The sequence below is a fragment of the Pogona vitticeps genome, chromosome 3 (assembly GCF_051106095.1).
Source record: "Pogona vitticeps strain Pit_001003342236 chromosome 3, PviZW2.1, whole genome shotgun sequence".
Lineage (NCBI taxonomy): Eukaryota > Metazoa > Chordata > Lepidosauria > Squamata > Agamidae > Pogona > Pogona vitticeps.
In genome coordinates this window covers 220,827,599-220,940,930 of record NC_135785.1, presented here as the reverse complement: position 1 = coordinate 220,940,930, position 113,332 = coordinate 220,827,599, and the positions used below count along the sequence as shown (strand labels likewise).

The 113,332-nt window shown below is 40.3% G+C and overlaps 3 protein-coding genes, 1 long non-coding RNA gene and 2 other non-coding genes across 10 annotated transcripts; 3 read left to right on the top strand and 3 right to left on the bottom strand.

Moving 5' to 3' along the window:
- Positions 1–14,766: 14,766 nt before the first annotated feature.
- On the bottom strand, positions 14,767–27,133 carry LOC110088664 (myelin protein zero-like protein 1). The gene is made up of 4 exons (XM_078389819.1): positions 26,922–27,133; positions 23,973–24,166; positions 22,462–22,865; positions 14,767–18,359 (listed from the first exon to the last, which is right to left on the bottom strand). Exons 1-3 carry the CDS (start codon positions 27,046–27,048, stop codon positions 22,482–22,484), a joined length of 705 nt encoding a protein of 234 aa, XP_078245945.1. The 5' UTR covers positions 27,049–27,133; the 3' UTR covers positions 14,767–18,359; positions 22,462–22,481.
- A 3-nt stretch (positions 27,134–27,136) lies between these two features.
- On the top strand, positions 27,137–72,870 carry LOC140705636 (uncharacterized). Its single transcript, XR_013543287.1, has 4 exons — positions 27,137–31,471; positions 34,367–34,410; positions 54,282–54,340; positions 71,981–72,870. It is a non-coding gene; the product is annotated as an uncharacterized LOC140705636 (long non-coding RNA).
- On the top strand, positions 29,745–29,816 carry TRNAP-AGG (transfer RNA proline (anticodon AGG)). Its single transcript has one exon. It is a non-coding gene; the product is annotated as a tRNA-Pro (tRNA).
- TRNAP-CGG (transfer RNA proline (anticodon CGG)) lies at positions 30,519–30,590 on the bottom strand. Its single transcript has one exon. It is a non-coding gene; the product is annotated as a tRNA-Pro (tRNA).
- On the bottom strand, positions 38,756–78,784 carry RCSD1 (RCSD domain containing 1). Of its 4 annotated transcripts, none has more exons than XM_020810546.3 (6): positions 76,309–78,784; positions 53,890–53,994; positions 48,509–48,598; positions 43,750–43,821; positions 40,276–40,473; positions 38,756–39,651 (listed from the first exon to the last, which is right to left on the bottom strand). In XM_020810546.3, the coding sequence occupies exons 1-6, from the start codon at positions 76,357–76,359 to the stop codon at positions 39,100–39,102; spliced, it is 1,068 nt and encodes a 355-aa protein (XP_020666205.3). In that variant the 5' UTR covers positions 76,360–78,784; the 3' UTR covers positions 38,756–39,099. The 4 variants fall into 4 exon arrangements, with proteins under 4 accessions (XP_020666205.3, XP_078245944.1, XP_020666188.3 ...); XM_078389818.1 differs by lacking the exon at positions 76,309–78,784 and adding an exon at positions 75,577–75,662; XM_020810529.3 differs by lacking the exon at positions 76,309–78,784 and adding an exon at positions 75,461–75,565.
- A 12,034-nt stretch (positions 78,785–90,818) lies between these two features.
- CREG1 (cellular repressor of E1A stimulated genes 1) lies at positions 90,819–103,902 on the top strand. Of its 2 annotated transcripts, XM_020810567.3 has the most exons (4): positions 90,824–91,166; positions 99,127–99,246; positions 100,909–101,096; positions 102,675–103,902. In XM_020810567.3, coding segments are annotated over exons 1-4 (576 nt in total). In that variant the 5' UTR covers positions 90,824–90,899; the 3' UTR covers positions 102,676–103,902. The 2 variants fall into 2 exon arrangements, with proteins under 2 accessions (XP_072850084.2, XP_020666226.3); XM_072993983.2 differs by lacking the exon at positions 102,675–103,902 and having other exon boundaries at positions 90,819–91,166; positions 100,909–101,097.
- Positions 103,903–113,332: the final 9,430 nt, after the last annotated feature.

Here is a 113,332-nt window from a genome sequence, read left to right as displayed (position 1 = left end):
TTATTTTGGTGTAACAAGTAATACAGTATCCCCAGGAGCATTATGTAATTTTAGGGAAATTTTAATTTTCTCCACCTCAAAACATCAAGTTTGATATTCTGAGGAATCATTAGTGGCATGTTCCAAAGAAGTAGCAGTGTTAGTCCATCTCAGCATGCTGGCAAAAGTAAAGGGGAAAAATAAATGAAAGGCAAAATGTTGTAGCACTTTAAAAACTGTAAACTTTCATGCTCGCTTAAGAATATGATAGCAAAAGGTAAAATAAGAAAGCCAAAATATTGTAACACTTTAAAAACTAACAATTTTATTTCTCTACAGTGCTACAACACCCACCCACCCAGTTTCTTTTACTAACATAATTGAGATAGATTAAGGGTGCAAGTACACAAGCAGGTGTACATGGGGTGATCCACTGTGATTTTAATCTGTGGAAATCATATTTCCTCGAGTGAAATCACTGTAGCCATCCAGATTTGCCAAAGTTAGTAGAGGCAGAGAGCTTTGTTTGCACTGAACTGAAACAGCAGAAATTGTCTTAAGAAGGTGCTAACAAGTGCTAATTGGCAATTTCCACCTCCCTTTTTTTATTGTTCTACTCTAGTAAAAGGCTATTCTAGAAGTGACTTAAAACCTTTTGTGAGTGCTGCCAGCCCCACCGGAGGTGTTGCCCTTCACTGCTGGATCCCCCAAAGTAATTTCACAGGCCCCAGTTTCCAAAGATAGCCAATAACAATCTTTATTTGAACAAATGTAGAGATATTTAAAGGAACTGAGGATTTAACCTGTCTTCCAAGTGAAATCTGCACAGGAGCCCCTTCTCTGTGGCCCCTTCCTTTGTCAACTGAACTGTGTTCAGGGATGTCTTCACAGGGATCTTCCTTCCAGTTGGCTTCCACATCCCCAGAAGCACAAAACACACACACACACACACACACACACACACACACACACACACACACACACACACACACACACACACACACAGTCTTCCCATTCTGCCTACTTTATTACCTCTTCCATCATCCTTTGCAGATGCCTCCCATCAGCTGGCCTGTCTTCCCCTGTTTTGTTTTAATATGCATTCTGGAGAATTTTGTGATTTTTTTCCCTTTCCATCATTTTTTGTGGAATTTGCATATAACCTTGGGCTAAGAATCCTTTCCAGTGATCTCTTAATAATTGTTCAGCCACAATGCTTTTGGTCTGGCAGGGTTTCTCTGCAAAAGAAAACAGTCTCAGTCTGTTGAAAGCCCATGTGAGATTGAGCATATTTATTTCAAATATTAAAACAGAGCAGAACAACAGATTCAGAAACATATAGCCACTCTTAACATTAGCAAGTGATATTGGAGAGTTATGATAGAATGAACAAGTAATCATCAGCTGCAGAAGCCACCTTACATCAGAAAAAATCCTTTGATGTTTCTTCTGGGAAACCAAAGAACACAGAAAATATATTTATTTTTAAAACCTTTGTTTCCAAAGCTGTTCCAAGTACTCCATACAGAACATGTTGCCATAGTCTCTCGAGACTGAAGGATGCCTAATCTAAAGCTAGTTTAACCACACATTTTTAAAAGTGTCAAAATTTGGCATACACGTGGTTTAACATTTTTGTAATAGCTCTGGGTCCTTTTAAGGAGAAAGGCAGGATAAAATATTTTGAAGAAATAAATAATAATATATATTTCTACTTCATGATCAAAATTCCAATTGGAATGCAGAAATTTGTTCCAATAAATAAGAACTTGTGCATAAATACAGCTTGCTGAATATCAGTAAATAGATGAACTCTAAACTGTGTATGATGGTATTACATTTTTCTATCACAGCTGTTACACTTGGTTATACAATTAAAATTCTGACATAAAGTATTGTTGTTATGTACTATCAAATTGTTTCCACTTATAGTGACCCTGTAAGGCCCCCCAGAAAGTCCTTCCTTAACAGCCTTGCCAAAGCCTTGGAGGCAAAGGCTGTGGCTTTCTTCGTCCAGTTAATCCGCCTTATCTGTCTTCCTTTTTTTCTACTCTTTCCCACTTCCTGTAGCATTACTGTGTTCTCATCATATGACCTGTTGTGTCATTTTACCTTCTAGCAAGAATTCAGGCTTGATTTGATTTATCATTTTATTTGTCTTTCTAGCAGTTCATTGTATCCAAATGTATTCTTTAACAATACATTTCAAATGAATACTTTCAAAAAAAGTTCTGCCTTTCTACTGGTATATGGCTGCAGAGGGCCTCATGAATACATTTAAGACATGTGCAAATAAACACAATAAATAACCAGAACTTTCCAGTCAGCTGGCTTCATTGCCCAACTTTCCCAACCATTCATAGTAGTAGGAAATACCACAGCATCATTACAAATGATTGTGGTCTTGGTATCTGGAGACAGATCCCAAATTTTTCTAATTCCTCCATAGCTACCCTTACAAGTCCTGATTTCTTGGCTGTAATATCCATGAGTACTGACTTAAAAGATATGGCAGGTCAATCAGATTCAGACTACTGTAATCAGTTGTTAACCGACCAAAATAGGATTACTACAGAACTGGTAGCGAAATTTTGGGCGGCATGCTATAACAGACAGAACAGACAGCTAAACCCTTAGACCTTGGTTTTACATTGCTATATTTGCTGTTTTAGATATTTTACCTTTTGTATGTCTGGTATGGCTCTTTTTTCTTTAACTTTTTTTTTCTTTAACTTTCCATGGTACTACAGTAATTTCAAATGATTCCTGTTTCATGCAAATATTATGTGCCAAACTGCATTATCTTATGGTTGATGTACCATTTTGTACTCCTTCCTTTGAACCTAATCCAGCTTTTTGTTATGCACACAGAATGAACAGGCAGGGAAATAAACTACAGTCTTAATTCACACTTTTTCCAACCACCTGTGGGCCAGTCTGATAAACTATCGTCTCTTATTTAAAGTACAGGTTACACATCAAGACTATAAAATGCTGTGACACATCAGTGTCTTTTACAGTGATCCATAGCTTTTCATGATCTATAGTCAAAGCCTTTTCTATAACCTCTAATGCATAAAACGATTTTCTTCTGAAATTCTTTGGTACACTCTATTAGCCAACTTATATTTGTGATATGACATCTAGCCCCTTTTCCTTTTCTGAATGCTACTTGAACATCTGGTATTTCTTGCTGAGCTTGAGGTAAAAGTCTTTTCAGTAATGGATGAAAGTGAATGGAAATATTAAAAAAAATTAAGCACACCATGAAGATATATGGAAAACAAATGCATTGCAATATATGAAAGGAAGAAAATATTGCCACAGCAACCTGGTGAAATCTAAAGATGCTCCAATTCATTCCCCCTTCAAGGGAGTCAGCAGGGAGATGTTGATAGATACAGCCCACGTGGGAATGTTTTTAGACAGTGTCAAAAGAATTCTCAGGAATTTGGAAAATTAAAATGAGGGAGACAGGCAGAGGGGTAGTTAAAACACCCCATCCGGTTCTATTGTCCAGAAACACATGGCCCAAGGTTGCCTCAAAGGTGGTGATATTCTGCAGGAAAACATTGGAATGCTGGGAAAGATTGAGTGCTATGATTATTTTTAATTATCTGCCTTATTGTCAATACAGTGAATAAAACATATACAATACATTTTAGAACATATCCGATGATATGTTCACATAGCAAACTAACTCATATGTAGCAATGTCTGAGCCAGTTTATTTATAGCTTCTTTCTATAACTTTCAAGAATTCATAGAGAATAGGTGAAGTCCTTGAAGACTGTTTTGGAGGTGCTGGTGGTTGTTTTTTTCATTAAAAAAAACTTTCTATTAGGTTGGTTATTCCTTTAGTTAGCAAAGTGCAGGACAGAAAAAAATAGAAACATGAAGAGATTAGCCCCAGTCTCACCATCCTCTCTGGTTTCACATGAAAACTAGCCTTTTCTGTCCTAGTAAGAAGCATTTTACTGCACTCTGGAAGCATTTTAAAGTAGGAAAATATATATTTAATCACAACTTCAATCTGTAGTAACAGAAGGAGGGGGAAGGGTAAAATAGTTATCTTTAGTATTTCTGTACTTAGGGTTTTTAGCTTTAAATATTGCCTTTTATATATGTCACCTTTGTATTTTCATTCTGTTCTTAAATATTGTCTTTTAATGTTGTAAGCCGCCTTGGGTCCTTTTCTAAGGAGAAAGGTGGGGTAAAGCTATTTTAAATAAATAAATAAAATGGAGTCCACTGACATAGAAAGAGCTTCCATGCTTGTTTCTCAGAAGATAGTGAGGAAAGAAGAGACAATAAGACAATAACATTCAAGGCATACAAGAAGAAGAAGCTTGCCCCCAAAATGCCACAGGACTGGTGGTCACTACATATAAAAGGCCACCTAACGACCCCCATCAATCACAGTGACAGATAATCTCTCCTCCTTATCACAACAATACACCCACAACAAAAACACTGATCGCCATAATCACCCATCTGCGGAAAAGGACACAGTTGATCCAACAGCTATAAATACTCAACTCCCAAACAAACTGCACCAGAGCACAGAGTGCTACCCTGTCCTTTGAAGATGCCGGCCACAGAGACTGGCGAAACGTTAGGAAGAACAACCTTCAGAACAGAGCCAAAGAGTCTGAGAAACCCACAACAACCCAGGAAGAACTTTGCCAATCAGGCTAGTAGCAAAGAACAATCCCATTAGGCTGTAAATCCCCCTCCCATTGGTACCCAGTGTTAGATCATACTAAACCGCTGTTTTCCCAACAAACAAAAATACCAGGAAAGGCTTTAAAACAGATCATTGACAACCAGTCTGTAAACACTTTGAAAAGAACACTCTGATTTCTAAGATTCAGTATGGCTTTCTCAAAAATAAGTTATGCTAGGCTAATCTCTCTCATTTTTTTAGAGGCACAAACTTGACAGAAAAATAAATAAGGAGAACGCTGTGGATTTAATGTATCTGGATTTCAGCAAAGCTGGTAGCTGTGTAACCTGTACTTTAAACGCTGCGCCCGGCCCTTTCGGCTGTTCCGGCGGCCATTTTGAAGCCGCGCAACAGCTGGTCGGCGGGTCGCAAAGCGAAGGTCCATAAGCAAACCGCTTACCGCCCTTCGCTCTGTGATTCCTGCCCTATCTAGGTGCCGTTTTGCGATCGCTTTTGCGATCGCAAAAACAGCACCGTTGCGCAGATTCGTCGCTCTACGGAGCGACCGTTCTGCGAGGCACCACTGTAATTCAATTCAATTCTGTCCTGGATTTCAATTTCATGATGATGGTTTGAGTATGTGATTTGAAGGAGAAAGGATGTAAGTGAAGAGAAAGAAGGAGGTTGAGCTAGCCCACAACAACCCACCTTATCCTAGCTTAGTAGTGTTGATTATTTTAATGGGAAATACTTATTTTATTTAACTGCAATGATCTTTGAATATGTTCTTTATGCTAAAGCTTGTGCAATATAAACTGATTCTAATGAAACTTTATTTCTCTAATAAAAAATAATTATAAAAATTCTATAAAAGGACTGGTCTCTTGAACAGCAGGGTCTGGCTAAATCCAGGAGGTGGAGAGGGCCACAGACTAGCTATCTTTAAGAGTCCTACCTAACTGAGCTGTTGTGAGTTCTAAGGAAGCACAAAGCCCATGTGTCTGTACTTGCAAAGTACTGAGTAAGAGTAAGATGTTCTTTTAAGGTCAGACTTGTTCAAGGGGCTTACACTATGCACTGCTGAGGTCCTGGGACTTGTTCCAGCGCAAAGGTGATAGGTAGGCGGCCTGTCGAACTCTGTGACCGAGTGCCTGGAGCCCCTTAGGGGGACCTAGTGCACCACGATAATCATCCTGGACAGGAGTGACAAGTGAAATGCTACAAGGTTCTGTCCTATGCCTGGTATTTCAATGTATTTATAAATGATTTGGATGAGGGTGTGTAAGTGATGCTCATTAAATCTGCAAGTGACACCAAACTTGGAGAGATAATTAACACATTGGATGATTCCCCACTGTATCCCCTAGACAGGGGCTCAACTCAATGATCCATAGAGTCCCTTACAGATCTGCAGTTCGAAGATGACGATAATGATAGACTGAGGAAATGTGGCATGTTTATCCTGAAGGGGGGAAAAAGCTGACAGGTGATATGATAGCCATCTTCAAGTATCTGAAGGGTTGTCAGATGGAAGGTGGCTCAGGCTTGTATTTTGCGACTAAAGAGAATAGGACCAGAATCAATAGATTCAAGTTACAGGAAAAGAGATTTTAACAAAACATTAGGAAGAACTTTGTAACAGTGAGAACTATTCAACAATGGAATCAACTGCTTCAGAAGGTTGATTCCTGCCTACCCTGATATAACAAAAGTAGCTTCTCCCATTAGTAATGTTCAAGTTTAATTTGCAATTAGCAGTTCTAATCAAGGCAGTTGCAGTAGACACATTCTGTACAGGGTAGCAAAGACTTAAGTCCTGGCCTCTTAGTTATTCAAAGCATAAAAAGTATGCAAAGCACAAACAGGTCAATATGTAGTGAGTATTTTTTTCCCCTCACCACTTTATTTAGCAAAATAGACTCTTTGAAGCAAAGTGTGGAAATGTTATTTTGGTCTCAGCTCCTAGAATATTCTAGCTAGCATGCCACCATATGCCTACTTACCTAAGTGCAAATCTCCATGAATATACCAGGATTTGGCTGTAAGGAAGTAAGTGCAGATTTGTGCTATAAATTTAGAGAATGAGAGCCAGTGCAGTGAAGTAGATACAGTGATGGACTAGGACTGAGGAGACCTAGTGTCAGCCTCAACTCAGCTATGGGAACATACAGCTGTCGACACCAAGGACTATATTGATTGGGATCTAAAAACCTTAGCACTCTTATATAGATCACATCTTACCTTTTTTTTTTTACAGGCTTCCCCAAAATTGCATGCACATCCAAATTGTTCTTCTTTCCCCACTCCCATAAACCATATTTCTTGTTTTTCTCTTCTGCTACGTTGTATATTGGCTTTTCCCACCACCACCTTTCAGGAAATATGCTGGGGAGTTGACTGGATGCAGTGTGCACTATATAGAGCACCCTGCTTTCATCCTTTACATCTTCTGCTGGAAGGAAAAGTATAATTACAGAAATACTGACTTCAGTCTTAAAAGGCAATTGATGGCAGAACAGTAAAAACCATATACATTCACAAACCTCAGGTCAATTTAAAGTCAGAACTAGTTAGCAAATATGCCACTGAACAAGTTATAACCTGACATTTCCTGGGAATGGAGATAATAATGGAAATGGTCACAGAGATGGAAAATGCTGCCTTTTTTGGAAGCCAGCTCCCATAAACCCACAACCAATAACACGCCCACCTCTTTACTATCCCTGGATTATTTTTTTAAAAAGAAGCTACTAGGCAGTGACGCCTCCTACTCAGATTTCATAAGAAGTTCAGACATATTGCAAAAGACTCTGAAAATGTGTATCAAATAACTTGATGTTGCAATCCTTTTGCAAGAATCGACAAACCTAAGCAAGGAGATTCTTGCTAACAATTAGCGCATGAAGCTATGTACAGTATTCCATTTCTAAATCAATGATTGAGTGCTTTTATGTTATGTGCTTTCATGTCGGAACTGACTTATAGTGACCCTAACAGGGCATTCAAAGGATAGATTTTGCCAATTCCACATCCTCAGTGAGTTTCCGTGGCTGACTGGAGATTTGGACCCAGATCTCTTGAGTCCCAGTCCATGACTTTATCCACTACAACACACTATCCTTTTATAGGCCTCCATATTCAAGAAGTGCAGCTTCATGCTATATAGCCAACTGCTGGTTTATTCAAACTCAAATGGCACTTTCTTTGGAATAGGATTGTGGCTGTTTAGTATTTTTAGAGTAGCCATGTAGTAAGCAGTACATTCCCCGTGTTATGAGAGGGAGAGAGTGGGGATCAACCCTTTGCACCATACTTTGCACTCTTGGCACCATCAGTGTCATCACCTTCCATTTATGAGAAGGGAACTTATGCAACACAGAACAATCTACAGTGTTTATGTAGGTTCCTCCTGTGATGCCTAACCCTAGAAGATCAGATTTCTAAACTATGCAGAGATCCTACACAAATATAGAAAGCTCCCTATTGCAGACATTCTACCCTTCTAACCCATGGAGAGTATCAAAGTGATGTGTTAGAGTGGGCAGAACCAAGGAATGCACCACAAATTTGTCTTTCAAAAGGTTCGATTTGTATGTGGAAGGGAAGAGACATCTGAATACAGCTTGTATCAGTCCCACTTTGACCATAGCATGTGCAAATGGATCAGCAGAGCTGGTGTGAGAGAAAGGGATATGATTCATTGTAATAGATGTGTGGTTTTAGCAACTGAACAGGCTTCCTCCATAGGATGGTATTCAATTACATGATGTCCGGTGTAGTATAGTGAATAGAGTGATGGACTAGGACTGAGTTTGAATCCCCACTGAGCCATGAAAATTCACTGGCAAAGTGGAAATGATAAACATTCCTTAAATAACTTACTTATCTTGAAAGCTCTGTTAGAGTCACTATATGCTGGTTCCAACTCAACAGCACAGCATGGAACAGAACATTCAATTAGATAGATACAAAGTATGGTATACTGGATACAATTATGAACAACAACTCAAGAGACCAGGATTGGAAGCCATAGAAACTCACATGGGGGAGAGCTGGGGGGTGAAATTTGTTTAAAAACATGGCTTAAATTTCTTACATACCTTGAAATCCCCATTAGGTTTGCTATAAATTGGTTTTCCCTTGATAGTGCATAACACAAACAAACAGTACAACACATTCAATTACATGTTTTTTGCACAGTACAGGGACCTAGGGACCTCAAGAAAAAAGGTGTACATTTTGCTTATAGCTCCAAGCCAGCTGTAAACACCATTGAAAAGAAGCATTCATTGAGACATAGAATTTACAGAACTGTCAGTCTAATTCTGTCCCAAGTGAACTGGGGGAAAGTATAAACTAGAATTGTTAGCTAAAAAGTACGCATAGGCTAGAATTGTTGATAAAAAGGCTACAACTGCACTTGCAGAAAGGACCAAAATTGCTTTGCAGCAACTTTAGTCATTTCACATGATGCAAACCCTAGTACATTTTAAAAATGTGTTCTTTCATGACATCTTTAAACTGCAACAGTGCACCATTTTTAAACCACATTAGAATAATATCCCCAAAGGGTTAGGATTTCAAAACTCTCGTGATTGTCTGACAGTGCAGTGAATCATGCACATGCAGCAAATTCTTTGTATGACATATGCAACAACAATGGCATCCTGACTGCAGAGAATTAATGACTAACACAAGTTCCTCTTAAAATGTAATATTCCAAGCTTGGAAGAGAACTAGTCTACTAACATGGTACTCCTTGCTATCAGAATAGTTGGAAATAAAATTTAGCGGCACACTGAGCAAAAAAGAAGAAGCCAATTGTTCCATTGTAGAGGCGGGCATTAGCTGGGACAGGAATTAGCCAGGCTGGGGCACTTACCTCAGGCAGCAGAACTCTCAGGGCAGTGCCAGAGCTGCCACCCACTCTCTGTTGTCTGAAACAGGCATTGTTGCTGGCCTCTTTCCAGCCACTGTGCATCAAGATACCCCAAGTGGTCCTCAGCCAACTATGCAAATAATACCTGGGCTCCAAGGGTCCTTGCAGCCAAGGCATTATCGTGAGTCGGGCCCAAAAAATTGCCTGTGCACAACTTTTGCCATCCTCCCCCATAATGGTTTGGCCCTGGGTACTCTCAGGGCAGAGGCATTATTCACATCACACCCTGGGGTATGCAGGTTGGGAGCAGCAATAGCAAGAAAGTCACTGTCACCCTCATGGTTATAGTCATGGTCTCCCCTCCTCCTCCATGGAGGCAGCAATACTGTCCTTCCAGCCTCAAGAGGTGGGAGAGCATGTGCTGGCACCATGGAGCCATTTTAGTTCATTGTGTGCCTCTTCACTTGCATGAAGTTACTATGGAAACCCCAATGCTTTATTTTCAGCGCTGGAAGAAAACATTATTTTCAAATAAGTCACAAGAACTGGTAAAGGCTAGAGTTTTATGTATTTTTCCCTTTCCTAATGATACCTTGGTTCTGCTTATATTGAATGGGAAATTAGATATATAAAACACATTTATTGGTTATGTCATAAATGTCATGTCCCCAGCTTAGTAAAAGCTATGAAGACAGAGGGAAAAAAAGACAAGTTACCATATTTTTCCATATACAAGATGACCCAAAGTATAAAACGCCCCCTTTTCTAACCCCCAAATTAGAAAATTTGCACACTCACGCCCCTTTGATCCTCCCGCCCTTTCCCGGCTGCGTTTCCCACTTCCTAAGCCCTACGGAGCTTAGGAAATGGGTAATGCAGCCATGAAAGGGCAGCGTGCTGGCACCCCTTTGATCATGACGCCCTTTCACAGCTGCTTTACTCTGTGGCTTTGCAAAAGGCAGGGAAAGTGGTTGCTTGCCATGTATAAAATGACCCTTAATTTTTGTTCTAATTATTTAAGTAAAAAGTCTCATTTTATACACAGAAAAATATGGTACACCCTGAATTTATACTGTAAATTTATTGCTCGAAGGATAGCTTATCAAGGTGAAAACATGATCTGTTCAGAAGGGCGATATTAGCTGGAGTTGCCCTAGCCTGGCCAATTTCTGCAAGATCAAAACTATCAGGAGTATGTTTGCCAGACTTTGGCCATCTGTGAGATGGCAGTCTCTCTAATTAGGGGCCCTACTTGTTCTGCAATTGCTTTTACCTTATTTGGAGACCTCCTGTTGGCCTCTGAGTTTGCTTCCTTACTCATAATATGTTCTATCGTCCTTTCAACAACTGGGCAACAGGTTATGACTCCTGCCCCTTCAGATTAACTGGATCTCATGGAAAGGCTTCCTTAGGAAGCCTGGGTTCTACATAAGGTACTCCAATTCAAAATCTTCAAAATTCTCTATCCGAACAGCACTAATTATACCATGATGTGTGTTTAACTCTTCGTTTAATCTCTGCCTCACATTTTTCATGACGAACCTCAGTTTTAACCTTCCTATTCTAATCTGCTAAGAATTGGATTGCTGATTGGGCTTGTTCAAACTGCTCGTTCATTTTCTGTAACTCTGCTTGTGTTCTTTCAGCCAGCTCTTTATTAAACGTAGCACTTTTCTCCTGAGCAATCTTTGAAACAGCTACCATCTTGCACTTTTCTGCCACAGAATCACATTTACTCCTTTCAAATTCTGAGATTAACTTTTGTTTTTCCTTCTGTACATGCACAATCCATTCTTCTTTCTCAATCTTCAACTGCTTACATTTCTGCTCTAACTCCTGCTTTTGCTCCTGCAGACGTGCACACTCTTGTCTGCATTCCTTCAACATCTCATACATGTCTAAGCATGCATGCCACAAAGTCCATGCCTCACAAACATCCTTTTTTTTGCTTCTCTAGTATATTCTTCACAAATGGAGGCAACTGCGTTTTCAGACTTAAAGCACCCAGGCTGCAAAGGGCAACTATTTTTCTTCAATACCGATTTCTTTAACTTAGAACATAGTTACATTAGGGCAAAAAACACATATTTGAATCAGGTTTGGCATGTTTTAAATTGATTTATTAAAAGGTGACTGCATAATGCACATGGAAGCTCAAATTTTCCTTCAAATAACCATGTTTTTTTGGGTGGAAAGTGAGGTATTTTACCAGGAGGTAAGAGGATCATTTATCTTAACTCGTTTGTGAAACTGATATAATTTGAATAATTTTGGCATATTAAAACACATCTGTTGGTATAAACTGTGTTTGTGGGTGGCTAGTGTGCCTTCTTTCTCACCAGTTCCCTCTCCTTCTACCCCAGGCTTTCCTCTGCGTGTGTGTGTCTGTCTGTCTGTCTGTCTCTCTCTCTGTGTGTGTGTGTGTGTGTTTGTGTGTGTGTGTGTCCATGCACCTGTGTCAGACTGCACTCCAATCTGTCTGACTTTTTTTCCTATCTATTATATTGACATAGCAATAGACCAATTTAAAAGACATTTTTCATCAATTTATTTTCATAATGTAACTGTGCCCTTACACCATGTTCCTTGCTATTTCAGCAAATATTCAATACCAATTAGAAGTGAGGCCATACCTATTCCTTTTCTTTTTAAACTTTTTTCCCAACAACATTTCACTCAAATATGGTCAGACAGCTAGACATGGAGACGAATTTTTTTAAAAAAAGAATAACAATATTTGTGAAATATTGTTGATTTGTGAGATATTTGTCCCTTAGTATTTGTCAGGTCTGGAGACCCCGATGAATATGAACGAATGAATTTTTACCAATTTATCCGTCCCTTCATGCAGGCTAGTTGCAGGAACAGAAACAGGGTGTGCCTTCCCACAGCCAGTCTGCTTGTTAATGTCCCAATGATCAACTGATGGTCATGATGACTTTGAGAAGGCAAACCCCAGGTTCCATTCCTGCAGTCTCAACTCCTGGAACCTGGGATCCTGCAGCTTTTATGTCAATGCGGTTCCATTCCCATAGCCAGCCTTCTTGTCAATGTTCTGCTGATCAGCTGTTCAGTGGGACATTGTGTTTTAATGATGAATCAATGAATATTCATCAATTCCTCACTAAAATTTGATGCTTTGTCAATTCGTCCAGTCATCAACTTTGACAAATGACAAATTGCAACGAAGCACCATTTTTTTTTTCTGATTTGTCCTCATCTCTACTCACAACAACCAAGTGGCTATGTTATACTTGTTCCACTGGACACCAAAAACTTAAGCTGCTAAACAGCAAACACTTCAGTGACCATAGGTAGGGAAGCTTTCTCCCTCATTGGCTAACACTTCAAGGCTAGGACTGAAGCCTTGTTTACACGAGCAAAAGAATTTTAAATTGCATGTGCCTTCAAATAAGTCAGGGCTTTAAAATTTGTTTATATAACTCATAGGACATATAGTTTTATTTCCCCCTTGACTTGAGTTTTGTCTCTCCAGGAGTGTGTCTTTTTAAATCCTTCCAAAGGGGTTATTTAAATTATTGCAATAGTTAACTCATGGTCATATACCTTGGATTGGCCTCATATGCCCTCCTCTGGCATTTTACTGCCCCGCCCCTTTCTACTCATGGCATCCTTTAGAAGTCTGAGATACCTAGGGCTGCAATTTTACACTGTATTTTTTTGGTTCAATTTTCCAAGAGGGATGTTTTGGCATCCACTTCCCAGTAGGTGGTGCTGCTCCCTCCTAGAAGGAACCAGACAATTTCTTCAAATGTAACTACAAGAACTTGTGCCCATGTCTTTTGATGTCACATCCACCTCTTCTTTCTGCTGTTTTTCTTCTATAACGAGGATGTAGATCATATTGTTGAACAGTTCGTGGTTATCCCTGCAATTAACTGGCTGTATGTTGTGACAGTGTACAGTGGGAGTGAACACATGCAGCCAAACATCTCTCACAGTTGATTGAACTGCTCCTTTCAAATTTAAAATCCTTTCAAACCCTGACTTTACACCAAAATATCTCCTCCTGGTTGCTTTGGCTGCAATACTCAGCATGTATATCAGGGTGATGGGACTTATTTCTCTGTAAGCATTCTTAAGGTTTTAAAGGCTAATGCAGACCTTTGTTATGTCAAAATTACATTCCTTATGTAATGCGAAATTCATTAAATAAATAAGAATGGGGGACTATGGGATCTATAGTACACAAGGTCCTTAAAAATGTGCTAGGAAATGCCACAATGTATTCCTAAGATGACAAAAGTACACTGGATGTGACCCCTCCTTTTGGTCAGTGCAATTTGAATGGGGGATTGTGGGATTCATAGCACACCAAGAGAACCGTCACATAGCATAATGTCAACTTTTGCTGAAGCACTGTATGGACAATAGTGATCCCTCCCCCTTTCCTTCAACAACTCAGCTGCACCTATGCAGAAAATGGGCAGAAAAATGATGTGATATCCAGCAGCATTTTTATAGCAGTGCCCTGAGGTAAGTAAAACTTCTCAGAGCTCATGCTCTGATTCCCTTCTATCCACATCTCTGTTTATCAAACCCTTCCTGCCAGGATTTCTTGCTGAAGTAAAGCATGACTTATAGCTGCTCATTTCTTTGTCCTCACTGGATGTTGTTCAGGTCTGCCAGTTTTGCTGAATATGTTATCAGGAATATTTTTGGAGCCCATTAGCAAAACAAAGAAGGGTCTGGAGAGGTAGGGCTTTCTGAGAACAAACAGCTATAATAAAAATCCCCCCAGGAGACTAAGGCAGTGGTATTTTGAAGGAAACAGGTCAAAAGGGTTTAGTGCTTACTGAGAGAGAATGGTCAAATCAGGGTGAGACATTTCTATGAAGGAGGAGGGCACTAATGGGTTCTATTCTTAGCTGTATGACAAAGTACTGGATAGTTCTTAGTGTGCACGGTTTGTAAAGTGTACAGTACTCTGCAGATCCTACTTACATTGCCGCAAATGTAATAGTAAAAGGAAGATGCAGTTGTATCTGCCCAAGTTCAAGAACTGTAACATCAAGATACCTAGTCCCATTCTGGAATCTGTGACAGAAACTTGTTGGGGTGCATCATCTTTATTTTCAATTGTGCCGTCACTATTTCAACATAAACCTGTCTCTTTGCACTGATAACATTGACATGCTTGTGCAGTTGTGAAGAAGCAGTTCATGTGGTAGCTCCATCAATAACCTAGCTGTGCAATGAAAATGGTGGAATCCTTGTTCTGTTTTTGTTTTTCTCCCCAGGAAAGAAGGCTGTTTGAGGAAGGAGGAAGGCTGAAAACACCAGCCTGCAGTGGCAATGGTAGGCCTGGACATGCCTGAAGAGCAGAGGAGAGTCGTTCTTTTGACTTGGTGCTCTAGCTTTTCAAGGTCAAAATATTAGCCGGGGGGGAATTATGGAATTTAATTTTTCAATACAAATCCTATACTTATTTATTAGTTTTCTGTACACAGGCAAACACACAGAGTTATCATGGTGTACACTATGCAGGCATTATACTACATTACTGCTTTGATGCTTTTTACCACTTCCCACCCTGAAAGTTCTCTGTACACTCATTACGTATCACCCCCTAAAATGAGTAGCAAATAACTACTGGTACAGTATTATGTTTTGCAGGGCAAATCCAACTCATGTTGCTATCTAAGACAAAGAAGAATATGAGGCTCACTCTCAGTCCTTGTTCATAAGCTGAGTGGATCAGCAACTGTAATTTACGACAACATTATTGATAAGATAGTGGATTTGACAGCATCAACTGAGTGGTAACCAACCTCATGTGTTCTTGGACTGCAACTCCATAAAACCCCAGATCTCACAGCTGGTGGTGAAGTGTTCTGGGACTTGCAGTTCAAGAACACCTGGAGTTACAAAGGTTGGCAATCACTGAACAAAGGAGCTGCAGTGCCCACTGTGTGGCACAGATTCGTTTTCAAAAACTTTGCTGCTCCCTCCCAGCACCTTCTGCCTTTTTGCTGTCTCTGTTTCATAAAAAGTAAGCATCTGTGGTTTAATTTTATCATTGTGAAAACTGGCATGTAACTGAATGAGCTACTTTTGCCTTCTTATCAGTTATTTGTTGTATCAAAAACATTTGGCTGTTTTGTAACCAATATCCTCAATTGTAATTTTTCAATAATACTTTCACTTTTGATGCACCTCCATGAGGCACTTTTAGAAAGAACTTTTCAATTTTAGGCAACACCTCTGCACCCTGCAAATTCAATTATTTTCTCAACACACCAAAAGACAACGCAAAATTCTGCTTACAAATATCTAAGTATATTAAAAAGAGATAGGACTAAAACTGAATAAACATCATTAAATCATATAAGCAGTCACAATGTCTTTCCAGGAAAATCAGGTAATTACATTCATAATAATTACAATACAGTGAGAGATTCTAACCTGGATGTTGTAAAGAAAGCCATTGACTGTCCTTCCTTTCTTTCAGGTTGGAATCTAGCCCCAAAAGGCACAGTAACGATGAAGACCTTCCAGCCTTCTTTAATGCAGAGTCAGTTGCAAGAAAATAATCATTCATCTAGGATTTGATTCTGAATGAAAGCACCAGCTTAGGTTGTAAGAGACCTGGCTGAGAGAAGGGAGAAGCCTGTCTTGCCCAGTAATGTCCACCAGGCTATCCATATGAAACCACTGGGAGTGATCATTCAGAACCTTAGAGTGAGGTGCCACAAATATGCTGATGACACCCACTTCTACTGCTCCTTGTTACTCAATGTCAAGGCAACAGTCAATGTCTTTGGATATTCTCTGAGCTTGATAATATACAAACCTTTCTTCAGACCCATTTGCATTTTACTAATTTTTAAATATTTTAAGTATTGTTACATTTGTATTCTTCCATTTTGATGAGCACAAAAATGTCTCTCCCCAACCTTGTTATTCTGACAACAATCTCATAAAGTGAGATATACAAAACGCTAGTGAGTGGGTCAAGATCACTTAGTGACCTTCATGAATGTGTAGCGATTTGAACCCAAGTCGCTTTCATCCAATTCTAAAATTGCTGAAGAGTGGCCACAGAGTGAAAGGTCAACAATATTCTATAGCTGCAGCTTTTATCAGTTAATGTCTGTACTACAGCCCCAAAATCCTCTAGCCACTGGCCCATACTGGCTGGAAGATTCTGGACCTTCCAGTCAAGAACAGTTATCTATTCAAGTCCTACCAACAGCCTACTGGAGGGCCTCCCAGAGAACATTAGCTCCTTAATCTTTCTTCAATATTTCCATTTCCTGACACGCCACTGGTTCTGTTACTCCCTCATATTCTTCTGCAATCTCTAAGGCCTCTTGTCTATCAACAAATGTGAACAAAGAGACTCACTTGATCCATTGCATCCTTTCTTCCTTTTGAAGTAATAGTGGCTAAAAAATCCTCCCTGTAACTCCTTCTCTTCATCTCCCTTACTCTCAGTTCCAAGCTTTCTCTCCTTTCTCTCTCAACTCTTTATTGCTCCTCTCCCAATCTCCTTCTCCACTCTCTCGCCTCAGCTTCTCCCCAATAAGAGGGTCTAGGTGGAATCTCTGGTCTCCTTCTATAATCTGCTTCCTCCTTGGGCAATCTTAATCTTTCCCATAATCCCATCCAGGGATCCTGCATCCACACCCATTCCCAACCGGGTGGTAACTGGTCTTTCCTCTCTACTTCCCCTGTTCTTGCTTCAAACTCCACCCTCTTTTTCCACTCTCTTCCCGCCTTTTCTCCCTGAACCTCCCCCATAATCATTTTCTGCATGTCTTCCATCAGCTCCTCTGTATGTCTCTTGTTGAGGTCTCGCGGTAGGCTCTGGTGCTGGTTTGAGGTCCACTTCCTTAGCTTTGCTGTTGTGGAGGGATGGCTCTCCAGCGAATGGGGTGTCCCTTTCCCCCACTGTCTCACATTCAACTACCTGTCATCTTTATATTTACTAGATGCTGTGACGATCGCCCCACATCACTCATGCCATTCATAGTCATGAGCTGATTTGCATAAGTCTATGAGAGGGCTGGAGAGGCAGAGTCAGCAGCTACAGTATAAAGGTTTGGCGGGAAAAGGAGGAGTCAGAGATTGTGATGAGATACAGATAGAGATAAGGGTTGGTTAATTAGAGAGAGAGGGAACAGATACAGAGTGATAAGGCTGGTTAAGAAAATAGGTAGAGAAGGTGGTAAGGATATTCCAAGAGAAAGGTATGTACAGAGAGAACTGTTAATAATTTGCTTGTGTACAATGTTTATCTGAAGAACTTCTGTTATTATTAAATCTGCTTCACTTCAATAAATAAGTTCTGTCTGTATTCACAAGACAAGTGTCTGACCGCCTAGAGTAGTCCACCACGACTAGATAGGCGGGATATAAATTAAATAATAATAATAATAATAAAACGTCATTTATATTGTGGATTGAGGTAATCCACTGGTGACAGCGAGAGGAAAATGCAATGTGAGCCTTTGTGAGTGCCACAAGGGTGAATGCCACAGATGCACATTCCCCTTGTGTAATAAAAGGGGAATTGTGTAATTAAAAGCATCCTTTTTTTAAAAAAGGTCACATGTATCAGCAGAGCACTTCACAGGGAGATGGGGATATATGCCTGTGGGCACAATGCCACTCCCAGGCATCGTGTGTCTTCCCTTAAACTAATCTGCTATTACAAAAACTATAGCTGAGTGCGGGAAGTCAGACAAGAAATAAATGTCTGTTAGTAAGTTGCCTTTATTTGTAACTCAGAATAACCACCGCTTGTAATAAAAGTTCATACGTGTTGGCTTCCATTTTTCTTTCTTTCTTAGATAAGGATAGTATAAGTCACTATAATAGAAAAAACAAACAGAAAAGGCATATAAAAGATTGATTCATTCTATATCAGTCCTGTTTCAGACTTCAAGGATCTGATATCGTCTGCTAGAAAAAATATGGGCAAGGGAATTTTTTGTGAGCATACAGTGTCTATACACATACTAGAAGCCGTTCATAGAAACATAAGACATTTAAGCATTCAAAGATCCAATGGTGAATTCTACTTGGGTTCAAAATAGTGCATCAAGCTCGAGACACTTCTTCACGGTTGGATAACCATAACTCTAACTGACTAGATTGACCCAGTTGGGGGGGGGGAACACCTTAAAAGTTCTGTGCCACCAGCTGCTAGGGTAATTTGTTTTTTCACAAGCCAGTGTAACATTGGTGAACTGATGAAGTGAAGGCTGATTCTCAGCATATGTAAATAAGCAGTTCATGTCTCACTACTAATAATTATTATTCAAGTCTTATGGCGCCTTCAAACTTGAGACATCACAAGCAGGATATGTATGTCTGTGCTATTGATCCATTCTGGGCTGAGCCCTGCAATGAACTCAGAGAAACAAATCCTTATTCCTCAAATCAGGCTGGGTCCAGATACAACTATACCAATTTGTGGGGTTGTTCTTGTGGCCAGATTTCTCATTTGGGCAACAACTCTCTGCAATGTGTGACCAGAGGAAGTTGAAAAGCAACCTTTGCAGCACCATATCAAGCCTCTGCGACACTACATAAGAACTATGCCACTTATCTGCTACAGAGTCAAGGACACAAAGGCTATCCTGCCCCAAGATTCTCTTGGATCAGCACTTAATGCCTGTTATCTATGCACAGCAAGCCATGTGCCCGCAGCTACCTTCATGGTGGGGTGCTAGAAGAAAAATGGGAAGGGATAGGAATCGCTTCCTCTTCTATCGCTTCTCTTCAGCCGTGGCTGTTTTGCAAAGCAATTCACACGTACAAGCAGCCACCATCATGACACCTACGTTCACCAACACCCATCCTCCCTTCCAGAGGAAAAAGATGAAGGGGATGGTGGGCAAGAGGAGCTCTAATCTCTCACATGACCCCACACAGTTCATCTCAAGAAGCAACATATCTCTAGTAGTCTGATGTTACATGTAGAATGTAGGACTGTAAAAATGTTTTCATTTGTTATTCTCTGAAGTATTTTTGCTATGTTGGAATTTGTTATAAGCAATTGCTTGTAAGCAATTACAAGCACTACTTAAGATGGGAAAGGCAGAATAAAAAGTAAGAAAAAATAAATAAGTCAATGCATGAAGTTAGAATTTCAGACTTCTCCAAGGCCTTTTCAGACATTGCACTGGAAGAATAATGGATAATATTAGAAAAATCCCATTAAAGAAAGGTGGTTCATAAGGTGCTTAGTATAATCTTCAACCTGCAATTGTGAGAGCTGGAGATTCTGAACATGAGAGGCCTTCTGCATCTGCTAAGGCATAATGAATATCCCCATGCACAAATGCAAGAAAAAACAACCACACTCACAACAGACCATTATCCACCTAGTAAAAACTAAAGGGACTGTGACTAGAATGTTTACAGAACTGCTCTTATCATAAGTAAATACTACAATTTGAAAATCTTCATTTTAGATGATATCTCCCAGGATCCTTGAGCCAGCAGCATCAGTGGCCAGGGTAGTGAAGGTTTCTGGAATTTATTGTAATTCAAAAAGTTGCTTTCTCAAACTCTGGAAAATATTAATTTTTTACATAGTTAGCTAGGCCTCTTCCTAAGCATTTCAAAATGTGGACTTCATAAACCTGACAAGAAGTGTAGCATTGTAATCTGCAACATTGGGGAGGGGGGTGATGGAGAGAAATGTTCACAATTGTTCTAGAAACTTTCTCTTGTTAATGCTGCAAGGCCTTCTTTCAGTAGCCAGCTTTAAATTTCCATTCTAGAATGAACTGCTAGTACCTTTCAGTGAATCTGCTACCTAAATTGGGCAACATGAGTCTTAACGTACTGCAAATGAGACGGCAATCAGATTGGCATATACTGTAGCTTGTTGTTTGGGTTGCTTTGGGTGTGGTTTGCTCCACATTATTTTCCAGCAAATATCTACCTCATGAGAAATCTCTATGTAGGACAGGAAGCAACAGTTAGAACTGGATATGGAACAACTGATTGGTTCAAAATTGGGAAAGGAGTACAACAAGGCTGTATATTGTCTCCCTGCTTATTTAACTTATACGCAGAATACATCATGTGAAAGGCTGGACTGGAGGAATCCCAAACCAGAATTAAGATTGCCAGAAGAAATTTCAACAACCTCAGATATGCAGGTGATACCACTCTGCTGGCAGAAAGTCAGGAGGAATTAAGGAATGTCTTAATGAGGATGAAAGAGGAGAGAACCAAAAATGGTCTGAAGCTCAACATCAAAAAAACTAAGATCATGGCCACTGGTCCCATCACCTCCTGGCAAATAGAAGAGGGAGATATAGAGGCAGTGACAGATTTTACCTTCTTGGGCTCCATGATCACTGCAGATGGGGACAGCAGCCACGAAATTAAAAGACACCTGCTTCTTGGGAAGAAAGCGATGACAAACCTAGACAGCATCTTAAAAAGCAGAGACATCACCTTGCTGACAAAGGTTCACATAGTCAAAGCTATGTTTTTTCCAGTAGCGATGGATGGAAGTGAGAGCTGAAGCATAAAAAAAGAGCCTCGTGGTGCAGTGGTTAAAATGCTGTACTGCAAGCTAAAACTGTGCTCACGACCTGGGTTTCAAATCCCAGGTAGCCGGCTCAAGGTTGACTCAGCCTTCCATCCTTCCGAGGTCGGTAAAATGAGTACCCAGCTTGCTGGGGGGGCCAATGTGTAGCCTGTATAATTAAAAATTGTAAACCGCCCGGAGCGTGCTTGTAGCGCAATAAATAAATAAATAAATAAATAAATAAATAAATAAATAAATAAATAAATAAATAAATAAATAAATAAATAAATAAATAAATAAATAAATAAATAAATAAATAAATAAATAAAGCTGACCGCTGAAGAATTGATGCTTTTGATCTGTGGTGCTAGAGGAGACTCTTGAGAGTCCCCTGGACTGCAAGGAGACCAAACCTATCAATTCTAAAGGAAATCAAGCCTGAGTGCTCACTGGAAGGACAGATCCTGAAACTGAGGCTCCAATACGTTAGCCATCTCATGAGAAGAGGAGATTCCCTGGAAGAGCCCCTGATGTTGGGAAAGTGTGACGGCAAGAGGAGAAGGGGACGACAGAGGATGAGATGGTTGGACAGTGTCATCAAAGCTACCAACGTGAATTTGACCCAACTCTGGGAGGCAGTGGAAGACAGGAGGGCCTGGCATGCTCTGATCCATGGGGTCACGAAGAGTCGGGCACGACTTAACAACTAAACAACAACAATTTTCCAGCAACCACGTTTCCAGTAATATCGCTCCCTCCTGCCCCTTTTGCAAGCCGTCCCGCTCCCCTCTGGAATGATGCTAGGGCTGCAGTTTATTTGTTGCCATTGAGAGTGCTCTCGATTGTCTCCTTCTGCACTCCCTGCAGTTAGCTCATCTGCTCCCAAGTGGAGCTCTGGGCGGTGTTCTCCATGGTGACAACCTGTAGTGTATTTAGTGGGTTGTGACTGATAGGGATGAAGGAGAAATCCCTTCCTCTATTTTTGTCTTCTCTAAGGTTTTTTAAAAAACCATTTCCTCAACTCAGTGCAATTCTAAATACACTGGAGGTGCCCTTTTGTACTTGTTTTATATCTGATTCAGAGCTGACTGCATCAGGGAGGAAAATGTTAAAAGCAAGGGAGTCGCCATGGCTGGTAGGTGAGAAAAGGCAGGGAAGGGGGGTTGTGGGAAAGGAGGCGTCAGGAAGGAGAAGAAATGGAAGTGCTGTCTGGATCTTTCTCATGGAAGAAGAAATGTCTCTCATGTGAATGGAAGGATTACTCAAATGTGAGATAAATTAGGTTGCACCAAAGAGCTCTTTAAGCACAAACTGGATCGCTGCAGCTTTCCCTGGCTAGATGGACCTTCATTCCAAATCCTTTCCAATTTCATGGTGATACATCAGAGTAAGTCAGATAGTAGAGAACATTCTAATTACCTTAGGAGATGTTCTTTATTTCAGAACAAACAGCCTGGAGAAAAAGCTAGGATGCAGCAGAAGTGAAGTACAAGTGGCCAAACCATCAGCCCATTAAGTGCAATGTTTCCCGAGTTTGGGGATTTGGTTGCAGTCATGACAGTGGCACTTTCAGGGGTGGCAGCTGCTCTTCCATGACCCACTGGCATTTCTCTCTCCAGAACTGTGAGTTGGACTTGCCCTGGATCAACAACTATGTCTGGAGGATTCTTAACATCACAGAAATAGGTGCCATTATCTACAGGCTGGACATTTGCTATCTTGATTGATGCATCTCTCTGGCTAAAGTTTCCAACAAAGCTGCTTCGGTCTTTGAATGGTGTGTTCTTCCCAAGATATTCTTTTCCATCAGAATAATAGAAAAACTGTAATTACACAGACAGATACATTAATTCTGCATAAACATTTAATTATTCATATTTTACATCACCAACTAGATATTTCCAAGATCTAGCTCTCTACAGATAATTTTTCACAGTACTGAAGACTTGAGTTTCTAGACCTTGGATTCTGTGCATAATGTGCAATAAATTCAGAGAAGATAAAGCAGCCAATCAACCACAACCCATTATTTTTTTACCCTTAAGAACGGTCACTCCTACTTACTGCCCAGTCTGATGCATGTTTATCCTGATGAAAGTCCCACACATTTAAATGGAGGATACTCTCAAGTAAGCACTATGTCCAAGACAAGAATCTAGGGTTTCAATTAGTAAATTCCACAAGAAATATGGTTCACTTGAAAAATCCTTGCAATCAGAACATAAACACAATATACATAAACACAAATATACATGAGCATTTCTGGGATCTAAGAGAACAGAGAGACCACATATCACAAAGGAAAGCAGTGTTACATGGCAGGAAACTGAGACAGACTTTAAAAGGAAAGAGAGGAAAGCCATTTGAGGAAAAACCTTAAGCCTACCTGTAAGGAGTACAGGGAGAAATGGCATCATTGTCAAAATGGGAGATGAGGAAAACCAGAAACAGATTCAAGAAGCACAGTAAGGTCATTACAGTTTTCAATCTTATGAATGTTTATGTGGGAATAAGCTCCACCTGAGGTTGTTCATGGACCAAGCAGGAGAGCACCTCATCCCCAAAGTCCAGGCATTAGCCTCTTGTAAGCCCCACTGAGTCTGCAAGCAGCCATGAATAAAACTTGGTTGTGAGCCTTACAGTGAGCTTAATAGAGCAACACGTTTATTTCATTGGAGTCACAAAGAAATCAAATAAAGGGGAAAGATCAGAAGTAAAATGTGTGCATTATTTGAAAACCACAGTTTGGGGTTTTTACTACATGCCAAGTGTTACAGTGGCCAAGATTCAGTGACATAATCCCAAGATCAACAGCAGTTACAAGAAGATGCCTTGTGTGAGTGGCAAAAATAAGGAGCATCACTGAAATGACCCACTTGTGCTACAAGCTCCTACTCAAATCTTGTCTCACCTCAATCATTGGCTCTTACCGTTATGGGACGAGCAGTTGATCCCTCCTGTTGAAAGCTCCAAGTGACGGATGTTGCAGCACTGATGTCCTCTGAGGATACGAATGTGCATGGAATCTTTACATCTGTCCCAGCTTCCACAATAATTTCCGTTGGAGTGGATACTTTCACAATTAAAACATCACTTACTGAAGAACAAAGTGCCATCTGGATCACTTTATAAGCAATAAAATTGAACAGTTATAAAAATGCAGAAGCTGACAAAGCTTTGCAGAAAGTAATGTGCTTGTAATCGGAACTTTGCATTTTGATGTCTAGGCCTGCAAGAGGGTTGGGGAACATGTGACATGTGTCAATCACTCCCATGATCCACCATTATCTGTTTCCATTTAAAGTTCTGTACTCATTTTACGACAGTTTTAATAAGGCATGAAGTAATGTAAAATGGAATTGGTCCACATACTGTTTCCAGATAAACATGTCCATGATGTGGGACATGTATGGACAGCCACACGTCCCAAAAGCATTTTTAGGCTATCCTGAAGTCTTTTCATCCACTGACATTTTCTGCATTTCTGGCATTATACTATAAAGATGTTATAGAAAAAGGTGACTTAACTGCTCAAGGGGCTGGAATAATTTTATTAGGGGTAAGATGAGAGACATGGTGGCACTGCGCGTTAAACCGCAGAAGCCTCTGTGCTGCAGGGTCAGAAGACCAGCAGTCGTAAGATTGAATCCACACAACGGAGTGAGCTCTCATCAGTTGTCCCAGTTTCTGCCAACCTAGCAGTTCAAAAGTATGTAAATGCAAGTAGGTAAATAGGTACCACCATGGTGAGAAAGTAACGGCATTCCGTGTGTAGTCGTGCTGGCCACGGGGCCTTGGAAACTGTCTTTGGACAAACGCTGGCTCTATGGCTTGGTAACGGGGATGAGCACTGCGCCCCAAAGTCTGATATGACCGGACTAAATGTCAAGGGGAACCTTTATCTTTATCTAAGATCTGAATGCTTTGGAGTGGTGGCTTGGCAAAGGCAGGTAATGATAAATTATGCCTGATACGAAGAAAAAAGATAGGGAAAATTGTTCTTCCTTCTTAGAAACTAGAACCTGGGGTCATCTGACAAAGTTGAATTGTGGAATATTCAAGGTAGATAAAAAGAAGTATCTCACATAGCACATAGCTAAACTATAGAATTCTATACCAAAGTGATAAAATGGATACATGAAAAAGAGAACAGGGCTCCTATACCTGGAACAGGCATGTGAAAGATGGCATTTCAACAAACTACCTCCGTTGAAATGTGTGCTTCTAGGTAACTATTAATGATGCAGCAACCCTGTCCTCCTTTTGACAGCTCTGAAAGCTGATGAGAAAAATTCATTGAAACTAAAATTACTGCTAGCTACCACTCACTATGGCCCATATTACATCCAGTACAACAGATTATATACCAGTAAACGCTGCTGGGAAGCACAAGTCAGGGGGCCATGGTTCTACTTATGGGCTTCTCATAGGAATCTTGTTGGCCACTGTGGGAACAGGATGCCAAATTAGATGTTCCTTTAATCTGATCCAGCACAGCTTTTCTTATGATCTTACCTAAAAGGATACTGTACAACAGCACAGGATTTATATGGACACATCAGTGTGTACAGATACTTAATACAATTTTAGTTTTGTACAGGTGCTCAGTGCTGAGGTTCTCCATGGTACATCAAGCTGGGGTACTTGAGTCAGTATCCAACTGAGCTTCCCCTGAATGGAAAGTCCCTAACAATGAAGCAACTTGGGATCATGCTGCTTGGGTAGGCATTACTGTTGCAAGAGCAGAGAGTATTGTTTCTTCATGGAGTTCACTTCTTGCAAAAGTTAACACTTGCAGAAGCAGCACAATACCCCATTATAGTGCTGGCAAGAATTTCCACTCACTGGGAAATCAGTAAGGTACAGGCCATTATAATCATGCAGTGTTTATTAAACCTGTTGTTATCAGTTCACTCAATCAAAAGCCAAAAGATCACTGAAAGAAATTGGATAATTCAGGAATGAGCCTGGAGATGATTCGTACTAGATAAGTTTAGGTATATACTTTTATAGAAACAATAACGTTTGCTCTTTCTTCATATTTGAACAAAAAAGGGGGGTTATTGTGAAAACTATCCACTTTGAATGCCCACCCATCTACTGAGGCCTTTCCTGTTCCACATTTGGCTAGCCTATTTCCAGTTCCTGGTTTCCTCTCAAGAATTAGGATGCAACATAGCTTTATGCCAAAATAAGGCACAGGATTACTCATGCCAATTCATGCACACGGGCAAGGACTTCCTCAGAAAACTTGTTTTTACACGGAAAACACTGAATTGACAATTTTTGTGAAGCATAAATGTAGGATACAATCCACAAAGCCTTATGCCAGATAAAACTTGTTACTTTTCAAGATACCATAGGGCTTGTTTTGCTGACACAGACCAACATGTTTACCTCCTTGAAAAAAAATCGAGAACAAAATCTGTCAGGGCCCCAGACAAGACAGAAGGGCTTCTGTTTGTAGTGATCATTAAAGCAGGTGGTAGGGTCTGAGAACTGTTTCCAAAGCAAAATTTACTCAAGAGGAAGTCTTTTTATACAATGGTCATAGCAACCCAGTGTAGGATTGTGGCCTTCCTTCTCCCACTACATGTAGGTTGGGCGTACTGTCGAAGATCTGTTATGACAGCCCCCAGAATTATTATTTTATCTCCTCCACTTTTTTCCTCCACCATCTATTCGGGCGTCCCACAATCCAGTGACCCACCGAATCAACCCCTAACACCAGCTTCAGCTTTGCCGTCGTCCAACTCCCTAGGAACAGGGGGCGTGGCCAAGCAAAGAGTTAGCCCACCCACAGGGAGTCCTGCCCCGCCCACCCCGCCCCCTCCCTTTGCATTCGCAGCCCTGAAGGTAGCATAGGAACGAGCCCTCACAGTGGACGAAAGCACCGGCGGTGAGCAGCCATCTTGCGGGCGCGCGAGTTGAAGAAATCTCGCGCTTCATAGGGCTGCCCCCCTCTGCGGCCGCCGCTGCCGCCGCCGCTGCCGGTTCAGCAACCATATCTCTCTCTCTCTGTCTTTCTCCCTCTGCCTCCGCCCACTTCTCCCCCTCGCATTGTTACGCCCTCGCCCACCTCCTGCCCATTGTTGCGGAGGGGTGATGGGGTGAATAGGCTAAGCAGGATTCCCACGCTGGCAGGAGCACAGTGCAGCCGAGGCATGGCAGCACTTGGGAGACGAAATGGCTTCGAAATCTGGATTATTATTATTATTATTTTTAAATCTTCTGACACATCAACAGCAGAAAGCATTGTTTCATTTCATCTAGGTCACCCGCTTTTCGCTCAAGGATGCTCAAAGCGCTAAAAGTATTGTACAAACAAATTTAACATTACATAAACTTCAATAAAGCAAAACAACACGGATTCATGTATTTATTTAAAACATCTCTGCACTGCTCTTCCAAGCAGAGCCTACATAAAAGTTAAGAGTACTGTACTGGATTTTGAAAAAGTTACACTTCAGTCCATGTTTACTTGCAAGTAAAACGAAGTAATAGAACTTCCTTCTAAGAGCCGGCTGCACTTCGGATACAGAATAAGGGGAAAAGGCACACCAACACTGGAAATGGTACTGAAGGAAAGCAGGCAAAGGCTAATTGGGAAAATAGTGTGCCTGGTGTGAATCTTCCCCCTCCCCTGTTGATTATCTTTAGCAAACCTTGATAATACTGTAATTGTGATTGCACCCACCAATCCATTTCGATGCCTTGATCTACTACAGTATCTCTTGATGAGTTTTGATAGAACCATCAAGATTTAAAACCTCACTATATCTTACTATTTTCTTGTTGAAGTGATAGATAAAATCCTTGAAACCGCAGAAATGGACATACTATCAGATTGGCTGGATGCAAAAAAGAAAAAAGACCCTTGGAAAATTTGGTCACAATTATATACATGGTTACAAGATAGATAGAAAAGTTGACTGATATATAGTTATCTGAATGGCTGCAGAAGAGAGAGAATAAATGATGGATAAAGACTATCAGCTACATAATCAATAATTAGAATAACAATATATCTGTCTGAAATTGAAACAACTTTTAAGTGAAGGGAGAAAGTGTCAAAGCAGGATGGCAGTTGAACATGAAGAAGACAAAAAATCACGACTACAGAAGAACTATATAACTTTAGCATTGACAATGAAGAAATGGAAATAGTTAGAGATTTTGTATACTTTGGTTCAGTAATCAATCCAAATGGAGACTGCAGCCAAGAAATCAGAATACAGACTAGGAAGGGCAGCAACGAAGGAATTAGAAAGGATCATCCACACTCTTTTATTTCCAGTCACCATGTATGGGTGTGAAAACTGGATAGTTAAAAAAGCTGACAGGAATAAAAATGATTTGTTTGAAATGTGATGCTGGAAGAAAGTTTTGAGAATGCCCTGGGCTGCCAGAAAGATGAACAAATGTGTGGGCCTTAGATCGAATCAAGCATGAACTATCTCTGGAGGCAAAAATGCTAAAACTGAGGCTGCCTAATTTTGGGCACATCATGAGAAGCCAGGACTCTCTGGAAAAGGCAATCATGCTGGGAAAGGTGGAAAACAACAGGAAAAGAGGAAGACCAAATATGAGATGGACGGACTCTCTAAAGAATCCCATAGGCTTCAGTTCACAGAAGCTGAGCAGGGCAGTTGAGGAGTGGAAATGATGTGAATTTGCTAAGAGCTCTTAAAGTTTTATGTCATCAAGTGTCTGGGAGCGCCTCTGGACCCTACAGATATCCTGTCATGCTACCCTGTTCCCATAAAAACTGTAGCATCCAGGGAAATAATGTCTTTCACGGTCTGTCCCACTAAAGAATTTTGGAAACCTCTAACTCAGCATACATATAATTCCCAGGGCAGCTCTACATTTGGTGGGAATAGCAGGCATGGGGCCAGATTTATCTACAGGGTGTGCCTTTTCCTTTTGATAAATATCAAAGACAGCTTGGGGGGGGCAGCATCCTGGTCCAATAATCGCCTCTTACATGAACTCATTGTGCATAACTACTGTTGATCTTCTTAACCTTTAATCATGTTGCTGTTTAGCATCAAAATTGCTTAATACAAAGCAGGGGTCATAAATCATTATGAGGTGTGAATATTTTACCATGTGATCTTTGTATTTTACTCATATGTCAAAAGAACTGGACAATGTTCCCCGAAAAATTACATTAAAATACAGCAATCAGTCTTTAAAGTGCCACAATGTCTCTTTTTGCTTTGCTTTGCTTGTTGAAATACTTAATAAAGGAGGACAGACTTATTTCAGCAACCAAATTCTAGTTAAGAAGAAATGCAGGACCACTAGTAAAACTTCCTCTCTACAAGTTATCTTACGGATCTCATGGTTTTATTATGTTCCTGTACCAAGGGCTCCAGCAACATGTCACACAGAAGGTTAACATGATGAGGAGTGTACAGTACGAAACAAATTATTTGTTGGCATTGCTTTTTACACAAACATCACAGCATCATTCGTAGGCCTCCTTTGAAAGGGACTGCTCACTTGCCTCCTGTACTTTTTTTTCAAATTAATGCCGATATTTCAACACAAGGGGCACGTTGTTTAGAGATTACCTAAGGGTCAAACAATATCACTGTTTTGGAATGGAGACGCCACAATATTAAAAGCAGAAACAGAAGCCACTGTATAGAGGGTGGATTTCCTGTAGAGGAAGGAGTGAGCTTTGCAGAAGGAGTGGCTCGTTGGTCTAGGGGTATGATTCTCGCTTAGGGTGCGAGAGGTCCCGGGTTCAAATCCCGGACGAGCCCAGTTTTTTGTTTTTAAGTACAACAAACCAGGATGATAAAAACAAATGAATTTGACCAAGGCTCCCTTTTAATGAAAGTTATTATAGGAATGAATTATATGAACTGCCATAGCATTTCGTTGTGCAGGATTACGCACTATGAAAATACAATTCTTTTTCCTTTTCTCCCATTGCATAACTTCAAGGATACTTTTTTTAAAAAAACACCTTATCTGCACTGCTCCTTTCCTGCATAATAAAACCTCTAGAAATTCGAGACAAAAGAGGCGCTCCTGCTAGGGAGTCCAGAGTGGAAGAAATTTAAGTAAACACAGTCGATCTGCATCATGCAAAACTGCTCAATGTGCGAACAAGCATCGCGATGAGAGACTGGCTCATTTGCTCTCGAACTACGTGCAATTCCTAATAACCTTGCTTTTTCCTTGCATGAAACTTCATGTCTTCCTCTAATCTAGATCAGATAAAATGTTTAATTGCAAATAAGTTCACCTTTCTGGCCAGGTACTGTATTCTGTAGCGTCTTCAATACTACCCACTCGTTACTGAAGACAGATTGTTTCGGTCGCGCACCAAGCAGCTCCCTATCTCGAACTCATGCTTCTCACTTTAACTCACTTAAAGCACATGGAGAACAAATTACAAAATTAACAAGCCACAAATGCCTCCCAAAATAGGAAGGAAATACAACACTCCTTCCCTCTCAGGGCTCGTCCGGGATTTGAACCCGGGACCTCTCGCACCCGAAGCGAGAATCATACCCCTAGACCAACGAGCCGCTGTCAACCATCTTTTCCTCAGCTCACTTCTTCACCATTATCCTGCCGTGAAGGTACGGCCTCCTGAACTGACTTTCACTTCCTCACAAGGACATGCACCCCTGGGGTTTAAAAGAATTGTTCCGCCCAGGGTCCTTGAAATACCGTTAAATTCCTATTCTATCGGATCAAACAGTCTGATGATATTGTCTGTCCGCCTCCGTTCTTCTCTTCAAAACTGGTGGGGCGGGGGGGAGATACCACTCTACGCCAAATAAAGGGGGGGGGGGAAATCTCTTTTCTTATCTTTGCCCTAGCTGAGGAAACAGAAACTACAGCGTTCTGTCTAGCCAGCCGGACAGAACAATCCGCTCCTCTCTGTTAGGCTGGAAACCCGCAGGGTTTCTTCCTCTTCATACAATTACTGCAAACTTAGAGGTCCGAGGGTTTAGAGGTCCCTCGCCGCAAACGGGGTAAATTCCCGGATGAGGAAACCCTATTTGGAATGTGAGGTTGGCAGCTGCTCCTCCCCCCCGTGGTATTAATTAGCTCCATGATTGGCAGAAGTCGGTAAAACAACCAAAGTTTTTCCTGAAGGGGCGGAGAGTTACGAATTTCCACGTGGGCAAATCATTCCTGTCCGTTGAACAATTTTTTTTGCAGACATGTAGGCTCATCGAGTACAGAGAACTAAGTGAATATTTTAAACAAATACAACGAGGCGTTCTGCCTCGACAGAGGTATGGCCCCAGGGTTAATGCATGCAGAATACGCCCTGTCAGTGGCTCTTCTCTTCTTCAGGCACCTTGCAATCTGCCACACTAAATAGGTATACCGGTAGCTTCTGTAAATGACCGTGATGGGAAGAAATTAAAAGACGGATCCATGAAATGACAAACAGGTACTCCTGAATTCGTATGAATTTTCCTGGGGATAGTCCCCAAACTGTGGGCACATCATAGACAGATCATAGGTCCCATCTCGGCCAAGAGCCCAAACCATAAAAATCCTTGGTTTCTCAATGCAGTGTCACCGAAGATCCCCATCAGAATGTAGATCCCATCAATGCCCACAAACTAAGCGAAATAAACAAAAATCAAGGATCTGAGGTGGCCCAGGCGCTTCACACATGAGAACACTTTTTTTAAAAATATGCTTTGTTCCCCCTCCCTTACTGCTATGCCTATACATGCTGTTTTTGCCTTTATGATTATTTACTGTATCTTTGTTGACTGGTTTTTCAAAGGGAATACCATAGTTCTTGTTTGGGATACTCAGTCTGGTGCCCTGTGTAGACTAGGACTCAACTCAGGAGACTCAGATTTTATTCCCTGGCTCTGCCATGGAAACTCACCTCTCTCTCTCTCTCTCTCTCTCTCTCTCTCTCTCTCTCTCTGTGTGTGTGTGTGTGTGTGTGTGTGTGTGTGTGTGTAACTAGTATACTGTACCTCACTTACTTTGAAAACCACACAATTCTTGTTTAACCAGCTGGAAAACATTTTAAAGCTGAAAGTTAAGGCGTCCCTACAGGGGAAGCTCATCCCATCATCCCATCATTGCAGGGTTCCATCTCCACATGTACCACAAGCTTCCAGCACCTAAATTTTGGATTTGTGGTAAAATTCTTTTCTCCATTTGGCCTGTACAGCAGGTATGATTGTGACTATGATACAACTGGAGAATTGTCACCTGTATTCAGCCAGGGATGTGTGAGTCCGCATTTTTGCCTCTACAGCAGCAAATTATGTCTGTTTTGTATGGCTTTGCTCCATTTATATGTTGGGAAGCTTCAGAAATCGAGTCAGACATAAAAATAAAGATGTGGAAGCTGATGAAAGCACTCAACTGTATCAAATCCTTGCCCTCAAGGAGACACTCATTAGGCCCATTAGGAAGAAATTAAATTTGGCGGTGGACGACATTGGAAATTATAGGCCCATCGCCAATATTTCTTTCCTTAGCAAAGTGGTTGAGAGGGTGGTGGCAGATCAGCTCCAGGCGCTCTTGGACGAAACCAACCCTCAACCCATTTCAGTCGGGCTTCAGGCCACGCTATGGTACAGAGACGGCACTGGTCGCACTGTTGGATGACCTGTTGAGGGAGGCCGATGGGGACAATATGTCCTTGTTGGTCCTCCTTGACATCTCAGTGGCCTTTGATACCGTCGACCACGGTATCCTCCTGGGGAGGTTCTCCGACTTGGGAATCGGTGGCCTGGCGCTTGCCTGGCTCCGTTCCTTCCTGGAGGACCGTCCCCAGAGAGTACAGCTTGGGGAGAATGTTTCGGCCCTGTGGAGCCTCAATTGTGGGGTCCCGCAGGGGTCGATTATCTCCCCAAAGCTGTTTAACATCTATATGAGGCCGCTTGGTGGGGTCATCAGGGGGTGTTGGGCATCGTGTCATCAGTACGCTGATGACACACAGCTCTACATCTCCTTTACACCAACTTCAGTGGATGCCGTCCTATCCCTCCAGCGCTGCCTGGAGACTGTACTGAAATGGATGCAGTTGAATGGGTTGAGGCTGAACCAGGACAAAACGGAGGTCTTGAAGGTGGGTGGCCCTTCCATTAGCAGTATAGGTGACTCCCTTTCTTGTGGGGGAACGACCCTTGCCACAAAGAGTGAGGTCTGCAGCTTGGGGATACATCTGGACCTGGCACTTACCATGGAAACCCAGGTGATGTCTGTGGTCCGCTCCGCCTATTTTCATCTACAGCGAATTGCCCAGCTGCGACCATATCTTGAATGGGGGGGGCCCCTCACTACTCTAGTCCATAATCTTGAAATTAGACCATTGTAATGCACTCTACGTGGGGCTGCCTTTGAGGCTTATGCGGAAACTTCAGGTGATCTAGAATGTGACAGCCAGGCTTCTTAGAGGGGTGAGAAAATCTCTGGCTGCCTTGCACTGGTTGCCCATCCATTTTCGCATCGATTTCAAAGTGTTAATGATTACATATAAAGCCCTAAACGGTTTGGGACCTCAATATCTGGCAGATCGTCTTCTCCCACCCAGATCTACCCGATTCACCTGACATAGCCAGCAGGGATGGCTGAGGGGCCTGATGCTGAGGGAGGCCCGGAAGGAAAAAACAAGAAACCGGACCTTCTCGGTGGTGGCCCCTCGGCTGTGGAACACTCTCCCTACTGAAATTCGGCTGGCACCCTCGCTGGGCGTTTTCAAAAGCCGGTTAAAAACTTGGTTATTTAAACAGGCCTTCCCTCGAGTCAATTAAGTGATTTTTTTTCTCCCTCTTCTTGAGTTCTGTCATCTTTGATATGTGTTGTTTAAAATTAATTGCAAGAATTGTATTTTATATATGTTTTACGATGTGTTTTAACCTATGTAAGCTGTCCCGAGTAGATGCTAGAGGGGCAGGGTAAAAATCAATCAATCAATCAATCAATCAATCAATCAATCAATCAATCAATCAATCAATCAAACAAACAAACAAACAAACAAACAAACAAATAAATAAATAAATAAATAAATAAATAAATAAATAAATAAATAAATAAATAAATAAATAAATAAATAAATCACTGTGTAGTGTCTCCTCTAGGCTTATGTTGCCATCATACAGACAATATTCATACAGACGATATTCTTCAAACATGTCACCAGCTGTCTGAAACTTTAAGTTGAGCAAGTACTTTTTGTTAGTTTCCACCTAAGAGGGGATGTTTATTTTAAGATGTAACTCAGTGTAACTGAAGATGGTGCAGTATCTTACATATAGTATTTTATGTATAATAAGAACATTTTCCTTGTTGTATTCCCTGATCTTTATAGGCTGTGAGGATCTTTTGGCGAGTGACTCATAGTCCAACCAGTGGGTGAGTGGTTCATTCTCTGCTGCTGGAATTGGGCATGTATACCCCTTGCTCAAACTACAGGCAATTAGTGCTTTGAGCTGTATTTTCCCAGATCCATGGGATCTGAGGTAAAACAAATACAATTGGCTTATTCTGTATAAAATATTCAAGAAAAGGTAAGTTACTTAGTACTGTAAAAAATCAGAATATATTGTCTGCTATTTACATTTAAGAAGTATCCTTTTCATTAGCATAGCATTAGAAGATACTGAATTTTTGTTTTGATTTTTAAATTTGCTTCCAAGTTTTTTGAACCAGGTCCCTGGTAGTTTTCATTGCTGAAATCATAACAGTTCTCCACACTGATAACAATTAATTATTCCATTGAAAGAGCACACATTGCATTTCCAGTCAGTTCAGTTCCCGCACAATTCCACCCTTTTTTTGGCAAAGTGACATAATGCATATCTGACACAGCACTTAACTTGACAAGCATAATTAAAAATAGAAAAATTGTTCAGATGAGGGGAGAGGAGACAACAGATGTTCAATTTAGGGGAGTTATCCCACTGAAATACTTGGCCACACTGAAGACATCACTGCAGTGTCACAGGGGACGTGCATGAACTTGTGCTTTGAATCAAGACAGGTGATGATTACCCATGTGGAGAAAGGGGATGCCAACTAAATTGGTACAGAATAAACCACCTCCTGCTGTCTGAATAAAAAGAAACAATTGTCCAGGAAAAGTGCTTCCTCATTGGTGTTTACCAGTAAGTTTACGTTGTATAGTCACTGGAAATTATCTTGATTTTAAGTATGCCAATTCCAACACAAACTGCCGAGTGAATTGCAATTAACTTGCATGCCTAGACAGCTTTTTTAAAAATAAACTTCTATGGGTTTTATTTTATATTCCAAATCCGAAATAAATACCTGAAATGAATGAATGAATAATTGAATGAATTAATGAATGAGAATGGAAGACATATTTTGTGAACATCAAGATTCCACCATGATTCTCTGAGGCTTTAAAGAGTTTGCTGAATTTTAAAGATGGCTTGCCATGTGATCAAGGGACTGATAGTTGGGGAGGTATTTAAAATGCATTATAATACATTATAGGATACTCATACGGTGCATCTTGTACCTAAGCAAAAAAAGTCACGAATCATAACTTTGTATTTAAGATTTGGTAGAATCATGAAATTGTAGAATTGGAAGTCACCCCCAGATGTAGTCTAGTTTGACCCCTGCGATTCAGAAAAAGTATGTGCATAAGCCACCCCAAGCCCCTCCATTCTCCATTTATTAAAGAAAGTGAGTGTGTGGCTGACCAAAGGGAGGAAAACTGTTTTTTCGTGGTAAACTCTTGGCAAGTATAATGTATTGATATGCTTGTCTATTTTTCACAACATTTTAAACATCAGTAATTAAGATTAAAGTGTTATGTGCTTCTTGTTTCAAATATCCACCAGCCAATGCAACACAGCAATTGAAACATTTTATGTTCAGGCTATGTAGTCAAATAGCTTAATGTACATGGCCAAAAAGCCCAAAAAACCCATAACAACCATCAGATCCCAGCCATGAAAACCTTCGAGAATACATTAATGTACACTATTTTCTAAACAGCAACAAGAACAACATTAAATTCTTGTTTATATTTAAAATGTATAACAGGAAGATAGGATTATTGTCATTCATTCATTCATTCATTCATAAATAAATATAAAGTATCCAACAGATACTTATTTGTGGACCAACAGTAGCACTATCACAAGGCAATGTTGAGATTAGCTGATTAACTCCATTGACATGTCTATTCTGGGTGCACAATCTCAGGCTGTGGAACTGAATCCAGTCCTTTGGGGTACTGCAGAACACCATGCCCTTTCCCTGTTAGATCCTTACCTGGTGGGTCCCCAGGTTTGTATAAAGCTTCTTCATTTTAAAAGATTGAAATGCCTCTTATGAAGCTCGGGTATTGGAAGAAAAGCTTAAAGCTAACATATGGTGGTATTTTTGGTTCCACTTATTTGCCCTTGGTCCTGTTGGAATCCATCACTCATTAAGAATACCTCTGAGATTAGATTGATCTTACCTTTTTCTATAAAACAGTGACTGTGTAACATGCGAAAAGTTAGTTGCCATGAATAAATTTACTGTCTAAGGCCTCATGGATTAGCCTTAGGAGAAATTAAGGGTAAAGGAGTTTAGCCCAATAACAAAACTGGAGTGTGGCCCTATAAGGAAGTAAGTGGGCACATCTTCTGGCATGCCTTTAAGGGTAAGATTTGAAATGCTGAGTAAATCTCTGTACCCCAGTTTTTGCAATAAACCAAGGAAAGGGTATCTTGAGTTTGAAACACAAAGGACATTGACAGGCTGACCAAAAACCTCATTAAGGCAGATGGTTGCCACAGAAGAGTACACTATGCTCTGACTTTGCCAGCAGCATAGTCAGAAATACATCTATTTTGAGTACAATATATATATCATGCCTAGATAGATAAGCATTTATATATAAAATCAGTTCATTTGGTCCATCCATTGCTATGTTAGAAGAGCCAAGAATAAAGCAAGGGGTCATCCACATGAATTACATTGTTCATTTTTACATATGATAATTATATTCTTAGATTTTTATGTATGATAAGGATAGAACAAAGGCAGAAAGATTACTGTTATCTAGAAATGCTAAATGTGGACTAGCAAACAAAAGAAACAACACTTAATGAACACTGGTATACTTAAATATTTGTACATCATAGATTTTTCAGTTATTATTAACTGCAATAACCAGAATAGAACCCTGAAGTAGAAACAGTATATCTTTGATTACCAGTGTCTTGGGATGAACAAGAAACTACAGTCCCCATTATGTTTTGATCCAAAGATTCACAAGAGAATCTAGCTGACCACTATTGAAGTGCCTTGATCAGAGGGACCTATACAGATTACTACATTATGTGCAAATGTTATGCAGCATTATATCCCTTTCTATTTACTACCAGCTGCACTTCTGTTTTAATTTCAATATTTTGAACTAGCAGTGTGCAACTCATCTGCTTTTGCCTGGAGGAGCCCATTACAATCCATGCTGTAACTGCCAGTCCACTGGAAAATATTATGGGCTGTTGTCTGCAGCAATAAACTACACTGTACTATCATTATTTTCAAGTGAAATTCATCCAACTTCTGACTTTGTGTTTGTTGTAAATCTTTTACAGTAGCAATAGGCAAAGAAGAGAAGACAATCTGGTTCTATTAGTAAGGAAGGTGCTTACCTATATAAAGCTTATATAAATCAATTCCTATATTACCTATATACGTCAATATGCTTTTTCATCTTGAATCCCAGAAAGCAGAAATGTATAGAGTTCAGAAACACACAAATGAACAGCAAGTTTAACTGTTTGTGAGTTGTTACTCACTGAATTTCTCTCCCATGTTGCCATTTGGTATGTCAGCCATTACTTCCTGTGATGAATATGGAACTGACATCCTTATAAGGATATGCGTCCAACAAAGGAGCAGAACTATGGATCAAAGAGGGATCAAAGCTCCAGTAATGTAGCATGTATTTTGCATATTGAAGCTAGGAGTTCCATTCTTGGTATCTTGAGACAACACTATGAAAAGCCCCATTTCACAACTTGGAGAATTGCTGTTAATATAGACCAGCTGTCACCAGTCCAGTACACTCCAACTGTTTTACACTTTGAATCCACCAGCTATAGCCAACATAGTCATTTCTGTCCAGCTGGGATGATCATAGTTGTAGTCCAACAGGTATGGAGGGTACTGAGCTTTGGAAGGCTGATATGGACAAGTTCAATGGACTGGTGGTCTGGCTTTGTGTTAAGTTCTATATTCCCAAAATGTGAGGCTGCATATTCCAGCAGTAATAAGAATTAGCCACATGAACCCATATAGGTTTGCAGGGTACAGGATGCTCTGAAACATGGTTAAAAAACAGCTCTCACTTCAGTTCAGTCTGTAAAGAAAACAAAATTTAAAAGCCTATAATGGTCAAAAGACTCATTCATGCTTTAAATGCTGCTTCTCCACTTTCTGATTCCATGCAATTACCATTGAGAAAATCACATAAATCAAAGACAAGGCTCAAATGAATATAACATTTGTGAAACATCCACTGCACTGTGTCCGTCTGTGATTATCAGTAAATTTAGAAAAGCTGGAGAATAAGGTTATAGCTGTTATGGGATTTGCCCTTACCACACATGCATATTATTCCATATTGTCGCTAAGTAAATCAGAAGAGTTTCTTTTGTGTGGTTCTGTGGGTGACCATCTAATTCATATGCATGCAGCACAGTTACAGCTGACAGGCCACAAGAGGTTTGGAAATTTCAACTTTAATCAGAAAACGTAAGTAACACACATAGTTCTTTCCATTTGAAAAATGTTGAGAAAATCTCCACAATTTTTGTGTTCTTTAAATCAACATGGCAGAATTTTGGTATGTCACAAGCCTAAACAACCTTTTACAAATAAGGCCATCTTCGAGCATAGATTTGCTACAAGTACAAGCCTAAGAACTGCCAAAGAAAAAGGAGAACACTGGTTTCTTTGGAATTTTCAATGAGGGAGGAGCTTTTGCTCATTCATAAGCAAGCACTGCGTTGGAAACTCCATGCTAACCTTGGCTGCTTGTTTATGATATGTGCAACAATTACAGGGGCATCACACTCTGGAGTTCTCAACAGTTTCAGTGTCTCTTCCCTGATGGGGAGTCCCATTTTCTTTTATATTTGGCAATTGTTGTGTGCCTTCACCTCCATGTAATTCATTCTCCCTCTTTCCTTCATTTTCCTGATTAGACGCATGTATATCCACCACAGTGTCAAGAGCTGGACTCTTCTCATTTTCTTCCTTATTCTGCTTGCATGGTTTTAACTCTGAACGGCTCTGGTGTGGCTTCTCTTCTTGGCTGTCTTTGTATACGGTCCCTTTACCTGTTTCTCCTGCTTCACTATCTTTGCTTTCTGTTTGACTGGATTCCAGATCTGAGGGGGATTTTTTATCAGATGTTATCTGGATTTCTTTCTCACAGCAACCTGTGCCATCTGTAGCCTTACTACTGTCCGTAAAAACACTCTCCACCTCATTATCATCCTTAGCACCATTTTCTTGAGGTGAAAGTGCCATGGCTGAATCTAGGTCATCATATTCTGATTGTGACCTCCGAAATCTTCTAGAAGGTGGTCTGCGTTTTATTGATCCTCGTGTCCGTACCTGAAAGTAGAAAAAGCTGTCACTGAATCCATGGACTAGAGAGACTATAGTAATCTTACAAAATTTGTGAAATCATCTAGATATCAGTGCCTAGATAGATAAGCATACATTAGTCATCCTTTACATCAAGCAAATAAGGCATTATTTTCTCTCTTATAAGGCTGCTGACAATGAAGAGACTGTTTTCTCTCTGTGTACAGAGAGAGTGGCAGATGAAACAATGTGGCTAAGTGTATATTTCTGGTGGTAACATTCTTTGAGGAACAGCACCACATATAATTCAAATCTCATATTCTTTCTTTAACATCGCCCACCTCTCCAACTTCAAATGCAACCAATATCTTGGAAGATTATTAGAAACGATTTTACCAGTTATACATATGTAAGGATACCTCAAGGTCTCATGTATTCTCATTTTTTCTTTAAATTGTCATTTGTCCTAGATTCCTTTGGATCGCTTTGAAAAACATTTATAAGAGCAATTTATAATCTCATATTTAGATTTAATTGTTCCAAATGATAATCCCTCTTTTTTTCTTTATATTTTCCTAGTAACGTTTTCCCTCCTGTCCCTAATAATGATATGGTTTTCTATGCAGAAAAAGCCTAATATGCAGTTTGTACCTTGTTATAAAACTGGAGATGACTGCCTTCTGGAGGTTGATCAAAACTAACTGGAGTCTTATCTGGTTCACTTGAATGAGACTGTGGGGTGGGGGGAGTGGAGGGTGGGCTGTTAAAGGGAGAAACCATGACTTTTAGGCCAGGACTCTTGGGAGACATTCCTGGCAGCAGAGCTGTTGGAGCAAACGCCAGATTGGCCTAGAAAAAGAAAAAAGGAAAGGAAAGAAAAAAGTCGTTATTTCCCCCCTTCTACCCAAAATTTAAAATGTTGTAATTGCACATATCACCAAAGATTGTTTGGAATGCTATACCCATTTAATAATACCTCTATGAAGAGATTCCTAAATTTCTTTACTTAGAGGATCCATCAACCAAATCACATATATAGTGAATTTTCTTCTCTAGTTTAAAAAAAGTACCACCCATGCAGATGAAGGCATTATTAGTAAACTTAGGGGAACCTAAAAGAAGGCATGCGCACACAAACACACACATAATTTTACTAGCAACTTCACTACCCACCTTGGAACGTTGAATACCCAAATGCATGTATTTGTGTCTGTGGGCACATAAATCTATATTTTATCTAAAATTGCTGAGAGTCTTTGTTTTGTGCTGCCATTAGTAGTTCTTTCCATTGTGAGCAAATGTATAATGACTTTTTCTGCTTTAGAAGATTCTTATAATTCCTTCGTAATTTGCAGTAATTAAAGATTAATCTGGGAGCTTGTGTTTTATGAGCTATTCTTGCAGCTGCTTGTAATTTCGATTTGACCAGTTTACATTCCCTGTTAAACCACTCAGAGCAGATGGATTTCTGTAAGCATGTTATTTTCTTGGGAAACAGAGGCTCTAATATCTGTAGCACTTCAGGGAACTGTGTGACTAAGTCTTTGTGTTCTGATTTATAAGTAAATTTACTACGTAGCTGAAGACCTTTTTTATCATAAAGTATTCTCAGCAATTGGTGTTCTACTTGAGCTGACCATCTAATTCTTTTAAGAAGATTAAAGCTAATGATATTCTTAGTATTTTCTTCCTGTGGTGGGTACACCTTATAAGCCACCAATAGAGATAGATAGATAGGAAAATGGTCACTTTCTGGATGATGGATTACTTTTAAATCATTTATATAAGTTATCAAGTCAGAGGAGTTCATTATGTACTCAATGACACTTCCTCCCCAACTAGCAAATAAAGTTAGATTACCCGGTTTATCATTAGGGTGATTTCCATTAAGAATGTAGAAATTGTATTTCATAATTATGCTATACAAAGCTTTGCCATAGTCATTGCTCATTGTGTTCTTTGATTCCCTTCCTGCATTTGGATGTGAAGACACAGATTGCCAATTACACATACTAAGATTCCTCATAATACACTCTTCATTTGGACCAATATGGGCATTTAAGTCTCCCTTTAAAATTATAGATGCTCCATGAGAAGAACCAATGTGTGGGGTATGAGAGAATAACATTGATTATCCTGGAAGACAGTCAACTGGCTAGAATTATCAACAGGAACATTCAATACTGCAACACTTTGTTGAAGACTCCACATACTTTTTCCTCTGACGCACATGCCTCATGACCTGTAAGTCACTGACACTTGGTCCTTTGTGTAAAAACTACCCTTCAGCATCCTGTTAAACCTTTCATTTAAAGCTTCCATGATGATCTTCTGGCCATCTGGATATTTCTGCCCTTACTGTTCACCACAGGAGGGAGCCCTTGCCCTTAATAAATGTCTTTCACCAGTTGACACGTCTTGTTGTAGCACTTGTTAACGCATAATGCAGGGAAAAGAAGAGATGACAGAACATTCACTCTTTCAAAACAGCTGGATTCAAAGACTATTCACGTGTCAGCTAAAGCTGTCTGGATTTCCCAGCATCTGAGCCCAGATCTCCAGCAGCTTGGCACGGGAGAGGCTGAGAACAAAGCCATAATACTACATTTAAATCTCTGTACCCAACCATATCTACAAAGTGTTCTAAGCTTCCCAATCTGTATAGTCTTCCTCACATTCGCTCCATGTCGCAACAGAAAATACTCCAGGAGAAAAGTTCACGTCTAAATCCCCAGATAATGCAGCTGTTAAGCTGATCAGTGCAGCTCAAAGCCCTGAATGACATTAACTGGATACTGATATGAGGGAGCTCATATTGCTGGAATCCTAGCATGCGTTTGTGAGGGAACACCAAGAGCAAGTTTACAACCCCAGTGGCATTATCTAGGACAGAAAAGACACTCTCACCTTGAAGTACTATCCTAGCTTAAAAAAAATTATATATATGTATTATTAAAAGTCTAAGCATTATAATAATAATTGTGTGCTGTCAAGTCAATTCTGACTTATGGCAACCCTTTTCAAGGTTTTCTAGGTAAGACTACTCAGAAGTAGTTGATCATTCCCTTCTTCTGGGGGCATCTTTGGATTATGCAGCTTGCCCAAGGCCACACAGGTTCACTCTTCTAGGATGCATGAGCCTCGTGGCGCAGTGGTTAAAACGCTGTACTGCAGCTAAAATTGTGCTCACGACCTGGGGTTCAAATCCCAGGTAGCCGGCTCAAGGTTGACTCAGCCTTCTATCCTTCCGAGGTCGGTAAAATGAGTACCCAGCTTGCTGGGGGGGGGCAATGTGTAGCCTGTATAATTAATTGTAAACCGCCCAGAGAGTGCTTGTAGCACTATGGGGTGGTATATAAGTCCAATAAATAAATAAATAAAAATAAATAAATAGTGGGGAATTGACTCTTAACCTCTGGTTCTACAGCCAGATATCTAACTCACTGAACTGTCTAGGCAGCTCTGGATATGAACTGCACTGACTGTAAAAGACTACTTATGTAGAAATGCATTCCTATACATGTCTACTTAGAAGTAAATCTATTAATTTATTTATTATTTTAATTTATATACTGTTCCAGTAGTACCGGAGCACTATTCTAGGTGGTTTACAAGCAGTTAAAACGAGAGTAAAAAACAGTAAACACTGAATTACTGCACAAATAGCAACAACATAAAACAAAAATGGCACCAGAACAAGTTTTCACAATAAAGCAGATTGGAGGCAAAACATTCACCCAGGGTTGAGTGAAAGGCCTCCTTGAAAAGTAATGTTTACAACTGCTTCCTAAATGAGTGCTGGAAAGGAAGCCAGTCGAAGCTCCTCCTGAAGCTTATTCCAGAGCATCAATGCCACTACAGAGAAGACCCTGCCTCTAGTAAATGACTTTTGGATTTATCTCAGGGTGGCTACATGGGGGAGCCTGGCCTGTGAAGATCTGGTGAGTCAGGCAGATGACATTGGGGAAAGACACTCCAATAGGTAATATGGCCCCAAGCTGTGAAGGGCTTTATATATGAGTGTTAAAACTTCAAGTATTAAATGTCACTGTTAAAACTCACTAAGTTCAATGGGTCTTACTTCTGGGGAAGCAAAGGTTCAACAGAGTTACCATAAGATCTTACCTGCAGTTTTTCAATCAGGGGAGAGCTTTTGGCCTTTACCTTTACAGAATGAGAAGCACTTGAAGATGGCTTCTGTAGAAAGACAAATAAGAAACTGTTGAAGCAGACAGTTGCTACTCATAAAGGCTGGCCTCTGGAGGGATGGGAAGAACTAAAACCAGAAAAAAAGAAATTAACTGGAAATATTTAAAAGGGGACCTCAACAATAACACCTTCCTTTGCTCCTTCAACCAGTGAACAGTTGGCCAAAATACACAATGCAGATCACTCAGAGGGAAATTATTTACTCCTGAAAGTGTTTGACCATTAAAACAGGACCCTTTCTCACCTCGTATAGTCTGCACCATCCCTCATATTGGCTGGGGGATTCTGAGAGCTGTTCCCCACTGAAGGTAACTTTTTCAAGCCCTGACTGTGGGATAGTGAGGACTGAGAGGATGTCAGTCAGTGCATGATGGGAATTCTGAAGACTACTGTCATCAAGTTGCCTTTCCTGCAGTAGCTGTTTGCCAAGCCAGCAGGGTCAGTGGGAAGTGAGCCTGCTGGCAGTACTGGCCAGACCACACGGCCCGAGTGCCTGTACTTCTCTGTGGCACCTGTACTCGAAGTTAAGAGAGGCACATTACATGGGCAGCACCACTCCCTGCTATTGTATGGATGGGCAGGCAAGCTGTTTACTAGTAAGTGAGCAAGGGCAGTCATTGCAGCATGGGAGTGGAACTGGAGCTAACTCAAAAAAATGCAACTGAAGATGACAACTTGCCCTGTGGTTTTCTCTTGGGTTTTGGATATACTTTCAAATCAAGGCTCAGAATATAGTAGGTTAAGAAAACCAAAGGGAAAGTTTATCTCAACAGCATGACTTTGTCAGGAGTGTTAACATTCAACAGCTGATGACTTCTCTAAAAGAAAAACGGGGGAAATAGGATTGTCCGGAGACTTAGGTTTTTGACTCCATTCCCCATGACTTGGGGTTTGGAATGGAAATCTCCAAGGCTGGGATACTTCCAACCAGGCAATCCTAGGTTTAGGATCCATGGGTCAAACTCCCAACCTCTGGCTCTGCAGCCAGAGACCTAAACCACTGAACTATCCAGCATTTTTGTCTTTTCACTAGCTTGCATGCTCTGGAACTGTTGTGGCTAAAGGAATTCATTTGCTAGCCTTTACATTTGTCACAGAGTGTCTATATTGGCTATCTCACACACCAGTTTCGCAATTGTCATGAAAGGACTCGACTTTGTGACATCCTAAGGGCCCACATCCCCTAGGGAATCACAAGGGCTTGCTTCTGGCTTCAGACTTTGGCTCTGAAATCTCAGGGAGTATAATGTTGCTGATCTGGCAACCATAGGCAAAACAGACTGGTCTGGAATTTATATATAAAGTGGGAAGAAGTTTCGTGAAAGCAGACACAAAGAGAGGAAAAATAATTAGGAGATCTTGTCCATGTAGCTTCTTCCATGCCATGTTAGGTCAAGTGGCCTGGACAAAAGCACCAGAGATGACTTAGCAGTGAGCTTTCTGGAATGCACAGCCTTTGCTGATCTCTGTTAGCTGGAAGGACCAATTTGGCTCTTTATTTAAGAAGCTGTAGCAATTGTGGTTTGCCCCATGGTGGCGCTGCAAGCTAAACCTCAGAAGCCTGTGCTGCAGGGACAGAAGACCAGCAGTCGTAAGACTGAATCCACGCGACAGAGTGAACGCCCGTTGTTTGTCCCAGCTCCCGCCAACTTAGCGGTTCGAAAGCATGCAAATGCAAGTAGATCAATAGGGACCACCTTGGTGGGAAGGTAACAGCATTCCGTGTCTAAGTTGCACTGGCCATGTGACCACGGAAGATTGTCTTCGGACAAAACGCTGGCTCTATGGCTTGGAAACGGGGATGAGCACCGCCCCCTAGAGTCAAACATGACTGGACAAAAATTGTCAAGGGGAACCTTTACCTTTACTTTCACCATATCTTTTAATGCTCCCTCACTCCTATAAGGAAACCATCATTCTTCTTATGAGCTCACACATCCACGTTTCTCACCCACACTGCCTTCTGAATGGTCACTGTGTGTATTTTAGATACATTTAAGCTTTAACCTGATTTCTATATTTCTCACCTTGCTCATTTCATTTGCCCTTAGCCTCACATTCCCTCTGTCTATCTCTCTGACAGTTTCTCCTTATAGTTTACTCTCCCTACAGATTTCCCTAGAATATCACAGTTTCTGTCAGTCTCTTGTGTAGGAAATGTGGGGAGTTGTAAATAGATAGCTAGAGAAGGGGTTAAGAAAATGTTGGAATTGAAGAGTGCTATTCAGGTTTATGAAAATATTTCTTGTTAACTAAACACTCACCCACACTTTTACCCAGCTTTGTGCATACATAATTACCAAATTAGGACAACAGTTCATGTAACTGAGGAAGTGAACTCTAGACTATGAAAATTTATGCCATTATTTATTAGTTTTTAAGATACTACAGATTTTTTGTGGGTTTTGTTTCCATAGCTTTTGTATTCATCCTCCTCCATCTCCCATACTTGGGCAGCAGATGGGAATATGTCAAGTGTTGGTTTCCACTGAGACATTTGAGAGAAATGCATCCAACTACTTAGGTTTTTCAAAGAAGCTTTGGTGTCAACAGCCAAAAAAGAGAATAGACATTCCACTGCTTTTATTGTACAGTATTTTGAAGCTGTGCCTTATGATTTGTTCTCCACTACTTCTATTTTACACAAACAATTGGTCAACCAACCTATCCTTCTGGCTTAGGCTGTCACCTGTGGCAATATCTGCTACATCTGATTATAGATCTGATCCAAATATTCCTCAATATCCACCAAACATTTTTTCTTTGTCTAAAAATTACTGACCCTACTTATATACCAGAAGTCTAAAATTTAGGCAGACTCAGGATGAGGTCACATTGGTAAAAACTGTGGGAAATGCTCCAGTATTGAGATGGGCCAATTCACATTATTTTCTGTTGATCACATGATGTAAAAAGAAATGTGAATCAGCCTGGAGTTCTCCCCCCTCCAGCTGCATCCTTAGTTCTTGTTTCCAACTGCTGAGACTTCTATTTTATAAACTTTGGTTCCATTTGCATTGGTTCAGGCAGTGTGATTGCCTGACCCATGGCAGAAAATGATTCCTTGCTCTCCATTGTTTTTTCCCTTAAAAAAAAAAACAGTTTGGATCCAGCACTGTTGCACTAGGGCACTTAGACAGCCGAAGCAAAACAAAAAGTATTGGAGAAGAAGGAAAGGAAAAAAGAAGAAGAAATCAGCACTATGTCTTTGTTTTCCACTTATTAGTAGCTGTGCCTCCTGCAGGGGTATAAGAGAGCTGCATTAACAAGCTGCAAACAAGGCTGTTTAGCTGATTTCCTCCCCTACATGTGTGGTCAGTTAATTCAAACAGATTCAGGAAAACCCACTCTCTCTACTGCAAGTGAATTCACTTTTTTTGCTGTGTATTCATTCAGGGACAGATAATTAAATAGCAGGAAATGCTAAGTTGCGTATCTTATCATATGTTCACCACTTATGGTGGTATTTAGATTTTTGTCACTGTAACTTGTGTCTCTTAGACCAGTGGTCCCCAACCTTGGGCCTCCAGATGTTCTTGAACTACAACTCCCAGAAGCCTTCACCACCACCTTTGCTGGCCAGGATTTCTGGGAGTTGAAGTCCAAGAACATCTAGAGGCCCAAGGTTGGAGACCACTGTCTTAGACTATCTCTCATAAGAATTATAACAATTTTTTAAATGATTAGTACTATTTTTCCTTTTGATCATTGTACTTAATATCCAATTTTACACAGTATCATCTGTAGACATCTTTATCCCCAGCTTTTACAAACACAGAAATTTCAGACAAATGGAAACATTTCAGATTTTCCTCTTTAGTACACCAGCCTTGCAGAATCCATCAGATCCTGATATTCCAACAACTATTCATCTTACTAAACTAACGTAAGATGATATGATACCTCTTATAATGCTCTGTCTCTTCATCCTCTAACTGGCTAATATATTTTGTTGCAATAATCAAAGATATTTGTGTTTTTCTTGATGACTAGATTCCCATTTTAATCAATTATGCTGATATTGATTTGCACAGCAAACGTATTCTAGAATAACTGGGTTGATCCTAGAGATGTGTGACTTTGTGGTTTTCTCATCCTTCTAGATCTTAATTTAGAATCCATTCAAAACATCTAAAGAGACTGATACTCATCCTAGCAGCATATGTAAGTTCACAACATATCCAACAAAGAGGCACTTCTACCCATTTCTTCCCAAAGCTATTCTGCTGTCACCATTCCCATCCCAACTCAAGCATGACATGAACTTAAAAGGAAGCAAGAGATCTTGCTTTCAGTTGAACAGGCAGGAAAAGATCTTGTTTTCACTAGTAGCATATAGGTATATTTACACTTCAAGCAATGGCTCAGAAATACCGGTGGTTGGTGTGGATGGAATCATGTCCTAGAATTAAAAGGAAACCACAGACTGTTCATATTCCTGTTTTAACACCCAAGAGTGGTATTGCACACTCTAACAAGAAAATTACTAAAGGATGGCATAGGCTGTAAGGTAACACAAGAAGTACACAGACTACTGAAGTTAGTATGTTATTTCAACCAGACAGCTTTTCACAATTATTTACATTAACCTCCATATCATTTGTTCTTTAGCTCTTTAGCATAATTGTCTACTCACATAAGAAAATAACGAATTTCTCAAAATGTTGATACTTACTAGCTCACCATTCTGTCCAGGCTCTGCCTTGTGTATGTTGAGGGGAAGGGAACATGGTGGCTTTCTACGGATTGGCTTAACAGCTGATGTCTGAAAAAGAGAGAAACTCATCACATTGACAGAAGAGAAAGAATATTTTAAGAAGAAGAATACAATGTTGGTGGTCAGAAAAGAACTAATGGTGGAGGAGTTCTTGAGAATTTACTGCACCTTTGCAAAGATCTGTAACCTTCCTTTTCTAGAATCCCCTGCTTTTGCCATTCTTTTTAAACCCTCACCCACTTTTGATTGTATCAGCAGGAAATAATATAGTACCCTCATATGTACCTGATAGTGATGTGGCCATTCTGACTGTCCAAAATTCAATCCTGATCTTGGTACAATAACAGAAGGTTCTTTTCATTAGTTTGAAACTGAATAACTAGCACTAACTTCACGGACATGTCTAGTTCTTGATATTAGAAAGGGGGAAGCTTTCTTGCAACAACATATTTCTGACTTCATTATAAATAGCTGACTAGATCAAAAGCATCTTGTGCTCTAATAGATTGTTATTATCATAAATGATTATTAAAAATTGTGTTTGCATTTCCTGCATCTGTAAAACTGAATGAACAACCCATGTTAAACGGATCACACATAATTTTAGAATAGTGGTTCGTGTTGTTGTTTAGTCGTTAAGTCATGTCTGACTCTTCATGACTCCATGGACCAGAGCACACCAGGCCCTCCTGTCTTCCACTGCCTCCAGGATTTTGGTCAAATTCATGTTGGTAGTTTTGATGACACTGTCCAACCATCTCATCCTCTGTTGTCCCCTTCTCCTTCCACTTTATTGCCTAAATTGCTATATTTATTTATTTATTTATTTATTTATTCAATTTATATGCCGCCCAAACTACCCAGAGGTCTCTGGGCGGCTTACAATAATTAAAATTCAATACAGCAAAAGATAAAATTAAAATACAATTAAAAAACAATTAAAATTGCCATCAGACCCACAGCTATTATTATTTCAATTAAAAGCCTTCTGGAACAGGAAGGTTTTGACCTGGCGCCGAAATATCATCAGCGTCGGCGCCAGACGAATCTCAGTCGGGAGGGCATTCCATAGTCTGGGGGCAGCTGCCGAAAAGGCCCTTTGTCTACAAGCCGTCCCTCTTACCTCCTTAAGGGACGGCTCCTTCAAAAGGGCCCCCTGGCTAGATCTTAACTGCCGGGTAGGTTCATATGGAAGGAGGCGGTCCTTCAGGTATCCAGGGCCCAAGCCATTTAGGGCTTTATATGTCAAAACAAGCACTTTGAATTGGGCCCGGGCAGCAACTGGTAGCCAATGTAACTTATACAGAATCGGCTTGATATGTTCCGTGGCAGCTGCACCACTCACCAGCCGCGCAGCTCGATTCTGGACCAGTTGCAATCGCCGGACCGTCTTCAAAGGCAGCCCCACGTAAAGCGCATTGCAGTAATCTATGCGGGATGTTACCAGTGCATGTGTGACTGTCATGAGACTCCGCTCGTCCAGGTAGGGCCGTAGCTGGTATAATTTCCGCAGCTGAAGGAAGGCGCCCCTGGCCACCGAGTCCACCTGGGCTTCCAGTGTTAGACTGGGGTCCAGGAGCACCCCCAAGCTGCGGACCCTGTCCCTTAGGGGGAGTGTAACCCCATTCAGGGCGGGGAAATGGCCCTCCAGCCTGTCCGGTGAAGCACCCACTAACAGCACTTCCGTCTTGTCTGGATTGAGTTTCAATTTATTAACCCTCATCCAGTCCATTATCAGGTCCAGACACGAGTTCAGCACAGAAACTGCCTCACCTGGATTGGTGGAAAACGAGAGGTAGAGCTGAGTATCGTCAGCATATTGCTGACTCCTCAGCCCAAACCTCCTGATGACCTCTCCCAGCGGTTTCATGTAGATGTTGAACAGCATGGGGGACAGTATTGAGCCCTGAGGAACCCCATGACATAACTGCCATGGGGCAGAGCAACTGTCCCCCAGCACCACCCTCTGGACACGGTCAGCCAGGAAGGAGCGGAACCACTGTAAAACAGTGCCCCCAACTCCCAACCCAGCCAGCCTATCCAGAAGGACACCATGGTCGATGGTGTCGAAAGCCGCTGAGAGGTCCAGGAGTATCAACAGGGTCGCACTCCCCCTGTCTCTCTCCCGGCAAAGGTCATCGTACAGGGCGACCAAGGCAGTCTCTGTACCAAAACCCGGCCTGAAACCCGATTGAAATGGATCCAGAAAATCCGTTTCATCCAGCAGCGCCTGGAGTTGCCCGGCCACAACCCGCTCCAACACCTTGCCCAAATAAGGGAGGTTCGCCACTGGTCACCTCAAGATATTTTTAGTATCATTGGTGAAAGCACCATTCCTCCTTTATATTGGCTACATACTCTAGAGAGCAAATTGACTCCATCAGATAACAAAATGCCACTGAGTGGTTAATGAAAACAATCTGGTTTCAATATGATTTATCTACTCTTCAATTTCATATTTTCATGAAACACAATAAATGCTAATCATAGTAATTAGATCTACTGCAGTGGTTCCTCATTATTTAACACACTGAGTCACTGTTCCCTTGGACGAAGCATGCAGTAACTGCATTTTACCAGGACATGGAGTGCTTTGAAACTGGGACTGGACTGAAACTGGAGTCAGGAGTTATCTTCATCTCAGAACTGATTATTGTGGATATGTGATATGCCAAACTCAATGAACCAGTAAGGACTATTGGATATGATATCAACAGTTTTGGCAAAGTGCAGTAAGGACATTATTGATAATAATGACAATGGAAAAATTGAAATAGTTGAAGATTTTGTATATCTTGGTTCAGTCATCAATCCAGAAGGAAACTGCAGCCATGAAATCAGAAGAAGGTGAGACTTGGGGGGAAGAGGAAGGAAGTAAAAAAGATTATCAAGTGAAAAGATGTGACATTGGAGACCAAGGCCACATTCATCTACGCAATTGTATTCCCAACTACCATGTATGGTTATGAAAGCTGGACAGTGAAGAAAGACGACAGGCAAAAACCACTGATTCATTTGAAATATAATGTTGGAGGAGAGCTTTGTGAATATCCTAGATTGCCAGAAAGATAAACAAGTGGGTATTCAAGAAAATCAAGTCTGAACTATCTCTTGAAGTAAAAATAAGGAAACTGAGGGTGTTGTATTTTGGGCATGAAAAATACAATACTTGTCTTCATGAGAAGATATGAATCACTAGAAAATACAATGATGCTAGGTAAGGTTGAAAGCAACAGGAAAAGAGGAAGACCAAATGTGAATGACATGGATAGGACATTTTGGAGATCACTCAAGTAGGTGACTTGAGTGGCACACAATGGTAACAAGAAGTAAGAACCTTTCCTTTGTTACAGAGGTTGCTTTCAGCAGTCTAGACTTGCCTAGAAGGAGGGTATCATTTAGGAATCAGACTTTTCCTTTTCCCATCCCTCCACCCATATGAGACTGTCAATCCAGTGAACAAAGGGAACAACTTGATAATCACAGCTGAGTCCCTCTGAGAATGGAATAGATGGAGATTCATTTAGACCTCTGAATAAACTGGACAGTTTCCTTAGAAATTTGATGGGGCAGCAGTGATGGAACAACCCATATATTTGTAAATGAACCAAAAAAAAAAGCCAACCCCTTCATTTTCCAATGACACAAATCACTTTATTTCCAGTACTTAATATGAAATTCACATTACTCTGAGTTTGTTAAAAGAGGAGAAAAAGAAAAGAAAAAGATTAGCACTAATGAAGGCATTCCCTTTACATACACTGCCTCACTTTTGTTCACTGATGCTGAAGTCTTTATTAATCTTCTAAACCCACACTGATATCCAATGATATAGCAGGGGTTATAAATGTTTAAATATTGTGAAGGAGCAGAGTGTACAAGTGAGCTGTCCATGATAACAGAGCCCATAGAAGGAGGAGGAAAGGAGAAAAAGGGGGTAGAACAAAAAGACGAAGGGGTGACAGTTACGAAAGAGGCGGGAGAAACAGAATTAAAAGAAAAGGCGGGAAAGACAGAGGTTTGTTTAGCAGAAGAGGGAAAAGGGGGAAAGGGGGCGGAGCAAGAAGGGACAGTTTGGGAGGAAGATATAAATGAGGAAGGGGTGCGCTGGTTCAGTTCAGTGGTAGCAGACTATGAGAGAAAGAATGCTGAAACCTGAAGGAAGGAGTTCGAGAGGATAAGGACTCAAGGACTGATAAAGGGCTTTCCTAAACTAAAGGTGGGTGGATTGCTGCCTGAGCCCACTCCCGGAGAGCCAAAACCGACGCGATACACGACAAGGGAATGGACTGTGATAGTACAGTAGTGCCACGTGAGTTGGAATTACAAAGAGAAATGGAGATAGTTCACGACCGGTTTTATGACAAACTGGACGAAAGAGGCTGAATAAGGCACGCATGTTGCGGGATGATCTGTGCCCTCCAAGGTACTCCTCCCCCAAGACTGGACTACAGGGAATGGCGTGGGGGACATCCCCGTTGAGTCCATGGGACTGTGGCAAGAATTTCAGTTCGGTTAGTTGTGGCCTGTTGCCAGAATTAAGAGTTTTTGACCCCATAAGTAATGTGCTAGAGGAGGTAAATGTTAATAAAGATGAAAGTTTGAAAGTTATTTTCCACCGAAGATGAAGGGTTGCCCCCAAAGGTAGAAGAACCCATTCACAAATATATAATAATATTACATATTATATATCACAAGTAGAAGCTAGCTTTCCATTCTACAGTACATAAGTGTCTATCAGGCTGGGTACTGCAGAGTTGGAGATTCAAATCCAGTTCCAAAATGGGAGCTGCAGAATGAGCACGGAGGGGATGGGTTTCAGATTTCACCTCTGGGTGCAGATCAGATAGTCTCTTCCAGACTTGTTAGAAAAAAGGGCTGCCAGTAACTCAGCATACATCCACCCACCTTATATTGAAACACAAGGAAACCTGGCCCACACATCTGGCCATGGACTTTGGGACGTTCATGTTTGTTCTGCTCTATCCCCAGCTCTGTAATGTCTAGCTTGATGAAGACCTCTGTGGAGTTGATAGTGTGTGTTTGCGATATTTCCACAGTCTGGTAAAGATATCATACACCCTAGTCTTCATTAATCTTTGGTGTCAATAGCATTCAGCACAAAAGGAAATCAAACTGTGGGTCACAAACTTACTCAAATGTTTGTTACCCACAATGCAAACAAACTAGAAATGCAAGCATATACAATGTCTTTATGTGATCAGTAGATCAGAAGCATACATGGATTTAATATAATTTACATTTTGATCTATGAAAATGTACAGATCGATGGACTGCCACTCAATTTGTCTTCCTTTTGTGACTGAATTGTACCTAACCTCTTTTCCAGAAAGAGATGACTGTTCTTGGAATTTTCCTGCTAGCTGTGTCACAGATGGCATTGTGGACTCCTCTACCATAGTGCTGGTCTCAGTTGGTTTGTCCTGGGGGGAAAAAGGCAAGAAACACAATGTTTGTCAGTGTGTGAGAAATACAGGGATCAGAGCAGGTTGAAAAGATATACACAATTGTTATAAAAACTGGCAGTATACAGCTGTATGCTTGCTGATAGTGTCATTTACCTAATATGTCTGAGAAAGTGGATTTATCCACAAAAAACTAAACTGGAAAATAAAAGTTAGTTTTTAAGGTGCCACAATGTTTATGTGTATTATTTTTGTTTCTCATTTTATGTTGGTTTTGTCTGGCTACATCATTTACCCTGTTGAAGAACAAAACGGTCTCTTTTTGTGTAGAACGGGAAAATGCTGGTACCTTCCAAATAGCAAGGTAGGTTTGCACATTTCCACAAATAATATTCTCAAAAGTAGAAATGATTGTGGGATATGTTGTACACATGTAGATGGCATGTGGATTGGCTTAGGATCTTCCATTGCTGATAAATAGACAACAGGAAGCTGAGGAAGCTCAGAAACAATTATTATGTATTATCATAGTTATGACAAATTTTCTGAGACTTATGTGTTGTTCCATTAGCTTTTATTTGTTATGCTGTTGTGATACTGACTGTTGGGTGTATGGAACATGCCTGTATTGTTTCCACTGATTGAATAGAATCCATAGAATATCATACCTGGAAATTAGCAGAAGGAATCCAGTAATAACATGTTAGAAAATAAAACTCAAACAAAATAGACTGTCCTAACACAGATACGTATAGTAACTGTAATTGTAATTAGAGGCACAGAGTGACAAGAGTCTAGGAGTCTCTTGTGGCATAAGGCAAATTGTTCATATAGTCACAATCATTTTATAGACTTGATTCATACATTTCCTTTGTTTCATCACATTTCTCATCACTTTCCATCTTTTTCCTGCTGTCCTACTTGACCCTGGGGTGACCTGCTTTCATGAACCAAAGCCACCAAGCCCTGCATTTTTGTTTGAGTTCTACAGACTGTTTGCCTCCCAGATGTTTACATTCTCACAAACATACCTTGCAGCCAAACCTCTGTCCCAGGTAAATGCAAAGGAACCAACATTAAATAAAAATATGCAAGAATGAAACTTAGTAAAGAAGAATTTATGCTGTTTCTGTGATGGGATGTCTTGTTTCACCAAACTTTTAGAAATGAGTGTGTCTGCAAGTATATAGGTCTTCATGTTATGTTGTTGTTGTTTAGTCATTAAGTCGTGTCTGACTCTTCGTGACCCCATGGACCAGAGCACTCCAAGCCCTCCTGTCTTCCACTGCCTTCCGGAGTTGAGTCAAATTTATGTTGGTAGCTTCAGTGACACTGTCCAAACATCTTGTCCTCTGTTGTCCCCTTCTCCTCTTGCTTTCACATTTTCCCAACATCAAGGTCTTTTCCAGGGAGTCTTCTCTTCTCATGAGATGGCCAAAGTATTATAGCCTCTGTTTCAGGATCTGTCCTTCCAGTGAGCACTCAGGGTTGATTTCTTTCAAAATGGATAGGTTTGTTGTCTTTGCAGTCCAGGGGAATCCCAAGAGTCTCCTCCAGCACCACATGTTATATAGTTAAGTAATTTGTGAGAAAATGGGAAGTACAGGGTACAAATAAACTAATAGTTTTCAAAATGAGTGTAACTAAACAACAGACAGCAGTAGGTAGGAGTGGTAAACCCCTGCTGAACATTCCTTACCATGAAAACCCTATGATGAGACAGGCCAGGATGAAACAAGATAGTACTCAAAGATGACACTCTCAGGTCAGAAAACACTCAGTCAGCTACTGAGCAAGAACAAATGACAAGTACAAATAGCTCTGTCACTAACAATGCAACTAGATTAAAGCCAAAAAGATGTCTAATAGCAAGCATGCACAGAAGTGAAAGGAGAGTCAATTGCTGTTCAACACATACAACTGGAACATGGAAGGTAAGAAGTATGAATCAAAGTAAACTAGAAACCATAAAGCAAGAAACATTGCAGTTCTTGGTGTCAATGAACTACAGTAAAATGACCTGGAACAGGATATTGTCAGACAATTACAAAGTGTTCTACTCTCAAAATGACAACACAGAAGAAATGGACTGGTTCTAATACTGAGAGAAGATGTAACACAGGTAGTTAGGTATTATACCTAATAATAATAATAATAATAATAATAATAATAATAATAATAATAATAATAATAATAATAATAATAATAATAATAATAATAATAATAATAATAATAATAATAACAATTTATTGTCATTGTAAGTATATACACAGTATAACCATACAACGAAATTCACAGACACCCAGAGACCAGACACATACACACACATAACATTCCCCAAACACTCCCCACCACTAAAAGTCCCCCACTAATAATACAAACATTCACACCTCAGGCCAAGTAACACAGTCCAACTAATTATTCACTACTGGTGGTCTTTAAGCTCATTATTAATTGCAATTATAGCTCTAGGATAAAAACTATTTAGAAAACGTGTGGTCCGAGTCTTCATTGTTCTATATCTTCTGCCAGACGGTAACAGTTCAAAAAAGTTATAAGTCCCACCACTGTCGTATCATCCGCAAATTTAATAATTGCATTGGTGTTATACAGTGGGGTGCAATCATGTGTGTACAGGGAATAGAGGAAGGGACTTAGCACGCAGCCCTGGGGAACTCCTGTACTTAGTACCAGGGTAGAAGGGTGGGATCCCATCCTTACTGACTGTGGCCTATCTGTCAGAAAATCCTTTATCCACATGCAGATCTCCTGAGGTAATCCCAGGTTGATCATTTTTAAAAACAACCTATTTGGTAGAATGGTATTAAAAGCAGAGCTATAATCCACAAACAACAGCCTCGCATAAGTTCCCTGTTGTTCTAAGTGGCTCAATACAGTATGGAGTACGATGGACACTGCATCATCAGTAGATCTATTTCTCCTGTATGCAAATTGCCATGGATCCAAAGAAGGTGGAAGACTAGCCTTAATGTAATCCAGCACCAATCTCTCAAAACATTTCATAATAACAGATGTTAAAGCTACTGGTCTATAATCATTGAGAGATACCACAGGTGACTGCTTCGGGATTGGCACTATAATAGATGTCTTCAGGCAAGTGGGGACAGAACACTGCAACAAGGATAGACTGAAAATATCCGTAAAAACTCCAGCTAATTCTGCAGCACAGCCCCTAACAACTCGTCCCATGATTCCATCTGGTCCAGCTGCCTTTCGAATATTAATATTCTGGAAAGCGCGTCTCACATCTGAAATCTGCAGTACTAGTGGTTGTCTGTCGATGGTAGATTCTATTGATGTATTATGGACAGTAGGTGCTGGAATAATGGTTGTTCCTGTTTCCACCTCAAAACGGCTGAAAATTTGATTTAACTGCTCAGCCAAAAAATCACTGCTGCTACACAGACTGTTTTTGTTACTCTGACCTGTGATTTGTCGTAGGCCGTGCCATACTCGACGAGTATCAGAACTCTCAAGGTGTTGCTCAATTCTCTGGCTGTACATAGCTTTGGCATCCCTAATGCCCCTTTTCAGTTTAGCTCTGGCCTCTCTATACTGTAGTTCATCACCAGAATATCAACCAGAATCTGTGGAAAACCTATCAACATAACCATCATTCAAGTCTATGCTCCAACTATGGATGCTGCAGAAGTTGAAATTAAAAGCTTTTATTAAAGCATGCAGGAGGAAATATCACACACCAAAACAAGGCATACTTATAATCATAGGTGACCAGAATGCAAAGGTAGGAAACAAATTTCTGGAAAATTTGGCCTAGGGGACAGAAATGAAACAAGAGAATGATTGATAAAATTATGTGAAGCCAACAGTCTGTTTATTACAAATACATATTTCAAACAACTGTACAAATTGCTGTACCTGTGGGCATCATCAGATGGTCAGTATTGAAACCAAATAATGTAATTGGAAGCAGGAAATAGAGAAGCTGTATTTTCTCTGCCCAAACAAAGCCAGGAACAGATTGTGGTAGTGATAATGAACTGCTATCGAATACTAGAGTAAAGATGAAAAAGAATGCTAAAAGAATCATAGTGCCAAAAATAATTTAATAACATTCCTGATTAATTTAAAGATTATGTAAGAAAGCAATTTTCATTACTAAACTCAATTGTCTGAACCAGAAGAACTGTAGATTGAAACCAGAAATATTATTAGGAAATAATGTAACAACAACAACAACAAAAAGACAACCCCAGTAGTAAAAATAAAAGAAAAACCTAGACGGGTGGCAGAAGAAACATTTGAAATTGTAAAGGACAGGCCAGAAGCAAAAGTAAAAGGTAACAGAAGTAGAGTCAGAACCCTGAATGCAGCTTTTCAGTGACATTTCAGTGAGTTTTCCAGTGTCACAGAACGAAAAAGAACAACTTCAACAATCGGTGCAAATAAACAGAGCACAACAACAAAAGGAGAAAGGCAAGATAACTCTTCCAGAAGAGTTAAAGAAAGATTCAAGAAATCAAAGGGAAATTTAAGCGGAGATTAAGAATGCTGAATGACCGACAAGAAAGCACACTGTTTGATCCAGGGAAAATAAAGAGAAGGTGGAAACAGTACACTGAAAACCTATACAGAAGAAATAAAAGGATGACAGAGTCCTTTGAATAGGAATCCTATGACAAAGAATGTGCATTTCTAGAAAGTGAAGTGAAAGCTACTCTGAAAGCACTAGGAAGAAATAAATCACAGAGGTAGATGGAATACCAATAGAACTATTTCAAGCCACAGAAACTGTATCTATGAAAGTTCTAACAAAAAAAATGTCAAGAATATGGAAAACCAAACAATGGCTCACAGACTGGCAAGGCTTAATATGCATTCCAGTTCCTAGGAAAGGAGATGCCATGTAGTGCATTAAGTATTGGACCACTGTTTTAATTCTCTATGTAAGCAAAGTGATGCTTAAGGTGTTGCAGCCAATGTAGCCTCTAATTTTCAGCCCTACTGGGCGGGGGTCTGCCTCTCTCTTGTGCAGCTTCGCCCCTGTGTGTGCATGTGACTCCGACCTCTGCACACTGGGTTCTGTTGTGACTGGAACCTAATGTGATTGCTGTGTGGAGGAGGAAGACAGCTGCATAGAGGGAACCTGAGTTGTGCACATGCATGCATGCACCCAACTTAGTGGGACCTTTGGTTGCAGCAAAGACTTGTAGTTGTACCTTGTATGGAGCAAGAAGTGCATGATGTTCAATCTGGATTCCAAAAATGAAGTGTCACTCAAGATCATATTGCAAATATCCACTGGATACAGGAGCACACCAAAGAATCTCAGAAGATCAGTCTATATTTGAGAGACTATGGCAAAGTCTTTGGCTGTGCAAATCGTGAGAAATTATGAGTTGTTCTGAAAGAAATGGGTGTGCCTCAGCTCTTGATTGTCCTGATATACAACCTGTATTGTGGACAAGAAGCTACTGTCAGGACAGAATATGGAGAGACAGAATGGTTTCCTATAGGCAAAGGTGTTGGTTTCTCCCTTTTGCTGTTCAATATCTTTGCAGAACATTTCATATGGAAAGCCAGACTAGATTCAGAAGTGAAATTTAAGTAATTTAAGTTATGCAGTAATTTAAGTTATGCAGATGACTTCATCTTACCAACAGAAAGCTGCAGTAACTTGAAAGGAGTTTTAGTGAAAATGAAAGAAGAAAGTGCCAAAGTAAGACTGCAGTTGAATTTTAAGATAAAATTCATGACTACTGAAGAACTACATAACTTTAACATTCACTATAAAGAAATAGTCCAAGATTTCATATGCCTTGGTTCAATCATCAATCCAAATGGAGACTACAGCCAAGAAATCAGAAGAGTGAGACTCAGAAGGGCAACAACTAGAAAAGGTAATCAGGTGTAAACATGTGTCCCTGGAGACCAAGACCATCCACACTCTTTCACTCCTGATCACCATGGAAGGTGGACAGTTAAAAAGACTGACAGGAAAACACTATTTGTTTGAAATACAGTGGTGGTGGAGAGCTTTGTGGATACAATGGACTGCCAGAAAGATGAACAAGTGAATCCTTGTTCAAATCAAGCCTGAATTATTTCTGAAGGCAGAAATATTTAAATTAAGGCTGTCCTACTTTGGGCACCTCATGAAAAGGCAAGATTCTCTGTAAAAGACAATAATGCTGTGAAATGTTGAAGGCTGCAGGAAAAGAGGAAGACCAAATAAGAGGTGGACTGACTCCCTAAAGGAAGCCACATGTTTGAGTTTACAAGATCACCAGAGTTGAGTAGGGCTGTTGAAGACAGGACATTTTGGAGATTACTCATTCATAGGATTGCCATAAGTTTATCTGCAGCTAGAATGAACAGTGCAGTAGCCAAGTTTGCAAGTGTCACCAAATTATTCACTATGTTTACATCCAAAACAGACTGAGAAGAGCTTTAAATAGATCTCTACATATCGAGTGATTGCCAACAAAATGGTAAAAGAGATTGAACATAAGTAACTCCACACAAATGCATTCTGGGACCCAGTGATAATAATAATGTAGGAACAATACACCAACTTAGTCCAAATTGCTTGGACAGTTATTCTATAACCTTGAACGTGTTAGGCAAAAACACTCACTGAAGGTTGGCACTACAGACTGAAAAATATTACAGTACCACGATATAAATGTCTACATGTAAAAAAATGATATGCAGCCAATTCTGGTTCCCAGGCTCTAAAAAGAAACAAATGAGCTGGCAAAGGTATGAAAACGAGTAATCTAGAAGCATTTCCTCTGCAACAAAAAACTAAATAATTGAGATTTTAATGAAGAAAGGTATGGAGAAACATAGCAAATGACTCTCTACCAATTAGAGAATTAGAGCACTTAATCTACTAATGTTTACTGTAAGTGGCAGTGGCTCCTCATGACTTTGTAAGTGGTGATGTCATATGAATGCATCTATTACATCCTGTTATTCGACATCACTCATTCTAGAATAACTGATAGTTTGGCCTTTTTCATTTTATTTTTGGATGGTGGTAGTAAGATTGTAATAACAGGCCCTGATCCCATACTGACAAATATCCAGATGAAGGGAAGATGTGTTGGAGTAGGATTTCATTCAGAGGTTTATCCCTTGACCTCTCCAAACATTTGAAGGAAAGAAAAGAGCTCATTTGTGTCCAACACTGGTGTTGTTTTCCCCTTGCAGTCAGGAGCCATGCTTTTTCAGATATTCAAATCTTCTGACACCAAGCTGAGTAGAAGGAAAATCCTGTGGGATATGCAATAAATTGGCAAGAATTTCCATCTTCCAATTGTTTGAGATTAACAAAGGCAATATGTACAAGCCCTGTTTTCTACCTGAAACAGGCTACTGAAATGAAGAGCTTGGGAAAACCTGGAGAGGACCACGCGAGAAAGGACTTGTGCTTTTGAAAACAAATCACTGGGCTCTTGTATTTCTTTCTGAGCATATATTTTTTTTTTGCACCTGGCTCTCTAGTTGTTAGAACCTGGGGTTCTGGTGAAAAGCAAAGTACGTATGTGTGTCAGCACGGGTCCCATATTCTGATGTATGCTTGTTATGGTAGCTCTTGCTTCAATCAAGTTGCAATCTCAACCAAAAACAGACCCTGTCCTCAAGATTTGTTCACATTACAGATGCTTCTCCTATGCCTTTTCTTCTACAATATCAAACTCTTGCTAATATAAACAGTAACAAATATTCTGAAAAGCCATGCTTAGCTTGCATGTTGTTTGCAAAAATGGTCTCAGAATAAAAGCGTACTGATTAACTTATGTTCCTTACAATAACGATATCACTTTAGTTTCAATTGTCAACAGGAGTTAGAAGTTCTAAAAACTAAAAGGTCAAGAAACTAAAAACAATGGTTAAAAAGCCCAGAAATAAATAGACCCAGAGCAGAATGACTGATTGTTTAGGCACAGCAGAGCCTGTATTCAGCTAGTTAACACTCTTCATTATCCAAGAAAGTTTGGGCTAAACCAGAGCAGAGGTTACTCAGGAAGTGGGTGGTGATGCTTGCAAGTGTCTGTAGATTATTTCCCTAGAAGGAAATTCCACAATGGTTGGTCTTCTGATTGGGAGCAAAAGAACAGGCCAGGCCCTCTGCAAAAGAAACCAAACATGTGAAGATTTCTCTAAACAAATGGCTCTAGTTCTAAGTACAGTGACCTCTTTTCTCAAGCAGCCATCCTTTTTTTCTGCAGCTTTCTTCTCCTCACCTTGTACATCAAGATATTTGGCAGTCTAATATAATTCTTAATAAGAAGGAAATCATGACATTTATCTGTGTGAACACTGCACTAACAATTCTGTTAGTGCCTAAGAAATAGATGCAAACAGCTTAAGCTAAAACTACATTTACCTTTCTCTAGATATCATTTGTTTCTGCATGATCTATTGCTACAGGAGCTGGGACAAATACAGTACTGTTCTAACACTGTCTGCAGTGCATACTCTCAGTCTACCACAACAGAGATTCCTGCCTGGAGGAAATTGTAATAGGCTTTAGATTTCTGCATTTTGTATTACCTTCAACATCAAACTTTGAATTTTATTTTTAAATTTTATAATGTTTAATTGCTGTATTAAACATGTAATCTTTAACTCCACTGAGGAGCAGTCTTAGTGGATTTATAGACAGGTAGCAAACATCAGGGTCTACAAGGACCCCTTCTCCTTGGCCTGCAATTTCGTACTTGCACTCTTTCTACCTCTGGAGCCAATTCTGATTCCTTTCCAAAGCAAAAGAGCTAGACAAGTGTGAAACCAGTGGCATCTGTTGTTCTTTCTTCTTATTGCATTTGCTGCTAATCTTAAGTAATTGAGCGGATGACAAAGACAACAGGGCTAGAGGTTTTAGTGGTTAGTTGTGAGCCTTCTAACCACTAATAGAGTGTAGTGATGCCAGCTATCAATGCCCACTGTAGAACGGCTTGTCAACTTTTCAAAGATGCAGCATCAGAAAAATTCCGTATTACTGGTAGGGGAATAGAGGAATTCATTCTAAAGAAGTGCCTGTTGGAAACATAACCATGAAGAAAAGATGCTGAGCAAGACTGAAAGCAGAATGAAAGGCACACAGTCCTTCCATGTACAGAGCGTATTATCACAGGAAGTAGCACACTGAACTCACATAAAGACAAACCTGACATGGACTCTGAAATCTAATGACATAGGGGGAATGCACTGCTTCTTTAGATAAATTGCTATACTGTATTTAGCTCCTCTAACTGCAAACAATTGCAGTTCCACTAGACTACAGCAGTATTGTAATAATTGAAAAGTAGAAATAATTACAAAAAATATACTGGATTATCTTTTCACACATTACATCCTACCCTATGTTGCTTGAAGAGCAACATAACAATTCGCTAGAAGCATTCTTTAGCTCATGTATTTTACAATAATTACTGAATGATTTTACAGCAGTGATTGAAATTCAATATGACAGAATTATTAAAGGGCAGGTTTCAATACTTCCCCTACAAGATGAAGTTTTCAGAATTGCCCCACAAACCAACATCTCCTTGAAGGACTAGAATGATTAATGGACTAGTTGATGAGGGTTACTGCAGGTAATGACAGTACTTAAGAGTGATAACCACTAAACATGTGATTGAGCCCATGCAGAGAGCTGTTCAAATGTTTGTGACCTGAATCACTACATAAAAATGTGAAAGACAGTATCTTTTCCAGATGCAGCAAAAGTGAAGGTAGAGTTAAGATGCTCTGCATTTCCCAGCTGATTTAGAGGAAACGTATGTAAAAAGGAAAAGAGGAAATATATATACCATGTTTCCCTGGGTCTTATATTAATTTTTGCTCTAAAAACACATTAGGGCTTATTTTCAGGGGATGTTTTATTGTTTTCATGTACAACAATCTACATTTATTCAAATGCAGTCATGTCACCTTCATCTGATTGCTGCACAATGGTGGAGGGCAGGCTTTCACTTAACTAGGGCTTATTTTTGGGGTAGGGCTTATATTACAAGCATCCTGAAAAATCATACTAGGGCTTATTTTTCAGGTTAGGTCTTATTTTCAGGAAAACAGGGCATGTAATTGGACAACTCAATTAAAAGGAAAGTTATCTGCAGTTTGAATAATCAACAGCATTTCTAATTTAGAAGGCTCTTTCCCCTTAGAATTCCTTCTCTCCTTGCTTCTGTGACCTCTTGGCCTGAGCAGTGCTGAAGGACATGACCCTGTGCCAGAGCTCCTGTGGCAGCTACAAGTTCAGAAATAGACTCTGGCCATAGAGATGCTCTCTCCCGTTAGTAATTTTTCCTATAAGGGTCAATCTCAACGAAGACCAGATTAGAAGAAGTACTGTAACTTGTTTTGAGGCCTTTAGAAATACTGAGCTATGGAATATAGAAAACAAATTATGTATTTGAGAAAAATGTTCTGCCATTCAGACTCATACTGTTTAAAATTGATTAGGCGAATTATATAGTTTAGAACTGCAGTAACCTGGTAATTAATATAATACTTTGGCCAGTGTTAATTTGTGAGGTTGGGATTTACAGTACATTTTTAGATCTTTGTCTGTATTATGCAAGAAGCATGTGGCCTCTTTTCTCTAATTATTGCTAGTAGGAATTAGTGAAGTTGGCAAAGTTTCTGTGAATATTCCAAGAGTAACACACAACTCTTTTATTGGAAATACTACTCAACACACAAGCAGTACATTTGGTACTGTTGTTGCATTTTTAATCTGATGTGATCAGCCATTAATACCTCATTTTGAGATGTCCTTGGCTTCAGGTAGCAAAAAAACTGGGGCAGCTCTGGAATTAAGAAGTAGTTTCTATGATGACATTATTTGTTTAAAACATTAACATTCAGTGTGAGTTGCAAATAGAGACAGGTTAATCAGTTGACATTTAGGACTTAAGTGGAGTGACAGTGAGGACCTATATGAAGCGATACGTGTATATACAGTGGTGCCTCACTTAGCGATTGCCTCGTTTAATGATGTATTCGCTTAGTGATGAGGTTTTAGGAGCGATCTTGCACTCCGTTTAGCGATGTTTCCAATGGGGGAATTTTGCATAGCGATGTTCGGAACCTTGCTTTGCTTAGCGATGACAGTTTAGGTCCCCCTGTTTCGCTTAGCAATGTTTTTGACAGCTCTGCTTTCGCTATTTTTAAAAGGTGTTAAATTGTTTTAAAAGGGTTTAGAGTGCTTGAAATCATTAGTGCTCTTAATAAACCCTTTGTTAACCAAATTTGGCTTCGTTCTGACTCTTTTTGAATTTTTGGTGATTTTTTTCTCCCCCATTGAAATGCATGGAAAAGGTTTCAATGCATTCCAATGGGGGAACCGCGTTTCGCTTAGCGATGTTTCCTATGGCGATTTTTGCTTAAGGACGGTAATCCGTTCCCATTGTAACAGATTATCTGGTTTTCAATGCATCTCTATGGGAAAACGCATTTCGCTTAGTGATGTTTTCCCATAGTGATGAATTTTTTGGAACCAATTAAAATCGTTAAGCGAGGCACCACTGTACATTGTAATGTTCCATAGTAGATGATCCTTTGCTTATGATGTGACTGCATTAACAAAAGTAATACTCATATAGCAACACAATGCAAAGCAATTGGCACAGTCCTAAGCAGGCTGCATCTTGAAATTTCTTCCCTCAGTGGTACTGAAAAAAGGTATGTTCATGGTGTTAAAAACAAGCAGAATCATGTCTTTGAATGCTAGAGGAAAAGCAGGATTATTCTAAAGTGAAAAAGCAGCATTTATTTATTTATTTATTTATTTATTTTAAAATCAAATGTGAATTTCCAGTTGTTTCTGATCGAGGGCCCCCCAAACTCCTTTTTTGGGGGAGGGCCAGGTTCTGCCCATGGTGGATTCTAGGGTATGCCTCTCCATTTGTCTTGGGCCCCACAAGTTGTCCACCCTAGTTTAAATGTTCAGTTTGACTTCCAACAATTCCGCCAAAAAGGAGGACTGCTTCAATGAAAATGTCTCTGATAAATAACCAATGGCCTCCTCTACACATAGCTATCGCTGTATGTGGGCTTTCTACATAATTTATATGTTGAGGCTTGAATTTAATGTTAAAAATGATGACAACTGTGAATGCTGCCAGGATTGGTTAGCCAGTCATTTATGCCTAGATATGAGGAAAGCTGAGGTTAGGGTCTTTGAAAGTGGATGAGAGTAAATAATGGTCTCTCTGTCTGTATTTTCGAAAAGGTTTATTTTATAGAAGTTTCAGGAGGCTAAGTCACTGCAGCAAAGTCAAGACAGAATCTTAAAGATGAATATGTTTTATTTGACATCACAAGCTTTTGTGAATGGCAGCCCGCTTTTTCTGCATCTGATGAACTGGGCTGCAGTTTATTATGCCAAATACAATGTGTTAGTCTTCATAGCAACTTTTTTGTTTGTTATTTTACAGTTTGTAACCAAGCTCATGCAGTGAAACAAGCTCTTGCCTATCAAGGTCCCCATCGCAGTGCATTTCTAAACCCTTGAGATGCATCAAGTCCTTTTTCTCCTTCATCAGATTGAACACAAGCCTATATATCATTGTTTCCCATCCTTTTTCACTTGGGTGTCCTTGCGCAGCCGATTTCCATAAACTGAACCCTTCATATTAGCAAAATGTTTATAATTAATATGGCTGCTGGGCTCACAGGACTGACTGGGTTACCAAATTAAATACACACTGGTACCAGCGTGAGAGCACTTGAATGTTTGTGAAGCAGAGGAGAGTGAAAACTGAGCCTGTGAGGGGCGTGCCACCAAGCATGTGCACTGTAGTAGTGTGTCTGCAACACATTGTTTAGGGAGCGACTCCCCACCATTCACCAAAATAACAAAGTGACAGAACAAGGCTTTTCTTGAGGTTAAATAACAAAGAAAACCCACTCTGTCACTAGTCATAACATTCAATTAATTTCACACCTTTTGACTTGTATCTTGTCTTATACTGTAAACATATGTGTCTTTTTCTACAATTATCTTTTTCCACATAACCCTAAATATTCTGGTATGTACCCCTGGCAGTACATGTACTTTGGGATAGGAATTACCTGTATAGGCCTACTTTGAATTAAATTCAAAGAGTGGACTGTTGGTCCAGATAGGCGGGATAAAAATCAAATAAATAAATAAATAAATAAATTTAATTAAATTACACTGTCTGCAATTCTGTATGTACTCACAGGGATGGGGAACTGTGGCCCTCCACAATCCTCAACCAATGCCTATTCTCCTTAGAGATGATAGGAGGTGAAGAAGCAGAAGCAGCAGCAGAAGTTTTTTAAATAACCTGGAAAGCCACAGTTGGTGACCCTTGAACTTCTCATGTACATGTCCCTGTAAAGAAACTACATCTACCTAAAGTATATTTATTTATGTGTTTTGTTATCAATAAGGACTCTTATACGAAGAGTTGGGAGGAATGGGAGATCTTCCTTATTCCTGGCTAGAGCCAGGGAAGCAGCACAGTGCTTAGATACCAAGTAACATGAAAATTATTATCATTACATTAAATCAGAATCCTATATTTTAATAAAGCTGTATTGATAGCCTAAATAAATAGCTTTTCTGATGGGTCAGCAAAGCTTTCCCATCATCCAAGACAGGAAGAGAAGGGCTTCCCCCCACCATCAGCTGCCTCATCATACTTGGTAACACGCACATGGAAGGAGGAAGAGGGGGCAGAACAGCACTGCCTTCCCCATGCCACCAAAGAAGATAGGGAAAGAAGTGAACCAATTGCTGCTCTAGAATAGCCTTGCTGCTCAGTGCCCCCTCTGTTGCCTGAATGTCATTCTGATCAATGCCTAGCTTCGAAGGTGATCCAGAGAACCAGGGCATTTTGGGAGGGGTGACTGCTCTGAGGACACCCTTAGAGGCCAACATTATTGAAAAGTCCAGCAAAGAAATAGCTAGGCTATGAAGACAACCACCACCATAGCACTCTGCTGCCTGAGGCAGCCACCTCACTGGGACTAATGTCTGAGCCAATCACACTGATCAGTATGTTTTGAAATTCCATTTAAATGTCTTGGCCCTTTATTAGAGTCCAGTAGTAGTCTTTGATTCTATCAAAATGAGTTGATTTCTCAGAAGGTCATGATTGTAAAGGACATTATGGAGAGTCAGGTGAGTCTTAGAAGGGGCTGATTAAAAGAGACAGTAGCTTTTGTTAACCTGACAACCTCTAGCTGGCAACTGTCATCCATGCTGGTTAGGAAAATGAGAGCAACAATTTTCTAAAATACTTGTAGGGCAGATGTTGGGAAGGGCTCACAAGAGCATGTCTGAGAAAACATTGGTGATGAGTAAGGGTTTATAAAGGCGGCAACATAACTGGGAAAGGGATACGTATATATTTAAATTATGATTTTTAATAGAAAGGTGTGCATCCACAGATTCATCCACAAATTCCCAACAGTCCTTTTGAATCTTATTTCTGAGTAGAAATGTATAGGATTTGCCTGTAAATGTAAGGTAACAAACGATGGTATAGTCGTTACAGGATTGCACTGTCAAGGTACACCAGACCATAGCTTCACACTTACATTGCTCCACAGTAAGATAAGAATGTAAAGGAGGAAACTGTTTCCATTGAAAAAAAGGGAAAAAAAACTGATCACCTTTGCAACTTGTGATGTTATTAAATGAAGGATGTCACAAATATAACCAGTAGAGAAGGTAGATAAAAGAAATTTGGCTATAACAATGGTAGAATTAGTAATATTTGTATTCAGAAAACAGGAAAATGTACATTAGACACACCCTTAAATGTACAGTTAATTTCAAGAGGTCTTGCAACTTGTTCTTGCATTTACTGCATCTTATACTATGTTTTTTATTTGGTGACAAAATTACTTCCCCATGTTTACAAATCACATGTGATTTCTCAAATTAAACATATGGCAAGTTGAGGATTGCAATGCAAAAGACAGGGCATTTTAACTTTTGCTCTGAAACTAGTTCAGAAGATAGAACCAGCGCAGCTGCTCAGGCATTCCATGTGGTCAGTTAAAGTGGACTGTTTTTAGGAACAACATGCTGTGTACTAATGTGTGATCATTTTGTCTTGGAAGTAGTTGAAACCACACAATAGCAAGCAATGGTCCTAAGAGGGTGTGTGTAAAAATAACAGTGTTAGAAGTATCCAGCTTTGGAACTCTCTCAATTTCTCCTCCACAGGACAAATAATACGTATCGCTGGTTTCCTTCCTTCCCCAGCAGGCAACAGCTGTTGTCAACATTGGCCTCAGCTTGTGGGAACCACTGAGTTCTTCAAGCTAGCCACGCTACTCCCAGCTAGCCACGCTACTGTCCTCAGTACAGAATATTTAAAACAATTGTGCCAAATGACAAAAGTATTGGTAAATTACAGTGGGGTCTTGACTTGAGAACTTAATCTGTATTGGAAGGCGGTTCTCAAGTCAAAAAGTCTGTAGGTCAAGTCTCCATTGACCTACAGTGCATTGAAAACCGATTAATCCCGTAACAGGCCATTTTTGTTCCATTTTGGTTTTTTTCTGGTCTGTAAGTCAATTCTCAGGCTGCAAGTCAAACCTAAATTTTGCGGCCAGAGAAGTCTGTGACTCAAAAAGTCTGTAAGTCAAGCTGTCTGTAAGTCCAGGGTCCACTGTACTAAAATGGAGTACCACACACTTTGCTAATCTGGTTAAAGACACAACACCTTGGCCTCCAAAGATTAATTACTTTTCTTTCTGCACCTCCCAAAGTGCAAAATTCAGTTTAGTAACCATTGCACAGATTTGGTTACTGAACATGTAATTTAGCATTTTTAACTCCACTGGGAAATTTCATATAAATAAACAATGGCTTATCTAATAACCAGCTGGTTAATGTTCCATGTGATGAAGAACTAAAACATGGCTAATAATGCAATTTATAGTATATATTATGCAGTGGTATCTTGTGAAGACCAGTTCTCAGTGTCTCTGCTAATCTATGGTATATCAATGATGGTCACTGTACGCTTGTCATTTGCACACTTGTACACACTTGTGGTATATTATCTACTTTACAATACAGGTTTGAAAAATTCACAGCAGCATTTGTCTGTGAACTATTGCAGCCCTATTATCTCAGGAGCCAGGTTTTACCCAGATTCTGGCACTATTTACCCTCACACCTGTTCCCACAACCATTTGGCTCAAAAGCAGTTTCAGCTTTCCTCCCTAACCCTGCTTCTCCTGCCTCTGTGTCACCAGAAAAACCTGCCACGAGACATCTGAAAGACCCATCCCTTAGGGTCCAGTTTTCACTAGTTATCGTATCTTTCCTTTCATTGCTCTGCAATTCTGAAATGCAAAAAGAAATCAGTCTCTGTCACATCAGCCAATCTAATAGTTATCTATTGATTTTTGCTCTTTTGTACACATATACCCAGTTTTAATTAAACAATGAAGATATTAACTTCATAACACACATGCCCTACCAGAAAGCTACAAAATCTGTGAGACAGTGAAAAGTTTGCAACCCACCAGCCACATATTGCGCTCTGACAGTTCGATAAACTTCCTGTTTTTGTAGGTCCAAGTCACAAGAACGATCAGGATGTTTAACCATATGTGCAAATAACTGGCACCTAAAACAAAATGTTGCAGTGGGTGGAGTGATGCCACTGGTACATTGCTGGTCACAACAACCAGCCAGCCATGCCCTTCTCCACATTATTCTATTCCATTTCCCACACCACTTTTAATCTGTGCTTACTGAAAGAGACAGCCAACATCTTCCGAGTCCCATTGTATGCTTTTGCCTCTTCCTGGGTTTATCCCCCTACTCCCATTTTTTTCCATAATTATTCTTTGGGATCCACCCAAACCTTCTGACCTCTCCAAATTGATGATGTTTTGGCCACACAAGTATCCACAGCCAGAGAATGAGCTTGTTATTAGATTATGCACTGACTGTAGACTGTCAGGTCATTATCCCAATACTGTGCAGCAGCTCTCACTTTGTCCACTGTATAAAACCATTTCCAGAAACTGCTACTGGATTGCCATTTGGAAATTGATAGTTTGTTGCACTTGCAAAAACCTCCAAACTATGCCGCTCCAAAGCTGGAGGCATTGAAGAGAAAATTGGACAACCATCTGTCAGATCTGTTTTGAACTGCATTCCTGCATTGAGCAGCGCATTGGACTCAGTGGCCTTATCATAGAATCAGTTATTCAATGATTCTGTGATAAATCCAATTTTTGTCCCAACTAAAGTAGAGCAGTTGAAATCAACAGGACATATATCCATACTGATTAACCAATTGCATTTAATTCAATGTGTCTCCTACTCTAGTTGGACCTATAATTGAATTTACCCCATGGTTTGCTGCACATTAGAGGTGATATCTTGTCTTCTCTTCTTTTTTCCTCTTAGTCCTTCTTTGATATAAAAGAGGACAAAGAGGAAAAAGGGGAAGGAGAAAGCATGTAGGCTTTAGGCTTGGCCTGGTTCATTCAAATTGATTTTCAGAACCGAGACAACATGCAAAAGGATTCTTAACTATGAAATCTCTCTGAATGCTATGTACCAGATTACTGGAAGACAGAAGTCTTTTAAAAGTCTATGAGATCATCCCAAACCAGGAAGCTATCTTCTCTGTATCACTGAAACTATAGTAAAGAATGAAACAAATGGCCACATTGTATATTATGGAAGACCAGATACTTTCTAAAAATTTCTTGCAAATCAGTCAGAATTATTTGAAAGCTTTTAGTATACTGATAAAAGCATATGGTTTCCATAAATACTGTATGTTGCAGCAAGTTCCTTGGTAATGTCTCTTAGAAATAACCCAGGAAGTAACGGAATGGGAGGAAATGGGCAGCAACATGTTAAGAAGTAACAAATGCAAAGGTAAGGAATAGCCACAGTTCATAATGATTAAAGATACATGATTAAATGCCTCTGTTTATCTCTCTGTTCGCCCTGTTTTTTTGTTTTCTTTGTTTTTGTTTTTCCATTCAGGATATGAAAATGGAGGAGCACAGTACAATAATGGCAACACTGATCCTGCAAAAACAACAACAAAACCACAAAGTATAAAAATAAAGCCTAGAAATTAATTGCTCTGAATTCTAAGGCACATTTTCTTTCTTTCTTCCTATTATTTGTACCCACTTTGCAGGGAATGTAAGATGAGCAAAGAGAATGTGTCAGAAATGCTAGATATAATTATAATTATGCTTCTGTTCTGCTGGCGTAGACGTAGCTAATTTTTAAGCATATAACCTGTGTTACCTGATTTCTGCACGTGACTGCACGTGACACAATAAAGATTTTGTGACTGAATTTGCTCCTAGCTCAATATTATAAAAACATCTGTGTATTAGAAATTCATGATACAAAGTACAGTAACTCTTAGCTTGTAAAGACAGCCAGTCTATTTCTTGCAATAAAACCTTGAAATAGTTGATATTTTTAAAGATGCATTAAGTTTTCTTGCTAAGCAAGGTAATACTGAGAATATAAGAAAGGTTGAAAAAGACACCACACAATCAAAATCTGAGACTTGATCGTAACTAATTTTGGTCAGAAGTATTCTCTCCTCTCAAGCATTCAGTCGTCCTGGTCTATTATACAGTGGCGCCTTGCAAGACGAATGCCTCGCAGGACAAAAACCTCACAAGACGAATGGTTTTGGTGATGGGGTTGATGACTCGCAAGACAAATGTTCCTATGGCCGTGCTTCGCAAGACGAATGTTTTCCGTTTTTTGTTCCTGCCTCATGTTTGCTTATTTTTAAATGTTTTTCTATGATGTTTAAAAAGTTAAAGTTTTTTGATTGAAATTTTTGAAATCATCTGCACAATATGTATGGCTTTAAAGAGCACTTAATAAACCCTTTGTAAACCAAATTTGACTTTGTTCTGACTTTTTTTGCCCATAGGAACGCTTTAATTAGATTTCAATGCATTCCTATGGGAAAACACATATTGCAAGATGAATTTTTCACAAGACAGCATTAACCGCGGAACAAATTAAATTCGTCTTGCGAGGCACCACTGTACTTGAATTTAATACTTCTGGGAATAATCATATTTTGTTGGGCAGCTTGTCATTAGTTGGCTTGGTTCAGAACTTCCAACTATACCCTTTTTGCCTCTTTCCCCTTTAGGATACAGTACTTTCTTTCTTTATTCCAATCAGAGTGCTGCACAAATTAAAATGATGGATATACAGTATATGAAATATAGGTAACATTTAAAATAAATTAAAATGTTAAGATAATTAGACTAGTTTTGACCAGAAGCAGGCTACATCAATAGCACTACTTGGGCCATTTGCTAGATCTTCTTTGGTACATGTGATGGGGCTTAAATTGCATGCACCTAAGTGCTACATTGACTGATTTTCTCCACAGTCATGGAAGAATTTTCTTATATTCTCAGATAATAAAATAATGGATGTCATCAAAGCCAAGATACTTAAAAACAATGCATAAATATAAATCTAGCAATGATTCCATGCTGGGTTTTTAAAAACTAATTTGCCAGGTCAAATAATATTATTTTGAATATAGGTAGCTTTAGCTTCCATACCTATGTTTATGTGGGGAAATCTCTATTTTAGGTTAAAATTAAATTTTTGAGTTAGTGAGAAGAACTGAGATTTAGGATAAATCCTTCTATAGTAAAGGATTCAGGTTTGTAGTCTAAGAGTTTAGTGCTGCTATGACTTTAAAACCTAGAGCCTCGTGGTGCAGTGGTTAAACCGCTGTACTGCAGCTAAACTGTGCTCACGACCTGGGGTTCAAATCCCAGGTAGCCGGCTCAAGGTTGACTCAGCCTTCTATCCTTCTGAGGTGGGTAAAATGAGTACCCAGCTCGCTGGGGGGGCAATGTGTAGCCTGCATAATTAAATTGTAAACCGCCCAGAAAGTGCTTGAAGCGCTATGGGGCGGTATATAAGCAGCACGCTTTGCTTTGCTTTGCTTTAGGTTCTTAACCTTTGTTACTTGGATGTTTTTGAACTGCAACTCCCAGAAACCCCAGCCAGCACAGTTGGTGGGAGTTGCAGTCCAAAACTCCTGAGTAAGCCAAGGTTAAGAACCAGTGCTTTAAAATACAGGATGTTCTCATCAAGTGACAAGCGTGAGCTACATCTGATAAAACTAACCAGAAGATGTTGGCCTATATAACCTTGCCAGGTGCAATGTTAAAAATAGTGTTCTTTGCAGATCTGGGCTCAACGCGTAGAAGTAACAGAAACAACCCCTTTCACTTCTCCTGTGGAAGTGATTATAATTAGCTTTCACACAACTCCAAAGTATTTTTAAGCTGGCGAGATGGTTACACCTTTACTATATTTTATAGGATTTCTAAAATCAACTTTAGTGTAAAGAGGAAGAAATCTATGTACAGATGCTTTTCATGGATTTGTTTACAGAAGCAAGATAGTTCATTACATTCTTAGACTTTATGTAAGAGGAGACATAGCTTGATATGGCTCTCCACTAATGGCTCTCCACATGACAAATCAGTATTTATCTTTGTCTATTTTCAAAAACAGTGAATATCTGGTCCGTGCATATGAGTTGGAGGATAGGATAGCCATTTGTTATTGACTCCTTCCCCTTTTAAAAAGCAGCTTGACTGCAGCAGCCTCCAAAGATTCAAAACTACCAAGGCAGAAATCATAGAAAAAGAAAGGCAGGTGGGCTTTCTGTTAGCCATGAAACAAGAGATCTAGTTAGAAACTGGCTGTGTATTAATATGAAGCCAATTCAAAATTATATATTTTTTAAAAAAGTTTTCCTGAAAAAAAATCAAACAGGGGGTTCACAACCACAAGCACTTATACAATCACATTCCACAGCTGTCACAATGGCAATTACTATGTATTCTGCTTAGTGGACAAGAAACAAAATATTCTGGTCTGTCATTCTTGCAAAAGAAATGCAATAATTGATGTTCAATATTTTAAATAAATTAACAACAGTAAATAAAACTGAGATAAGAAGAACATGTTTTTTTCATATCAATGTCTAATCCCAACTAGAGGGGGCCCACTGAATCAACTGGAAGTCAACAGTTAATATATGTCCCAATGATTCTACCTGGGACCAACAACAGGATTCAACCCTCTGTGTGCAGCTTATGCACATTTATTATGTGACATAAGAGAGCTGGCTGAAATTCTCAGAATTTGAATTACTGAACTAAGCTTGACCATGAGAAGGCTAGCAGCAAGGGAGAGTGACAAAGGATGATCTGTCATGTGAGTTGGAGCCTATTAAACCACAAAGTACTGTTATGGTGTCCTTTCTACTCTAGAATTTCCCACCAATCTAAACCTACAGGTTCTTTGGGATTCTACGAGCTTATCTATATTCCTGTACACCATTTGACCAACTCTCACCTCCTTAAAACAAACAAAACCCAAAACTACTACTTGCAAGAAAGTAATTAAATAAAAGGTACATTGTCCAAAGAAATTTAAGCTCACATAGATTGCCCTGATAGAACCAGTGCAGTAGATTTTCTCTGTATTGTATTCAAGACTGCAAAACATGGCATCATGGAGAATTAAAGTTTAAAGCAATAATTTGTAGAGTTTCCTACCAGTTTTTCTTAACAGGGCTCCTGTGCCTTTATGATTTTGGGGGGAGTGGGTGGGGAAGAAGGCTTTCAGAAATTCAACAGTAGTAATACTTGACCACCCTCCCCCCCCCATGACAATAAAAACCTTCACCTGCTGGATTTCCACACATATGGTGAAAGAAGGCACAAGAAGCCCTCTTAGGGGAAAAAAAGCAAAGGAAATTCTACGTGAAACCATGAATGAATTGTGAGAAGTTGAGGTCAGCAACAATGGCAGCTCTAAAAGCATACAGCTTCAACTTTCCAGCCAAAGAATGAATCTTAGGTCTTAGCAGCAGTGTCTGTATACACTGTAAAGTTTTACACAGAATTTCTATATTCCTTCTCAAAGTGTTTTGCTTCAATCTAAAGAACTCTGGGCAAACAATGTGTGCATTCGTTAAAAGGCAGCTTCAAAAATAAATTAAATTATGTGGTCTCTTGGACACCACAGACTCCTGGAATCAAATCAGATTTACTTAGGATTTCAAATTCTGTAAAAAAAGGGGCAAGAGAAGAGCATTTCATCTGAAAATTTAAAAAGAACCTGTGCCCATAATTACCCATTGCCCAAACAGCAATTTACATGCAAGGATAATGGGTTCAGATAGTTATTTGAGTTGTTTTAGTTTGAGCCACATTTACTTGCATCATGTTCCAAAACAACACACAGATAATTAAAGACAGAAAGAGAGAACAGTTTTTGTTGTTTACCTCTCTGTTGTGCAGGTGTGGGATGTTCTTGGGAAATATTTGCTCCCCCATCCCCTTCCTTTTTCTAGCTGCTCTCTGTCTGTTTTGTCTCTCTGTCTGTACAGTGCCTCTGATAAAGAAAAGAAGAAGAACACACACTGCTTGGAAGTATTTAATATCCAAGGCTCGGCTCAGCTTAGAACTGTCAAGAGTCCTATGTGGCCTGCACTAGAGAACAAGGAAGGAGGGGAGGGTGGGGAAGAGGAAGGGAGGGTGGGGAGAGCAGAAGGGGGAGGCAAAGCAATCAGGGTTTAAATTTAGACATGAATCTAAACAGATACCGCCTTTCCCAGAGTGCAGAGCTCAAAAAGAAAGAGCATGCTAACTCTCTTATGTGCCTGTTTACTTCCTTCCTTCTCTCTAGTCTGATTTCTCAATTTTCTCCTTCTTCTTTTTCTTAACAGTATCTTTTTTTTCTGGTGAGGGTTTTAGCTCTGGTACTTTTCCATAATTTTTTTAAAAAATGATTTGCTATCTCTAGTTGAGTTAGTAGAAAGGAGATTTGGGGACTGCTAAGCATGCAGATCTTCCCATGTTCCATCCCTGGCTTCCCCGGGTAAGGCAGAAGAATGTTTTATCTCAAACTTTGGAAAGCCACTGTCAGCAATGCAGAGATAGACGTACAGATGGCATGACCATAGCAGTAATTACTGGTAAATCTGGAAGCCTAGGTAGTCATCATGGCACTTCTTATAGTCGGTCTCCCTCTCCCATCCACCCCAATTCTGAAAAAAAAACCCTCAGGCAGCTGGATTGGACTATAACAGCAAACAATGAGCAGGACAGTTGTAAAGCTAGTGACTTTTAATTGCTCCTTTGAGATGAAACCACCCTCAAATACTTTGCATTATAACAGGGCTGCCCTGAAGCAATATACTATCCCTGGGAAAATCAATTCATTTCCCAGCTACGGTGAGAACTGCAGCTCAAATCAGAGGGAACAGGGAATGAGTGAGATGGTGGATGATGTCATCATCCCAACTAATCATAAAGTCATGGGCTTTGACTCTATGAGAGCTGATTCCATGGCACCTCTGCTCCACACAAAACAGTTTCTTATGAGATCATTTTCATGGGAGTAAATACAGCAATGTCAAATTCACAAACTGATAGGTGAAACACAAGACATTGGACATGTTGCTTTTTGTCTTTCATCTTTCACATTTGAGAAACATTTTAACTATGTGTAGGGGGGAAATCCCAAATTTAAAGATTAAAATATCGCCTGACTTTTAGAAGCGGCTCCTCTCGGCATTCTCACCAAAGGATTTCAGTGACATTTAATCTTTCCGTCAGGGTCACATTAGAGTTAAAAATAATAATAGGGACACATGCCAAACTAGTGTTTATTTTAATTGCACCTCTGCTAAGTGTTACTTCAGTTACTGACATCATAGTGTTGGGTCAGGAACAAGCTGGAAAGAAAAAAGTTTAGAAAAAGGTTTCTTTTGTTCACCATAGCTTTTCATTTTCCCACTGTAGCAAGGAAATGATGCAACCACTTGGATTTTCTCTTATCCTAATTTTAGCCTAGAATGAAAGAGAAAAACGATTTATTAATTAAGAGTTTTTTTCTCCTAAAGGCCATTAGCACTGCACTGCAGCCTTTGCACTGTTGAAGTGCTGATTGTAATGGCAGCCTGAAAGTCCACTTGTGCCGGTTCAATACAAGGAAGCTTCCCTTGGCTAGAAGGCAAACACCCTACACGGGGATACTGGACCTCAAGGTGTTGGACTCCAATTCCCATCAGCCTGGCCAATAGAGAGGGATGATGATAGCAGTATGTCAATGCCTAGAAAGGCATCTGTTCCGTATCTCAGCATTACTGGAATTCTGTCTCAGCTTTTTTTTAAAACACGGTATAGTTTTTCTTGCTTCAGACAGAGGCTATGGGACGAATAAATCCATACTGTTGCAACTTGGAACAGCTATTACTATGGTAAGAGATCTGTGACTGGGAACAGTGTGGCTTCAATTATGGTATCGCTCAATTTGGATTAACCTTCTTCTGCACAGATATACCAAACAGCATGGCAGAATTTGCCGTGTGAAACAGCTGTTTTTGTTTCAGGTGGCAATTTTACTTGGAGTAAGCCTCATTGAATTCTGTGGGATTCACATCTGGGTAAGATCCATAAAGAACTCACTGTTACCTGGCTTGCTCTAAGACATGCAGCTAACCCCTCTAGCACATTACTAGGATGCCCAAATAAAAAAAGAAGAGAGGATACTTGTACCTTCAATAATGTTGTAGAAAAATTTATTTAATCAACTATGGCTTATGTGAAGAGCTACACCTGTGGAAATTTCCTCCTCTAAAAAACCATTAAAGGTACAGATACTCAGGCTTCGATTACATCCTGCATAAAAACTGGGTGGAATGCAAAGCAATTTTTGTTGTTTCACATGGTGCAGACCCTGCTGTGCTTCAAAATGGCACCCAATATGCACTATTTTAAACTGCAGCTGGGCTTCCTCTGTGGTCAGCCAGACCAAGAGTGTCCTTCCTTCTCCATAGGTCTTGCTTGTCCAGTGGATGGCTGGACAGCAGCAGTCTGGGATCGCAGCAGCGGCAGCAGTGGTAGTAGAGGCAGCATCTGACAACCAGGGAGACACCTATGGCTGTCGTCAGTGTGCTCCTCAGCTGCCACTACCATCCAAATGTCTGCCAGGCAAACGAGCCCTGCAGAGGAGGAAGGGCAGCAGAGCCCCCACCTGCTCAAAATGCAGTGAAAATACAGCCTGTGGAGTAGACCCTCCCCCCCCCGGAACAACGTGTCTGACCGGCCAGTGCTGGGAAGCTTCCTGGCTACCCCAGCACGGACCAGCTGGTCAGAGGGGTGGGGGAGGAAGCAGCCTCCACAGTTCTGTTTTCAGCACATCAAGTGAGCTGAAGTGTCCCAAGCACTGACTGTTTAGCAGTTGGAACTACAGAACATGTCCTGCTATAATGTGAAGAATCACCTTAGAACAGGATGCATGTCTGAAACAATTTTGTTCCTGTTTGCAGATAACCTACAGATTAAAAAATTTACACTAGATTGTTTGGAAATGTGTAATTCCTGCCCCTGTCCTCTTTTTCACACAGCCACCCTGCACAGTACTGTCTGCTCTGACTGGCATGGGAGTATGGTTCATCCCACACGGCAGGGACAGCATTGTGGGAAAGAAGGTGGCCTGAAGTAGGTGCAGTGCAGAAAAGGCCATGCAGGGAAACTGTCAAAAGCTCACAGGTTTTGACAAGAATCTTTGTTCAAGTCAATCAGTATCATACATTGTTAAACAGGTTATTAACTGTGTGAATAAAATTTACATGCTAATTTATTAAAATGTAAACAGAAGCCAGGGGATGCAAGCAGCAGTGAGGGAGGTCCAGCTGCAGGCCTTCCAACTAGGTCTTCTCAAAAACCTGGTATTTGCATTGAGACGGAAACCTCTGCTGGACTGTGTCTGATTTAAAGTCAAAGCAGTCTCTGATGTTACAGTTTCAGTTTCTGGAAGTCCACAGCAAAAAAAAAAAAAAAAAAAAAAAAAAGTAATTTACGGGAAGAGGGCCACCCTGTTCTGCAGAAGGGTACATCACAAGCTACCCTTACAATGACAGCGAAAGGCTGAAGGTGAAAAGGCCACATATCTCTTTCCCCGCCATGTTGTAACTTCCAGCTATAGTTTCCCATTGCTGCTTTTTATTACACAAAAGCAACGGGGGGGGGGGGGGAGATAGGCATGTTATGCTTAAGTCTTAAGTGCTTCCCACATATGGCACGTCTTCATTCCCCAGACTGTTATCCATACAAGAGGGAAACGACATTCAGGGCATCTGCAACAGGAGCAGTATCAGACTGTGAAGGCAGGACACTATCTCTTTCTGGCAGTCACTGTGGCCAACCCTCTCCCTGAATTATAATGCAGACAACAAAGAAGTTGAAACAATAACTTATGAATTAAGACATTAATACCTCAACTGTTTACTACAGATTTCAGTTATATTTGTTTTTAGTTAACATGTTCACAGTCAGTTATAGCACCATTAGTACCTTCAGAGGCAAACTTTCTCAGTTAAGTCTTATGTGATAATTTCAGAATCTTGTGAATAAGCACTAATACTACATTTTAGACTACCCCAAGCCATGATCCTATGCATGGGTACCTAATAGCAAGTCCCATGAAGGCCTGTGGGATTTACCTCAGTGTAATTTCCAGAAGGGACGTGGTGGCTCTGTGGGCTAAACCGCAGAAGCCTTTGTGTGCTGCAGGGTCAGAAGACCAGCAGTCGTAAGATTGAATCCATGCAACGGAGTGAGCTCCCGTCGCTTTGTCCCAGCTCCTGCCAACCTAGCAGTTCGAAAGCATGTAAATGCGAGTAGATAAATAAGTACCACCTCGGTGGGAAGGTAAACAGCATTCCGTGTATAGCCACGCTGGCCACTTGACAATGGAAACTGTCTTTGGACAAACACTGGTTCTACGGCTTGGAAACGGGGATGGGCACCGCCCCTTAGAGTCGAACATGAGTGACTAAAATGTCAAGGGGAATATTTACCTTTACCTAATTTCCAGAAAGGGAGCTGTGCTTGACCATTTCAGAAGAACAACAAAAGCATTGTAGCACCTATGATAGTAACATGTTTATTCCAGTGTAACTTTTCCTGCATTACAGTCAGTATTGTACTCCAGTAGTACTGGAACCCATGCATTTGAAGATATGGATTATAATCCAGGAAAGTTCATACTGAAATAAATGTGTAACAAAATACTTTTGTTTTCATTTCTGAGTAGACATACATTGGATTTCTATGCATATCATTTTAAATGTAGATTAACATTTCTCTGTTGGACCGGTGTGGACTTGTTAGTTCCCTTTGTTTTGTAACAAACCACATGAAACACAGAGTTGTTGATTGCATTTCCTTTCAGTCTGTATCCAAAACTAGCAGATGTTTTACATTCTGCCTGAAACCCCTTCCAACAATTAAAAAAAAAAAAAGAACCAAGAATTGAAGTTGACTGTTTTTAAGGAGGACTTCACAGTGGCTGTGATCCAGTTATAAATTGCAACTGGAGTAGGCTCATCAGTGGGGATTTGTAAGTCAGTACCTATGGAAGTTAAATGAACCTCCTCTTGCAACTGCTACTGGATTTTAGCCATTGTCAGCCAAATCAAGACATCACCAGATCCGATTAAGTACTAGTAGGGCCTGCAACAAAATATGACAGTGTGTCCTCCTAACCAATGTGCTTTTGGTTTAAGGCCCAGTTAGCCATTCTTCACAATTTTCCTCCTCCCTAGGTCCCACTCCCCTGTTGGTTATCTCTTTTCCACCTGTCACTCTTTATTCATTGGCTACTGAGCATGTGTAGTCTCTAGTTAGATTTAATGGGGGGGGGGTTGTTTTGGCCAACTTAAAAATTAAAAAACTGCAACCATCGGGGTGCCCTATACTGTATCATGCTTATATCTCCCTTTTGTTTCTCAGTGGACTCCTGAAAAGATACTGCATGAACAGCTGGCATCATCAGACAGACATGGGATGAGGGAAAGTGCTTCACCCCTTCATATGGTGTGGTCATACACAGTGGTGGCTCTCCTCTGGAACAAGTCTGTAGTTAAAATTAACTGTGGATTAAATGTCTCCATTATATGGTGGATTAGAGGCATTGCATGGGCTGGAAACTCACACTAGGCCATCTTAAATGGACAATGCGAACCTTATTGATTGCAAAATGACTTCTGTTGTCAGGACAGAATCACAAGGATTAACAGGACCATAACTTACAGTTTTGGCACCTGAGATAAGCAGCACAAAATATTCACTCAAGTCAGTTCAGTCCAGGAGCCTAGTCAGCCCCAGTGAGACATGTTTGCCAACAAGAGAGATCCAGTCAACTCACAATCCAGGTAATGTCGATGCTGCCTTCTCTTCCACCTGGTCTGAGCTGGAGGTGTAATCTACTGAGCCCCAATCACACCTGGCCTCCGAAAGGGAAGTCCTGGTCTACCCATAATCTAGGCCAGTGGTTCTTAACCTTTGTTACTCGGATGTTTTTGAACTGCAACTTCCAGAAACCCCAGCCAGCACAGTTGGTGGTGAAGGCTTCTGGGAGTTGCAGTCCAAAACTCCTGAGTAACCCAAGGTTAAGAACCAGTGAGGCAGATCAGCCATCTGTCCAGGTGCCTCCTCCTGACCAGAGGTCTGGTCTACCTGTGACTTTTCCTGTGGTACTAGACCAGGCTGTCAGACCGATCCTGGAAGTCTGGTTAAGATGTACCTTGGGACAAGACTCCAGTTGTCCTACCCTAGTTACAGACATGAGTGCTAACTGCTCTTGCAATGTACGAACACTGCAGATGCTGAATTTTTACTTGAACACCGACATTTGAGATGCATATGCATGAGTTACTTGTTAACTTTTATGAGGCATGCCCATTTTGCCTTACCGTTTTCTCTTTATATGTTATTGTTATTATTGTTGTATGCATATCATATTGGATTTTCTGTGTGATTTAATTCAGTTGAATTGTAGCCATCACAACTTTTGGATTTCCAGGTTACTCTATTGTTTGTAACAGAAATTAACACAATAATTAATCTAAAAAATTACAGATCTGCACACACAAAGTGATTAGGGGAAGAGAATGCAGAATGCTTTCAATGCCACAAGCAAACCCTTCAGGAAACAATGTAAAATTTAGAGGGTTGGATGACTGGTTAATACTGTCAGGAACTCTTACTCTAAATTGGGCACTGGCACTTTGAGGAACACTTGGCTAGGATGTGCAGCTAAACTATGCCTTAAATGGAAAGAGAGATTCTCACAGCACTTCATCCCTCTACTGTGCTTTCATAGAGAAGGTCAAAATAATGCTAGCACTACTATAGCGCTTACTAAAACAAAACTCCTCAAAATTATTCCCAAGAATTATGTACCCTTTATATATATCAGTGCATATTTGTTGATAGGGGTAGTAGTAGAACTTTTAAACTGAATAAATCTATTCCTTAGGTGAACATGTGCAAGTGAATATGTCTAGGCTTGATTAAAGAGCTGATCTATTTCTGATGAGATTTGTTTCAGCTGGGGGCTCAAAATGTCATGAGAACTAGAATGTGTGCTGTGTTAGTGAAGGCTCTCTGAGCACGTGTGCATCAGTGCATTGTTTGGCTGCTAGTCTGCAGAGCCCTTGCCAGTAATAAGATTACTAAGCAGCAGTTGTGATCAAGTTTCCATCTAGATGTTCAACAAGAAGAGGTGTTGGCACCAGACCACTCACTTCTTAAATCTGTTACTAAAGAGAGGAGAGTGCAGGGAAGGAAGGGGATTTGCATTCTGTAGCTTAATAAACTCAAGAGCTGACATCCTGTTTTTGTGCAGAGCATGCATTTTTAACCCTTCTCTAACAATACAGACAGGAAATGAACACACACTACTTTTATATGTGGGAATTTTGCTTTTGACCTAAAGCCTTGCTAAATGTGTCTTGAAATATCTTTCCCTAGCCAAAGGAACAGTCTTTGGGGACTGCTCTGCAGGAAATAAAATCAGTTGCAATTGTATGTGCTAGTAACAATGTTGATGCCACTCCACAGTTGCTTTTAGGACATTTGAGTCAGGCCACCCCATAACATGATAAACATAGCATTTTAAAGGGAACTGCCAATCCTTAGGCAACAAGCTAATTTGGACAGAAATATGGTACATAAACCAAATAATGTTTAGTCTTAGTCTCAGCCTGACTTCATCAATTTAGTTCCTAAGCAAGTCTCAGCACTCCCCCGCCCCCCAACTGTAAAGGTGATGCTTGCCCAAGACATAATAGCTATGGAGAAGGCTTCCCTCAGAATAGCTTATTTAGCCAAACCAATATTTATGCTGCAAAATGCTTTGAACCACAAAAGATGAAAAGAATTTATACAATTTAGTATACATGACCAAAAAACAAACAGAAGCCAGCTGCAGACTCTGTGCAGAATTTTAGAACCACAACACTTTGAACAATGTTAAATAAAACAATCATCTTTTTCTGACAGAACAGGAAATGTCTGTTGCTGCTGATATCGTATTATTGAGAACTCTTTCTCGGTATGGGAAAAGGGACTCTACTTAGAAGCACTTTGAAAGCACTCTAGCTTTCAGAGAATGCTATATTAGAGGTCAAGCTCATCTATCAAATACTACAGGAGTATTAATTTTACTGCTTCTTAATGTACATGCAGGAATCTGGCCCAGTTCACAGACCGGCCATTGTTAGCAACTGCATAGAGATCAAACAAGCACAGAGGGGGGTCATATTCTTGAACTAAGATTTTCCAGACAGAAAACCAAACTAGCTCATAAGACAGTGCTGCCTGAAAAAAGGCTTTTACTCTGGAGAAAAACTAGGCAAGTTATGCCAGAGCAGCATCGGAATCAGGTTGTTATCTGCAGAGCAGGCTGGCAGAGTCCCAAAGAAAGAAAGGTGGGAATAGAGGTCTGATAGACATCAGACAGAGGCACACGTAATCTTCAGATTCCATTGTGTAATGCAGAATTAAGTCAGCCAGGACAAAAACACTGTTATCCTGAAAGAAGGCAGAGCCTGCCATGGAGAAATAATGTTATCTGGACTCAGTGCTGGTCTGGCTCAACTCACAAAAGAAAATGGGAGAGGAAGCTGGCCCTTCCCATTAAGGACCTGCTATCCAGGCAGAGGAAAGAGGTTATCTAGAGAGAGATGGCCTCTTTCAAAGTGTGAATGAATACAGGATCCGAGGCTCACAGGGACCAAAGGCTGTTTCTTTCAAACCTGCTTTTAATAGCTGAAAAGAGCAAGCAGAGAATACATGAGGCAATAGTGTAGCATATTGTGCAATGGCTTTGAAACATTGCCTCTCTTGTGAAATGATGGAAACAAGCTTCTATTGGGTAAACAAAGAACACTGAATAGAAGAGAAGATGGTGCTTGCTATATTAATTAGTTACATTATAAAATGTTTATTCTGCTTTTGTGCTTTGAAATAGAGGTTTGAGATATCAACAAGAAGCAGAAAAAAAATATAGAAGTAAATGAAAGTTAAGTTAATCCAATCTAATGTAAGGATATGAAAGAGCACACCTCACAGCACAGCCTAATGAAAACCATTCTCTCTCCAACTCCCTTCAAAAGCCCTGGGGTGATGATATATAATTATTTATTTCAGTACTTTTAAGGTTCCATTCTATCAGAACGGGAAAGTGCAGGGAGTTCAGGGTGTATCTACTCACTGCTGATGTAGAGCAGTGGTCCCGAACCTTGGGCCTCCAGATGTTCTTGAATTACAACTCCCAGAAGCCTTCACCACCACCTCTGCTGGTGAGGATTTCTGGGAGTTGAATTCAAAGAACATCTGGAGGCCCAAGGCTGGGGACCACTGATGTAGAGCATCCATAGCAATTTAACTGGCTCTTTCCCAATAACCAGTAAGGAGTATTTCTCTTGGCTATAAACACATCTGCTTCTGTTTCACTATGAGACTGGATAAATTAGGATTGTTGGGTTTTGCAATACTTTATTTCAAAACATTGCTCCTTTGCGTTAGTGGATCAATATTTTTATGAACACAATAGTCTTCCCTTCTCCCACCCCCGCCCTCGTTTTGAAATTTTTGAACATCCAATGTTCAAGACGTGCCTGATAAACGATGCCAGCAGCACTTCAAGTATTCCGCAAATGGGAAAACCTTGTGCAGGCTTCCAGGCACACCAACTGTCATCATTTCAGTATCTCTCGCAGTCACTGGACTTTTTTTAACTGCTGTAAGTCAAATGAGGAAACAGTACCCTCTTGTGACTGCTCAGTGAAAGAGACAAAGCAAGAAAATATTTTTTACTACAGCCTGTTGTGTTGGTCAAAACAGGACTGGGCAGAAAGTAGATCAGGTGCTATTTACTAGTATATCTCTGGGTGATTTCTAACAGATTTCTACTGGGTGGGCTCTCAGTGGTGGTTATTTCCAGCATCAACTAAAGAGCTATTTGTTTGCCTCCACACCCCCTCCGATTTTCTTGGTGTCAACACTGTCAATCATTTGCACCCTATTAAGGAATAGTTTTTAATAAACTAATTCATTTTAATCACCAACTGAAATCATTTTCTGTAAATTATGTCATGTAAGGCTGATGAGATTATCAGCTGTGGTGATTTTTCAGAAATATATATTTCTGAAATACATATAAAAATTTCTCATTATTTCCTGCAATATTTTCTGGGTGTCACAGTTCTTCAGGGAGCACGCTCTATGGGTGTGTAGTTAGACAATGACAGCCAGGAAGCACTGCAACAGGAAATGAGACTTGGAAAGCAGCCTGTAGATCTTGTTCCAGGTGAGGGAAATGCAGGTGCCTGAAGGTGTTGCTCCATGGACTGAAAGTCCCAGGATTCTGTCTGTGGGATTCTTGAAGAAATCACACATCCTTCACTTTTGTGTAGACCTGTCCATTTGCTATTGCTTGTTCATGCAAATTTTTTCCCTATTTTTGTCGCTTTCCCATTATTTGTTCAGTTATCCACTTTTTTATTTTGCATTTCTACTTTTGAGGTTGCTTTCGGTGACACCTCCTAGTGGATAGCTTAGTGAGTCAGGTATCTGGCTGCAGAACCATAGGTTGCGAGTTCAATTCCCCACTGTGCCACCAGGGAGAAGAAGCCACTTGCGTGGCCTTGAACAAGCTGCACAGTCCCAGGGCACCCCAGAAGAAGAAACGGGCAAGCGACTTTCTGAGTACACTCTATTGAGGAAAAGCCTGCAATGGGTCATTCTAAATCAGAACTGAATTAATGGCACCCTGGTTTACCAGCAGAAAAAAAATTCCCCAGGAAAAAAAAAGTGCTCCTGAAAGTGTCCAGGACAGCGATTTGCCTTTTAAGTAGCTTGTGAAGCTATATCTTGCAGCATTGACAGTGAAATTGGCTCATTTTTAAAAAAACTGAAATTGGCCTCCTAACTATTTTTGAATTCTTTTTATTGTTGTTACTTCCACATATTTTTAGTAGCCCCTGGTTCTTCTGATGTTACTACTCCTGTTTAGAGCATTTAAATATGACCTATGTGAGTATGCACGTAGTTAGCTGGCTGGATAGCTCAGTGAGTTAGGTATCTAGCTGCAGAGCCAGAGGTTGGCAGTTCAATTGGTCACTGTGCCTCCAGGGAAAAGAGGCAGCTTACGTAGCTTTGGGCAAGCTACATAGTCCCAGGATGCCCCCAAAAGAACAGAATGGTAAACCAATTTCTACCCAGAAAACTCTGGAAAGTCAGAATTGACTTGACAGCTGCTGCTGCAATTTACTGACATCTTCATTTATCTCTTCCTTAACAGCAATGGCCCAAATCCTATTTGGTTACTCCATGCATGCAACTATACTTGCATGAGTGCTTGGACTTCTTCCAAGCTTGTGCAAGATGGAATCTAAAACCTCCTTATGCAGACACAAGCCCCATTAGCTGCAGCAAGGTGAGAAAGATGGAAATCCTTCAGGGCAATATATTCTGTGATCACAAACAGAATAGTCAGGATAGTGTCCTGATGTACACAGCTCAATCACTCAAGCCCTATTCAGTCATTAAAGAATCAAGCATCAGCAATACGATTAGAGAGGAGCACCTACCCTTGTCCACATGAGTAATGGTTCAGAAAAGAAAAGGCTCCTGCTTGCATGCAGGCTCTACATCGAAGCAAGAATCCAGGGTTCTTGCTCACATGGGGAGCCTACATCTCAGCAAGAATCTCTCATCTTTAGACTTATGGTAGCTCAAATGGAGAAAGTAATGATGGAAGGCTGAGACTAAGTGCTCTCCTCTATCCATGTTGACATGGATAGAGGATGACTGAACAGGACTTTAGCTTTTAAGTTCTATGTTTTGTTAATATATCTTTCATTAAACATGTATAAAGATAAAGCTATAATCCAATATAATCAATTATACTAATTCTTTAAGCCATCTTTTTTACAAGGTGCCCCCAATTTTACATAAAGGCTGATGGGGTCTTATAAGTCTCCTACTCCAACCCTCAATTCAATGTAAGGATTCCAGAACAGCATCAAGCCCAACACAAGGCATTCTCACCTCTACTTGAAGACTTCCAGTGAGGGACAAAAGACTGGTATCCTACCAGGCAATTGGTATCTTTGCTGAACTGTTCTTATCCTTATAAAGTGTTCAAATGTATATTCAGCCTCCTTTTACTGAAACCCTTACAGTCAAGTTCTGTGCTCTAAGGCAAAAAAGAAGCCTTTTCCTTCTCTCATACAACAGCCCTCCGGAAACCTGAAGAATGTTATCATGTTTGTATCCATATACCCCTCAGTTTTTCTCAGCCGAGCTAAACAATCATAATTTATTGACCATTAGTCAGATAGGTGGTAAAGAAAGTGAATGAACAAATACATTTTAAAAATATAGTAGTTACTATTTGCAGCTTTTAGAAGTATTTATAAAAACTGCAGTGACAAGCACCCTCTAATTTCCCCCGATATTCAAATCAGCAAAATCATGTTGCATAACTTTGCACCCAGCATAACCTAAATGAGACACCAAAAACATTTAATGTGCTTGCTGGTCCTTGACTGTATACAGTTATCCAATCCATTTAATGTGCACTGATTAAAAGCTTCTTTTCCCCATTTTAGGTTCAAAGATTCCCTATGACACCCGGATGTTTTTAGGGGCCTTGAGACCTGGGGATGGGTGGGGAGCCTTTAAAAGTTAAAAAAAAAATCTATGCCAGATTATTGCTGCTGCAATCTGGACTGCCACCACCAATCCTAACAAGAATATATCAAGAGATATGGAAAACAAAACAATAGCTCACTGTGGTGTCCGCCCAGATCATGAATATTAATATTCTATCTACATGGACCAAAGAGACTGCTGGAGAGGCAGAGCCACGAGATCTAAGAGTCTCTGCAGGAGAAGGAGGAGATGAGATTGAGAGTTTTAAATTGGAGGACTGGTGGTTTTGGAGTTTGGGGTGGAGAGAGATAGTTGGCAGTTGAGAGTGGATGAAGCAGGATGTTTTGTTAAGAGTTAAAGATATTGATTGTACCTTCATCACCTATAATAATACTGTAAACAACTTCTATTTGGTTTTTAAAATGACACATTGCCTGGACCTCTATTATTAATAATACATAATGCTGATGTAAATCAACTGGTGGCAGCAACACAACAGGTAGCTTGTGCCCTTCGCTTGGTGAAACAACCAAGGGACAGGCAGGGAACGTGACACTCAGACTGGAAATGCTGGATATACATCCCAGTTTCTAAGAAAAGAGATGCCAAGGAGTGCAGTAACTATACAGTAGTTTGTTTTCAACTGCTGTACACTCCCTTGTACCACAGTTCAAAACAAAGCTTTTAATATAGCACTCCTTGGCATCTCCTTTCTTGGGGAGTCAACTTGAGCTGGCTGAATAGCTCAGCAAGTTAGGTATCTGGAGTTCAATTCCCCACTGTGCTTCAAGGGAGAAGAGCTAACCTGTAAAACCTTGGGCATGCTGCATGGTTCCAGGATGCCCCCAGAAGAACATGGTGAACCACTTCTGAGTACTCTCTATGTAGAACACTGAAAAGGGTTGCCATGTTGGCATGGGCTTGAAAGTACACAATTATCAATATATGCTGCCTTGTCTCCCTTTATGGGAAGAAAAGCAGAATATAAATAAACTAAATAAATAAACAAACATAGACCATTGCATTAGTTTCCCATGAAAGCAAAGTGGTGCTCAAGATGTTGTGACCAATACGTTTATATGGAGCGGGAAATGCTTGATACCCAAGTTGGAATCCGGTACATTGGAAGTGATTTTACAACATATAACAGCAATGATCTTCTATCCCTTTTGCCAGTAAAAAAAATCTTGAAATGAATTTGTCGTTGTGAAGATTGTACTGAAGTGTCATTTCACTTCGATCTCGTTTCCCAAGACCGAAATTGCAAAAACTCTTGCTATAACTTTTCCAGCCACATTCAATACTGTATTAGGCTTGTGGAGAAGCAATCAATCCCCAGTGTGTTGAGCGTACTCCTCCTCTTAACCAGGGAGCTTCCCCTACCCACAGCTTGGACCAAACAACCTGAACGGCTTGCTCTACATGAGGCTACTTTTAGCCCTAAATCCAGCTACGCAAGACTATGTGTCCTCTGCGCCGCCAGTATCGTCCTTCCGCCCTAACCTTCCACCAATCCCACTGGCGAAGTTCAAGGGATCGTACTATTGGCAGAAAGCCTTACGAGCCCACACCCTCACGGCGTTTCTCCCGCCATTAGCTATCTCTCATTGGTAAATATGTAATAAACCCTACTCGCTAGTGGCTGAAATGTGCGAGGGCCCGCCCTCCAGTTTATTTTTCGTGAAGTTTACTTCCCTTCTCCGGCTCAAGCAAATCGAAGGGTTTTCATTGGCTGCGGCTTGAGGAAAGGGGAGGAGCGCGGGGCGTGGCCCACCTAATTGGGTGGATGCCCTCCCTCCTTCCCCCCCCACATACCCCTGGTTTCAGTGCAGGGTTGCGAAAGGTCCCCGAGGGCGCGCGTCATGTGGCCGCTGGTGTTTGGGTTGTTGGTGGGCGTCGCGGGGCGCGTGGAGATCCCCCCACATGAAGACGTGGCACGCGTGGCTCGCTTCGTGGTGCACTCCTCTGACTGGGGCGCGCTGGCTACGCTCTCGGCGCAAGAGCCGCCGATGCGGGGCCAGCCCTTCGCCAACGTCTTCTCCGTCAGCGACGGGCCGGTGGGCTCCAGAGGCAGCGGGGTGCCCTACATGTACCTGACGGCGCTGGAGATCTCTGTGCAGGACTTGCAGGTGAGCGGGTGGCTCTCCGGGAGGGGCGAGCGGCGCCCAGGCTGTTCCGGCATCCCTGGGGAAGTTTTGCAGTTGAAAGATTTGAACCTGGTCCTTTACGTTTAAGCCCAAATGGGATGTTACGTTGGAGAAATGTGAATAAGGCATGATGTGTTTGCAATTTACATTTTTAGCGTAATATGCATTACCCAGGGAATGTTAGTTTTTAAGTAGTCTGAAAGTATGTAAATAGACAGTTTTTTGAAACTCGGGTAGGGATGGATGGGGAAATCTGGTGTGAACGAATAGAATAGGGATGGATATCTTGATTTGTTTTGTCCCGCTGTGTTAAATGGGACAGCTCAATTATTTTTCTTTTGCTGCAAGATAACTAGGGTTTGTTCTGTTATTCTCCAAGAGAATTCGCCTGTTTGCAAGACTGATATAAATATATTATTTCTGTAAATGTGACATGTTTAAAACTGCTGCTTTGCTGCACGTATTCTTAAAGGAAGAAGCATTGAATGGGTTGTTTGCATCTTTCAGAGATTCACTTTATGTATGTCCTTAACTTCACAAAGTAAAGGGAAAAGATAATAGAGACGTTTTGTGCAAATGGCACAAACCAGAATGAGAAAAAAAGAACTTGTTCCCTTCACTTTGTGCTGGGGATGAGATCTTGTGTATAGGGATACTTGAGAATCCTCAAACAAGACATTAGTGAAAGTGGAGATAATTTATCCCTTTCCCCATGTTGTTTTTCCAATTCAAATCACAAAAACACCCTACTGAAGCTCCTGCTTATCTTATAGGGCAAAACATGTAGCCTATCATTTGTTGTTGTTTAGTTGTGTCTGACTCTTTGTGACCCTATGGACCAGAGCACGCCAGGCCCTCCTATCTTCCACTGCCTCCCGGAGTTGTGTCAAATTCATTTTGGTAGCTTCGATGACACTGTCCATCCATCTCGTCCTCTGTCGTCCCCTTCTCCTCTTGCCTTCACACTTTCCTAACATCAAGGTCTTTTCCAAGGAGTCTTCTCTTCTCATGAGATGGCCAAAGTATTGGAGCCTCAGCTTCAAGATCTGTCCTTCTAGTGAGCACTGAGGGTTGATTTCTTTCAGAATGGATAGGTTTGTTCTCCTTGCAGTCCTTGTAGCCTACCATATATACAGTGGTGCCTCGCTTAACGAGTGCACCGTATAACGATGAATTCGCATAGCGATCTGTTTTTTGGGATCACTAATGCGAAGGCATACCGACGGTCGCAATGGGCAAAACTCGCATTGCGAAGATCGGGGGAACAGCTGATCGGCGGTTCCAAAATGGCCATCGGACGACCCAAAATGGCTGCGTGCAGCGTTTTCACGCCCTGCCCTCACTTACAGAGGGCGTGAAAATGGCTGCCGCTATGGAGGAACATCGCTGAATGGTGAATTTTGTGCCCATTTGGGTTTCCCCGTTCCGTTTAGCGATGTTTCCCCATAGCGAAGGTTAATCCAGAACAGATTAACCTCGCTATGCGGGGCACCACTGTATATAGTATCTGAATGTTTTACCCTGTAGAATAAATAGCACCTTCTGGGACCAGTTCTTTAAGGGATGGAGTTTAAAACCCCGTGAAACGTCACAATATGATGAATATATTGGGGAAATGTTTCTTCTTAATGTTTTTCTATTCCAGTGCACATGCAGCCCACAGAAAACCTTGTCATGAAGTCTGTTGTACATCCGTCACAAAACCAATAAAGAAGACTTTTGCATTCTTAGTACTTTATACAATCTTGAAAAATGCCGTTTTCTATTTTCGTGGAAAGGCTGCTATACAGTTACATCCAAGCTTAATTGTTTCCAGCCCTACGATACTACTTTGTTAATTTCCCAACAAATGTCTTTTGAGATAAGACTGAGCTAAACTGAATCCAACCTGATTGCTTTTGGAATTATGTGAGATGCTCTCAGGATTGCCAATTTTTATATTGAAGTACAGGGAGTGGAATCTTAACAATCAAGTGACAAGCAATTAACCAAGCAACCAGGGACAAGCAGGCACAATCCAGTGCTAGCATGAATAATAATGATTTGCTAGCAAAAAAAGAAGTGATGTTCATTATAGGGAATGAGTTCTGGCAATGAAGACAAGATTGCATTCAGTTACTATGACTGACTCATTGTTAATGAAATGCTAATGATAGTCAAAGTTCCACCAATATTTCATCCTCTTTTAAGCTGCCACAAATGGATTCCCAAATAGCAAATATATTTGCAGGACAGGTAATATATATAAATGGTACAGTCCCTGAGGGAAAAATGTAACCAGGAAAGAGTCTCTTTTCATGTACAGTACTATCACAGGCAGGAGTTTCAAGGTATGTGTAGGGTTTCTCTTCATCAGTAATGCTGTGCATGAAAATTTGCTAAGAGCCAGTGTAGTGACTGTTGAATAGGACTCAAAAGACCTGGATTCAAATCCACATTGGGTTGTGAAAACTCAGTGGTAAATCCACCTCTTCTGTGTCTCAGATACTTCAGTAGCCCTATTGGGGTCACTGTACAAACTCATGTACAAACTCATACATAGTTGGTACAAAGGAGATAAACTTTTGAACAGACTGCAGTGAGATGGCAGTGTATAATAAGTTTCAGACTACAATCCTCCCTTCACACTAGATGTCCCATAGTGACAATAATGCAAGCTTCTCTACCACTGTTTTCCTATGTTTTTCTAATTAATGTATACAAAATGAAATTGTGCATGCTTTGCATCTCTTGTGCCTTCCATTCAATTGGCGTTCTCACAGTCATCCACATTCCATCATCAACCACAATGACATTCAGTGAGTAACAGTTTATTGAGAGGAGAAAAAGGCAAAGATCTTGAAATCTTTTTTTAAACTGAGAAACAATTCTAAAGCTCCTAATCTGAGTGTACTGCAACTGCAGACCTGAGCCTACTGGAAAGGACATTTGTCAGAATTAATATAGGAAAGAGTATCTTCACACAGAAGGCAGAACTTCAGCAGATGCATTCTCCCACACTTGAGTATGATACCTTCTTAGCAAATGGGACTTGCCAGAAGGATTCACAGTTCCTCAGGGCCACATGAATGGGCAGTTTCACTCAGGTGCCTCTGTAGAGTAGGATTGGAGCATAAGTATGTTGGTCAAAATCCAGTTGTAGTGATGGATTGTGTACACTTATCTTTCCAGCCTTGAAGTGTAAGTCTTTTGGTATTGGTAGGAGCTCATAATAGCGAGCTGCACTTACTGCCAAATTCCAAACTTCAGGAATGTAGTTTTAAAATACACACATCTACAAATAAAACATATTTTTCTAACATGAAATTAATGTGCTGTAATAATCCCACAAAAAGGGTCCATCACTGGACATAACATCATATACTTCAACCAAGATTAAGTGCTGTATCTACATATCCTTAGGTGTTTGTAATTCCATTTTGCTTTGAGTTTATTGCTCTAAGGTTGTTGTCATGTATGCTTTCAAGTACATATATCCCATTAGCTGCACAGGAAATAATGATCTAATTACACTGCAACGTGACATAATTTGATTGAAGTTATTATGGACAAAAACATTTCTAATCTCTTATTCTGACCTTCATGGAGCTGCAGATTCCCTGCCCTTCTAAAGAATGCAGGAAGTTAATGACAGCCTTAACCTGCATGTAAATAGAGGTTTTGTTCATCTTGTGAAAGCCTTCATACTACTTGGGAGATCAGCTAATATTTCTGCAGTGTCAAAAAACTGAGGAGCAAATAGGCAGAGCTGACTGCAGTTCTTGAGATATTAAAATATGTGCAGGCTTCTGTGATTGTGAGATGTCTTCATCCAGCAGCTTGCTACAAAAAGCAGGGTTGGAGGGGGCAGGGACTAACTTGAGAATTATGTCATCTTGTCCATGTAGTGTTGAAAATAATACCTGCTGAGGAGAGATCTGGAAGAGATCTCAAAATTTTACATACATTTTTGTCTTCTTTTTTGCTCTTTTGGTAGTGATTCAATGGACATTAAGACAGGGTGGATTCAATATAAGTCAAATTGATTTAAATCATGATTTAAATAAAAATGATTGTTTTGATTATTTAAATGTTTAAAAATAATTTTTAAAATTTAAATTGTGATTCAATTAGTGATTGAAATTAATTTTATTTTTAAAAAATCATTTATTTTTGTCCACTTTGCATTAGGAATGTTTGCTTTAGAGAGAAGATTGCAATTCATGATGGCATTTGCTGAGTTTTGTATTAAATTTAGTTATGCCCTTTTGTTCATAGGTTATTTGATCCAGCAGATGCATCCATTAATGGAAAAGGAAAGGATTTTTGCCAGCTTCCTCTTTCTCCTGCCAAACAACTACTCACTAAATTTTGTGGGCAGCTTAGGAATCTCTTCCCTCCCCAGTTTGTTCATGGAAATCTGCTGGATCAAATAGTCTTCCATGAATAGAACAAGAGTTTGGGGTACAATCCATGTGTTTGTGTCTAGACTCAAGTATGAGGCAGGCTATCAATAACATAATTTTTAAAGAAACATTAAATTGTAAGAGGCCCTTGTTGGCAATTTCATTTGCTCAGGCAGATTCCTTCACAGCCTATGAACAGCTTCCCATCTAACAGGAAATAATAGATCCATTTATTTCTACAGTCTGCTCATTGCAACTTTCTTTAATATTTGAAAGGAAGACACTTGGATGCAGACATCTCTAGGCTTGGCCAAGGCTAACAGTCACACACCTCCCTTGTTTTTGTACGAGGGGGTGCAGATAAGTATTGAGCCTTTCCCAGAAAAAAATTGAGCTAGGAAGCTATAAATTGCAGGGTGTATTGGCCAATTTGTCTGTATTCAATGGTGCAAAATCAGCTACTTAGGATTTTTAACTTATCTTTCATGTTGAGGTCCAAAGTGAACATGACAGCACCTCCAGAAAAGTTCAATATGAAAGAGCATAGGACCATAATCAGGTTCCTGTTTCTCAAAGGGAAAGGTGCAAAGCAGATCCATGATGAAATGTCACAAACTATGGGTGAAAGTGGCCCTTCATATGCAACAAATGTTGGGTTGTCAATTTTAAAACTGGCTATTTCGGTATTGAAAGTGAGAAACCCAGTGGAAGGCCTGTTTCTGTCTCTGTGCCTGCAAATGTGAAAGCCACCCATGACAAGATCATGGAGGACCACCGAATATCAGCCAAAAGTATTGCTATATATCTGAGAGCATCACGAGAGAGAGTTGGTGCCATTATCCACAACGACTTGGAAATGAGAAAGCTGGCAGCAAAGTGGATTCCCAAACTTTTGACAACCGAACAAAAGAGGACATGTGTGGAGTCATGGGTGGCTGTTCTGTAACATTTTTCAAGAAATGAGTCAGATTTCCTGGGCAAACTGGTAACTGGTAATGAGACATGGATCATCTGTTATGATCCTGAGACAAAGGAACAGTCTAAGGAATGGAGGCACAGGGGTTCCCCCAGGCCGAAGAAGTTTTGAATGCAAAGGTCAGTGCAGAAACAAATGGCAACAGTTTTTTGGGATGAGAAGTTCTGCTGGTGGACTACCTCCAACAGTGTTCAACCATCAATGCAAAATATTACTGTGCTTTATTGTCGAAGTTGAGGCAAAACAAGGAAAAACGTCGAGGCAAAACATCAAGGAAAAACGTCGCACTCTCCAAAGGTGTCATCCAGTTGCATGACAAAGCCTTGTCACACACCGCAAGTGAAACAATGGCAAAAACTGAAGCACTTAGGCTTTCAAGTGATGCCCCATCCACCCTATTCTCCCGACCTGGCTCCTTCTGACTATTATCAGTTCATCAAACTCAAAAATCACCTAAAGGGACAACGATTTGGGAGTGTTCTGGAGGCAACTAATGCTGCAAATGAGTGGTTACACCAGCAGTCAGAAGAATTTTATTTGCAGGGACTTAAGAAGCTGCAGGACAGATCTCTCAAGTGCATTGACTTCCTGGGGGAATATTTAGAACAGTGTGTCAGTTACAGCTTCCTAGCTCAGTTTTTTTCTGGGAAAGATTCAATACTTATCAGCACCCCCTCTTATATACATATTGATGCTGTAGAAATGAGGGGTCCCATAGGAACCTACAGGGTTCTTTTCATAATAGACATATATGTTTAGAATGAAAGAAAATAAATATGCAGTCAAGGTTTCTGAAAGATAATAGCCAAAATTCTGTAGGTTTTCATGGAGGTGCCAGGGTGCAAGTGTGCAAATAGAATCAGATTCCTCACTATACAAGTTAAATTGACACAGTACGGCAGCTATTTTAGATATAAACATTATATTTGCTGTTCTTCAGGTTTCTAGGTCTATATGCCGCTCTTTTGCTGTAGTCTTCCAAACCACAGGCAACAGTTTCTGTGGTCCAGTGAGTTTTTTAATTTCCTTGCACACTTTTTTCAAAAATGTTAGTCTTATAATAGAAGTATTGTATAACCGCCATAGTCCTCCAGGGATTGTTTCCATGCCCCCCGATGCCAAAAAAGTGTGTATAGAAACACTATGTAGATGATGGTCTAGTGGCCCCCTAGTGGCCAGTTCTAGTAATATACCTTGGAAATGTATTTTTTTGGGGGGGTTATTTAATATTTTCAGGCAGCAGATAAGTTAAATCATGAGTACCAATCCCATGGATACTGCAGTTTTATTGTATTGCCTTCCAAGGCAGTCAGTTCCATTGTCAAACAATGTCTGGCAGCAAGAAATACCTCCTGATAGCAAAATCTTCTTGCTTGCAACTTGAGCCTGTTGGTTTGGGTCCTATGCTCTGGAGGATCAGAAAACAAATTCGTCATCTACATGACAACCCTTCAGCTATTTGAACACTGTAATCATGTTACCTCATAATCTTCAGGCTAAACATATCTGATGCCTTTATCATTTCCTCATAGGACTTGTTTTGTTTTGTTGCTTGATTTCATTCCTTTTCAATACATCAGTGATTCAGCACTTGGATGTGAATTTGAACATCTCAGAATGAATTTATTTCCCTACTGTTATCATTTTTCGCAACCAGTAACAACCTAAAGAAACCTTTCAACTTCATGCTGTATCTCAAATTCTAATGTGGTTCCACTGACCGCTTCATTGTGCTTATTCAGTAATTTATTTCTCCTCACTAAGGGGAACAAATATCACAAAAAGTGCAGTGGTGTCTTATCTCTTGCAATACAGAACACAGCTGTATAGTCTCCCATCATGTGGAGACATGTACTTGCAGATAACGCTAAGTAACCATGAGACAGCATTTTTACATAGTAATATGACTTGTTTTCTACTTTCAGTGCCTTGGGTTGATATTTTACAGATAGGAAATGCTGACTGTTTATTTCATACTTCAGGCATGTGCTTCTGACATTTTATTCCTCTTCGTCCCACTGAAAAATAAATCTGAAGGAATTTCCCAAGAGGGCACTGAACGTATACTTTAGGGCTTATAAAGGGGAGAAAAGACCAGTTCCAACATTGTGTGAGTCTTACAACTTGATTATATGAGAAGGGCTTTTGAATTGCAAAGAAAATTTGTTTTTTACCCACTTTCATCTCCTGATAAATACACTGACTGAAATCCTATTGCTTAGTATAGTATGTTATGTTAGAGTAGACCCACTGAATCAGCTGTGATTGGGTGAGTCATCTCTGTAAGAACTATTGATTCTAACAAGCCTATTTTGATTGCACCATGCTATGCTAAAGTAAGTCACAACTAGAGTAGACCCATTTGAATCAGTGGAACATATGGAGGAGGACTCACCAAATCATGGCTGATTAATAGGCCTACTGTAGTGCAACTTACTATGCCAAGCAACAGGATTTAGGCCATTATTGTCTTACTATGTAGTAACACTGGCATTGGGAGCCATATGAACATGTTTCATATGCCATCATGTTCAGTTAGTGTGGAAAATTTATGACATCCATTTTGGCAATTGTATTTCAGATGAACGCGAATGCATCGTTAACTTTGTCCCTAGCACAGACATCTTATTGCAAGAAGAAAGGGTATGATCCTCAAAGTCCTTTGTGTGCCCACATAATCTTCTCTGGAGTAGTTGAGAAGGTAAGCCATAATATTTAATATTTAAAATTATGAAGAATACGACACACAGGCTGGCCAGTAGGTTTCATCTCAGTTGTAATCTAGATTTTGGAAGTATTTTTTCCTTATTACATATTTGGCTGGTGGGAAATTAGTAGGAGTTTAGAAACCTGGTGCAGATGACCAGTACAGATGTAAAGTTAGGGTACTTAGGTTTGTTTGTTTTTTGCTTGGCTTTGTTGATCATGGTAAAGAGCTGCAGATGAGTTGCAGCATAAATTTCTTACTGCCTAAATTTACTCATTTTTCTGGATTAGTCCTCATTTTTCTGAGTTAGTTCGTTTGCTGTTCCAAATGGCACATCTTCTTTCTATCCAGGGTAATGATTAATTTAGTTAAGTTGGAAGTGACTCCTTCCTACAGTAGGCCTTTTTGGTGGTGGTGAGTTCTTTTTGAAAATTTTCTTTTCAAAATAACTCAGTTGAACATCTGACTGCATGGGTTTTACACTACATTGCATGCTTAGTTTTAAAGATGCTAGAAAACGTCCTGGCCTAAATTCAGTTGCTAGTGCCAAGTAGAGTAGATTCATTGAATCAAGTACAGTGGTACCTCGCTAAACGATGACCCCACTAAGCAACGAATCCGCATAATGATGACTTTTTGCGATCGCTATAGCAATTCGCAACACAGTCATTCCTATAGGGGTTTTTCATTGGACGTCAATTAGGTCCGTGCTTCGCAAACCGTTTGTTCGCAAGACGACAATTTTTTCGGCTCGCAGAATGGCTGCCCTGTGTTTTCCGGACCCATGCTTTGCATTTTTACAGCTGATCAGCGCTCGCAAAATGGCTTCCCTATTTTCCCCATTGGAACACATTAAATCGGGTTTCAGTGCATTCCAACGGGGAAAGGGTTTTCGCATGATGACAATTTCGCTAAAAAGCAATTTTCACGGGACGGATTATCGTCATGCGGGGCACCACTGTACTGAATATAAGTCCACATCCAACTGGTTCAGTAGGTCTACTTTAATTGAGACTAAGAATTGAATTTAAACCTTTGTTTTGATGCTTCATTTCAGGATATTCGGATTCAATATGTAATTTTAAATCAAAATATTCTTCATTCAGGATATTTAAATTTGAACAGTTGATATAAAAATTCAAGTTATTGCAAAGGAGGTAGTATCTGTTAGTTACCACGTAGTAAGATAATGGCAGTAAAATCATAGATGTGTTTATTCAGAATTATGTCCCACTGGGTATGTTTATTCAGAAGTATGTTCAGTGGCATTCACTTCCAGATATATGTACAAAGGACTGCAATTTTTGTTATATCATTTCATAGATGAAAACAAATTTGTCATTGCCTTATTTTCTTAGACTGTATTAGAGTGATGACAAGAATTCGAAGAACTGCTGAGGCATATCAATGAAGGCAGTAGCGCTTTCAGCTATGTAAATAGCAACTTCCCATCTATTTGATACAAAGTGTACTTTCAAACATTGTTAATTATTTTGCAAGTTTGGAAAGAAAACAAAGTCAACAGTTCAGTTGGCCTTGATCTCCTGTGTGCATTGTGATCAGCTTACTTTCTCCCATTGTAAGAGAACTTTCAGACAAACAGAAAATACTATGGTTAACTAATCTGTATGTTAAACTACATAATTTGTTCATTAGGTTCCAAATGGTACAGAAGCAGACTTTGCAAAGACAGCGCTATTTAGTAGACATCCTGAAATGGCTACTTGGCCACCAGATCATAACTGGTTCTTTGCAAAACTCAACATCACCAATGTTTGGGTCCTGGACTACTTTGGTGGAATCAAGACTGTGACCCCAGAAGAGTATTTTAATGCTGTTCCTTAGTAAGTGTGCTTTTTAAAATATTGCCTTTGGGATTCTTGTTTTTCTCTTGCTGATGTCCTGGTGCCATAGCAGTTTTCTGAGAGAAAAAGTTTGAATTCTTTGTTCTCACCAGAATGACTCTTGAAGAGATTTGTGCTGCATCCTATTCTCTCCTGCATGTCACTGGGATAAATTGCTGCATATACATGTATATGGTCGTGCTGCTACCTTCATATTTAAGAAAAATCATGTCTTGTGAGGTTTTGTTTCCAATAAACCACTGTGTACATTATTATTAAGTATTATAATGCATTTTATAGAGTTAAAAAAGACAGGTTTCTGCTCAGGGAGCTTACAATGGAGCCTTTGACACACAGATGATGCTAAGGAAGGAGTGCAAGGAAGGACAAAGAGATAAAATCCCTGCTCCTTCAACTATATTTAAATAGGCTTGATTACAGAGGGAGAATTCTGGTTCATAACCCTAACCCAGATGTGCAAGGTGCAGGCCTGTCACTCATGCTGTTCTCAAAGGCGTACCTTCTCCCAAATGGGACAGGAAATGCCTGATGTCTTTATAGAATTTATATCTTTATAGAAACTCGAGGGTATGAAGAGAGGCCAATTTCCAATGTTCCCATTGGAACAATGGGAATTAAAGTAGTTATTTAGTTAGATTGTCTCTATTGTTTTAAAACATCATCCTAAACTTAGGTTGTATTGTCTGTTCAGGTTGGCAGCAGTTCTTCATGGCCTCAGGTGGCAGTCTTTCCTAGCTTTGCAAGCACTGAGCCTTTAACTTGAGGTACAAATGTTTGCGTCTGAGACTGTTTTCATGCAAAGTATGTGCTCTGCCCCTGAGCAGTGTTCTCTCCATGTGGGACAGAGGCTTGTAGAAAGATGAATGCAAATGTTTAGGCCTTAGTCCTGTGCTAGGGAGGGACGTGGTGGCGCTGTGGGCTAAACCGCAGAAGCCTGTGCTGCAGGGTCAGAAGACCAGCAGTCGTAACATTGAATCCACACGAGGGAGTGAGCTCCCGTTGCTTTGTCCCAGCTCCTCGCCAACCTAGCAGTTCGAAAGCATGCAAATGCAAGTAGATAAATAGGTACCACCTTAGTGGGAAGGTAAAACAGCGTTTCCTAGTCATGGTGGCCACATGACAACAGAAACTGTCTTCGGACAAACGCTGGCTCTATGGCTTGAAAACGGGATGAGCACCGCCCTCTAGAGTCAGCCATGACTGGACTAAAAAAAGTCAAGGGGAACCTTTACCTTTTACCTATGCTAGGGAACTTTGAAAGGTCTCAGAGCCAGGTCTCTCAGCCTTGCCATGGCCTGCAATATCCACTCAAACAGAAACCAGAAATAACTGAAGATACATCTAGTTTTTAAAATCCTTTATTTTCTGCACACTGCACCTTAGCTTAAAGGAAAATTGTGCAGCCTTGGGTACAGTTCTCTTCTGACAAAGTATGGGGTGGGTAGAGGTTCTCCTAGGGCCAAAAAAGTGTTTGGAGTACGGAACAGCCTTTTAGCCACTCTCATTAGAGTGCCCGAATGCCAATTTAATATATTCTTTTGTTTTTTTTCTTTATAGATAATGAAGACTTTTGGGTGCTGCGTAATATCTACCTTTTGTAATGTGAAAACATGGACACTGCTAGAACCAAAATAACATTGCACAGTAGCAAATCTGCCTATTTCCTTAAAATTCTGATGAACTGTATTCGCTTTGTGTGCTTTGTGGGAGGGGGGTGGAAAAATTAGGAACTGATGCCAAGAAAATCAGATTCTGTGGACAAAGTAGTTAGTCTGTGCAAATCTGCCGACACAGCATAATGGCTTCTGCTTGGAGACGTGGGCTTTTGAAAAACATTAACTGTCTCGACAAACTTCCGAAGCGAGAAAATGCATCATGGGCGCATATCCCTAAAATAGAGGTAGAAAAAAAATCAGAGGAAACGAAAAAGGGAAGACTAAGAGCAAATCTCAAATGACATGAAATATCCTGGAATGTCATGTAATGTACTTTTGATTCACTGATTTATGTGTAGCACCTTGGGTGATTGCTGTTGTCTGATTTGTGTTGGGTGGTTTACCTGTAATACTGATCCAGCTGGGATGTGTAGATGCACAAAGTGCTACCAGGAAGGCAATAAGGCAGTTTGGTAAAACTGCCACAGTCATGTAGAAAAATGTGAGATCGGTGTCTGGGTTTAACACCATATGAATGAGTAAGTTGTTTTGTCCATGGCTTACTTCCCTCAAGCACTTCTGGTTGTAGTCTTCAGTAGAGCTTACTTCAATAGTATAAAAAGTTGACTGAGGGGAAAAGCTTCTGGAGTACAGACTTACATCCACAGTTCCTTCATATGTTTTTCATTATTAGCTTTGCTTAAACCAGAGGTGGGTGAAATGTAGCTTGTGAGCTGCATGTGGTTCCCAAGCACTTTTTAGTGTCTCAGAGTTTTAAAAAGTAGATGTTGTGGTTTGTTGCCAAAATTTTGTGACAAACTAAATTGACCACTTACCTCAGTAAGGCTTACTGGAAGCCCTTTTTTGCATGTCTTTATTGACAGAGGAAAACCCTAATCAGCAGGGTTTTGCAAAGGTCTCCCCAGGAGTTCCTGTTCCTGAAATTTCAGGTGTTAATTCAAAGAGGCTTAAGTCTTAAATACTATTTAGAGTGCCTTAATTGTGTATCTGAAAAGCAAAAAAAAAGTTTATTCATAGACTACTGTTCCTGCTTCTATCACAGTAAAGCAAAGGTTCATGGTTTTCCAAGCTGATTTAAGATTATTGTAAATAAATGATTCCATAAGGAACCAAGTGTCATCTTTAATTAGTTTTGATTAATTTATAATTAAGCCCCAGTGGATTTGGGGAGAAAATGATGAAATACTACAGCAGTAAACTATAATAAAAAATATATATATACTAAATTCCACTCTGTGGAGTGTGTAGTCCTTAAGCAGGCCAACAAGGAAAATGGCCCTTCACTCCACAGACATTGTCTACTTTAAATGCTAGGGACTGCTGTCACATCTTATTTGGCCCTGATACCATATGACAGAATCACCATCTGTATGCCTTCTTTGTTTCTTCAATTGTAGGCTCTGAAAACTAACGTTGAACATCCCAGCCAATTCTGGTTTATGTCTGTGCTGAGATACTACAGTATCATGAGATAAAATTACCACAAAACCCACAACTGCTAATATGAAAACCACTTGGGGTTTATCAGTTGAATTAATAAACTGGTTGTACTCACATTCTGATCTTTAACCAGTTTAAGTGAGAAGAGAATTCAAAATTATGGGTGACAACTGTAACTGTTTTGCTGTCAAGTGAAGCCTCATTCATCAACATAGTTATGTGAAAATAATTTTTCATCAGCATGTGGAACCAGCTTTTGTACCTCTATAAATGACCAAAATGACATACATACTTTTTCTCTCTTGCAAAACTATGTTTGCACATGGAAAATTTAGCTTCTGGAACCATGGTTGTGTGGAATTAAGTACTTCTGGAACAAATTCTTACCTTTAATTGTTGCTGTTTAGTCATAAAGTCATGTTCGACTCTTCGTGATCCCATGGACCAGAGCACGCCAGGCCCTTCGGTCTTCCACTGCCTCCTGGAGTTTGATCAAATTCATGTTGGTAGCTTCAATGACACTATCCAACCATCTCTTTCTCTGTCATCCCTTTCTCCTCTTGCCTTCGCATTTTCCCAACAGCAGTGTCTTTTCCAGGGACTTTTCTCATGAGATGGCCAAAGTATTGGAGCCTCAGCTTCAGGATCTGTCCTTCCAGTGAGCACTCAGGGTTGATTTCCTTCAAAACGGATAGGTTTGTTCTCCTTGCAGTCCAGGGGACTCTCAAGAGTCTCCACCAGCACCACATTTCAAAAGCATCAATTTTTTGGTGTTCAGCCTTTATGGTCCAGCTCTCACTTCCATACATCACGACAGGAAAAACCATAGCTTTGACTATGCGGACCTTTGTTGGCAAGGTGATGTCTCTGCTTTTTAAGATGCTGTCTAGGTTTGTCATCACTTTCCTCCCAAGAAGCAGGTGTCTTGTAATTCCATGGCTGTTGTCACCACCTGCAGTAATCATGGAGCCCAAGAAGGTAAAATCTGTCACTGCCTCCATATCTTCCCCTTTGATTTGCCAGGAGGTGATGGGGCCAGTGGCCATGATCTTAGTTTTTTTGTTTTTGTCTTTTTGATGTCGAGCTTCAGACCGTTTTTTGCACTCTCCTCTTTCACCCTCATTAAGAGGTTCTTTAATTCCTCCTCACTTTCTGCCATTAGAGTGGTATCATCTGCACATTGGAGGTTGTTGATATTTTTTCCAGCAATCTCGATTCCGGCTTGGGATTCTTCCAGTCCAGCCTTTGGCATGATTTATTATGCATATAAGTTAAATAAGCAGGGAGACAATATACAGCCTTTCCCAATTTTGAACCAATCGGTTGTTCCATATCTAGTTCTAACTGTTGCTTCCTGTCCTACATACAGATTTCTCAGGAGATAGATAAGGTGATCAGGCACTCCCATTTCTTTAAGAACTTGCCATAGTTTGCTGTGGTCCACATAGTCGAAGGCTTTTGTGTAGTTAATGAAGCAGAATTAAATGTTTTTCTCGAACTCTCTGGCTTTCTCCATAATCCAGCGCATGTTAGCAATTTAGTCTCTAGTTCCTCTGCCCCTTCAAAATCCAGCTTGTACTTCTGAGAGTTCTCTATCCACATAGTGCTGAAGCCTACCTTGTAGGATTTTGAGCATAACGTTGCTAGCGTGTGAAATGAGTGGAACTGTATGGTAGTTGGGGCATTCTTTGGCACTGCCCTTCTTTGGGATTGGGATGTAGACTGATCTTTTCCAATCCTCTGGTCACTGTTGAGTTTTCCAAACTTGCTGGTTTATTGAGTGTAGCACCTTAACAATGTAATCTTTTAAGATTTTAAATAGTTCAACTGGAATGCCATCACCTCCACTAGCCTTGTTGTTAGCCATGCTGTCTAAGGCCCACTTGACTTCACTCTCCAGGATGTCTGGCTCAAGATCAGCAACCACGCTATCTGGGTTCTCCGGGACATCCAGATCTTTCTGGTATAATTCCTCTGTGTATTCTTGCCACCTCTTCTTGATGTCTTCTGTTTCTGTGAGATCCCTACCATTTTTGTCCTTTATCATGTCCATCTTTGCACAAAATGTTCCTTTAATATATCCATTTTTCTTGAACAGATCTCTGGTTTTTCCCTTTCTATTATTTTCCTCTATTTGCACTGTTCATTTAAGAAGGCCCTCTTGTCTCTCCTTGCTATTCTTTGGAAGTCTGCATTCAATTTTCTGTACCTTTCCCTATTTCCCTTGCATTTTGTTTTCCTTCTCTTCCCTTTGTAAAGCCTCTTTGGACAGCCACTTTGCTTTCTTGCATTTCCTTTTCTTTGGGATGGTTTTTGTTGCTGCCTCCTGTACAATGTTACGGGCCTCCGTCCAAAGTTCTTACAGCACTCTGTCCACCAAATCTAGTTCCTTAAATCTGTTCTTCACTTCCACTGTGTATTCATAAGGGATTTGGTTTAGATTATACCTGACTAGCCCACTGTTTTTTCCTACTTTCTTCAGTTTAAGCTTGAGTTTTGCTATAAGAAGCTGATGATCAGAGCCACAGTCAGCTCCAGGTTTTGTTTTTACTGACTGTACAGTGCTTCTCCATCTTTGGCTGCAGAGAATATAATCAAACTGATTTCAGTATTGCCCATCTGGTGATGTCCATGTGTAGAGTCACCTCTTATGTTGTTGGAAAAGAGTGTCTGTGATGACCAGCTTGTTCTCTTGAGAAAACTCTATTAGAACTCCAAGGACAAACTTACCTGTTCCTTTTATCTCTTGACTTCCTACTTTAGCATTCCAGTCCCCTATAATGAGAAGAACATCTTTCTTTGTTGTCAGTTCTAGAAGGTGTTGTAAGTCTTCATAAAATGGGTCAGTTTCAGTCTTCTCAGCATTGGTGGTTGGTGCATAAACTTGGATTACTGTGATGTTGAAAGATCTGCCTTGGATTTGTATTGAAATCATTCTATCATTTTTAAGATTGTATCCCAATACAGCTTTTCCCACTGTTTTGTTCACCATGAGGGCTACTCCATTTCTTCTATGGGATTCTTGCCCACAATAGTAGATATGATAATCACCTGAATTGAATTCGCCCTTTCCCGTCCATTTGATTTCACTGATGCCCAGGATGTCAATGTTTATTCTTGCCATCTCCTGTTTCTCCACACCCAGCTTCCCAAGGTTCATAGATCTTACATTCCAGGTTCCTATGCAGTATTTTTCTTTGCAGCATCGGACTTTCCTTTCACTTCCAGGTGCGTCCACAGTTGAGTGTCCTTTCGGCTTTGGCCCAACCACATCATTAGCTCTGGAGCTGTTTATACTTGTCCTCCGCTCTTGCTCAGTAGCATGTTGGACGCCTTCCAACCTGAGCGGCTCATCTTCCAGTGTCCTATCTTTTAGCCTGTTGTTTTTGTCCATGGCAAAGATACTGGAGTGGCTTGCCAGTTCCTGCTCCAGGTGGATTGCATTTAGTTGGAACTCTCCACTATGACCTGTTTGTCTTGGGTGTCCCTGCACGGCATAGCCCATAGCTTCTCTGAATTAATCAAGCCCCTTTGCCACAACAAGGCAGCAATCCGTGAAGGGGTTACCTTTAATAGGTTGCCTTTAGTAGGGCTGAGGAGTGGAGGAACATAAAGTATCTGGAGACCTGTAAAATGTTTCTATAAATTAGAAGTTAACATTTACAAAATGCTTTCTAACTCAAACTTTTTAAAGAATGACTTCCATGTTTTATTTGTGACGCTGAAATGTGGTGATAATGAAAATATTAAAATACACATATTTTTTGAAAGTAGTGTTTCCTCTACTTCCTGAGTGCTTCCAAGGGTCTTCAGTTTCTGTGCATTTTTTGTGTTCTAGCTATTTTTGGTCTACATAGATATGTTTTTTCATGGTGGTGTGACCTGGCCTAAGCTGTACAATTTAATGTTTCCCTATTTTATCCTGGAAGCTATTCAGAGTCCTGGGTTGTCTGTCCAGTGGTGATTAGGGCAGAAAAGGGCAGACTGATAAACAGAAAGTTTCCTTGTAAAGCTGGTTAGAACAGATTCACTACCTTCATGTATCAGAGTCCCCAGAAGCTGAGGTCAGTGTCTGACTGAGGAATGTGGAGTGTGAAACTTTCACCATTCTCCCTTGAATTAATGTCCCCTTGCAGTTCAGATGCCAGAATTTGTTGTGTTCCGTGTACACAAGCAAGGCGTTCAAACAGATCCTTATTAACACTGCAGTCAAGCCTCTGCTCCTGATGTGAGTTCAATCCCAATGGTAGCCAGCTCAAAGTTGACTCCGCATAAGTAAAATGAGTACCCAGTCCACTGGGGAGCAAAGTGCTTCCTGCATAATTATGTTCTAACTGCCCAGAGAGTGTTTTTACTCTATGGGGCAATATGGAAGTTGAAACAACAAGACTACTTTAAAAAGTTGCTTTCTGATGTGTTTATACTCTCCCTTTTTTGTTTGCTTCCAACTTAAATTTCTATCACTACGCAGGGGCAGATGAAACACTCAGGCATTTTCGGACCTCTTGTGGCAACACAATTTGCCTTTCCACTCTGTATGTAAATGCACACTCCATCTGTCCATAGACTCACTCAGCAAAGTCTAACCTATCTAGTCTTGGGAGGTAACATGATTTGTCCCTGCTTTAATGGTGTGTAATACATTTCCCCTCTGCTTGAGACTTAATGACAGACATTCACATACAAGGAAGAAGAGAAATTGACATGTTCCATGAGCCTATCATAATGAAGACAAAAGCTGCACTTTGCTCTTAATAACCTTACTGAGGCAAGCAGATTTTGCTCCTCTGCTTTTTCTAGGCATCGGGTTACATTTGTTGATGTGCCTTTGTGGTAAGGATTATACAGCTTCATCAGAATGAGCAAGCTGAAGTCATAAAACAACCTCGTCTCCCCATTAATACTATTTCTTTGCTCATATGTGCTTAAGTGAGGAGAAGCAGGTCTAAAAAGAGATAGTTTTGCAGTATGAATGTATAGCAGAGTGTTTGTCAAATTTTTTTCAGGATTGTAAAGTTACAGTTTACCAGAAGAGGGTGCAATATACTGTGAATAATTTTTGATCAATTACATTTTTAAGCTTTTTTCAATGATACAGTAACTTTAAACATACGGTATATATAAATTCTACACAAGAAAAGGAACAATCCATAAGACACACTTTTTCCCCACAAAACAGAAGGGTGGAAAGTCTGTGCGTCTTATGGAGCGAAGAAAACAGATTATATTTTCCTGTTTTCTTCTCCTAAAAAATTGGTGCGTCTTATGGAAAGGTGCGTCTTATGGAGCGAAAAATACGGGTAATCCTTCAGAGAATATTGAATGTTCTGGGGAATTGTCAGCCGCTGTACTCATTCACTGATAGATGTTTCTTTATCAATCAAACTAGAAATACCTTTTTCTTGCCACATGTCTGGACCATCCTGGAATCTGAGCTTCTTGGTTCTGTGAAGTGCAGTAGGTGCTTCTTAGCAACATTTCTCCATACAGACCTGCTACTTAAAAATGGAGTCAGACAGACCACTCTAGAACAACAGTCAGGCAACAGTAAGTGTAACAGGAATAAACTGCTAGTATATATGCACACAACTGTAACACATATTGTTCGCTGACTATCATTGTTAAGTTCTTAAGTGTCCCCTGAATAGGAATATAATGAACAGGTGATTATACTCCCTGCCCTGTACGAGAGCTGTCTTTTGTAGTCTTTCTTCTAGGACATGTATGCTTATGGGCATACAAGTCTATTTCTTATTCTGTTACAAAATGGGCTGTGGCAAAGCAGCATGAAGCAGGCAGCTGTGAGGTATAGGATGCACTTCAAATAACCACAATTTGTGCACAGATACAAGGAACACAGAGTACATTTTTTTCTGCCAGGAATGGCTGCAATAAAATATATAGCTGATCATCCCTATTTCTATTTGGTTTTATTATATTTTTGGGTCTACAGAGCTTAGGCAATGTGCAGGGTGGGGGTTAGATAATCCCTTTGGTATGCAGCAATTAATATCTATTTGCGAGCAATTGCTGCATTTCTAGGAGATTAGCACAGTGGAACCCAATTATAGCCAAGAGAAATTTCACTGTAAGGGGGAGACGTGCATGGTACAGCAGTAAAGCCATTTGAAGTCTGTGATTCTGTTAAATTTTCTCCAGCTAAATAATGGGTTTTTGTGCTATGGATGGCGTTTTCCTCTTTTTCAGCAAAACAAATCAGCTTTGTGTCCCACTGAGGGTTACCAACCTGCTCACTGTACAGAGAGGCTTGCTATTTAGTGCCCATTATCTTTGTGTGAGCATCTCTAAAAGTGGCTTTAAGTATTAGCTTTGATTTTGCCTCCCTGGGACTAAATATGATCATTTTTGACTAAGCATGAGCCAAGCCCTGCAGGAGACTTCTGGAGAATGCGTTCCCCCAGGTTTTACACATCTCCTCCTCCCACTTGCAGGTGACAAAGTTATTCATTTTGCCTGCCAGTCCTATTTGTATTAAGTGGCCTCAGGAGAGCCCATGCATAGACAATCGGCGTCTTCTGAGCAGCAGTTTTCTGAGTGATGATTATGGATAAGCTGTCTGCGGTAACAATACATGAGTTATTTATAACTGCAACTTTGTTCTGTTGTACGTTTGTTTTTTAGTGTTCATTTATTTCCTGTTAAAACTTCAAACCCTGTGGTTGCTGTAACTGCTAGCAAGTGCAGTATACACACATTGAAACAATGAACAGTTGAGAGGAGTTTGCTTCCTGTATCATATGAGGCAGTGTCAGAACCATCTGTGTGTATTTTCTACATGCAGTGCGGCTTCTCTTCTCTCTCTTTGGAGCAAGAGAAGATAAACTGCACATTTGCGTTTTGACCCTGTACTTTGATTTTTTTTTTTTTTACAAGTCCAGTATATCTATTATATGACTGATACAACACAATCCAATGTGCAACTTCCCTAGGAAATAAAATTCTACATTTAAAAAGTGTGGAATTTTCAGTTGTTTCAGAAAGGAACAAAGCAATGACATTTATCTTCTAGGTTATGGGTGGAGAATGATACTGAAATTAAGGTTTCAAAGTTGGATCCTCTGTCACATTTGATAGAATTTGTTCACACTTTTGATCTACCTTACAAGGTTATGCAGTCATGGAACTTAGGAATATTAATGTAGACATATGGGTACCATTTTAATTTAGCAAGGGAATACTTTTTATTTAACCATGTGTTTACAGAATTTAATTATATTAATGACAAGCTGCTTCTGTCCTTCATTGTGCTCCAGTTCTTCTGACTGCTGTGCAATGACGGCTACAGGCAGTGCCTTCTTAACTAGCAGCAATTCACTGTGAAAATTTACGCCATTGTGCTTAAGCATAAGACTGTGTTGGGTTTTCTTATCACGATATAGAAGGCCTGAGTTACCACTCCATGAGCTTAATCTGATCTGCTGGGATATCCACAGTAGCCTTCAAAAGTTCTGTGGCCACCTCCATCCTCCCTAAAGCCCTTGCCCCTCTGGAAAGAAACTGGGTGAAGATGGAGGCCTTTCGTAGCAGGGACCCAGCTTTACCCCCTTCACCAACCCTATGTGAGTGGAAAGTGAAGACTTGGCTGGTTTTTGAAGTGTGAAGTGACTTCACTCGTTTTTCCATTGTAATCCTAATAGGATTAGGATTTTAAAACAACCTGTTACCTTATTTGCAATAAGGGTTTGATTTGCTCCCATTCACTCTACTGGTAGTATTACAGCCTGAAAACTCTATCAGTGAGGAATCAAAATAGATTTGTTCCTTTCATTCCTGTGTTGTGTTGATAAAGTGAGGATGAAACTATGGCTGAACCCCTACTGTTCTGTTACTCATGGAGAAGGCAAACAGTATAAGATTCTGTCAGTTCTAGATGGCAATTAACAAGTCTCTGCTGAGGTCCTTGGAGACTCATGCCTTCTCTGGCATGGTGCATATTTGAGAATCTCAGTAGAGAGTTGTTAATTGCCGACTTGAACTGATTTTCCCATAACAAAGGAACAGGATTTCAGCATATATGTTAGAAAGTATACATTGTTAAGTGCACCATACAGAATTTTTTGAGTAGCAGTAGTGTATGTCAGAAAGAGCATGTTAAAAGGTGACATTCTGTTAGTGTTCCAGAGACATAATTCTGGCATACTTTCTAGCAAACTAAATCCATATTTACAAGACAGAACAAGCTGATTTGCAAACAATGGAGAGGCAAAAAGCTTATATTGTTGCAATCAGACCACTTTCAACATTTAATTTACTCATCCTTCAGATACACTATGTGTAATATGCAATTCAAGTTTAAAGGATAAAGTCCATGCTGAGGAGGAATCTCTTCACTACTTCAGGTGAGCCCAGCAAAAGGGAATATTCTACCCTCCCACTCTTGAATAAACTCACATCTCCAACACTCAACTTTGAAGAATGAGATAATCTATTGCTTACATGGCTCACTCTTTGGCTACTATATCCTGCTCTGAAATAGGAACAGTGAGGGATAGTTTCAGGTAGTAATCACGAACTTGTTTGGAGGGGGGGAGCAAGAAAGATTCTTCACCTAAATGGCTAGTCACTGCATTCTTCCTTTCTCACATTACAGATGGAGGAGAGAGTTCCAGATTCCTAGCAAGCAGAAGGCAAAACTGTTCCCCAATCCCCTCCATTGTAGTTGAAAAGGTGAATGCTAAACTAAAAATGCAGGTGAAGGACCAGTTTAGGGCAGGAACAGTATTTGCTTTCTATCTTGTCACTCTGAATAATTCCGCTGCAGATGCACTTTAAAAATAGTAGAAACTGTTGTTGCATAGAAACATTCAATGGAAGTTCATCATAAGATATCTGTTTGCAGAAGTATAGTCTGAATCAAAATAATTATCTTCAAATTCTTGATTTCAATAACAGATGCAATTTAAGTTTTCTGAATATACCCCGAAAAATCCACAACAACCATTTCTGAATATAGTTAAATGCCTACTATAGGGCAGGCCAAACTCAATTTAGTACAGTGGTGCCTCGCTTAGCGATCACTCTGTTGAGCGACGAAATCACTTAGCAATGGGGTTTTGGCCATCGCAAGAACAATCGCTT

Coding starts and splice junctions, on each gene's coding strand:
- RCSD1 (XM_020810529.3), bottom strand. CDS start 75,526: ATGTTTTGCAGTCTTGAATACAATACAGAGAAAATCTACTGCACTGGT. Junction 48,599..53,889: donor CATCTCTTTCTGGAAAAGAG/GTTAGGTACAAT, acceptor TCTCTTTTTCAG/ACATCAGCTGTTAAGCCAAT. Junction 39,652..40,275: donor ATCTCCAGTTTTATAACAAG/GTACAAACTGCA, acceptor TTCTACTTTCAG/GTACGGACACGAGGATCAAT.
- CREG1 (XM_020810567.3), top strand. CDS start 90,900: ATGTGGCCGCTGGTGTTTGGGTTGTTGGTGGGCGTCGCGGGGCGCGTG. Junction 91,167..99,126: donor TCTCTGTGCAGGACTTGCAG/GTGAGCGGGTGG, acceptor ATTGTATTTCAG/ATGAACGCGAATGCATCGTT. Junction 99,247..100,908: donor TCTCTGGAGTAGTTGAGAAG/GTAAGCCATAAT, acceptor TTTGTTCATTAG/GTTCCAAATGGTACAGAAGC.
- LOC110088664 (XM_078389819.1), bottom strand. CDS start 27,048: ATGGTTGCTGAACCGGCAGCGGCGGCGGCAGCGGCGGCCGCAGAGGGG. Junction 24,167..26,921: donor CGCCGGTGCTTTCGTCCACT/GTGAGGGCTCGT, acceptor TTGCTTATAAAG/TGATCCAGATGGCACTTTGT. Junction 22,866..23,972: donor CAACTGCTCGTCCCATAACG/GTAAGAGCCAAT, acceptor GTGTAATTACAG/TTTTTCTATTATTCTGATGG.